At 33.0% G+C, this 144,179-nt stretch overlaps 5 protein-coding genes and 2 long non-coding RNA genes across 13 annotated transcripts; 5 read left to right on the forward strand and 2 right to left on the reverse strand.

Moving 5' to 3' along the window:
* Positions 1–2,113: 2,113 nt before the first annotated feature.
* On the forward strand, positions 2,114–3,972 carry LOC139483609 (uncharacterized). Its single transcript, XR_011655045.1, has 3 exons — positions 2,114–2,337; positions 2,879–2,983; positions 3,527–3,972. It is a non-coding gene; the product is annotated as an uncharacterized lncRNA (long non-coding RNA).
* A 1,661-nt stretch (positions 3,973–5,633) lies between these two features.
* On the reverse strand, positions 5,634–15,676 carry LOC139482086 (tetraspanin-7-like). 4 transcript variants are annotated; one of them, XM_071265738.1, is made up of 9 exons: positions 15,516–15,676; positions 12,861–12,921; positions 11,624–11,833; positions 10,726–10,800; positions 10,304–10,411; positions 8,298–8,363; positions 7,290–7,385; positions 6,508–6,591; positions 5,634–5,894 (listed from the first exon to the last, which is right to left on the reverse strand). In XM_071265738.1, exons 2-9 carry the CDS (start codon positions 12,918–12,920, stop codon positions 5,829–5,831), a joined length of 765 nt encoding a protein of 254 aa, XP_071121839.1. In that variant the 5' UTR covers position 12,921; positions 15,516–15,676; the 3' UTR covers positions 5,634–5,828. The 4 variants fall into 4 exon arrangements, with proteins under 4 accessions (XP_071121839.1, XP_071121840.1, XP_071121841.1 ...); XM_071265739.1 differs by lacking the exon at positions 15,516–15,676 and adding an exon at positions 14,295–14,391; XM_071265740.1 differs by lacking the exon at positions 15,516–15,676 and adding an exon at positions 14,020–14,138.
* A 4,945-nt stretch (positions 15,677–20,621) lies between these two features.
* LOC139482087 (low-density lipoprotein receptor-related protein 6-like) lies at positions 20,622–106,956 on the forward strand. 2 transcript variants are annotated; one of them, XM_071265742.1, is made up of 16 exons: positions 20,622–20,839; positions 30,070–30,463; positions 31,176–31,576; positions 89,712–89,849; positions 91,097–91,297; positions 92,758–92,953; positions 94,385–94,635; positions 95,735–95,875; positions 96,436–96,728; positions 97,147–97,373; positions 98,543–98,727; positions 99,288–99,491; positions 100,317–100,457; positions 101,672–101,886; positions 102,411–102,610; positions 104,072–106,956. In XM_071265742.1, exons 1-16 carry the CDS (start codon positions 20,785–20,787, stop codon positions 105,609–105,611), a joined length of 4,782 nt encoding a protein of 1,593 aa, XP_071121843.1. In that variant the 5' UTR covers positions 20,622–20,784; the 3' UTR covers positions 105,612–106,956. The 2 variants fall into 2 exon arrangements, with proteins under 2 accessions (XP_071121843.1, XP_071121844.1); XM_071265743.1 differs by lacking the exons at positions 20,622–20,839; positions 30,070–30,463; positions 31,176–31,576; positions 89,712–89,849 and adding an exon at positions 89,912–90,024.
* Positions 33,668–80,954, forward strand: LOC139482088 (uncharacterized). Of its 3 annotated transcripts, XM_071265746.1 has the most exons (20): positions 33,668–34,146; positions 46,509–46,621; positions 47,350–47,423; positions 50,087–50,167; positions 50,618–50,713; positions 53,006–53,149; positions 53,667–53,810; positions 54,327–54,470; positions 55,061–55,204; positions 55,729–55,872; positions 56,459–56,602; positions 57,190–57,333; positions 57,922–58,065; positions 58,523–58,678; positions 60,830–62,339; positions 64,234–64,357; positions 65,427–65,550; positions 73,079–73,197; positions 74,476–74,671; positions 76,052–80,954. In XM_071265746.1, the coding sequence occupies exons 2-20, from the start codon at positions 46,509–46,511 to the stop codon at positions 76,384–76,386; spliced, it is 4,080 nt and encodes a 1,359-aa protein (XP_071121847.1). In that variant the 5' UTR covers positions 33,668–34,146; the 3' UTR covers positions 76,387–80,954. The 3 variants fall into 3 exon arrangements, with proteins under 3 accessions (XP_071121847.1, XP_071121848.1, XP_071121846.1); XM_071265747.1 differs by lacking the exon at positions 47,350–47,423; XM_071265745.1 differs by lacking the exon at positions 33,668–34,146 and having other exon boundaries at positions 46,235–46,621.
* Positions 50,742–51,916, forward strand: LOC139482089 (uncharacterized). The gene is made up of 2 exons (XR_011654768.1): positions 50,742–51,131; positions 51,381–51,916. It is a non-coding gene; the product is annotated as an uncharacterized lncRNA (long non-coding RNA).
* Positions 106,957–123,102: 16,146 nt separating the features above from the next.
* On the reverse strand, positions 123,103–124,399 carry LOC139483376 (uncharacterized). The gene is made up of 2 exons (XM_071267396.1): positions 124,147–124,399; positions 123,103–123,503 (listed from the first exon to the last, which is right to left on the reverse strand). The coding sequence occupies exons 1-2, from the start codon at positions 124,397–124,399 to the stop codon at positions 123,103–123,105; spliced, it is 654 nt and encodes a 217-aa protein (XP_071123497.1).
* Positions 124,400–139,945: 15,546 nt separating this feature from the next.
* On the forward strand, positions 139,946–142,453 carry LOC139483610 (uncharacterized protein PF3D7_1120000-like). The gene is made up of 2 exons (XM_071267604.1): positions 139,946–140,797; positions 141,959–142,453. Exons 1-2 carry the CDS (start codon positions 140,005–140,007, stop codon positions 142,366–142,368), a joined length of 1,203 nt encoding a protein of 400 aa, XP_071123705.1. The 5' UTR covers positions 139,946–140,004; the 3' UTR covers positions 142,369–142,453.
* Positions 142,454–144,179: the final 1,726 nt, after the last annotated feature.

The raw sequence follows: 144,179 nt of genomic DNA on the forward strand, positions 1-144,179 counted from the left end.
GCGTCAATTTATGTTATTGTATATCTTTCAGATCATTTGTCATAATTTTAATTGAAATAAGGAGAAATTCCTGAAATTCTTAAAAAACAAAATTGTTTTTGAAACCCTACGGGAAATTACAACAAAGTGCTTCATTCAATGACGGATCGATGCAGTAAAATTAATAAACAACCATGTAGAAGGTACTTCCACAGTGGTGGATCTAGAAATTTTCATAAAAGGGGGGGGGGGCTCACTGACTGCCTTAAAAGGGGGCCCGCTGTAGTCTTGCTTCAACGATTCTTAATGTTGGAGACTGGAGAATGATGGAAGTTTAAATATATAGTCAAATGCATTAGGGAGCAACCATTTGATATCAATGTGTTTTTGTCTGAGTCAGAATACTTTTATCAGAGACCAGAATACTTTTTTAGGGGAAATAACAAACCCCACCCCTCCTTTGAAAATAAATGGTTGTTATATTAAGTTAGTGTTTATATAGTAAATAGGAAATAACGGCCCGCCAAATAATAGAAAAATTGAGATCAATAAGTGCACTTATAGCTACAAAGAATAAAGAAAAATTGAAAAAAAAACAGAGAGAGAAATTAAAGTATATAAAAATAAAGACCCCTTTTCCTACCATACAGACCCTCTGATATGACGGTTTCAACGATAAGTTGACGATAACGTTATCTGAGAAAGTGAGTGTTCCCCTATACCGACCGTTGTCATTTAAAGATAATGTATACAGTGACCATGGGTTGAACCAGGTGAAAACGATCTACCTTTACGAGCTTACATCGAATTGTATTACATACATTTATGTAAAAAAAACTTATTTTGCCTCATTACTTTCTAAGTACTTCTCGTAAGGGTTTTATAAATCTATATGTTCAAAGTTTTTGGATAATATATTTTGTTATATAACAATGATAATAAAATAAATAAACAAGCTCTGTTTTTAGACGGCAAGGTTTACAAAACAAGGACATAACGTGGGGAATAAATATCACTAAATTAAAATTGCAGTATCGTCTTCTTAGAGCAAACATTTAGACAAACTATTGCACGTTTATTTTATGCCTCGTTCAAACGGACATTTAATTCGAATTGAATTCGAATCGAATTCGCTTATCGCGTTCACACACTCTTCTTTTTAATTCGAATTGATTCGAATTGGCTAATTCGAATTATCCAATTCGCATCAGAAATACGCTTTTGTTAATACGAATTACAAGTTAACGTCGTTTGGACAGTAAAACGAATTTGACGCGCATTGTAATTCGAATTAGAATTGACGTTAGCACGTAAAACGTTTCGAATGCGAATTACGTGTGAACTCAACATTAGACCCAATCCTTTTTCATCTTCTCAACAGCTATACTTCACTATTGTTTTCTGTGTTTGTTTGTACGACAGAAGTGACAGAATGGTTGAATTCAAATGAGAATTGGACGATGGAAGGAATGGATGAGGGAAAGGCAACGACGAAATAGAATGGTTATTTAAAATTGAAGAGGACCAAAAATACCAGAGGGACATTCAAACTCATATGCATGTCGAAAATAAACTGACAATGCATGCAATGGCTAAAAAAGACCAATAGAGAAACTATAGTACAGAAACACATAACATTCAGAAACCTAAAGCCGACTGAGCAACACGAACCCCACCAAAAACTGGGGTTGATCTCAGGTGTTCCGGAAGGGTAAGCAGATCCTGATCAATATGTGACACCCGTCGTGTTGTTCATGTTATTACAAACCCGGAAATAATTTGAATTCGATAGATCACATTCGGGGGAAAGTCACGGGATTGTAGTTACGACATCAGGAATATATCCGTTATCATCAGCCTTTGGGCAAATAAAATATGTGCATCGATAGGGGACATTGTTCTTGTATTTTTCTGTATTTTTTTTTGCAAAAAAATATTTAAAAAAATACCGAACTCTAAATTCTAAAAGGGGAATTTCGTAAAATCCATAAAATTGAAAGTTTAACTAACCAACCAACGGAACAATTAGAAATCAACTGTCATATATTCATGACTTGGTAATGGTGGATTAAACCTGGTTTATAGCTAGCACAACCTCCCATTTGTATGACAGTTGTTTATAGTACATATAGTGCTCAAGTCAAAGAACAGAAGACAGTTATCAAATTGACCTTTAAGCATTGTTTGATAAGAAAGACTTGCACAACTTTTCATATTCCAAAATGGTTTCAAGTTTTTTTCTTGTCTGCATTTTTGAGACTTTATTACTTTCAAGTATATCCAGCGAGAATGTATCTACAGGTGATGAAAAATATGAAAAGATTTTCAAGGAACTTAATGATTTACGACATACCACTAGTAAGTATTTCTTCAATTAGAATTGATAGATTGGTATTTTAACTTTAACACCAATTTGAACACTTTTGTGCTATTTCGTGGTGGTAAGTTTTTATTGATAGAGGAAGCCAGAGTACCCCGCGGAGAGAACCTCCGACCTTCGGTAGGAAAACTAACGATCCCAGTCCAAGAGCACCTGCCCAGTGCAAGATTCGACCTCGCAACCTCAGTGTTGAATGGCCAGTGATATTCGGTAGTAGCTGGACTATACTTAGAGCACTCGGTGTGCGAGGCCCCTCCAATTAAGAAGGATACGTCCTTTGTTTCTGAGCTATTTGCGCTCAGATGCTATAGTCGTAAAAAAACCAAAATTGTCCTATAGATTATATAAAAACGACAAAGCATAATACACAAACATATAAAGAAAAAAGCAAAAGGGTACCCTGAAATATGGAAAAAAATATATAGAATAATGGGCAAATAAATAAGAATAAAGTATGTACACTGAAATGAAGACCCCTTTGAGACCCTCTTTGATTGTATTTTTTTTTTCATTTTTCAGCTTTCGTGGTACAGCAAAACAAACTACTCCAACAAAAACTTGCTAAAGTAGAAGAAAACGATTCGGCAAGATGTGAAAATAGTAGAAAACGATTTGCTTCAGTTGGTAAGCATAGAAATAAAAATGTATCATTTACTTTAAGATTTCAAAGAATTGAGAACTCAAAATATATTGATCATTATCTTTATCAAACTAATATCATTTGACTGACAACAAATCCACTAATTACAGTGTTGGTGATACCCGCAGGAATCTCTTGCTCAGCAGTGATGGCATCAATCTGACAAGAAAAATATAACAACCAAAACATGAGGATAGTTATGTCATGTATCCAAATAAGTAAGACATCACGAGACTTTAGTGACGTATCGACCCGCGATTTTGTGTCAATTTGTCCCATGTATAAAATGCATAGGTGCTTCCATGAAGTTTAATTTTTCTCATTAATCTGACCCATTTTTCTAACTTTTGCAGCTATATCACTCCAAATTTTGTCTAGTTTTAGGCCCCTACTATGCAAAAGGGATCGTCTCTCTTTTAACAAATTTTAAGATAAAATTTTCGAACAAATAAACAGTTAACACGCATACACACAAAAAATAGACATAAAGGGAAGGATATCTATTTTAATCATTTTATTTTTTTCAGATTTCCTAAGTGTTTTCTTCACTGTTGAAAATAACAACGACATGTCACTCGGTGATAACCAAGTTATTGCGTTCGACCACGTCGTAAGTAATGAAGGTAGTGGTTATGACACCTCAAATGGTATTTTTACTGCACCAACAAACGGAGTTTACGTATTCCACGTTCAAATTCGGGGAAATGAAGACCATACCTGTTTGGTAGATATTGTTAAAAAAGGGAACCGGCTGATATCAATCTGGGTTACATCAAATACGTCCGACAGCAGTATGGCGGTGGTTCGCCTTAATAACGGGGACAAAATTTGGATTCGGAACCGTCACTTCGACAGTCGCAGTTGCGTCCTTGATGATTTGTCCAGTTTTTCTGGATTTTTACTTTACCAGTAATATGAATTATGAATAAAATGCTTTTTATACCCCACCTACGATAGTAGAGGGGCATTATGTTTTCTGGTCTGTGCCTCCGTTCGTCCGTGCGTCCGTCCGTCCGTCCGTTCGCTTCAGGTTAAAGTTTTTGGTCAAGGTAGTTTTTGAAGAAGTTGAAGTCCAATCAACTTGAAACTTAGTACACATGTTCCCCATGATATGATCTTTCTTATTGTAATGCCAAATTATAGTTTTGACCCCAATTTCATGGTCCACTGAACATAGAAAATGATAGTGCGAAGTTCAGGTTAAAGTTTTTGGTCAAGGTAGTTTTTGATGAAGTTAAAGTTACATCAACTTGAAACTTAGTAAACATGTTCCCTATGATATGATCTTTCTAATTATAATTCCAAATTATAATTTTGACCCCAATTTCACGGTCCACTGAACATAGAAAATGATAGTGCGAGTGGGGTATCCGTGTACTATGGACACATTCTTGTTAAGTCATGTTTTGACAAGTTATTCAAACAAAAACAAAAACAACAAAAAACATAAAACATAAAACAATAACCAAGATAATTGTGTAATTTCCAGGAGTATCTATACACCTCCGCTTTTAGAAACGGATGGTATATAATTATGAGTGTCCATCTGTTTTCCTTCAATATTTTCCAACAGGGAATGTCTCTGGTCCCACTTTTGTATCCATACTAATGTTGAACTTCTTTGTCTCCTATTGCGACTGTTTTGTTTAGAAGAGCATGATCTATTTTTTTGTTTGTAAAATAGGAGTCGTCGGAAAATTGAACCATCAACAGGTCAAACAATTTTAAACCCAAGAGCGAGTGCATAAAATATTTGTGTGTGTCGAAATCTTTAATTTCACATGTTTCCAACAGTTTCATACGATGTATCAATGAAAATAGTACAGTATAAAACTGAAGTTGATAATACTCATCTTTGGGGACGTAAAACGAGATAAAAAAAACCTAACTCTTGTAATTGAGTCAGACGAGCATAAACTCCTTGCAACCAATCCACAACGCGAACATGCGTCATCGATTAAAATGCCCGGACGATGATGACTAGACGACCTGCTGGTTTTAGAGAAAGATATTCGTGGGTAAACGATGGTAGTAACTATCACTCTATTGGAAGAAAGGTGGCCCTGGAGGTATCAGTAAAAGAATTTAGAAGACTTCAATAATTGTCGTCATCAATTTCTCCGCACAATCTACGTAAGCCTCTTGGTTTTTTGGGGGTTGTTTTATAGAAAAATTACACTTACCGGGTGCACTTGAGTCAATGTCAGCACAATATTACTAGTATTAGAACTATAATATATTGCTATAATTTTGTTGTGTGTTTCCTGTTGTATGTTTTTTTTTATTACACATGTTACATATCTATTGCCTGTGTATATATATGGGATTGTTTATACATTGTAATGATATTGGTGAATGTTAGTATATATTTATGCCCTCCTGGGGCCCTTATTTGGTGTAAAGGAAAACTATTCTTTTCTAGGCTATTCTGTAGTTTTTATTGATAAAATACGTGTAAAATGTGCAACCCGGGCATTATCAGGCTATAGAAACGTTTATAAAATAGAAGCTCATCACATGATCTCATTTATCCAAACGTGTTATATTCATATTTGCAAACATCAGTAGCCTGCTAAGATAAGCATCTATGGAGAATTAATAAGTATAAATTTGGAAGATTAACAAACACCGATGTTTTCGATAAATTTTAATTACAAATCTCAACAGATCACAGCCAAGTCTTACAACGAAAATAATGTTACAACTTATATTTTGTTCAACTATCAAACTTTAACAAACTAACAATGTACATGCATATCTTTATAAAAGAATATATTTATATTTCACAACAATTCAAATAAAAAAACAGTGTAAGAAATATCAACATAGTTAAACTCTTAGGTCATCATCATCACTTTTTTTCCAAGCGGCACATGCCAAAAATATACCAAGTAACTGAAATTCAAAATAATAGCAATGAATTAAAAATGATTAACAATTATTAACGTTAATTATATACAATTCAATGGTATACATTGGTGTTTTATCATATAAGTACAGTACACAAAATATCTCACCAAAACCAAAATAAATAGAAAAGTAGTTAAATTTAAATAATATCATCATCTCCACTCCGCTTCCATGCTGCACAGGCCAAAAATATACCAAGCAACTGAAATAAATGCAGAGATGAATAAAATATTTATCATGCAGCTTTTCGATCAAAGAGAGATAACTCTAATTTGAAATACTTTCTTACTCTCGTTCCCAAGTTCTAAAAACTAAAACAAAACAATCTTTTCCAAAATTTCATTACTTTGGATCTAACTGTTTACATAAGGGACTATTTCCTTTTGCTCATCAACTTTCCATTAATTTCTTATAGATCTATTCACGAAGCTGTCATAGTGAAAATAAACTATAATTATAATTTTTATAATGAAACAGAAATTGACTCTGACTGAATACATCATCATTATAACCCAGATAATATTAGTGTTAAGATACTTTATTAAAAACAAATACGAGACTAATTAAAAACTTTTATCGTGACTTTATCTGTTCTTACCTGAAACATGGCTACACCAACTCCTGCACCTATCAGAAGGGTAATGTGAGACTTTATTTGGTTTTCCATTTGATCGTAACAACCCTGAAAGAAGAAAAAATACACCTTATCCATAAAGTGCATAGTAGCAATTTAAAGGAGAAATCTAAAATCGATGGCAAAGATTTGTCACAGTGCTGACTGAAATATATTGTATAATTGTATATGCACCATTTATAGTGTACGAAAATTACTTTCACTTGCATGACGACTACAACAACGTGGTACAAAGAAAAAAAGATAGATAAATGCGCACAACCAAACTTGAGTACAAATGCTTTTTTTTTTTTATCCTAAATGTCATATTTGTGGCATTCAACTACAGTCACATAATATAAAGAATATTAAGACATAAACTTCATACTTGCCGGATTATTACAATTAAAGTCACAAAGCCGAAAAACATAAAATTCTAAATTTCATACTTATGGTATCCGAACTAAAGTCAAACAGCAAGCCTAAAGTCCAAGGCTACGATTTTTAATCTACAGTTCAAACACTTTAAAACTTGAATCTTATTCCCATGATACCCAATCTTAAGTTTATAGTCAAGCAATAAAGGTATATCATTCTAAACCGTATGGCATTCAAACTATAACCACAAAGTAAAATAAATTGAATCATTGTTTTCAAAACTTAAGTCACACCTTTAACGGTCGTCTATAAGTAATGGAGTTTCAACTTACAGCATACACATTGCCTGTACTAATCGTAAATAGACTAACTGTTAGTTTCGGACTTACCTGGTCATACAAGTTTTTAAATGGTTTTACTTTTGCCTTTGCTTCTTTTTGGCATTCCTGTTTATTTGACCCACAACATGAATCCGGAACAAGTTTCTAAAAAAGTTTTAAATGTATCCAGTATTCAGTAAGAATTGTTATAGCTTTTAATCTTATAAATGCTATTCAATCCAATGGTTATTTCAGATATAACGGAAGCATCTATTGAATCTACTAGTATTTACAACAGACAGTTAAATTGTCCTCCCCCCTTTCGATGAAGAGGAAAGGACGATAACTCTGTCTGTAAGGGAGATTGATTTCACAATTGTACATTCATTGCGATTGTATGTATGGTCGCTATAGTTCAGCATTGCTAACTCATTTTGGTTGAATGGAGACGATTAAGGGACCTCAGCAACAACTCATTCAGGGGTCCTGAGGTCAATATATACTTCATTTTCTAGCGGTAGTCGAAGTTTCCTCCTATTATCTCAGTCGATTTACTTTACAGAACCTACGAATTGAATTTAATTTTAATTTGTTAGTCTTGAATATGTATGTAAAATTTGCCGCTTTGACATTCTGCAACAGTCAATCTAACATATTTTTGTTTCCAGTTTGCTCAAAAGAGTTATTACAACCACTTATCTTACCCTTCCGGAGGACCAAACATCATCCACAGTTTTGATTGGGACGTGTTGCTCAGTTTATTTTGTGTTTTGTGTATTATTGTGCATGCGTCTTTTTGTCGTTTTTCGTTTTTAAGTCATGGCATTATCAGTTCGTTTTTGGCGACTTCTGAATTTGAATAACCCTATGGTATCTTTAGCCTCTCTGTACTTGTTTCACCTATTGTGTATCTTCACGACTATATCAACCAATCAGATCTTTGCTTGAAGGGTGCTCTTTTTAAATGAAAAATCCTGTTCCATATCTAACGAAATAGGGAAATCCTGTTCTATATATATAGATGTATCAATGAAGTCATCGGAAATAAATTTTACGGGATGTTTTATGTTAACTTACGTCATCAGCAAGTGGTATTTTCATTACAGTGTAGTCTGTAAAGTTGCGTTCGCCACAACATTTTAACTGAAAAAGAAAAATGGGGCGTCGAGATAGATATGGCAGGTTCTTGTTTGTTGTTCAAACGGAATCATCACATGATTCTATTACAATTTAAGTTTTTGAACATCAAAAAGTAGCGCATTTTTGGGCCTGTCCCAAATTAAGTCAGAAGCCTCTGGCCTTAGTAAGTCTTGCATATTTTTTGGTTTTAAATTTTAGTTCATTCATATTTTTTGGAGTTAAGTGTGGCGTCCATTTTAACTGAAGTATTACATAATTTTATTTAGAGGCCAGCTATGGACCATCTCCGGTTGCGGGATTTTCTCGCTGCGTTAAAGACCCATTGGTGGCTGTTATCTGCTCGTTTGTCGGGTTGCTGTCTCTGTGACATATACCCCATATTCATTCTCAATTTTATTATTAGCAGTGACGCTTTTTCAGAGTACATTTTATTATATCGTTTAACTATCAGTGGTAATTTTAGACGTGGTGTATATATTATTCAAATTATTAGTGCGTAAATCATTAACTGACTAGGATTGCCATTGTTCCTGACGAAGGACGGGGGTACTCTCCGGGAACTTCGACTCGCTTCTTTAATAAGAAATGGCAGCCACGAAGTAGTGTTAAACACACAAAAAATCAACCAATCAATCATATTTCCAGATAAAATTTCTGCATATCTTAATTTTGCGACGAGTTTTTTTATGACGATCTTGACGGTTCTTGCACGGTCGGTACTGCATATCATTTGTTTCTTTTAAAAACCCTAAATAAAAAATATTGACAGGGCCGTAACTACCTATGAGGCAGGCGAGGCAACTGCCTCCCCTGAATTTTCTACACCAAAAATTTTATTAAATGAAATATTAACAATATGTAGTCCTACACGAATAACTTGAATACACATGTTTACAGTGTTAACAGTGATATCATGATATGTGATGTTTCCGGATTTTTGATCGAAACGGTGAACCATTTTAGTATTTGTTTCAGTATTTTGTGTTATGTTGTGTGGCCTTCCATCTGTTATTCAATATTTCCTATGTTGTACGAGAACGCATAAGAAACTTGGCTTTCCACAATTTTAAATAAAACTAATCACATTTATTTAGGGGCTCAATTAAGCAGAGGAAGTTCCCTTTGTATTGTGAATCTTTTATGATATCGGAAATTCGTTACCGGCTGAATCAGCTGTTGGATATTTTTGTAACGTGTCTAGTCAGACAGTACGTCTGCCGATCGTATGAGAACATTATGGTAAATGCCTTAGTAGTAAAACACTCACATTCGTTGTAGTTCTATACATGTCTGTTCAGCTTTCTACGATATTGAAATTCAAGGTCCTCGATAAAAAAAAATATCTTGCGTTCTACTGATTATCTTGCTTTAGGCCTATATAATTTTTTTTAACTTACCAGTTTGATTTTTAACAAAAATATCTTTAAAAACAGATAACAATCGTTTGCAAAACAAATTTTTTCCATGTTCAAGTCTTCCTGATGAGTCTTAAAGTAAGGAAATCGAAGGAAAACGGGTAATTTTAAGCCATTTTATTGAGAGAGAGAGAAAAATCGACGGTAACAATATATTTAATGTTAATGATTATAGTTCAAAGTACGGCTTTCAAGACACAGCCTTGGCTAACCCCTAACACCAATCTCAGTTTGTTTTTGCATAAAAATTGCTCCCAGGTTCAAGCAATACTGAGGAGTGTTAAGGAAAACAGGTAATTTTTAGCCATTTTATTGTGGAAACAAATCAGCCGGGGCTGTGCCCCCAACCCCCTATCTAAGGGGCCTCAATCCGCGGCCCCAAACCCATGCTTCCCCTGAATTCAACCCCTGGTTACGGCCCTGTATTGATAATTCTATATAACATCAATTTTAGCGAAATTTAAAGAAGCAAAAGTACACAATTATTTTGGGGGTCTATATTCTATATTCATTGGTCTTTGCACTAACCCAGCTCTGGATCCCGTCCCATCCTTTATTGACCAGTTCACTCGTCTTATTTTTCGAATCGTACTCCGAAAGAGATTCTCTTAATACAGTTTGTAGCGTGTCGTCTACCTAAAACAAACAAAATAGTGTAGTTAGGTCTTTGTCGTGGTCCACGTTTTAGTAATTAAATTTATTGAAAATAAAAATTTGGAAAAATTACAGTATTAAAAAATATTTTTATAGTGTAAGAAATTATGAATCTTATTTCTACTCCTACAAAAAAGAGAACAGCTCGGCGAGCCTCACTTTTCATTCTGTTTCGTAAGCTAGTCAAATAAAGTATATATCTTCCTGAAGTATACGAATATCGAATATATATCTTTGATATATTTTTATAATTCAATTGTTTATTTATAAGTCAATTAATTTTTTTAATAACTTACTTTTCCTTTGTAAACAGCAGCAATGATTCCTGCAGAAAATTCACCAAGGAACACAAGCACCACGCATCCCATGTACTGAAAATGAAAATAAACAGGTATTGTATATATATGTGGTGCAAGATGACGTTATGAATATAATGTTTCATTTAAGAATTGAATGCTGCTTTTTGTAAATTTATTGGGGTGTAAAAGCGTTGACCGAAGTACACTTTGTATGAAGCGCGGAAGCGCTCCATACTAAAAATGTGCGCACGGTCAACGCTTTTACAACCCTATAAAGTTACAAAAAGAAGCATTCAATACTTATAATTACATTTTTTTTAGCTAGAATCATGAAAACACGATTTTTATCAAGTTTTCATTTAATTTACCTGTGCACTTTATTGTGGGACCTCGTGTCATCATGAATGATAAATGTTATTGTCTAATACAATTGTTTCAGGAATAGCACGAGATGTGCAGTTGGCCAATCAGAATAACGTATTATAATGAAACAAACATCTAATGTAATTATTTGTTGTTGGTCCTAAATGATTTTTCACTGCATTACAAGAAAATTATTAGTACTAATAAATTAAAGAAGATGTGGTACGTTGCCAACGAGATAACTCTCCACTAGAGACCAAATTACACTTACAATGTGCAAAGTTTGTCTTAATTTATATATTCAGTACTAGGTATGTTCACCATGCAAAGTATTGGGAAATAATGAAGTAACTTAAGAATAGCCATATAGGTCCTGCTGAAAATTGTAAATTATGTTGAATGTTGACCCGAGGCGAAGTCAAAGTTGAATTTCCAGGATACGTTACAATATGTTTGCCTAAATTTTCAAGTGAGAATTAGTATTAGGTATTAGGTATAATCATTTGACATTGTATCATATACTTTGACTTACCAGTGCCAAAAAGAATTTGATCTGCTTGCATCCACCAATAAAACCAAACAGACCGACAAGCAAAACGAATATACCAAAGCCTATTAATATGTAAGCAGCAGTAGATATATACTTGTCTCCGGAGTTCAGTTCTATTACATGTTGTATGTTTAGTAAATTAGGATTTACTTTTAGAAATATTCCTACGCCAAGTACAAATACTCCTGTGAGCTGAAACAGAAAGCTATTGATAGTGAAAATGCAATGTAAAGAATTTTGTTGTTTTCCCAACGGAAACTGTTAGTGCTTATATTCTATAGCTCAAATTACATCAATAAGGTGTCGAAGGCATAATACATTACAAACAACAGCATTTTCGTGAAGTTTACATAAATTTGAATAAAACATTAAACACACAACACAACATAACAAAACACAACACAACAACACAATACAACACAACACAACAACAACAACAACAACACAACAACAACACAATACAACACAACACATAAAAAACATATAGCTCAAGTGGCCCCTATCCTCAGTCTGATATAATAACTGTTTAATTAAGAATTCGATAGATTTCACTTGCTGACTTGTAGTTAGATCTAGAAAATAATAATTAGAAAGAATTTTAAGCAACCAGAAAATTTCTCTGCAAAGGCTTAGTTTTCCGACAAAAGTCACTTAAAGCTGAGACTACTATAACTGTGTTATAGTAATCTCAGCTTAAACAATAATGGAAAATTTGTCTTACCATAGCATTTAGTTTTTGTGTTTGCAATGTCTACTTTTATCATTTTGTATGTCACCGTGTAAGTAACAACCAAATTGTTGAGTCATTTATTTTCGTGTGTTACAATTTTCGTGTATTGAAGAAAAAAATATTTTCGTGGATATTTGATTTTGTGATTTTGCCAAAATCTGCAAACATTTCAATAGAAAATTGATTATTCGTTAAACAGTTGATTCGACGTTCCGTATGTACACTCATAATCCACGAAAAATGGTTGCCAACGAATAAATATGAATATGAATCCACAGTATATATATATATATATACATTCTCCCAATAGGAGGCATCTTCGCTAGCCAAGGGTTACGATCAACTCCCGTTCTCTTCACAGAACGGGAGTGGATCGTAACCCTTGGCTAGCGAAGATGAATAGGAGGGTGCATTAAGTCCCTATGTATCTTGGTCACAAATAAGTATTATAGTACCTTTAATTCTTCAAAGTTAATAATAAATACTTACAACAAAAAGTATGTTGAATGTCACAAGGACACAACGAGCAAATCCATCACAACAACCCATTCTGGAAGTAAAATTAATTCACATGTTTCAATATCATTAAGAAATAGAACCAGTTCTGTATAATTACATAACTGATGGAAGAGAAATGGCAGAATACAAAGCTGATTACTTTAATAACAGTTTTTTTTCTCATGTTTTCAAAAAGTTAATAGCAATCAATCAGAGTCTTTCGGCTGCCTCGTTACTCGAGCATTCGGTCCAGTATTACATTTTGTTGTATGCATAGTTTTTTTTTTCTTTTTTTCAGAACCTAATAGTATACTTACACGATTAACATATATGATCTCTTTGTGTTTTTCAATTTGTTTAATTGTGTACTATTAAAGGGTAGATGTTTTATTGTTTCTGTTTAATTTATGTACAAAAAGTCATCTTATTGCAAAAGACTTGTGCATTAAAGGGTAGATGTTTTATTGTTTCTGTTTAATTTATGTACAAAAAGTCATCTTATTGCAAAAGACTTATGCTAAAAATTGCATTTCAAGACAAGTCATTGAATCACCTGAGATTGACCCAATTTTTTAGCAGTGCTTAGTGTATAGTTTTCTGTGTTGTGTTTTGTGTATTGCTGTATGCCTGTCTGTCTGTCTGTTTGTCTTTTTCTTTTTTAGCCAGCCGTTTTCAGTTTATTTTCGACCTATGTGTTTGAATTTCCCTTAATCGGTATTTTCGCCTCTCTTTTCAGTGGCGGATTCAGGGGGGGGGGGGTTCCGGAGTTGAAACCCCCCTTTTTTTTGGCCGATCAATACATTTGAATGGGAGCATATAGTTGGAACCCCCTTTTACTCTGTGTTGGGATCCCCCCCCCCTTTTAAAATGGCTAGATCCGCCACTGCTTTTGCATATATACACAGCACCGACAGAATAAAAGATATTCTTGTTCCTCGATATAAATATTTCATGCTTTTCCTAATAGTCGGTCGAATATGTTTGAGATACCGAAATCAACGACCACTTATGGGCAAAAATATTATGTTGGATACACGTTTATGAGATGTGTTTTTCTGAAACAATTTTTAAAAAAATCCATGAATCTAATGGGTTATTACAGACATATTTGAAACATATAATTCGCTTGGAATAAAAAAGAAATACTTACTTTCTCCTTTTTAATTTGATATACTTTCCCAGAAACTAAAACTTATCAAACGACTTTTCTAGCAAATATGATTTTTAGTGATCATGATAATCATCAGACAAAACTAAAGTCCAATGTCCTTATTCCTGTACGTAATACGCGTACGCCCCTTTCACTTTTTGACGCAAGATAGAAATTCTGGAATCCTTAAACAGTGATTAAATACATCTACATTACAAGTTTTTCCAAGTGGTCAATTTATTTCCCGTATTTTCAAGTACATATCCAATACTTACCTTTTACTTATACTGAAAAGACCAAATGTCTGTAAAATTCTCTATTTAACCAATTAATCAGGTCAAAACCCGAGTTATGTCGTCATCACTATCTAATCATAATTTCTGATATGAATAATTATCCGGTGATTGATAAATCAGAAAATTTCATATTTATACATATAGGGTTCACAGATAACTTAAATGTGGCGCATTATCTAATTGGTGATATATGCGTAATAAAGAAATATGTTCATCCCAGCTCCAACTGCCATATTAGGGTGTACACCCCTCCTACCCCCCCCCTTTTCCCCCCAACAAAAAAACAAACTTGGAATATTCCAACTGTGTTAGTCATTGGCTATGAACTAGCTTTCAGATTTTAGTAGTTCGAGTACTTTTCGGTGCTTTGTGTCTATTGTTTAATTTTATGTTAGTTTTTTATGTGCCTCGATTGTATTCATCTTTGGGGTAAGCGAAATGCAACTATAATTTTACAGTTTGTTCTTACGTTGCACTGTTACACCACGGACGGTTGAGCGCTCATAAACATGTTTAACCCCGCCACTTTTTTGTCAGGTCAGGAGCCATGCAGTTGTACAGTGGTTGTCGCTGTTTCATGTCTGTCGTATTGAGTGTGTTCGTTAATTGTTTTTGATAAATCAAGCTGTTTTTTTACTCGTTTGAATTGTTTCACATATTTCATGTCGACCGGGGGCTTTAATTACGGACTATACGGTATGGTTTTTTTCTTGTTAAAGTCCATAATTTGGCCTGTCATTTCTTATTACCACTTAATTTAAACTTTAGAGGATAGTTGTCTCATTAGCATTCATTTCACATCTTCTCATTTTCAAAGGAACCACCATTTAACTTTAAGTTGGGGTGGGGTTGGTGGGTGGGAAGGGGGGTTCCTAAAAGATATTCTGATACATGATTTGATAAAAACAATTATTGTGGTCAAGCAGATTCCAAAAAATTTTTATTCTGAATCCAGTTTTTATCCCTTTGTCCCATACCTTATAGTGTTAAATTTGAAAAAAAATGACTGATAACGTCGAAAAACTAAAAATAAAAGCGCGAAAAAAATGTTTGACTCAGACAAATAACTACACTCCCCCTTATCCTGAATTTAAGTGGTTGTTCTCTTATACAAAAGTAAAACGACATTTTCAACGACTAGTGAAGTAACGTGTGCAGTGTACAACAAACAAACAAACAAACAAACTAACAAAATCTTACCGTTATCACTTTTTGTTTGACCTCAATGGTCAATGTTCTTGACTCCAGTTAGATTTCAAATTCAAGTCTAGTCATTTGGTTGTTAACTGCATGCACTCAAACGAATTAAAAATAGATCATCAAACAGCTTGACATGTATCGTATTAAATAGGAAACGATATCATATGACAAATTAGGCAATTTGGTGTTTGAGGGCAAAACAGTATAAGAAAACAATTAGATGATCTCTATTTTGTAATTTTTATCAACTTGCCACTTTTTCATAGATCCTATAGCTATTTCTTAACCCTCTTTCCCACATATCCACTTTTTGTATTCTCTATTATCCTACATCTTCATTTTAAATTCCTATATCACGCATCCCAAGAGCGTGCGAACCCTCTGTCTCCCTTTTCAGTGATCTCGTACATCATCCCGCAGCATTTCTGATTCTAAACGGTAAATGTCTATTGTCATATTCGTACTTGACCTGTATGTTATGCCAAATGGTCAACGACGTTGAATTTATATTAAAACATAAAACTAAAACAAACGATTTATGAGGAAACTAAGGGGGGTAACTCTAGATTAAGTCGATTAATTTTTTTCGGCCTGTAGTTGCTAGTCCTTGGCATCATGGCAATATTTATGAAGAAGGTACTTCAGTTTTCACCTGTATAAACAAAAACAAAAATGTAAACAGATAACTGAGGGGCATAACTTTTGACCACAATACTAGTATAAAGGGATATTTAAAAGGACCACTGCGGTCCGTATTTTTGAGTCTGTCCAAGGTCAAAAGCATATGGCCTTTATTAGTCTTGCTTAGTTTTTTTCTAAATTTTAGTTCATTTGTACATGTTTCAGAGTTTAGGGTGACGTCCATTTTCATTGAAATAGTACACAATCTTGGCAAGGGGCCAGCTTAAGCCCGCCTCTGTGAGATGGATTTTCTCGCTGCGTTGAAGACCCATTGGTGGACTTGCCTGTCTGTGTTCTCCTCTTTGATCGGGTTGTTGTCTCGTTGACATATTCCCCATATTCATTCTTAATTCAATTCTAGAGAAACTCCTCCTGGTAGTGTTTTTCGATGGCTTAAGGTAGTACCTAACACTACAGGGAGATAACTCTGTAAAATCAGCTAAACGTTTTAATAACGTTGTGTTGTTAAGGGAATATTAAGCTTCTCAATGATCAAAATAAGTGTTTGTCAAACTGCTATATAACCAGTGTAATTTTTCTGATAAAATGGTTGGTTCAAATTTTTTGAAATTTTTATATTTTTGTAAAAGGGTCAAAGTAATACTTTGTCAAAATTTTAAGAAAATGTCGTTAAGTAAGATTCTCAAATTGGTCATAAAAAACGATTTTATTTATGTGTCACCATAGGAAATCAGCGCATGTTTGGTTATGTGTAATATTTTGTCAAGCAGCAGGACACCTATGGAAAATTCCGACGAAAAATTGTTGTTGAGAGGGTTCTTATGGTAACATGTCGAAATCACAATGGTTATCGGATTTTGCCCCTGTGTAAGTATACGTACATTAATCTGTATGTTTTGTAACCTATTGGAATTCGGAGGTAGCTTAAGTCGGTTTCTTTTATGTGTTGTTATTTTCATTTGGTCAACTTATCGAGATTAATAAGGGGAGGGTTTAGAATAGCAAAATCTGGTTTAATCCTTCCTCATATTCATGTACCTGTCCAGGACCAGGAACCTGTAAGTGTTTATATAAGTTGTCTTAGTTTACACATATATACATAAAAAAAATCGAGTTTGGTGTATATTGTATATTGATCTTTTTTCAATATTGACCAAAGACGATGGAGTTCGAGCTTGATCTCATAAACATGTTTAACCCCGCCACATTTTTGCGTCTGTCACAAGTCAGAAGCCTCTGGCCTTTGTTAGTCTTGTATTATTTTTAATTTTAGTTTCTTGTGTACAATTTGGAGTTTAGTATGGCGTTCATTATCACTGAACTAGTATATACATGTATATTTTTTTATTAAGTTAAACCTGCCAATTGATATTTTATTGTGTGTTTTCTATGTTGTGTTGTTATGCTATTGTTTCAGAAAAGGGGGAAGGTTTGGTACCATTTAAACGTTTAATCCCGCTGCAAATGTTTGCACCTGTCCTAAGTAAGGAATCTGATGTACAGAAGTTGTCGTTTGTTTATGTAGTTTATACGTGTTTCTAGTTTCTCGTTTTTTATATAGATTAGACCGTTGGTTTTCCCGTTTGAATGATTTTACACTAGTAATTCTGGGGCCCTTTATAGCTTGTTGTTCGGTGCATGTGAGTCATGGCTCCGTGTTGAAGGCGCCTGCCGTACATTGACCCTTAATGGTTTACTTTTATATTTTGTTATTTGGATGGAGAGTTGTCTCATTGGCACTCGCACCACATCTTCCTATATCTATATTTGTTTAGGGGCCAGCTGAAGGACGCCTCCGGGTGCGTGAATTTGTCGCTGCATTGAAGACCTGTTGATGACCTTCTGCTGTTGTCTGATCTATGGTCGGGTTTTGTGTCTTTGACACATTCCCCATTTACATTCTCAATTTTATAATATATATTTCAAGATCGTATGTTGTCCTCTAAATGTATTTTGATTGATTAATTTTGTCTTGAGGTTGCTGTCCCGCTGACTTTTAGTCCCTTATCTCCTTTAATTCCTATTGATAGTTGTCTGGAAAAGGTATATTGGTTTCATTTTGTTTTTATTCGATTGTCCTAACCATGCATTGGTTACTTGCCACGGACGACATGAAAATCAAGAACATATTCCTAAATTGATTGATTGATTGATTGATTGATTGATTGATTGATTGATTGATTGATTGATACGCTCTTTAGTGTCGTTCGTTTAGTTTAACTAGTTAGTCTTGCGTTTTAACTTGAATTACGTCCCTTTGCATGATAGCCTTCCACAAATGTTGAATTTGATGCCGATTTTCGCTGTTCCGTGCTTGTCTATGATACTGGACAGTGAAAAATATGGTAACTTTATTTTCCATTAAATGAACTCCATTGATCTTATAGTTCCACATCAGACATTATGTTAGACGGGAAACAATAAGTTACAAAGTCTGAACAAACACTATACATTTATTTTTTGTCGATATAAAAAAAAATAGAGCATATGATTGCCGATATGAGATATCGCGCCAACAGAGACCCGAAATGACTTAGAAGTTTTAATATCTATGGATCATCGTACAGCCTTCAGCAATGAGTAAATCCTATAATGCACATAAAACATGTAAAAGGCCCCGGCAAAAAAATCTTTACCTTTAAAAAAGGGCAGAAAATAAAAATAGGCTGTAGTTACAAATCACAAAATGTACTAAAAATACAAATCCAAACCACGCTGGGTCAGCCTCTGAATAACCAAATGATTAATGCCTCTGTGTCTTCATTCAAAAAGTCTTTTGTGTAAGACTGCTATTTACAAAGAGAATCTGACGTTAAATAAAAGTGTGGTCATCTTATAATTTACTGTAAACGCATCTTTCTTTTGAGGTTCAGCTCTACAAAAATAAAAAAAAACTGCATGTACACTTTTACATCATCCATTTCTTAACCCCTTTTCCGCGACTTATATTGCCGCTTTCGGTTCTTCTAAATCCTTCTATGATGGTGTGGATTGGTGTATATGAAATAGAGAAAAATGGGTAAAAATACACTGTACACTTTTCACCATCCATTCTTCGACTTCAGGCGCGGATCCAGAAGGGGGGGGGGGGGGGATGTTCCGGGGGTTGGAACCCCCCCTTTTTTTGGACGATCAATGCATTTGAATGGGGACATATAGTTGGAAACCCACCCCCCCCCTTTGTCCTTGGTTAGGAACCCCCCCTTTTTAAAATGGCTGGATCCGCCCCTGGACTTCATGACAGTTTTAATGTTGTCCCTTTCGGAATTGTCTAAGTCCTTCTATGAGGATGTGTATTGGGGTCTACAAAATAGAGAATAATATATACACAAAAGAAAAAGAAAAAAAAAGAGAAATATAAAACAAATTCACAAAACACGAGAGAATAGATAAAATGGACAACAAATAAAGAATATAGAAAAATGGCCAAAACCTGGGACTATTATACTAATTAGTATGATAGTCCCAACTATTATATACTAAATTAGTATAACTTAGTCCCAGCTTAAACTGATGACCGGAAAATACAGATATATTTATAGGATCCCCATCCACTGACCCACTTCAATGAGTCGGGAAAAAAAGGTTTTCTTGTAGATTAGTAAAAAGAGCAATACCTTCGTGTTGCAACAACTTTAGAAAAATATCAAACGTTTATTAATTGTTCAGGGTTGTCACTAGGGGATGACAATTTTTTAGGAGTTAAATAAGGGTGAGGGCATAGGCGGATCCAGGGGCGGGTGTTCGAGGGCGGGTGGTCCTGGGGGTCCCGGGTCCGCCTGTGTAGGAAAAAAATTTGGTTGATTATATACGAAAATTCACTGAAGAATGACTGGAGCGCCCCCTTTTATGTCAGTCAGTGCACCCCCACCCCCTTTTTTACAAAGTTCTGGATCCGCCACTGGAGGCATAGGGCTTGGGTTGGAAGGAGGAATTTAATCACGAGGCCTGCCGGGTTTGTACGAGAGATAACTGTCCATCCTCGAGCTGATAAAATTCTACCTAAAGTTTTTTTTCTTATAGTCATCTTAGCTTTGTAACTCAGTCTATTTTTGTCCAAGATCCTTTTATTAATTGAAAGTGGCAACGAATATCCTATAAATGTCATAAATCTGTTTTCACATGCAAAAAATATGTAATAACACATATGATAAATATGTGACTAAATCTTTTTAAGTAATTACGATTTTTCTATAATCTGATTTCAAACAAACCCCCATTCTTTATTTTTTGACAGGTGCCAGTTATGATTAACCTTTTCTTAGACATGCAAATAGTGCTAACTAACTAGCTTCCCGTTTTAGTCATTTTTCTTTTGGATTCTCGTCTTGTATTTTTCTCGTGTCCATTTTACAACAATGAATGCAGTACACAACTGATTTTCGTTAATGGATTGGAAATATAAATGTTTACTTAACGGTTTACAACAAAGGCGAATCACGGGCACCTGCCAAGCGGAGTAATACACAACATGTTTTATAGTTCCGGTCAATTTTGTAATGGCTGCCAATGATCTCAAAAAATACAAATGTGACCTAAATAAGTTTACCGTTCCTAAATTTATGGACATTATTAATGTCTGGGACCGGACTTTCTTGTTTTTACAGACATTCATCTGTCCGTAAGGATGGGGATGGTGTCAAAATTATATTTAATAATCGGATGTCTGTCCATAATCAAAGGTAAGATCATCACCTGAGATGGAGTAGTGTACACAAAACATCAAAGATACCGTGTGTATTCCGTCCCCTTGTTTATTAAATGTTAATTAGATAATTAGTAATATTAAAGAATAGATCGTTCAAAGTTAAATGTCCAAAGTTATGATTTTTTCATTGGCTTTATTCTTTCAATCAAAAAACAAATACGCAATCAAAAGTTTTGACCATTCCTTTGATCTCGCCGCCATAATGAGAACTGCAGTGATTTTGTGTATTCGCTACGAGCTTTGATCATTTTAAACAGTTACACTATTATCATTTTACAATGTTTTTAAACTTAAAAATGTTTGTAAACATGAAAGAATGTCTTAAATTGTGGATTTGTAAAGTAAACAAAATGTGTTTTAGGGCAATACACAAATTCCCTGTTTGGTCACGTGACCGTTCTCTGTCCCTCTTGATTTACTCAAACAGTGATATACTTGATGGTGTTCAGTTGAAAGGTTAACTTTTTTTTCATGAACCAAAAGAATGAAATATATAGTTAATTTTTATTATTTAAAATTTATGCAGAAATAGATTTAAAAAGGAATGTCAGATTATTTTTGCTACCTACTAAATATTGTATGCAATTTTAGGGCCCTTCAACAGTTAACCTAAAGGACTTGATAAATTTAGATTTAGTCATGTTATTGTGTTTTGGTTATTAAATTCAGATCCCTTCGTATACATCAGGATATAGCAACTTATAGCTGCTTACCCTCCTGTTACATACTAGATTCAAAGAACCCATTTAGGCTAAACAATTAAAACATTCTTTTTTTTTTTTTTTTTAATATTAAACATATTTTATTAACAATCACCTTTTACATCAACACTCAGTTGCCCAGGGAAGCAACTAAGGGGGCCCCAATTTTTACAGTCTCATTTGTCGGGGAAAAGCAAATGAGAAAAAAACTCCCCCTATAAATTATTAACATCAACCTTTATAAATATTATCTATCCTTGTACAAATGTACATGTACCTGCAATCAATATCGATCTATATATCTATACATCTCACCATATATAATTATTTGAATAAAGTTTGTTTTCTATCTTCATTTATTTCTCACAATTAAAACATTCTTATAGAATATGTAAAGGATTTTTTTTTGTAGCTGTTACAGCTTTGTAGAAACCAGAATTTTGTGATCAAAATATCACCAGAAATTTCAGTCTGTTTTGTCTTGATATACTCCCAGCCAGCCATCCTTCCATCCATCATGTCGATCTCCTGCAGTGACAGAACCAGAAATTTTCACAAGTGCGGGCACACTGACTGCCTAAGATGGGGCATGCTCCGGTCATGCTTCAGTGATACCCTATATAATCAATCAAATTTTTCCCAGGAAAAGGGGTGGGGGCCCAAAATCCACCTCTGTTCGTGTAATGAAATAATAACTTATTGACAGGCCATAGAATCTTGTTTGTGTCATTGTATTTACATGTATAACTACAGTTGCAATGTAACTCTCCATATCATAGAATATATTTGAGGACTTGTAAAAGATTAAGAATTTGCAAGGCAAAGGCCCAACCTGCACAAAAGTGTTGGTGGCAAATAAAATGGAAATGGGGATTGTGTCTAAGAGATAACAACCCGACCATATAAACTGACAACAGCAGAAGGTCACCAATAGTTCTTCAATGCAGCGAGAAATTCCTGTACTCAGAGGCGTCTTTCAGCTGATCTTTTAGATTTTAAAGACCATTTAGATTTAAAGATACAGTATATTACTATGATTACATTTAAAGCTACCTTGGCTAATATCTCGACAATAGTTTAAGCCTATGATCAACTTATTAGGTTGTTGTCTCATTTATAGATATTAACCTAAACCATTGTATACCATACATCTTCTGACAATACATTTACATTCAAAATTATTCTGAACAGTGCACTTGAAATGTTGAAATTCTGATGGGATCTCTGACTTGTATAAAACTTCAGTTTTCATACAGATAGTAACTTTTTATGCCCCACCTACATGTACATTGTATTAAAGTAGAGGCTTATGTTTCTTCCTGTCTGTGTGTCTTTCTGTCCTGGTTTGGTTAGGTTAGGTATTGGTTTGTGGTGGTTTATGATTACGTGTATATTGGTTTATTACTTACATGTAGTATACATGCATATTTTGACGTGAACCGTTTAATACATATGTTGCTAAAATGTATGGCTTTTGATGTCATTTGCAATACACGAATTTCCTACATCAGTCAACCTTGTTTTAAAGGGTCACCTGTCTTAATCAGAAATCTGTCTGGTTAGGTTATCCTAATTTTATGTCCCATTTTCTATGATATCTACCTACCTACCTATCTACATGTACCTATGCTCTTCATTCCTGGCGGAGCACACGTTCGCCACAAGATTTCACCATCCAGATCTGTCTTAAGACTTTGTTTCGACTTCTCTCCATGTCATGTCAACCTCCTTCAGTTCTGCCTCAATTGTTCGACGCCAGGTTGTTTTGGGTCTTCCTCTTGGTCTCTTCCCCTGGGGTGTCCATCTTAGAGCTGTCCTGGTTATGTTGGATACAGGCATCATCATGAGAACATGCCCCAGCCATCTGAAGGGCCTCTGTTGTATTTCTTTGAGGATATACAGCGTGACATGGACTTGCTCCTATCAAGAAGATGTTCATTTGTGATAAGGTTTGGCCAAATGATTTTACAAATTTGCCTCAGACAATTGTGATTAAAACTTTAGAACGATCTTATATACATGTATATCTGTTTTTGTTACTCTCCAGCATTCACCCCCATGGCCATACAGAAGGATGGATTTAACATTACTGTTATAGCCTTATCTTTGTTTTTCTGTTGTATTGGCTGGACTTCCAAATGGGTGGTAGTCTTTGAAATGCAGATCTTGCTTTAGCTAGCCTACTTTCATGACTTTTAACATTTTTCGTTGTATCTTCTGTATTAACGACAGTTCTTAGATAGGTAAATTTATCTCCTTGTTGGGTTTCTATGCCCTCAGATTTTAGTCTTAAGTTTGATGTTGTGTTTAGTTGAATTTCCTGAGTCTTTTTGCGTTCAGTTATAATTAAATTTCGCTTGCAAAATGGCTGAGCTGATTTGTCTTTTCCTGCATAATATATTGTCTTGTTTTGATGACAGGAGTGCTATATCATCAGAAAAGTCAAGGTCTTCTAGGGTTGTAAACATGGACCATGTGATGCCTAGAATCTATGAATTTTGAACCTCAATCATGTCAATTCAAAGATTATCTTTCTTTTCTCTGGTCCCAAAGTTTCAGGATTAGCCACTAGTTTGATGCACCAGACGACCGGTACAGTACACACTGGGACATGGTCTGAAAAATCATCAGTATGCCTGGCATTAAATGCTGGGCTTTTATTGGGGTCATAAATGGGGTCATAAATCACTGGCATCATGTACATGTACATTATACTTACAAATGTAGGACCTAAATTAGATACAGGAAAAGCCTTAAAAGATTCAGAACTATTACAAACTTTTAGTGGGCCATCAGAACCACCACACTGACTGGTCCACTACATTCTAAATTGATAGACCTATATGTACATGTACTTTGGTTTTTGGACAGACAGTACAAGTTTTTGACTAAGATGAAGAATTGCTAAAAATATACCCACTTAGGGCAGTCAGTGGGCCCCCCTTATAAAAATTGATGGATCCGCCTCTGTCCCCACCCTAACTAAACCATTCATGTCGTAAAATTAGAATATACCTTAAACCTGCACTGTGCAGTATGCCATGTATGCAGTGTACACTGAAGTGAGTATTGTACCAATATTTGATAAGCAGAAATTTCTGTAGTCAGTGGCCCCCCTTATAAAAATTTATCGATCCGCCACTGTCCCCACCCTATCTAAACCATACATGTCGTAAAATTAGAATAGACCATAAACCTGCACCGTGCAGTGTGCAGTGTACACTGAAGTCAGTATTGTACCAATATTTGATAAGCAGAAATTTCTGTTGGCTTAAGATCTAGGTAAACATGATAAACAAAGTAATAACATCATTTCAAGCTATAGTAAATAATCTGCCAGCCACATGACAGTTTCGACACTTGATTAAACAGTTTCTTTCTGATTAGCTTAAGTGTCTCATATAAGTTGTCATTGGGTGGACATTAAGCCTCTACTAATGAAATTGTACTTTGTCAACCCCCAAGTGACAAATGTATTAATGATCTTGTTTTAAAGTATCCTTGTTAATATTACATTTGTACATTGTCTGTTTAAATTTATTATCTTTTTCCCTTTACATTGTGTTTAAAAATAGCATTGAAAAATCACTTTTTTGTTTCGTCTGACTGCAAGGTAAAATTCAACAGGTTTTAAAAGTCTGTATATGATGAACAACTGGTATGTAGTGAAAAGGGGAGTTTAACCCAAATGAGACAGCAACCCAACAATAAGTCTAAGATCAATGGACAATTTTTTTAAAATTACAGAACTTAGTCTTTCCAATACAAGAGACAAGAGAAGAAAGGTACATAGATACAACCTAATCTCGGTTGCAGATCCAGAGGAGGTTTGGAACCCCCCCTTTTTTTTTGGGACGATCAATGCATTTAAATAGAGACATATATAGTTGGAACCCCACCTTTTATCCGGGGTTGGGAACCCCCTTTTATAAATGGCTTGATCCGCCCCTGAATCTACAATAATCAGATTATAAAGGTAATGGTATATATCTAAAATATTGTACCACATTGAGATTTGTGCACATCATGCACATGGATGTTACATCTTGAATAATTTTTTTACTTGCAAGTGAATAAGTAATTATCAATGTTTCTTCGCTTAATTTGACAAAATTGAACCATTTTGGCTGCTAAAAGCGAATTATTATTTCACTTTTTCACTTTCATTATTGATTGAACCAAAAAAAATCTTACTTTAGTTTTTTATATATCTCGTAGCTAGTGCCCCTTTAAACATGTTAAACAAGATATACATGTATTTTATAATTTTTCCTTAATCATGAAACTTGAGGAGAATTACATGATACATATATATTAAGATTATTATTTTTATCCCATAATATTTGAAATCTAATTTTTAAAAATCCTTCATCATGTTCATTGTATATATTCATTGCAATATTATTTTTTTTCACAAAATCGTAAGTGATAACTTGAGTTTAAATTTTAACCTAATGTCTTAAATCAAAACCACCTTCAAGTTAAAATCTGCCATTGATTTATCGCCAGAAGAAATATCCCAGACTTATCTACTTATTCACGGCTGTGTATTGCCAGTAAGGAGATCTGTCTGATGTAATATTTAAATTAATTGCTAATTGTAATTATTGTCACCTGTAAAGGTATGGCAGGGATGATTGACAGGTGTTTGTTTGTCTGTCAGGTGTCAAAACAAAGTTCATCTAAGTCCTGGTGGTTTACAGAGTCTTGTTAAAGAAAGTATATATATATATATCTATGGCATAGTTATTTACATCTCATGACAAGAATATTAATATCTACATTTTCTAACATGACTAAGGAGAGATTGAGATATTAACTGATACACTAAGAAATAAGAGTGCTTTTTCAAAAACGTGTGGACTTTTGTACATGTGTTCTAATAGAGAAATGAGTTTTGCAGGGGCGGATCCAGCCGTTTTAAAAAGGGGGGGGGGGAGGTTCCTAACCCAGGACAAAGGGGGGTTCCAATCACATGTTCCCATTCAAATACATTGATCGTCCAAAAAAAAAGGGTGGTTTCAACCCCCAGAACCCCCCTCTGGATCCGCACCTGGTTTTGAAATATTTTATAATTATTAGACTTATGTAATATGACTTTATTTAATGGGTTTGGTATTCAGGATCATTTAATGGTACAGAAGGAAGGTTTTTTTTGGGGGGGAAAAGGGGTAGGGGTTCAAACCATATGTCCCGATTCTAATGCATTGTTGGTAAAAAATTAAAGGGGGATTCCAACCCACAGAACCACAATCCCCCCCGCTATATAATAGAATAATCAAATTATAATGAGGCCAAAATTAAAAATATGTTTGTTTCCCCTCCCCCACCCAGGTCAAAAATAACCCCCCGGGTAAAAAAATTATTTTCCATAAAAAAATGACAAATCAAACCATTCATGTGACCATGTTATGACAATCACATCCAGTTAAGAAGAAAAAAAAGAAGCAACCTTCCTGGTCTGTTTACAAAGGGCAGACCCGGGAGAGGGGAAACAGACATTCTTTTAAATGTGGCCTGACATATTTGGTCTGGTAATGAAATAATCACTATAATAATGGCCGAGTAAACACAAAATCTTATATCCCATGAGGAGTAAAATTGAGAATGGAAATGGGGAATGTGTCAAAGAGACAACAACCCGACCAAATAAAAAAACAACAGCAGAAGGTCACCAACAGGTCTTCAATGTAGCGAGAAATTCCCGCACCCGGAGGCGTCCTTCAGCTGGCCCCTAAACAAATATATACTAGTCCAGTGATAATGAACGCCATACTAATTTCCAAATTGTACACAAGAAACTAAAATTAAAATAATACAAGACTAACAAAGGCCAGAGGCTCCTGACTTGGGACAGGCGCAAAAATGCGGCGGGGTTAAACATGTTTGTGAGATCTCAACCCTCCCCTATACCTCTAACCAATGTAGAAAGCATGTAGTCGTGCTTATTCATACCATAAAATTTCAAGCCTGGAATCATTTCCTGTAGCTGTGTCTTAGTATAATCTTTTGCCAATATTGATAACATGAGGCTCACTTGTTGGATGCCAAGTTATTCTGTAGCCCACTTTTCATTTTAACATGAATTAAAGAGACTTTTTATAATTTGTTTACATTCATGACATTCATGACATTATAGGTATGATAGGTATAAAGTTTAATCTGCAAGGTACATGTAACCCTTTCATGCATTTACAAACATATGTATATATACATTGTGTTGGGCGGAAAAAAAGAGGGCAAATTTTGCATACTATTAATACTGGACAATAAAAGGCTATTGAAAAGTCGTAAATCTCTACAAATAAATTCAGTAATGTTAAGGGAAGTGTACTTTAGATGTGAAGTAAATATTTAAAAGCAGGTAAACATGGTAAAATGCCAAAAACACGTCTGAATTATGTGTAAACAAACTTCAAGTCGGTAAGTGTCATATTTATTGGACCTATACATATTTTTTCTTACACATGTACCTTTAATATACCAGTACATGTACACATGTTGTGGGGGTCTTACTACAGTTCAACTTATTTCCTCATTTTACAGTGGCATTGAAATTGGTAATTCCCAATCCAGTTGAACCACTGTTGATAGGATTTAGTGTTAATTTGTTAATTTCCAGAAAGAGGGGCGAAAGATATGATAGGGTTTAGTATTAATTTGTGAATGTCCTGAAAGAGGGCAAAAGATAACAAAGGGACAGTCAAACTCATAGATTGAAAACTAAACTGACAACAGAGCTGGGCAAGTTGGTACTCCCAACTTTATAAAAAAAATTGATACATGATAAGGTATCAGGAGTCAAACTTTCTTGTGAATATTTCAAACCTTATTGTATGATGCCTGAGTGATGTGTATAAATTTTTACAGATGATCAGATATCATTTGTTTCTTTATACATGTTATATATGTATACTAAGAAAAGAATTTATTTTAACATATATTATTAAGCCCTCTGTTTAACAGCTTCCACACTTGTAATATAATACATAAGGCCAAAATTAAAAATATGTTTGTTTCCCCTCCCCCACCCGGGTCAAAAATAAGCCCCCGGGTCAAAAAATTATTTTCCACAAAAAAATCGAAATTATTTTTTTCCTGAAAATAATTTGTTTCCATTTTTGGAAAGTGCTTGAAAGCAGAAGGATTGATAATCTAAATAAATACACTCAAATTGAGCACAAACAACTGATAAGTGGCCTGGACTGGACAAGTCAAACCATTCATGTGACCATGCTATGACAATCACATCCAGTTTCAAAGGGCAGACCCGGGGGAGGGGAAACAGACATTCTTTTAAATGTGGCCTAAAAAGAATTGATCTATAATGTAAAAAATGTGGTGAAATTTGACCACCAGTTAGTTACATGAGTTATTATGTATTCAGGTTCTTTTTAAACTGATGTAAAATGGCATGCTGAAAAAATCCTGACAACTTAACATGTGAAATGTAATTAAGAGTTAAAATTAAATTAAAGAATTGTATTATAGTTTTCAACAATGCTCAAAACAGTTATTTAAATCTTAGTTTTAATTAGAATAAGTTATAACATGAATAAGAAAGAAATGTCATATAAAGTTGAAATTTTTGACACACAATGTTTTTGTTGGTTGCATTAGGTGCATTTGTCTAATTTATGTTTTTATTTTCTGTTTGTCATGAATTTTAATAGAGATGGATTTGAAAAGTTTACTCTCTGAAGACCAAATTTCAATTAATGAAACAAAAGTATTACAGTATCAATGCATAGGTGGAAAATAGTCTTAAGGTCAATTTACAGTATACATGGTATACATGGTAATTATGGGCAATGTCACATATTTCGGTAAAATTTTGCACACAACTTAGTCTGGCTGTCTGGCTCGATGAACTACAACTGAAAAAAATAAAAAAATAATGCATTTATCTCATTTATCATTTGAAATATAACTGATTGAGTTCTTTCAGAATAGATGAACAATTGTATTGAAAGCACATAAAATCAGCGAAAAAACAACTTAAATTTTTGTCTTGATATTGTCAAACCTCTGACTTCTATGCCATAGATTAATCAGCGAAAAAACAACTTTAATTTTTGTTTAGAAATTGTCAAATCTCTGACTTCTACGTACGCCATAGCTTATTCTTTAAAAATTCTGCTTTTCTGTCCATCCTTCCCACTTTGTTTCTTTGAAGCTTGTTATTTAGACATGTTATTTAAAACACAATTGTTGGCTCTTCCTTGACACCATTTGCAAGTATGGTCTTAAGGAAACGATGATAGTCCTTCGGAAGGGGACAATAAATGGCTGACCAATGTTAAGAGAGAGACATATCTCTTGCACATAAAAGACACCCTTGTAAATTTTGAAAAAAAGAGCAGGCTAATGCCGCTACAAGGCAGCACTTGCACCTGCAGAGTCAAAGTGGGAAGGGATTAATTAAAGTTGTAAAAATCTGTTTCCCAATCCACTGTAAATAAATATATTTAAATTCAATTAAATGATTTCTATATATTTTCAGGAAGTCCCTTGCTGCTTTTTGCCAATCGTAAAGATGTTAGAATGGTGGATGGGAACAATTCTCGAGGTAATTCCACCGTTGTTGCTGGAAACCTCGAGGATGCAGCAGCAGTGGATTTCCTTTATGAGGACAGATCGGTCTTCTTCACGGACGTCAGCCAGGAAATGATCAAAAGGACATGGTTTAATGGCTCGGAAATTACGGTAAATGTCATCACAACAGGTCTCATCTCTCCAGACGGTCTAGCAGTTGATTGGTTGGGTCGAAAGATATACTGGACCGACTCAGAAACGAAAAGAATTGAAGTCGCCAACTTGGATGGAAGTTACCGAAAGGTGCTTTATTGGAATGACCTTGACCAACCAAGAGCCATCGCACTTGATCCATTAAATGGGTAAGTTTATGATGGTCATAAATAGGTTTTTTTTACACGAGAGTACGCAAAATAAAATTGTCATTTCACGATGAACGAACAATACAAAATTTTGATCATTTTACTGATTTCATGAAACACAGTGAATAAAGAACCTTTCTAGGGTTGCACATGAAATAAAAATGGCAAAACAGTTGCATGAAAAAAAACTTTACAGCCCTCGATTATCTGAGTTAAATTTCACACAGGGAGTTTAGGGAAAAACTGAAAAACAGGGAGATAACTCTTGATTATTAAAGTTAATGTCACTATCATATTTACAACCTTGTATTTATTGAATAAACTAATAGACATGATTAAGAGAGGTTATGGAGTAAACATGAGATTTGCTACCATTTGCTGTGAAAAAAATACTTCCCAATGTAAGAGTGTTGTATTTACTATGTTTGTGGTTTGTTGAATTGGTATATTGATTTTAATTGAATCGATACTAATCGAAGACTATTTCCATTAAAAGGTCTGCTGTTCCTTTTGCTCTTAGTGTTTTACTGTGAATATTCTTGTGACCAGTATGTACCTGGCATGGATGGATACCCCATATTCTCTCTTTTTTATCAGTATGAAAGTTAGTAGTTGTATTTATGATTGCCAATTGCAACGAGACTATTAATCTCCACTAGAGGCTACATTAGCAACTTTGACAAGTATTATATTACCAATCTTATGTTAACAGGTACATGTATTGGACTGACTGGGGAGAGACACCAAAAATAGAACGCGCTGGAATGGACGGAACCCATGCACATCGATCTGTCATTATAAAGGAAAATATTCATTGGCCAAATGGACTTACGTTAGATTACGAAGATTCACAAATTTATTGGGCAGACGCTAAAAATGCTTTCATACATAGTTGTAAATTCGATGGTTCTGATCGCCGTGTGGTTGTTGAAGGGGAACTCCCTCATCCCTTTGCCTTGACATTGTACGATCGAACGTTATACTGGACCGATTGGAAGGATCGGTCTATTAATTCCTGTGATAAAATTACCGGTAGTAATCGGCGAGTTATACTTAGAGATATATATTCACCAATGGACATCCATTCATTTAGTGCTAGAAGACAACCAAAAGGTAAATAGAAGAAAAAGTAGAAAAAGAAAGATGTAGTGATAAAGTAGTATCAGTATTCTTTCTGTCTTTTTATATAAAATTTTCAAATAGCAACATAGGATATGGATTAGCAATTTCTCGTACATATGTGGCATATTAATAAAGTACCATGTTTAAGAATATACAACCATGGTGCTATAAGACCCTTTGGGGACACTGAGTAGGTAACTTGTTTTACACACTTAATGTTTACACTATGTTTGAAAATACCATTGAAAATTTATTTAAGGAATGACTGTAATATTTTTTCTGTCTATGAAGAAATAACATAAAAAATGTGGTGCACACTGAATAATGCGTGTAGCAGGTTATTTAACAGTGTGCACCACATTTTTTATGTTTTTTTGAATAGACAGAAAAAATATTACAGTCATTTCTTATAATTTAATTCTAAATTCCATTTTAAACCGTAGAAAACCTGGAAAAAACGTCGATGACGTCACAGTCACATGACTAAATTATGTCTATGGTCTGATAACAAAATAACGTCAGCCAATCAGAAGACGTGTTACATCCAAAATTAAATTATTATGGATTAAGCATGATACATCAGAGTTAATGATTAACCTACTACTGCTCAGCTCTTCTTTTCACAGGAAAATTTTAACAAATCTGACAATAAAAACTGTGCTCCCTACAATTAGTAGTACCTGTGCTTGCTTCATAAATTTTGTGTATAGACAAAATATATAAAAGAAATGTGCGTCTCGTGTACTTAATTATAATCCTGGTACCTTTGATAACTTTTTGTGAACAAAATCTTTTGAAATAATTTCAAGAATTGTAAGTTAATGGTAAGAAGCTGATAACTCACATTTAGGTCCGAGACCACAATTATTTCGTAGTGCATTTCTTTTAGAAGATAAATGAAAAGAAAAAAAATCCCACCTGCGCTTTCTCAATGAATTTTTACAGTGTGTTGTACTACTCTTAGGACAAATTATATCAAAATTATAGAAAACTTCATCGGCTCTAACTCAAAATATGGACAATTTTATGTTTAGGGCGTCTTGAAATCTTTTGACAGCTTCCGAAGTGCTAATTTTCAACCTTTTTCAGCTGGACCAAATCACTACTTTCCTTTAAATTCGGAACCCAATTTTTTTTACAGTGTAATTTCAGCCCCCTTCTTGCAATTTGAGGCATTAAACATAGAGAAATAAATTTGGAAGAGGTATAAAAATTAATGAGAAGTAACCCACTGTCAACACTAGGGACTATATTTGTGAACAACGAAAATCAAGGGAGGACAATTGTGGTCTCGGACTATATATATTCTTTCATCAACATCATCAATATATCAAATTTTTGAAAATAATATTTAAGAGATCTACATGAACATGTGACAGATAAGGCTTAGACAATACAAACTCTCATCAAAACCAGGTGTTGGGAAAAATTTGGATAATCTGCTCTGTCACATTTCTGCCCCTGATTCTTTTTGTATAAAAAGGATTTTTAATGGGGAACTTTGCATAACATTGATTTCCATGTTACATAACTTTATTTGTTAAACATGCTGAAAATTTAAAAAAAAACTGGCACATTTATATAATGCATTTTGTTTTTAACAGCAGCTGCTGTTTGAAATAAATAAAACAAAAACAATTTACATCTTTCATAACTTTTAGCTGTGGGCTGATAACAATTAAGACAATAAATTGCTTAATGTAACGTAAATGTTAGGATAGACACATTAGACAAAGTTATTTGTAGATCTATAGTGGTATTGGGCATGATGGAGATATATATATATATTATTTATCTTTTTTTGCCTGCCAGTCAAAAAATCACAAGGTATGCATGGATGTTGTACATGTGTTGATGTGTACATGTGTTGATATATGTACATGTGTTGATGTGTACATGTGTTGATATATGTACATGTGTTGATGTGTACATGTGTTGATATATGTACATGTGTTGATGTGTACATGTGTTGATATATGTACATGTGTTGTTGTTTACAATTAGTTAATCAAGCTAGATGAAAACCATTTATTTTTATGCCCCACCTACGATAGTAGAGGGGCATTATGTTTTCTGGTCTGTGCGTCCGTCCGTTCGTTCCACCGAATGCTACACTGTGTGTTTAAATGTAGGTCTAAACTATACTTGTGTGGCTTTTTTTACTAATGAGACTAGTCACACTAAAATTTAAAAAAAATAGTTGAGGTATGTATTGTGGGACTTGGATTACATAGCTAAAAGTTGCACAATGCATTGTCCATCTGATGGACACATTATTTGTCCATGATATGGACAAGACCACAAATTGAAATATTAAAGAAAACTAAAATGCAAGCCAATAGAAGCATTTCTTAGAAATAGCCAATAGAAGCATTTGTAAGAAATATTGAATTGGCCAATGAAATCATCTATTACAAAATCTAAAAGCCCCACACTGTACAGAATAGACCTACACACTTGGACAGGAAGTAAAGGAATTGACCAATCAGAGCTTACAATGTAAAAGAAGATAAAAGACATGTGGAAGTTGCTGAGGAGGATTTGGACATAAAGTCTCAAAGGTAAGGAATATATGTATATTTATTAACAGATTTTTGTGTCTAGTTTAACAGTGTACAAAAACTAAAGAGACTTGATGTTTTTTATAGAAGAAACTTTTTTTTTTTGAGATGCATAATTGGGCACTTTATACTTTGTGTGAATTTTGAATTGTGAATCAACATCAAAAGTCATCATTGTTCAGGATCCAAGATTCAAGATTTTTTCTTGTGATGCGTGACTAATGGAAATAGTTTTTGTGACTTGTGATCAGACCCCACTTAATGTCTTATTGAAATTGAAAATTGCTTGTTAATTATTCAGACATAATGTATTAGCAAGATGGAATTTTGCAAGGATCAAATTTTTGTTTTAAAGAAAGAAGATTATGAATTTATTAATGCTGAATTTGAATGTACAGATCTGGATGTAAAAATTTATGCAAATGGATTTTTAATCTCTTTTAAAAACTACTCTGACTTTGTATTATCAAGACTGTTGCTTGAAGGCAGGAAAACCTTTTTTTTTTGTATAAATGGTATGCAATAATTGTCTTAGTATTCAATCATCAACCAGAAAGTCAAAATTCGAGAATACTTGCATTGTGAGGTTAAGTGTCCAAAGCAGTGAAGCAGGAAGTAATTTAACCAAGTGACCATTAAAGAAATATGGATCACCATGTTATTCCCGTTGGATTCCTTGTAATTCTGTCACCACAAGATTTTCCAAGATTATTTGATTTCTGCCTCGATCATAGACATAGATTTTTAGTGTTGTCCCCACCTGCAGGAGATCAGTATTATGTAGTGTTTGCCTTTTTATCAGTGATTAATTTTAATGCAGCTCAAATATTTTGTAGGATTCATAATATATTTTGTTTAAAGTTTCCATTATTGGAAATAATTTAATTGGTGAGTGTAATGTTTTATAAGTCACAATTTGATATTATTTTAATAGTACCTTTATTGTCATTTATACATAATTTAATTAGTTTGTGACAAAAACAAACATAATATACATATGTACCGTAGCAAAGAAATTAAATAACTCTATAATAAATGAACACATGGAAAACAAATTTATAAGACTTATTTGCCCTCAGTTCTAATGACTGTTTTATAAAGGTGCCAATATTTTTAACATGTTGGAAATGATAGTGGGATTTAACATTTCTTTTACTTTTTGTTCTTGGGTAAGTGACATAAAATTGTGAGAAGGTTAACATTACCCCTTTGTTTTTTGTTAATTTTACATTCAAGGAGGAAGTGTTTTTCATCCTCGTGTAAGCGACACAGTTTACATATTCTATCCTTTCTAGAAATTTTATAATAGCAACCTTTTTTATTTCTAAGTTATGGTCACTATAATTCTCGACTTTAAGTGAAGGATTTCTTATACAAAATTATATATTTTCCTCCATTTTTAAATGATGAAGTTTATTATCTTTCTGTTTATTTCCCCCTTCTGATTAATGCTCTCTGTAACGAAATTCCCTAAACTTGTCACATCTGATGATATATATGCACTATCCCAGGTTAGGGGGAGGGTTGGGATCCTGTGTATTATGGAGTGTATTATGTGACTTGGTATTGTGGGACTTACTGATGTATTGTGGGACTTCTGATGTTACAGTTGTATAATGGAATGTATTGTGTGACTTGGTATTGTGGGACTGCTGATGTTATGGTTGTGTAATGGAACGTATTGTGTGACTTGGTATTATGGAACTGCTGATGTTATAGTTGTGTAATGGAACGTATTGTGTGACTTGGTATTTTGGGACTGCTGATGTTATAGTTGTGTTATAATGGAACGTATTGTGTGACTTGGTATTTTGGGACTGCTGATGTTATAGTTGTGTTATAATGGAACGTATTGTGTGACTTGGTATTATGGGACTGCTGATGTTATAGTTGTGTTATAATGGAACGTATTGTGTGACTTGGTATTTTGGGACTGCTGATGTTATAGTTGTGTTATAATGGAACATATTGTGTGACTTGGTATTTTGGGACTGCTGATGTTATAGTTGTGTTATAATGGAACGTATTGTGTGACTTGGTTTCATGGGACTGCTGATGTTATAGTTGTGTTATAATGGAACGTATTGTGTGACTTGGTATTGTGGGACTGCTGATGATATGGTTGTGTAATGGAACATATTGTGTGACTTGGTATTATGGGACTGCTGCTGTTATAGTTGTGTAATGGAACGTATTGTGTGACTTGGTATTTTGGGACTGCTGATGTTATAGTTGTGTTATAATGGAACGTATTGTGTGACTTGGTATTTTGGGACTGCTGATGTTATAGTTGTGTTATAATGGAACATATTGTGTGACTTGGTATTTTGGGACTGCTGATGTTATAGTTGTGTTATAATGGAACGTATTGTGTGACTTGGTATTTTGGGACTGCTGATGTTATAGTTGTGTTATAATGGAACGTATTGTGTGACTTGGTATTGTGGGACTGCTGATGATATGGTTGTGTAATGGAACATATTGTGTGACTTGGTATTATGGGACTTACTGATCTTATAGTTGTATAATGGTATGTATTGTGTGACTTGGTATTTTGGGACTGCTGATGTTATAGTTGTGTTATAATGGAACGTATTGTGTGACTTGGTATTTTGGGACTGCTGATGTTATAGTTGTGTTATAATGGAACGTATTGTGTGACTTGGTATTATGGGACTGCTGATGTTATAGTTGTGTTATAATGGAACGTATTGTGTGACTTGGTATTTTGGGACTGCTGATGTTATAGTTGTGTTATAATGGAACATATTGTGTGACTTGGTATTTTGGGACTGCTGATGTTATAGTTGTGTTATAATGGAACGTATTGTGTGACTTGGTTTCATGGGACTGCTGATGTTATAGTTGTGTTATAATGGAACGTATTGTGTGACTTGGTATTGTGGGACTGCTGATGATATGGTTGTGTAATGGAACATATTGTGTGACTTGGTATTATGGGACTGCTGCTGTTATAGTTGTGTAATGGAACGTATTGTGTGACTTGGTATTTTGGGACTGCTGATGTTATAGTTGTGTTATAATGGAACGTATTGTGTGACTTGGTATATTGGGACTGCTGATGTTATAGTTGTGTTATATTGGAACGTATTGTGTGACTTGGTATTATGGGACTGCTAATGTTATAGTTGTGTTATAATGGAACGTATTGTGTGACTTGGTATTATAGGACTGCTGATGTTATAGTTGTATAATGGAACGTATTGTGTGACTTGGTATTGTGGGACTTACTGATGTATTGTGGGACTGCTGATGATATGGTTGTGTAATGGAACGTATTGTGTGACTTGGTATTATGGGACTGCTGATGTTATAGTTGTGTAATGGAACGTATTGTGTGACTTGGTATTATGGGACTGCTGATGTTATAGTTGTGTAATGGAATGTATTGTGTGACTTGGTATTGTGGGACTTACTGATGTATTGTGGGACTGCTAATGTTATAGTTGTGTAATGGAACGTATTGTGTGACTTGGTATTATGGGACTGCTGATGTTATATTTGTGTAATGGAACGTATTGTGTGACTTGGTATTTTTGGACTGCTTATGTTATAGTTGTGTAATGGAACGTATTGTGTGACTTGGTATATTGGGACTGCTGATGTTATAGTTGTGTTATAATGGAACGTATTGTGTGACTTGGTATTATGGGACTGCTGATGTTATAGTTGTGTTATAATGGAACGTATTGTGTGACTTGGTATTTTGGGACTGCTGATGTTATAGTTGTGTTATAATGGAACGTATTGTGTGACTTTGTATTTTGGGACTGCTGATGTTATAGTTGTGTTATAATGGAACGTATTGTGTGACTTGGTATTATGGAACTGCTGATGTTATAGTTGTGTAATGGAACGTATTGTGTGACTTGGTATTTTGGGACTGCTGATGTTATAGTTGTGTTATAATGGAACGTATTGTGTGACTTGGTATTTTGGGACTGCTGATGTTATAGTTGTGTTATAATGGAACGTATTGTGTGACTTGGTATTATGGAACTGCTGATGTTATAGTTGTGTTATAATGGAACGTATTGTGTGACTTGGTATTTTGGGACTGCTGATGTTATAGTTGTGTTATAATGGAACGTATTGTGTGACTTGGTTTCATGGGACTGCTGATGTTATAGTTGTGTTATAATGGAACGTATTGTGTGACTTGGTATTGTGGGACTTACTGATCTTATAGTTGTATAATGGTATGTATTGTGTGACTTGGTATTATGGGACTGCTGATGATATGGTTGTGTAATGGAACATATTGTGTGACTTGGTATTATGGGACTGCTGCTGTTATAGTTGTGTAATGGAACGTATTGTGTGACTTGGTATTTTGGGACTGCTGATGTTATAGTTGTGTTATAATGGAACGTATTGTGTGACTTGGTATATTGGGACTGCTGATGTTATAGTTGTGTTATAATGGAACGTATTGTGTGACTTGGTTTCATGGGACTGCTGATGTTATAGTTGTGTTATAATGGAACGTATTGTGTGACTTGGTATTTTGGGACTGCTGATTTTATAGTTGTGTTATAATGGAACGTATTGTGTGACTTGGTATTATGGGACTGCTGATGTTATAGTTGTGTTATAATGGAAATTATTGTGTGACTTGGTATTATGGGACTGCTGATGTTATAGTTGTGTTATAATGGAACGTATTGTGTGACTGCTGATGTTATAGTTGTGTTATAATGGAACGTATTGTGTGACTTGGTATTATGGGACTGCTGATGAATTGTGGGACATTTACCATTTCCATCATCAATTCTATTACTATATTTGTAGTACTTATTTGTTTTATCAACTTTAATACTACGCTCACATACAAAATCTTTTATTTGATAATACAAATTTGATAATAAAAAAAATAATTGCCATTTATTAAATTGCCAAAATAACTTTTGATTGCCTTTTAAATTTGCTAAAGATTTTGGAAGTTAATCTTAAATTTTATTGCTGCAATCAATATTCCAATCATTGAAGATGAATTCTTTAGGGCACTAAGTGGATTAATGGGGGGGGGGGATTATTTACCCTGATCCAAATAATTGACTCTCATTAAAAGGTACACATGTGACTTGTCATATTTAAATCAGATGTCTTTCAATAAGCTGTGTGTATAAAACCATCAGGTAAATGGTTTATGATTATAGGAAAAGATGGTTTTTACCCTTTTATTGAGTGCATTAACTTTCAGGATGCCCTCTATTTCTCCTGCTCTTGGACACTGCAAATTGTGAGCTATTAATTTGTCATATGTATGTATTTGATGTTTGTCCCCTTTCAGAACTTTAGCATGATGGGACCAATCCACCCACCCTTACCTCCAACCCAACTTACATGTAAATGTCTCATGGAAAGGTTTCACATATGAGAATAGACTTTTTTCATATAACCGACTTTTGACTCCGGATTATATATTTTTTCAACAGGTTACCTAATCTGTGGTAGGAAATCCTGGTAGTCAACTAAGAGCAACTAAAATCAAACATATAATCAGTGCAATTTTGGGGGAAAGTTTAATGTTTTTTGCGATTATTTTGTTGTGTATAGAACAGTTAATTTCCCCCCAAAATTGCATTGATTGAAAGCTTGATTTTACTTCTTTACAATGCTCTTACTTGACCGAGTACCATGATTTCTTACCAAAGATTAGGTTACCTGTGGAGAAAATATAAACTCCAAAGTCAAAAGTATGTAATATGAAAATAGTCTATCGATACAGTGCACTTGACTATTGTGAAATAAAATACTGCCAAATATTGGTGTGAAATGTCAGATAAAAAAGTAGTGATACAAATAGATTTGTTTTATATAAATTTAGCAAACTACTAGCGGATAAGCCACACAACTCCATTTGGACACAGGAAGTGTTTATACCAGCCTCTTTTTAGAAACATTATGGAGTCCATATTGTTTATCATTTTAGTTCTTCTGTGTGTATTAATGCTACTTGTATTAATTCATATAGCAGTTGTGATAACTATTTATTATGGAAAACTAATTCAAATTTTTTTGAGATGGGATACACACTTTCACTAAGGTAATGTTAATGCAATCCTAGTAGTAAGTCATATTGTTGAATTTACGTGAGCCCTAACAGAGTACAGAACTTAAGATGAGTTTAGAGACATTGTTACCAACAGTATGACCTGCTATTCCTTCCAGAGCACCTGAGGTCACCCCAGTTTTTCGAGGTCAGTGTTTTTCCTTTGTTTTTAGTTTTCATAGTTGAATGTTATTGTGTGTCTTATCTGTTCCCAGGTATTTCTTTTGTACATTTGAAGCCCTTCTGTATGGCTAAGATTTTGGTTGATGACTCTTCCATTCATAAGTTGAAGACCTTGTGGGGACCTCTGAATATGTATATATCTACACTCTACAGTAGGATTGGTGATACTGCTATTACATTGATGATCAATTTATATCCATTCTTTTGTCAACAACTAATCAAATACAGTACAGTTGCATTTTGTTTGGACTTTAAGGCTCAGTTAAGATGATAATTACAGTTCTCAGTTTATAGGCAAAGGAATTAAAAAGGTAATACAACTGTTTATGCACATCAATTATACTGTTCAATATACATTGAATCTCCATCCCTTTTTCAATAGGGAAAAAAAACCCACCTACCTACCCTATTTTAAAATTCCTTGTAAAAGGAAACACACATTTTTTGTTGGCCTAGCTAGGGGATAGATATTCTGGTCTGAGATTGATGGATCTGTATGTAATAATCTTTTATCAGTATAATAAAATTATATGATTTTTTGTCTCTTATTAGTCCCCTATTGATGAAGTCATAGGGGAGTCTTAGGTTTGCACTCTATGAGTCTGTCTGTCTGTTCATCCATCGGTAAGTCTGGCAAATCAGTTGGACATAGGGCAGTCGTTTAATGCTGCTGTTAGGCAGAGTAGATTTTTTGAAAATGATTCCTTTTGAAAAATGCCAACAAAGTCACTGCAAGCATTTTTAGAACTGTTTTAAAGATACAAAGGGTCACAGGTGTAAAATAATGCCAATTCTCTTGGTATACGAAGTGCTATTTTCATATGATTTCAATAGATTTTTTCATTGGTTTCATCTCATTGATTGCTTTCAGATTAATGTCAACACATTTTGTGTTACTTTAATGGTTGTCAAGACAAATGTGAATAAAGCGGCAAATAATATTTTGTAAATTACTTTTTATCATGAATAAAGCAATAAAAATTTCTTCAAGCATTTTGTTACTTTTAGATATAAAAGGGTCAAAGGGGAAAAACAATGCAATTTCTCAGGGTACAGATTTTTTTCATCCAAATTGGATGTTTTTTTCATACAAGGTACGTTGTGATGATGTTCAATGAGGTCAGTGGTATTTTAATATCCAAGGGAACGACCATTTAACTTCAAGGTGGGGGGCTATGTTTTTTTCTGAAAAAAATATTCTGATTCCCAATTTGATGAAATAAAATATTCTGTTCAAGCAGATGACAAAAAAAATATTCTGACCCCAGATTTCCCCTATACCTTATAGTGTTACATTTTGAAAAAAAAATCATTGAGAGGGTTGAAAAATTAAATAAAATTGTTTCTGTGAAGCATGAAATTTTTTTTCTGACTCAGACAAAAAAACCATAGACCCCCCCCCCCTTTTGTAGTTAAATGGTTGCTCCCTAAGGCTTCCATGCCTCTGCATAGCTGATTTTAAGGAACTAGTTCAAGACATTTATTGTTGGCCTCTGATAATTTGCACAACATGATATGAACACAATTTTTGTTCATTTAAATGTTGGCCTTTTGAATTACTTGTTTTTATTATAGATCAAATCAAAACTCAAATTACAATAAAAGTCAAACACCCAGAATGTGGTGTTGGACTTACATTTACAAGTTTGGACAGGAAAGAAAGGAATTGAACATATGTGACAGGAAATGATGGCATCAATGGGCATAAGTGAAATACCAGTGGGATTCTTAGTTACTGTATTTTATTATGACTTTATTCAAATTTATGACTTTTGTTTGTCAAATTGTTATAAATATTCCTTCTCCTTTGATGGTGATATATACATTATGATCTTCTATAACACAGCTGAACTGTCTTCAACATGTTCCTTTCTCTGGAATAACTCCTACTTAGCCTTCACTTACTTATTGCAAGACTAATGGACATATTTGTAAGTAATTTTGTATTTCTCCTCTTTTTGTCTTAAAGTATCTTGAAATTTGCATTCTGAATCTGTGAAATTTTTAAGTAATGGAAAAGTATCCAGCATAGATTTCACTGGTTTATTTATTTTGAATGATTTGATAAGATTGATGATAGCTTTGGTGTATTTGTATCAAACTATTTTATTTTAAGTTACCATATCTTATTTGTGTCATGTATCAATGTGCAAGAATTTTTTTATGAAATGGAAGACATACAAAACTAAATATAATGTATATTCCCTGTGATGGAGTAACATATTGATGGTTGGTCAATGATAATGAAGTAATTACTTCCAATAATTATGTCATCTGATCTTGAACATCATTTTTCATAGTTAAGTGACTTAATGTGCAATATTTGCTATTTTGGTACATAATCCAACAATATTTAGTGAGGTTGCACATGTCAAGTAGACATTTGTCGTTTGACCGCATTAAACCTTAGTTTCATGGTTTTTGGACTTTGCCAAATTTGCATTCAGTTTATCTGCTCATCTGAGTAACTTAAGTAATAGCTGAAACAAAATTGGTGTGTTTATGATAATCAGATCAATAAAGACATGTCTAAATTCCATTTAATTGATAAATCCAACAACACAAAGGGGTAAAAAATATAACAAAGCAATACTAATTTAAAATGAAAAACGGAAAAATAGAGACTAGAGAATTAAAAGATGCTATGTTTGTTTAATTCATCTTATTAGCTTTTATATTATAAAATACAAGGATGCAGGTCTTCATGTAATTCGGCTTATACATATATAGAAGAAAAGTACAACAATAATGATAGTTAATATTTACGGGAAAAAATAAGAGGTAATCTAAAAGTAGTGAAGAAATTGGGGGTTATGAAGGGCCCATTATTTTTATGTTTTATTTCAGTTCATAAAGTTCTCATTTAAAAAAAAAAGTTAAAAAAATGAATCATAAAAAAAACGCTTTGGCTTTTCTTTTTTTTTCGTGGACACTATTTGTATAATAAATCTTATAATAATTATCAAAATCGGATGCAATTGCTGTTTTGTCCTTCACACGATAATATTTTGAACCATTTTGTTGGATGAAAATAGAGTTCCAACCGATTTGAAATGATTTCCTGATTGACCAAACGACAACCGATTTTTCTGTTTACACAATGCGATTTTGACTAACGACTTCACAGCTAAGTAATCGGATGGAAAATTGTGCCATGTGAATGCACCTTTATCGTTATCTTGATGATAGGTTTTTGTTAAATAATCAAGAATTCTCTAAATTTACCCAAAGGAACTTACTTTGAATAAATCAAATATAAACAGCAATAATATCCTTTCAGATTTAGATATTTTAATTTTACACAGAAAACTACAAACTATACAAAAATTTAAGATATAACAGGCTTTTTGTGTGAACCCTCTGAGGCCAAACAAAAGGAAATTTTGAATATTTAAAGGAGAATAACACTTACAGTGCACATTATGTATTGTGTTATTTGGCATTGTGGGAATTGAAGACTTGGTTGTCAAGAATTCTTGTGCAGTTTTGCAGTGTGGAACATGGCAATTGCTGACATATTTTTAAACATTTTGTGGTACTTGTCTATATTATATTTGTAATGTTAATGCACATTGTACATGATTTGGCATAGTGGGACTTGCTTTCCTTGACTTCTATTTAATCATTGGGAGTCAGGTGATCATAAAAGGACCAATGGAAATTTTTCTTACATTTCACATTTTAATTTTTATAAATGGCAGAAATTACTTTTTTTGTTATTTATGATATTAGTTACTCCTTTTTTACTCCTGTTGTTGATATGCACAACTTTCAGCAGATGGGAAAGACATTTTAGAAACTGGAATATTTTTCTTTAGTATACTTGTATGAGAATATGTAAGCAAATATATATTAAACAAAATTAAAATAAATTTTATTACAAATGAATTATGTCACAGATATAAAGGTTGGAAATAATAATATTGAAACCCCAGATTTAAGAATTGTTAAATGCAACTCAAAAGTTAATTTTATGTAATCTGTCAGGACCCAATCGCAAGGAAATAATAGGTATCTTAAGTGTAAGTGGTTTTCTTGCAAATCTGATTACATGGTTTCGACTGGTTGCGGTTGTTTAATGTTGCCATTAGGTGGAACAGATTTTATTCAAAAAATGAAATAAGACACAGATTGGATTGATGGATGGAAAAAAGTCACAGAATTCATTTCACATAATGGACAAAAGCCACTTGTTATTGTCCATATTTCATGAAACAGGAAGTTATAGTCATTAACATGTGACAAGTTTTGTCAGCCATTCAAACAAACAAAAAATTGTTATGGCTGATTGCATTTTAAACCAAGTTCCACTTGCTTTACTCATTTTTGATAATGATTTTGGCTATGCAGAGGCTGTCAGCTTTTGTGAGGATTTTGATTTGGATATTTTGGAATTGAGGGAACAAGAATTTTCATGCCTATTTTTTTTCACAAACATTGAGTTTAGAATATGTTTATTCTTTTGTGAAGTTTCTGGATTTCTGGATTAATGTCAAAGGTAGAAGAGTGATTAAGGTATATATATATATATATATATATATATATAAGTACGTCTGAGTCAGTGACAACCCTACAACAGATGTATCCATCGGATCGCCATCAATGATGGTGATACATGGCTGTGTACATAATGTATATACAACTCGTCTAAACATCAACCCAACAATGTTAGATCTGTAAATTTGCTTTCACAAATTTTTTGTTCTTCCCTCGCCGGGATTCGAACCCATGCTACTGTGATATCGTGACACCAAATCGCCTGCACTGCAGCCGTCCCGCTAGACCACAGGTGGTCGTGTGGTCTAGCGGGACGGCTGCAGATCTTGTACAAAGTCAAAATACAAATTATAATTTGTACAATATTCTTGTACAAATTATAATTTGTACAAAATGATAACTTGTACACAACATATATATTGATTTTTTTACAGACATTACTGTTATACACTGTGTAGTCTTAATTTTTTTTCTTTGTTTTCTTGTGGTTCTTTGTACAATGTTAATGGTTATTTGTATTGATGACTTTTGGTGATAGTCAATTCTTGCTAGATCAAATTTTGGATAAAAAAAACTGTTTAGACCAATAATTTAAAAAAAACTGCCTATAAGCTGTATATATTTTTGTATATATTTCCCTTGTTTTTGTCGAGCCTTCGACTTTAGTCGAAAAAGCGAGACATAGCGATCCTACATTCCGTCGTCGTCGTCGTCGGCGGCGGCGGTGTCCACAAATATTCACTCTGTGGTTAAAGTTTTTGAAATTTTAATAACTTTCTTAAACTATCCTTGAATTGTACGAAACTTTGACAGAAGCTTGTTTATGATCAGGAGATAGTATCCAGAAGTAAATTTTGGAAAAATAAAATTCCATTTTTTTCCGTATTTTACTTATAAATGGACTTAGTTTTTTCTGCCAGGAAACATTACATTCACTCTGTGGTTAAAGTTTTAAAAATTTTAATAACTTTCTTAAACTATCCTGGAAATGTACAAAACTTGGCCAGAAGCTTGTTTATGATCAGGAGATAGTATCCAGAAGTAAATTTTGTAAAAATAAAATTCCATTTTTCCCGTATTTTACTTATAAATGGACTTAGTTTTTCTTCCAGTTAACATTACATACAGTCTGCAGTTAAAGTATTTAAAACATTTTTAAAATTCTTAAACTAGCCTGGATTTTTACCAAACTTGGACAGAAGCTTCTGACAATCAAAAGATAGTATCGAGAGGAATAATTTTATTGATTTTTTTCATCATTTTTGATGAGTGTGTGATTAACAGCAAAAGTAGGCGAGACACTGGGTTCCGCGGAACCCTTACAAATTTTTTATTCTCCATATGCAGAACAACCATGAAATTAAGAGTTGTATTTAGTTTTAGTTAGTTTTTCAATGATTTTTTTTAACATTGTCATGGATACTCTGTGCAGTCATAGCAGTTGTATTTTATACAGAAACAAGAGTGTCTGTTTCTTTGTTGTCAATCAATCAAAATTAAGGATTCTAATTAATCATACATGTTATGCAATTAATTATAACTGAAGTTGTAAAAATAGTACATGTAGTAAGTCAACGGAATTTATTAAAATATGATAATTTTACAGATGTTTATGTGGTCAAAAATAAAAGGGACAGCAGTGAGATGGCCAGTAAAGGTTGTAAGGCCTAGGGTTGATGATGAGAAATGTATTATTTACATACACAGTGACCATGCAGAGTAAGTACATAGTCAAATTTGTAAAAGTTTAGATTGTTTTTCCCTATGGCAAAGAGGCAGGAACATATACATTTTTACCCATGTCTGTCATAATGTACATGTCTTGTCATTCTGAAATACAAGTTGTCCAGCATTTTTTGGCTATACCTGAAGATATATTGAGCTTATCATTTTTATGAAGTTAACTTTGTATAATGATGAGTTACAGATGGAGTTTGTGTTTCGTTTTGAATGACCTGAACTTTTGTTGGAATTTTGGGCCTTGGCCTTATCTATGATATAAGTCATTGAAACTTTGGGGGAAATTATTCTAGGTTCTTTAGGGAGGTAAAAGTTAAAAAGAAAGAAGTTATGACAATGTATTGGAGGCAATGATCTTTAGAAGTTGAATTGTCTAATGAGGGATGGTAGATGTAAAGTGATGAGAGTAGCTCACCAGTGGCCCATTTCATAATGTTTATATCTGTTTAATCTAATGGCAATTTTACAAATATCTGTCTAAGTTGGCTCCTATTAGAAGAAATAATTTCACAAAGGATTCATGGATGTTTAAATTGTGAACAGCTTCTTTGTTCATGAATACATGCAAATGAGCAATCATAGATTAAAAATATTGATTTAGTAGGGATTTTCAGTTTTTCCTGGATTTCAGTAACATGTATATGTTAGATAATGATTCCTGGTCTAGGATCGCTGTGAAGTACATTACATTTTTAAATATTTTGTAGAGTTGCAGTAGATCTTAAGTCATGTATTCCATTTTACAACGAGAACTATGACAAAATGATGCAAGAAGGCATTGGTAGTTAATGTTTTAATTCAGTTTAAAAGTTTTGTCAGTTTAATAGTTTTGTCAGTTGAATAGTTTTGTTCTACAAGTTTATTTTTCATATTGCTTACAAAGGAGGTACAAAATTACTTTAAAAGTTAAGTCCATAACTTACTACTTCATTTTTATTGATTCCAAATACTGTAAATTCAGAAATTAATGCGAGGTTTTTATTATTGCGAAAAATGCGACTGAGTTGTAAACGCAATAATTTAAACTCGCATTTTGAAATATTTTATATGAATTTAACAGGATTTTTCTGAAAATCGTAAAAATTAAAATCGCATTTAAGTCTAAAATGAAAATATCGCAATAATAAATGCACGCAATAATTTCTGAATTTACAGTACATTTGAACAATATCTTTCAGTCTTTGAATGACAATGACCATTACAGTTAATACTAAAGGTACCTGGTACCTATATTACATGCATGTTTCTATTTTGTTATCTTTTTTCTGGTAAAAAGAATTCCCTTAGTTTAAAGAGGTAGACCACATATTTAGTTTAAGGCTTAACTTAAAAAAAAAATAAATTTGGTTTTGTTTATGCAAAACTTTCCCACCCAGAAGAATTTATGTAGCATATATCATTGATTCATTGCTAGTTTTGTACCTCATTTGCATTGCATGGCTAATTATAAAGTACAGTATATGTGAAAAAAATTTGTTAACCCTCTAATGCCACAGGTATAATACACAAGTCCATCCATCCTTTTATAACAACCATGCCCTCCATACATTTCCAGGTTAAAAATATACTCTGTTTGAAAGCTAAGTAAAATGGCAACTTATGTCTGAACTTACAAAATCAATGTATTTGAGAAGAATGTGATCCACTACAACCAATTTGAAATCCTAGACACATTTTATTTGTCAAAAAGATCCTTTATGGGAGAGGATGAGCTAATTCAGACTTGCTTCAGGCAAAAATTGTGCACTCTGTGTCTCAACTTTGGCTATATAGAATTAAGGTAGAGGGCAATTAAGACTTAAATGTATCAAAATACTGGCTTTGAAAAAGAAAAAGAATTAAGAGAGCTATTGCTGGCACTTTCAGCCTTCCATTTGTTGATGATGTAGGGATAAGTAATTAGTCACTTTGATAATATACATATTGTGAAGAGCTTGTCTTAGTCTAACTCCAATTTGAATATGACATCATTCTGTTTAGTGGTTCGGATTTGAATTGAAAAAAATGACAAGTCATACAACACATTATAGTTAGCCATGTATAAGAATTAAATTTGTGATATGTTTTTTAAAATAGTTATCTGCCATAATGTTATTATTATAAAATCCTGAAACTTAATTGTATCTATGATGAGTTTATTCACTAATTTCTCAGCAGAATAAGTCAAATTGATATGAAGAAAGATGTTACTAAGTTGTTTATCCTTTGAGCTGCATCGGATAGAAATCGACCTAATGCAAGTCCACGTATACATGTACATTGCTAATACTTTGCTTGATTTTGTGACATTCAAATGCGGAATTAAAGATGGATGTTGGTCTGATTTGAGGGTATTTGTATATTGCGTCAATTTTCAAACAGTTACAGACTTTGCATATAAATTTTTGTCAACTCAAAATTAGTTAATAGATGTTTGAATATTTATTTGCATAAGGGTCGATTTCTATCCGACTCAGCTCATTTAATGTTCTCTGTAGAAGGACAAGGTTCAATAAAATGCTTTTTTTGCTCCCTTAATGCACTGAATTTTGATATTCATTATTGTAGTAATATGATGGATCTTTTAATGTTTTGATAACTCTTTTATTTTTTCCAGAATTTGATACATTGACCTTTTTAAATTTGATTTGTTTTGTCAGAAAATGCAGTAAAACCTATTTTTAAACTTAAAACAGCTATTTCAAATATGTGTCTTCCAACAATGTTGACTAGACTAGGAAAATGTTGATAAACTTTAATAGTTTGAATATCTAAAGTTGTTAAAGTAACAACAGAAACACTACCAGTCTATATATGTCTAAATTCTTCAGAAATGAATAAAAAGTTGCTGAAAAACTTCTACATTTCCATCCAAATCAGCAATAAAAAACAAACTAAAACTGCAGTTCTCACTTTATAGTAGTTGCAATGCTACTTGTCTAGTGAAAGTTAACCTGTACTATATTATTTCAATATATTTTACAAATCTGCAGATGTTTGGCGTCTACATTTTCTAAGGGGCCAATAACTTCCTGTGGTACCTTGTCCTGTACTTTTTGGTCAGCTCCTCTAAAACCATGTTAAATTACTGACTGCAGACAACAGAGTTAGCTCCCTTATAAAAAAATATGCATTTCAGTTCGTATTAGTTTAATGTATTATACATATTCATGACATTGTTTTTACTGACATGTAATATAAATCATCTTGGATTATTCAGATGTTATGACTCAGTTAATGTTCAAAAGTTATAATTATTAAAAGTTTTAAAAAGTCTGTGAAACTGTTTTAAATTGTATGTTGTCTCTCTCTTTCTGCACCAGACATGTATACCACAAAAAGATCACTGCAATTCAGTCGTATTATGCATATTTCTTTTATTTTATTTAGATCCATGTTTGGCCAGGTATGTTTGATTTTCAAGACAACAATAATTATAGCATTAATTTACATTTATGATTTTAGATATTCTGAAAAAGAAAAAAATGAAAGATACATTAGCAGAATTTTTAGAAGATTGCAGATGGGTACTGAAGGAATATTCAGGTAATTTCATCTGCTTTACAAATTTTATAAGACGAAGGAGATGTGGTGTGATTACCAATGAGACAACAATCCACTAGTGCTCAAATGAAGTGGATGTAAGCCATTATAGCTAAAGGCAACTGTATGGCATTCAATAATGAGGAAAATCCATACCATATAGTCAGCTATAAAAGGCCCTTACATGAAAAATGTGAAATAATTCAATTGAGAAAACTAACGGCCTATTTTATGACAAAACAATTGAATTAATATGATGACATGAACCAACAACAACCACTAAACTAATTGCTCCTGACTTGGAACAGGCATATAAAGAATGTGGTGGGGTTTAACATGTTTGTGAGGATCCACATCTGCCTGAATGTCCAATAAATAAAGGATCCTGTGGGTCAACAAATTTGTAAATGTATATAAGGACAGAATTAGGACCGCTTTGTTTTTGTTATACAGCATGTACAGAGAAAGCACCAGGAAAGGGAAAAAGAAAAAGAAAATTGAGCAGAATCAAGATAAAAGAACAAAAGAAAAAAAAGTTGGATGAAGGAGGTTTGTAAATTGTTTGACTATTGTTTAGGCCACTTTTTTTTTATTAGTTGGTTTACGGATCCGCCGACCCTGTATTTCACGATATTGAAATAAAAATAAAAATGATTTTGAAGATTTTTTTTAATTCCGCCGACCCTTTTCTGTTTGAAGAAGTACAAATAAAAATAAAAACATGATAAAAAAAAGATCGGTCTTTCTTCTTCCAGTCGGAATACCCAGTCAGATTCGAAAATCCTGTGCGGTTCCCTGTTCGGTCAACGTTTCATCATGATCTAATGTGGTGAAAAGGAACCAGTTGAAAGGCGGTTCCCTGTTCAGTCAACGTTTCATCATGATCTAATGCGGTGAAAAGGAACCAGTTGAAAATGGAGGACCAGATACGATTTTACAATACGTACTTGTAAAGACTAAAGACTACGTACTTAGATTTACCCATTAATTGTTGGAGATTTTCGGTGTAAATCTAGCGGTTGAACAAATTGAACATCGCAGTCATGAATAATAAAAATGAAAATTATTTTTGAGATCGTTTGGGTATTTTGGTTTAAAAGGTCGGACCATCGCTAGTTTGAACCCACAGGCACTTGTTTCTAGAAGTTCTATTTATATGGATAGTCGACCTTCCTATGGATAGAAACAAGTGCCCGTGTTTGAATCCCTGTTTCAGACAGTCAGTGAGGTTGACGGCGGGTCAACTTTGGTTCAAGTGTTGATCAGAAAGTCTGAGACCCGTTGAAAGGGGCTGTTTTAGTTCCATTACAGGTACTAGTCCAAATAATTATGACGTCTGGCAAGGCTTCCTGGCATCCCAGATTTGTTTTTAAATAGCCTTGCCAGACGTCACTAAAGGGAAGGATCTTTTAACTTGCTGCCAGGGATGGGTGTCATTAATTGGCCTTATTATATAAATACCTTCCCACGGTACCCATTAAGATTTAATGGAACAGAGATGGGGTATGGTGAACAATATCCCAACACAAAATCAGAACATGTATTACTGTCATAGAATGCAGGACAATTAAAATCACTTCAACATTTATAAAAAGGGACAATCACAGGACACTTCGAGATATAAGCTAATACTTATAGCAGTGTAAAATAGCATAAAAAGCCTAAAAAGGACATGTTTTCATGTACCACATATGAAGGCATATGACCTGCAGAGCGCATATGGTATTTCCTCAATAAAATTGTATTGTGTTATGAGGAATTTTGTCACTCCCTGATCTAAATTTGATAAATAAATACACAGAACAAAGAGAAATGCAATTGGATAAAACACTTCCCTTTCATCAGGGACATTTAATATATATATCTTCTTTCATCAATCTACATTGACATTTGACTCCTTGTAACACATTTAATTTAAAATAAAACAGCAAGAATTAATACCAAATTATGAAACGATCTGCATACATTGTTAGTATAATACACTATTATATAGAGTAATGTCATTGTTTGTTGTTTCTCTCCATTTTTGGTTAAAAAAAACCAGCATTAATTCCAATTTTTATTTTTATTTTTTTTTCGACCTCCTACCCTATATTTTTTCATTATTTTTATTTTTATTTTTTTTTCGACCTCCTACCCTTCCTTTTTTAAGAAGAATCCCGTAAACCAACTAATAAAAAAAAAGTGGCCTTAGAAATAATTCATGATATGCAAAATTCATATTTATTTTAATGGAGGTAGGCACTTTATTCCTAATATTTCATCTCAAGCAAAAGAAAGGCATACATTTGATGCCTTGCATAGCAGGAGAGTTGATGATACAGCCAATTTTTATATGACCTCAAAAAATTTGCGTTCATACTCTTGTGGGCATGAAAAGGAACATGTTCAGGGAACAGTAAATGAGCTATATCAACTATTTTGGTAAATAGGCAATTATTCAACATATCAGGAGAAAGGAATACATTCACTGTTGTTATTAATAAAACATAAAAAAACATTGCTTGGATAAATTTTAAAATTATGCGCAACTACAGTTGCAATCTTCAAGTGGTGCTTTCCAGCACTTTGATTTTTAATACACCTTATCGCTATTTGTCCGCCATTACTGGAAATCACACAAGTTCCCGTAAAATTTTGACGTCATAATAGAAAATATCTGACGCCACAATGGAAAAGAGATTGTTGTATGACGTCAAAAGTTCAAGCGGAACAGATTCTTGGGTCAAGCGGAAATAGCGATAAGGTGTATTTAATCCTTCATTAATAATTTTTTTTTTATAAATCCCAATTTTTATAACATAAATAAAACTAAAATATGTTTTTTATTTTTTTTTACAGATCAGGAAAGTGCAGATGGATTATCTGGTATAAAAGGAGACTGTAGTAGTGTCAATTCTGAATTAGAAAATACAGAAATAGTGGGGAATGATGATGAGATGGTTGAACAGATTCTCCAGAATAATACTAAACTGATTAAAAAAGGTATAATACCAATTGTATTACAGTTTTATACAAAATCTAGGTATGCATATGATAAATGGAAGGGGGGGGAGTATATAGTATTCATGATTGGAGGGTCTGTGTCCAGTATCTACAAGTCCTCCTTAGCTATTCTGTGAAAGTCGTATTGAAAGTTTTACAAATTCTTTGGTATTGCTGGAGTTACTGATGCATCTTGGAATTTACTGACACATTGTGGGACTTCTAAAGTTTTAAGTTGTTTAAAGGAATGTATTATGTAACTTGGTATTGCTGGATGTATTGTGGGACGTACTGATGCATTGTGGAATGTACTGATGTATCATGTGTATTGTGGGATGTACTGATGCATTGTGGGACTGCTGATGCTTCAGTTTTGCTATACAATTTCTGAAATTGTGCTTTCCTAAAATTTTGTTATTTTTTTTAAATTAATTCTTCTTTAATAAGAAAAAAGAATTTAAATCCCAATTTTATAACATAAATAAAACTAAATTATGTTTTTTATTTTTTTTTACAGATCATGAAAGTGCAGATGGATTATCTGGTATAAAAGGAGACTGTAGTAGTGTCAATTCTGAATTAGAAAATACAGAAATAGTGGGGAATGATGATGAGATGGTTGAACAGATTCTCCAGGATAATACTAAACTGATTAAAAAAGGTATAATACCAATTGTATTACAGTTTTATACAAAATCTAGGTATGCATATGATAAATGGGGGGGGGGAGTATATAATATTCATCATTGGAGGGTCTGTGTCCAGTATCTACAAGTCCTCCTTAGCTATTCTGTGAAAGTCGTATTGAAAGTTTTACAAATTCTTTGGTATTGCTGGAGTTACTGATGCATCTTGGAATTTACTGACACATTGTGGGACTTCTAAAGTTTTAAGTTGTTTAAAGGAATGTATTATGTAAATTGGTATTGCTGGATGTATTTTGGGACGTACTGATGCGTTGTGGGATGTACTGATGTATCATGTGTATTGTGGGATGTACTGATGCATTGTGGGACTTCTGATGCTACAGTTTTGCTATACAATTTCTGAAATTGTGCTTTCTTAAATTTTGTTATTTTTTTAAAATTAATTCTTCTTTAATAAGAAAAAAGAATTTAAATCCCAATTTTTATAACATAAATAAAACTAAAATATGTTTTTTATTTTTTTTTTACAGATCATGAAAGTGCAGATGGATTATCTGGTATAAAAGGAGACTGTAGTAGTGTCAATTCTGAATTAGAAAATACAGAAATAGTGGGGAATGATGATGAGATGGTTGAACAGATTCTCCAGGATAATACTAAACTGATTAAAAAAGGTATAATACCAATTGTATTACAGTTTTATACAAAATCTAGGTATGCATATGATAAATGGGGGGGGGGGGGGAGTATATAATATTCAGGATTGGAGGGTCTGTGTCCAGTATCTACAAGTCCTCCTTAGCTATTCTGTGAAAGTCGTATTGAAAGTTTTACAAATTCTTTGGTATTGCTGGAGTTACTGATGCATCTTGGAATTTACTGACACATTGTGGGACTGCTGAAGTTTTAAGTTGTTTAAAGGAATGTATTATGTAACTTGGTATTGCTGGATGTATTGTGGGACGTACTGATGCATTGTGGGATGTACTGATGTATCATGTGTATTGTGGGAGGTACTGATGCATTGTGGGACTTACTGATGCATTGTGGGATGTACTGATGTATCATGTGTATTGTGGGATGTACTGATGCATTGTGGGACTGCTGATGCTTCAGTTTTGCTATACAATTTCTGAAATTGTGCTTTCCTAAAATTTTGTTATTTTTTTGAAATTAATTCTTCTTTATTAAGAAAAAAGAATTTAAATCCCAATTTTTATAACATAAATAAAACTAAATTATGTTTTTTATTTTTTTTTTACAGATCATGAAAGTGCGCATGGATTATCTGGTATAAAAGGAGACTGTAGTAGTGTCAATTCTGAATTACAAAATACAGAAATAGTGGGGAATGATGATGAGATGGTTGAACAGATTCTCCAGGATAATACTAAACTGATTAAAAAAGGTATAATACCAATTGTATTACAGTTTTATACAAAATCTAGGTATGCATATGATAAAGAGGGGGGGGGGGGTATATAATATATAATATTCAGGATTGGAGGGTCTGTGTCGAGTATCTACAAGTCCTCCTTAGCTATTCTGTGAAAGTCGTATTGAAAGTTTTACAAATTCTTTGGTATTGCTGGAGTTACTGATGCATCTTGGAATTTACTGACACATTGTGGGACTTCTAAAGTTTTAAGTTGTTTAAAGGAATGTATTATGTAACTTGGTATTGCTGGATGTATTGTGGGACTTACTGATGCATTGTGGGATGTACTGATGTATCATGTGTATTGTGGGACGTACTGATGCATTGTGGGACTGCTGATGCTTCAGTTTTGCTATACAATTTCTGAAATTGTGCTTTCCTAAAATTTTGTTATTTTTTTAAAATTAATTCTTCTTTAATAAAAAAAAGAATTTAAATCCCAATTTTTATAACATAAATAAAACTAAAATATGTTTTTTATTTTTTTTTTACAGATCATGAAAGTGCGCATGGATTATCTGGTATAAAAGGAGACTGTAGTAGTGTCAATTCTGAATTAGAAAATACAGAAATAGTGGGGAATGATGATGAGATGGTTGAACAGATTCTCCAGGATAATACTAAACTGATTAAAAAAGGTATAATACCAATTGTATTACAGTTTTATACAAAATCTAGGTATGCATATGATAAATGGGGGGGGGGAGTATATAATATTCATGATTGGAGGGTCTGTGTCCAGTATCTACAAGTCCTCCTTAGCTATTCTGTGAAAGTCGTATTGAAAGTTTTACAAATTCTTTGGTATTGCTGGAGTTACTGATGCATCTTGGAATTTACTGACACATTGTAGGACTGCTGAAGTTTTAAGTTGTTTAAAGGAATGTATTATGTAACTTGGTATTGCTGGATGTATTGTGGGACGTACTGATGCATTGTGGGATGTACTGATGTATCATGTGTATTGTGGGATGTACTGATGCATTGTGGGACTTACTGATGCATTGTGGGATGTACTGATGTATCATGTGTATTGTGGGAGGTACTGATGCATTGTGGGACTGCTGATGCTTCAGTTTTGCTATACAATTTCTGAAATTGTGCTTTCCTAAAATTTTGTTATTTTTTTGAAATTAATTCTTCTTTAATAAGAAAAAAGAATTTAAATCCCAATTTTTATAACATAAATAAAACTAAAATATGTTTTTTTTTTTTTTTTTACAGATCATGAAAGTGCAGATGGATTATCTGGTATAAAAGGAGACTGTAGTAGTGTCAATTCTGAATTAGAAAATACAGAAATAGTGGGGAATGATGATGAGATGGTTGAACAGATTCTCCAGGATAATACTAAACTGATTAAAAAAGGTATAATACCAATTGTATTACAGTTTTATACAAAATCTAGGTATGCATATGATAAATGGGGGGGGGGAGTATATAATATTCATGATTGGAGGGTCTGTGTCCAGTATCTACAAGTCCTCCTTAGCTATTCTGTGAAAGTCGTATTGAAAGTTTTACAAATTCTTTGGTATTGCTGGAGTTACTGATGCATCTTGGAATTTACTGACACATTGTAGGACTGCTGAAGTTTTAAGTTGTTTAAAGGAATGTATTATGTAACTTGGTATTGCTGGATGTATTGTGGGACGTACTGATGCATTGTGGGATGTACTGATGTATCATGTGTATTGTGGGATGTACTGATGCATTGTGGGACTTACTGATGCATTGTGGGATGTACTGATGTATCATGTGTATTGTGGGAGGTACTGATGCATTGTGGGACTGCTGATGCTTCAGTTTTGCTATACAATTTCTGAAATTGTGCTTTCCTAAAATTTTGTTATTTTTTTGAAATTAATTCTTCTTTAATAAGAAAAAAGAATTTAAATCCCAATTTTTATAACATAAATAAAACTAAAATATGTTTTTTTTTTTTTTTTTTACAGATCATGAAAGTGCAGATGGATTATCTGGTATAAAAGGAGACTGTAGTAGTGTCAATTCTGAATTAGAAAATACAGAAATAGTGGGGAATGATGATGAGATGGTTGAACAGATTCTCCAGGATAATACTAAACTGATTAAAAAAGGTATAATACCAATTGTATTACAGTTTTATACAAAATCTAGGTATGCATATGATAAATGGGGGGGGGGGGGAGTATATAATATTCATGATTGGAGGGTCTGTGTCCAGTATCTACAAGTCCTCCTTAGCTATTCTGTGAAAGTCGTATTGAAAGTTTTACAAATTCTTTGGTATTGCTGGAGTTACTGATGCATCTTGGAATTTACTGACACATTGTAGGACTGCTGAAGTTTTAAGTTGTTTAAAGGAATGTATTATGTAACTTGGTATTGCTGGATGTATTGTGGGACGTACTGATGCATTGTGGGATGTACTGATGTATCATGTGTATTGTGGGATGTACTGATGCATTGTGGGACTTACTGATGCATTGTGGGATGTACTGATGTATCATGTGTATTGTGGGAGGTACTGATGCATTGTGGGACTGCTGATGCTTCAGTTTTGCTATACAATTTCTGAAATTGTGCTTTCCTAAAATTTTGTTATTTTTTTGAAATTAATTCTTCTTTAATAAGAAAAAAGAATTTAAATCCCAATTTTTATAACATAAATAAAACTAAAATATGTTTTTTTTTTTTTTTTACAGATCATGAAAGTGCAGATGGATTATCTGGTATAAAAGGAGACTGTAGTAGTGTCAATTCTGAATTAGAAAATACAGAAATAGTGGGGAATGATGATGAGATGGTTGAACAGATTCTCCAGGATAATACTAAACTGATTAAAAAAGGTATAATACCAATTGTATTACAGTTTTATACAAAATCTAGGTATGCATATGATAAATGGGGGGGGGGGGGGGAGTATATAATATTCATGATTGGAGGGTCTATGTGGAGTATCTGCAAGTCCTCCTTAGCTATTCTGTGAAAGTCGTATTGAAAGTTTTACAAATTCTTTGGTATTGCTGGAGTTACTGATGCATCTTGGAATTTTGAAGTTTTAAGTTGTTTAAAGGAATGTATTATGTAACTTGGTATTGCCAGATGTACTGATGTATTGTGGTAAGTACTGATGCATTGTGGGACTGCTGATGCTTCAGTTTTGCTATACAATTTCTGAAATTGTGCTTTCCTAAAATTTTGTAATTTTTTTTAAAATTAATCCTTCTTTAATAAAAAAAAAATTTAAATCCCAATTTTTATAATAAAGATAAAACTAAAATATGTTTTTTATTTTTTTTACAGATCATGAAAGTGAAGATGGATTATCTGGTATAAAAGGAGATTGTAGTAGTGTTAATTCTGAAATCAAAAACACAGAAATAGTGGTTAATGATGTATCAGATGATGATCAAATAAAAGATCCAGACTATATGCCATGGGAAGAGGAAAGTATACCAGGTATAGCTTAAATGTGTTTGTCACATATACATTAAGGCATGATCATCCTAAAAATGACAGTAATATAATACTAATTGCCATGGTGATACAAGGACACAATTTGTTAATATTTAAAGGTTTTTAAATTTTTTTGAAAATTGTACCCCCTTAAAGAAATGTGAATCATGAATTTTAAGTCACAGACTATAGCATTGAAGTAACTTTTTTGGAGTAATTATGGTCAAGCAAATAGTAAGCACAGAAATGAATGTTAAAAATATGCTACACAAGCATTCACAAGATTCTTAAAATGGAGATAATTATCAAAAATACTCTTCCATTTCTAAATTGATTAGGGTCATGAATGACAAAGTTGATTTGTCCTTTGTTTACAAACACTCTAGTGACACCAAAAAGGAAGCAATTCTTTATAAACTTTTTGAAGCTGTAAATTAAAATGACAATGACGTTTTGAAAAATGTGTTTATTTGTTGCCAATGTTGACTAAAAAATAACACCTTACAGCAAGTTATTTCCCTAATCCTACAAGTTTGCAGAAAAGTAGGACAACAGTGAGAAGTTCCTAAATAGAAAATTATTTGTCTCTTTATTATACAAACCAGACTTGGGGTCAATTACATTGGAATGTAATTAATTAAATTACACATTACACAATTTTTGAAATATAATTAATTAAATTACAATTACTTTACTAAAGTAATTAATTAAATTACACATTACATTTAATCAAAATTTTATTAAACAATATGTTATGTACAATATATGGGCGATATCTTTTTGCGCCAAAAAGTAACTTAATTGCGCCACAACTTAATTGCGCCACCTAATTTTCAAAACTATAGGTATCATTTGCCCCAATAAGATAATCATCTAATTGCACCAATTTTATTTATATATAACAACTAAATGATTAACTAGGTAGCAACAGCAAAAAAATTCTCTGACATTGTGCACTGAAACTTTAAATTAGCCTTGCATCCTAATACAATTATACCGCTTTCTGGATCGTTACACAATACAAAGTCATCATCTTTGTTTGTAACAACACCAATATCATCCAATATTCTGAAAATGGTTTTAGGGCTAGGGATAGTGTTAGGTATGGGTAAGGGCTAGTTTTATGGTGGGGGCTAATTTAGTATATATGGCTACATGGAATGGATCCCCTGAAGTACATGCATGCAGATCATTAAAATAATTTGATTTATTCCCTTTATCATAGGCTCAAATAACAAATAGATATAGGAAGATGTGGTGTGAGTGCCAATGAGACAACTCTCCATCCAAATAACAATTTAAAAATTAAACCATTATAGGTTAAAAGTACGGCCTTCAACACGGAGCCTTGGCTCACACCGAACAACAAGCTATAAAGGGCCCCAAAATTACTAGTGTAAAACCATTCAAACGGGAAAACCAACGGTCTAATCTATTTAAACAAAACGAGAAACGAGAAACACGTATATATTACATAAACAAACGACAACTACTGTACATCAGATTCCTGACTTAGGACAGGTGCAAACATTTGCAGCGGGATTAAACGTTTTAATGGGCCCAAACCTTCTCCCTTTTTCTGAAACAATAGCATAACATCACAACATAGAAAAACATACGATAAAATATCATTTGGCAGACTTAACTCAATCAAAAAACGTATGATTACACAATGAACGAATAAATTTGATCTGCGATATCTGAAAGCTGGAAGTGATATTGATGGTATCTTAATATTATAGCTATTCTTTATAATGTAAGGGCTTTTTCAAAATTAAAAGTGTCTCCCATTGCTTTCATTAAATCATAAGCAATTTGTTTGTAGATCTGCTGAATTTTCAATTTGATTTAAACAGGAAGGACTCTACATTTGAATCCTATTTATTGGGCTTATATTGTAAATTTAAATATCAGACACCTAAACATTTTTTCGCTTCATCAGATTATATATAAAAAAAATTGGCACATTGCCCCCCTTTTTTCATTTGAGAAAAATCTGAAGAACAATTATTTTTTTTTGTGTGGCCTTAGTGGTCATTTTGTCTTTTTCATATGAATGGAATTTAGTCAAAGTAAGTAAGATTTTGTTATATCAATAAGGAGACAAGGCAACCTTTGTAATTACAGCTTATCTATTCTATTTTTAATTTTCAGATTCTGAAAATGAATGGGAAGATCTGGACACGATTATGAAGTATTTGCCAGAATTAAGTTTTCAAGCACTTGACAGTTTAGATGATGAACATTTGGAAGGAATAGTACTGGAAAACTCAAAGGATTTTATAAATCAGACAGATGTTCTAGAAAACTCATTTGATATTGTAGATCAGATAGATGAATTAAAAAAAGAAAACAATGATGCAACAACTGTTGATGAACATTTTGATGAAAATATGAACAATTTATCAGACAATGAGGAAACACTAGAAGAATTTGATGGTGATAAACTTTTTGCAGATGATAAACCACACATTTATGTCAGAAAAGTAATGAAATCTTTGGAGAAAAAATCAAATCAACCTAGAAAGAAAGGGGACAGAGTGTACAACTCCTATCATGCCTGTTTGTTTTGTAACAGACTTGTACAACATATTCAGATTCATGTAAAGGCAAAGCATGCAAAAGAAATAAAGAATTTAAGCAAAAATTATGTAAGAGTACATGGAGACCATAGACACAACTTGAAAGTTGTATCAGATGAGAAGGGAGAAATGTTATTATCTCGAAGACCAGTTAAATCATTTAATGTTAGTGACTACGGTCCATGCCCAGATTGCTTTGAATGGATGTTGAAGAACACTCTTGGTAGGCATCAGTCAAAGTGTAAGGATAAAGAAAAGAAAAAGCAGTCCAAGAAATCTGTAATTTTGGAATCAAACATATTAAGTGGCCAATTGAATGTAGCACAAGTTTCAAAATTAATGCTCAAGGAAGTTTTTCCTACTATGACAGTTGATGTTACATCCAAAATTGCACAAAAGGACCCAATAATTTTGGGCTTGGGGGAATCATGGCTGCGTCGCTCATATGACAATATTCTTAAAAGAAAGAACACAGCATCAGGAAGGATGCGTTTATGTAGTCGCTATCTTCAAATTTTGAGAAGTAACAAAGACAGTATAATAATAAATGATACAGAAAAACAAAGTGAGAAACCTAATGCCCAAACTTCAGAAACAGATATGGAAATACCAATGTGGGAGTTTTTAAAACCTGAATACTTTGAGAAATTGGCATCAGCAGCCTTAGAAGTGGCTATGCCACTTCTAGATGATGAAGAAGAGTTAAAATCACCATCAAATGCTATCAAACTTAAATACGACCTTGTTAGAATGGTAAATATTAAATGGGCATACCTGGTAAAAAATTCAGGTTCTAAAGAAGAGAAGAAAACATGTAAAGAACTTCTTCAACTTATAACGGTAGAATGGTCAGAGAAAGTGACAAAAATTGCAAGAAGCGTGTTAACGACTAGAAAGCTGACTCACGAGAGGGAGATTCCAGCTCCAGAAGACATACGAAAAATAAATGAGTATATAATAAATCAACTGGAAAAAACTGAGCTTCAAGCTTCTGCTGATACATACCGATTAGTTGCAACCTTAACTGAGACAAGACTTCTTATGTATAACAAAAGACGTTCAGGGGAGATTGACTCTATCAGGTAATTTAATAAGGCATTTGTTAAAAACTTCTATAGTGTCGAACAATAGTGAGTACTGTCTGCAGTACTATAAAGAGAAACAATATAGTACTTATTGTCAAATTTGATTTCGCCTAGCATTTTGTGTGATATTAATGATTTTTATTAACTGGCTATTTTTGTTAAAAAAAAAAGCAGTTTTGATTTACCAAAAATAAACTTTTGATTTTTTCTGAAAATTTTACAATAATTTTTTTCAAATACATTTTGACCACCTCCATGGCCTATTTGGTAGCATGCTCACCTGGAGTGCAACAGCTGGGAGTAAAAATAATGTGTCAGGCCTAAAAAAAATAATGTGTGTTTCCGGTTAAATCATTTTTGAAAAATAAAAGGGTCGGTAGCTTGGAATTATTTAAAAAAAAATTTTTTTTTGAGATTGTTAACAAAATCCTTAAAATTATCATGTTTTTTCAAAGGTCGAGTCCCTATTTAGTTTCAAAAACAGGAATTGCGGCCATTTGCAATGTAGTCTGCGATTTTTTCTACTGGTATTTTTTTGGGGATATAAGTGACAAGCCACTTTCACTTTTTTTTCAATGTTTTTCTATTTGTATCCAACTGATGAGTTAAACCTATTCTAATTGATTTGTATAGTTCGTTCTTATGTTGTACTGTAACACCACTGTCCCAGGTTAGGGGGGAGTTGGGAAGTTTATTCCATAAAGTGGGGCCAGAATATGTAAAAGATCTTCTAAATGCATTTTTTCTTGCCTTTGGTATATTAAGTAATTGGGTAGTATTTGATCTCAGTTGCATTCCATTTAGTATGTATGTGTCTGTCCCAAGTCAGGAGCCTGTAATTCAGTGGTTGTCATTTGTTGCTGTGTTACATATTTGTTTTCATTCATTTATTTGTACATTACTGTAACTAGGCCATTAGTTTTCTCATTTGAACTGTTTCACATTTGACAATTCAGGGCCTTTTATAGCTGACTATGCGGTATGGGCTTTGTTCATTGTTGAAGGCCTTACAGGGACCTATAGTTGTTAATTTCTGTGTCATTTTATCGCTTGTGAAGAGTTGTCTCATTGGCAATAACACCAAAACTTCTTTTTTTATATTACATATTAGTCTTGTTCTCACCATAATATAGCTGAAATAATGACTCGCTTGGTGTTAAAAAACACTTACTCACTCACTCCAATATATTTTGAGAGCAGTAATAATCCACCAAAACTTTTAACTTTGCACATGCTTATATCTCAAAAACAAGCACAGGAACTTATCTTTATTTTTTCAAAATCTTAATATATATACCGTATTTTATCTTATGAAAATTGCTAAATTTAGTAAAATGTTGTTAATAAAAGTATTTTGAACTTAAAAAATTATAATTATCAGTAAGTAGCAAACTTGAATAATTTTTATTCCACACAATATGTCAATAGCAGGATTTGGAGAAAAAATATTCACCTGAATAGACTGATTATATCTTATTGTAAAAGAATTGTGTATGAACCATACATTTTTTGTTTCTTGCTTACTACATAGAACCAAAAAAAAATGTAAATACATTTTTGTTCAAACTTCATGAAATTTATCCCCAAGTCTCTACAAAAACTCAAGCCCCAAGTAGGTGGACCTGCAACAGGGGGCTAGGGTAGCTGGTGTATGGGATTTTATCTAAAATGGACATTATTAAATGATGGCCTTTTCAAAAATTGTGTAACTAACAGAAAACCCCACTATTGAAACACCACAGAAATAGTGAATGCCAGGAATACATGGAATACTTGATCCAGTTATAAGTTATCTCTTTACTAAATTATGTAAATCATCAAAACTATATAATGTTGAGGTGAACTTTATATTCAGTACAATGTGCATCTTAACACGTGTTCTACTTTACAGATTAAAAGATTATGCAATAAGAAGGACAGATCTAAATGATGTTGATGAGAGTCTAATAGGAGATCTAACAGACCTTGAAAATGAGCTACTCAGAAGCCAAGATCTTATGGTCGTAAGAGGGAAGGTAAGTAGTTTGAAATGTATTTTAAGTATACAGTCCATTTAATATCATAACTATGAATAATCATAGATAAAGCTTTTTAGTTTAACTAAAGCTAAGTCTATTGGCATTCATTAAAAGTCTGCTCCCCTGAAATCTGCTGGGCCAGTTTATACCCAGTAATGACTCTCTGAAATGCCCTAGCTGTAGGTGTATACTATAAACAAAGAAGAAATTTGATGACCTTGTTTAAAATACAAGAAGGCCACCAATGAACATACTTTCTGTAGGACTGATGGCAAAAAATAATGCATGCTAACCACTTTGGGAAATGATTTTGTGTGTTGAAATGGTATTATGCATTTATATAAAAATTAGAAGATGTGGGATGATTGTCAATTAGGAGATAACTGTATTGTATTTTAAGCTCTGACGACATCAATTGGGGATTTAATGGCAACGCTTTAGCTGAGTCAGTAAACGGGTATTTGTGACCATCAAATCCCCAATTGATGCCATCGAAACTTAAAATACAATATTGTTATCTCAATTACAATGCAACTGACAGAAAACAACGTTAAATCATAATTTAAAAATGGTCAAACATCATCTGTGCTTGTGCCATTTTCATAGAATTTGCCATGAAATATTTGTGATGTTATCCAATCAAAATGAACCTTACAAACAATGTTGCATTAGAATGAGACAACTCTCCAGTTTTCATTTCATAAAAATACAACATGACTATCACTTACAGGACATTTTTTTTAATTTCATTGACTTGATGGTGGTCCTGAATAACTGTTTTGCAGAACAAATCAAAAACCAAATTTCCTTCAATGATTCACATAGACTCACTGAGAAAGTCATAGGCGGATCCAGGGGGCCCGGGCCCCCCCTTTTGTGGGAAAAATTTGGTTGCTTAAATAGGGAATCACTGAAGCATGACTGGATTGGGCCCCCTCTTAGGTTAGTCAGCGTCAAGAGGGTAATTTAATAATTTAACTATCTCATCTAGATAAATACCATAATCCATGGGACAATATGTTTTCAATTTAAGAATCTGTATTTATAATATTTAACGCTATTGCAGAGATCCAGACCAGTTCCTGTCATCATTTCAAATGAGCTCAAAAAACCTTTGGAGTATCTGGCCAATCCAGAGATCAGAAAAATGTTCATAAAACCATCAAATAAGTTTCTGTTTCCATCAACAGGTAAATATCAAACAAATAATGTTAAGCGTGTCACATAATTTTGAAATATTGTTATGGTTCTCAGGCCATTTTTTTAATTTAGATAAAGGAGTGAAATATTTTTTGTCTTGTCTACGTAAAAGTTGTTGAAGGTGAGACATAGCTGTTGCTTTTCCTGGGGCAATTGATTCAAAAATAAGTTTTCTGCTTTAGTCAGTTTGATAGGAACTACATGGTGTAGATCAATGATATTTTCTAAAAAGTTTCATTACTATCAGTACATCTCAGTTTTACATCTATTTTGAGGCCCTACCCAATAAATAGGTCAATGGTCCAAGCATAAGCAATTTTCAATGTTAAGTTTTCTTCTTATTTTAGCTTGATAGGAACTTGACTTGTGATAGATCAGCGATATTTTTATATAAAGTTGCATTACTATCATTAAATATCAGTTTGTCAACTATTTCAAGGCCCTGCCTTTGTAGGTCATGTTCTAGTGACTTTCAATCAATTAGCACTTTTCAATGTTAAGTTTTCTGTTTAAGTTAGTTTGATAGGAACTACTTATGATAGACAATAATATTTTCTATAAAGTTGCATTACTATCAGTACATCTCAGTTTGATGATCGCTGTCCTTTGAGTCATGGTCGAGCAACTGAATTAATTGTTGCTTTCCATGAGATTGTCTTTTTCTGAATTTTCTGCTGACAGGTGAGATATATCTCTGTGTCAACATTTTTTTTTTTTTAGCCAGTCCCAAAAGTGTCATTTTATAGAAGCATAGTACATTACCAACATACGAGTCTATATAATTTTTACTTGTAAAAATATTTTGATTATAACGAATACAGAATAAGTGCTTACATAGACTTAGAATCAGACACCAATAATCTGGAAACGGTTCATGAACATGATCATGGTGAAATGATATTTTCCCTGATTTTAACACGAAGTAAAAACGCCTGTTTAAAATGCATGGGGCAGTGTCTGAGAACCAAAATCTTTAAAAAAAAATTATAGTCTTAATTAGGTTTAAATTGGCTCTTCTATGTTAAGGTTCTATTTAAGCTTAGTCATCAGTTTGGCATCTGTCATCTCCTGGTGTTTGTAATCTTTAAAAGATATTCTTCTTTGAAACCACCATGCTGATTTGAACCAAATTTGACATGAATCCACATTAGAGCATTTCTATTCAGAAATATATCCATTGACTAACTGCTATCCAACATTGCTGCCTTAACTATTATTAGAATAGGGTAAAATGGCATAAAATTTAAGAAAAAATCCTGAAACAGACTGCAACTTTTGCACTGGTCCTGTGGTCCCTGACCTGTCAAAATCTTATTAGGCCAGTAAGTTTTAATTTTAAATGTCATGGGCTAAATAGTTGAAATACACAGTAATGCTAAATTCAAAGAGCCAGTGGTTGTAAGTAATGACGTCACAATACAAAATAGCACTGTGATGTCATAACTTTTGACCAATTTTACACTTATGACTTTTTGTGAAATTGGCTGCTGATTAGAATACTAGAGCCAAAATGGGAAGAACTTTTTTCACAAGGAATGTTTAAACATCTTGAAAATATTTTCATTTCCATTCCTACATAGCATGCAAACTTGTAACTTCCACTGTAAGAAATAGTCCATTAAGGTAGTTCGGGGGTTTAAATTTTCGCGCCGTCTGCGCATAAAGTTGCGCATTGATATCGTTAGTGATGTACATTGTCGTAATTTTCCATAACAGTAAAATATGATCATTTTAATAATCTGTTTTATTCAAATGCATTGAGAAAGAGTTGAATAACTTTTAAATGCAATTTTAAAACTTAATAAAATTTATTCTTACAATTGTCATTGTTGAAATAGTACTTCCGTTCTAAAAATAAATATGAAGCATGTTTTTGACGAAGGAGAAGAATGAAAAGAGAATAACTCACATTTATCGAACACGTGGACTGCTTTTCAGGAATACTTAATGCAGATCGAAATTATAGATAACGATCTTCATTTTGGTAGCTTATGAAGCAGTTTCACCCTTGTCTTACACTAGAAAAGGTCCGACAAACTGGCGATAGATGATGTAAACAAATCACGAAAAGGGGGAAATTTAAACTGACAAGTAAGCACTAATGAATTGAATATACAAGTTCAAAGAGCGATTCACGACCACTGAAAAATAACCTTTAAGCGTAAAGAAATTTCAAAACAATATCCGTGTCCAACAACAAAACAATGACAACCCCCCCCCCCCCCTTTTTCAGTCTGAAAATTAATTATGAATGTAACTTAAGGCATAGCTCATGGTACTTTTATCATGTAATAGATTTGAAAATTTGTGGACCAGAGAAATATGTCATCTGCATAGGGTTCAGATCGTTTAGGTTTCTGGGAGAAAAGGTCATGATAAAATTTCATGAAAGTAGGGGATTTATATAATTACATGTAAAATGTATATGCAAACAGAATTTTCTTGTTGTAAACCTGGAGTATTCGAATGTGAATGCAGTTTATTTTGCTAGGATTCCAGTTATAACATGTTTGGTTAAGCATGCAGACTTAAAATTTAGACATGTTAGAATAGAACAAAACCCATCTATATAAAAAAGATGTGGTATGATTGCCAATGAGACAACTTCAATGTATCGAAAAGAGACCAAAATGGCACAGACATAAACAGCTATAGGTCACCGTACGGCCTTCAACAATGAGCAAAGCCCATACCGCATATATAGTCAGCAATGAAAGGCCCAGATATGACAATGTACATGATGTACAATTCAAACAAGAAAACAAACGGCCTTATTTGTTTAAAAAAAATGAATGAAAAACAAATATGTTACACATAAACAAATGACAACCACTGAATTACAGGCTCCTGACTTGGGACAGACACATACATAAATAATGTGGTGGGGTTAAACAAGTTAGCGGGATCTAGACTGTATAAATTATTTTTAAATATGAATCATTTCACAAAACTACCTTTCTTACCGCTGGTCTGGATTGAGGGTCCTTCATTTCATTCCTATCTAATTCTTTATACCATTTATCTCTATTTATTTTTTTTCCATTTTTCTGTACTTCTTATAATTTAACAACCCGTTTTCTTCATTGTTACATGTATGTCTATTTTCTTTTATATTTACAAATGTATTGTGAACATTTCATGCATTATTCTCTATTCTTTAAATCTTTTCCTTACCCTCCTATAATATATTTGATCCTACAGAATCTTCATGAGAGAAAACAAAACTTTTACTACCTAAACAGGAAAAGCGGTCTTGTCATAAAATGATATTTTTCTAAATTTTAAAGCTTGTTAGGTCTCTACACAGTTATTTCGAAGTGCATTTCTTTAATATGTTAAAGACATTAAATGCAAACTTTTAAAAATTACACCTGCACTAAGTGGGTGTCATATTCTCTTGATGGCTTCAGACATTTTTTAACCTTTTTTAGCTGGTCCATTCATGACCAAAAGTTACAGTATAATTTCAACTCTTTAAATACTTCCTTTTTATTTAAAGACTAATTTGATGTACATGTATCATACATGTAGAATGTATAATAATTATTCAAAAGTCAAAATTATAAAAATGTATGAGTATGTGCCTTTTAGCATGTTTAGTAGGTTTTTGAATGAAAAAGGGGGAGGGCTTGTATGAAGAGGTGATATTTTCCTGCAATTTAAAACCTCGTGAATGTTTTTGTTGTATAAATAATCCCAGTGGCGGATCCAGAATTTTTCATAAGTGGGGGCTCACTGACTGTCTAAAAGGGGACCCGCTCAGGTCATGCTCCAGTGATTCCCTATATTATTAACCAATTTTTTCCCAGGGCTGCCTCTGAATCCTCCGATATGTTTAAAATGTACTTTAAATAGAAAGGAAATTACAAATGGCATAGTATATTACATGTAATAGTTTAATAGTATAAAAAAGTCTAAGGCCAAAAACACTTGAAATAATTCAGGGTCAATTTAGGCCCCTAACACATACATTGTATTTACATTTAAAAATGCATATATACTACAGCTGTAGTTATTAAAATTCATTTTTTGGGGGCTGATTTTTATTGCATGTAATTTTAGTCTCAAGAGGCATACATGTTTATTTGAACCACTTACTTTTCTTTTCTATCCTACAGTAGAAAAGAAAAATAACATGTTAAATACAGCAGTTACAAAAAATATTGTAAAATGCGAATATACTGAAATCTTTAATTTTATGACAGACTTTATGTACATACAAATCTCATCACATTTTTCTTGCTCCATAAAGTTTGCAAGACAAGAGTCCCGACTATTCATACAACTCATTCTGCAAATTTATCTGTGATAATCTACTTTTCGCTAGATTTAGAGTTAAAAAATGATTAATACAAATTGATAAAACCCCTATGTTGTACCAATTTACACCACTGTCCCAGGTTAAGGTTAAGGGTTGTCACCTTCAAACATTTACCCCACAACATTATGTATGTGCCTGTCCCAAGTCATGAACCTGTAATTCAGATAGTGGTTGTCTTTTGTTGTGTCACATATTTATTTTTTGTTCATCATTTATACATTAATATGCCTTAAGTTTTCTCATTTGAATTGTTTTTCATTAGTAATTGAAGGGCCTTTTACAGCTCACTATGCAATAACCGCTTTTGATCTGTAGCTGTTAACTTCTGTGTCTTTTGGTCTATTGCGGAGAGTTGCCTCATTAAGAATCAATTATACCACATCTTCCTTTTATATTGAAACACAAATATTGACACATAAAAACCTTTCAGATAGAAAGTCAGAATGAGACTTATGGATAAAAACTTAGCAGACTGTCAGCTCACACTTTTCATATGTTGTCACAAATATGGTGTATTAAGCACAATAGTAACCAGATGCTCCACAGGACGCAGCTTTATACAACCGCAGAGGTAAACCCCTCGTTGCACAATGAACAACTTCTGTCATTTATTTTGCTAAAAAAAACTCTTGGATGGCGGATGACCCGCAAATTTTATTTCAATTTAATAAAATAGAGACATCAAGCTTTACAGTATGAAAAAAATGAGCAACTTCTGTCATTTATTTTGTTCTTAAAATTCAATCAAAGATATTTTATGCCTGTTTTCCCTATATTTAGCCTATTTGCACTCATTTTCAGAGGTCAAAAAATCTCTTGGATGGCCGGTGACCCCCAAATTTTATTTCAATTTTATAAAATAGAGACATCAAGCTTTACAGTATGAAAAAATAGGCAACTTCTGTCATTTATTTTGCTCTTAAAATTCAATCAAAGATATTTTATGACTGTTTTCCCTATATTTAGCCTATTTGCACTCATTTTCAGAGGTCAAAAAATCTCTTGGATGGCCGGTGACCCCCAAATTTTATTTCAATTTTATAAAATAGAGACATCAAGCTTTACAGTATGAAAAAATAGGCAACTTCTGTCATTTATTTTGCTCTTAAAATTCAATCAAAGATATTTTATGACTGTTTTCCCTATATTTAGCCTATTTGCACTCATTTTCAGAGGTCAAAAAATCTCTTGGATGGCCGGTGACCCCCAAATTTTATTTCAATTTTATAAAATAGAGACATCAAGCTTTACAGTATGAAAAAATAGGCAACTTCTGTCATTTATTTTGCTCTTAAAATTCAATCAAAGATATTTTATGCCTGTTTTCCCTATATTTAGCCTATTTGCACTCATTTTCAGAGGTCAAAAAATTTCTTGGATGGCCGGTGACCCCCAAATTTTATTTCAATTTTTTAAAATAGAGACATCAAGCTTTACAGTATGAAAAAATAGGCAACTTCTGTCATTTATTTTGCTCTTAAAATTCAATCAAAGATATTTTATGCCTGTTTTCCCTATATTTAGCCTATTTGTACCGATTTTCATAGGTCAAAAAATCTCTTGGATGGCCGGTGACCCCCAACTTTTATTTCAATTTTATAAAATAGAGACATCAAGCTTTACAGTATGAAAAAATAGGCAACTTCTGTCATTTATTTTGCTCTTAAAATTCAATCAAAGATATTTTATGCCTGTTTTCCCTATATTTAGCCTATTTGCACTCATTTTCAGAGGTCAAAAAATCTCTTGGATGGCCGGTGACCCCCAAATTTTATTTCAATTTTATAAAATAGAGACATCAAGCTTTACAGTATGAAAAAATAGGCAACTTCTGTCATTTATTTTGCTCTTAAAATTCAATCAAAGATATGTTATGCCTGTTTTCCCTATATTTAGCCTATTTGCACTCATTTTCAGAGGTCAAAAAATCTCTTAGATGGCAGGTGACCCCCAAATTTTATTTCAATTTTATAAAATAGAGACATCAAGCTTTACAGTATGAAAAAATAGGCAACTTCTGTGATTTATTTTGCTCTTAAAATTCAATCAAAGATATTTTATGCCTGTTTTCCCTATATTTAGCCTATTTGCACTCATTTTCAGAGGTCAAAAAATCTCTTGGATGGCCGGTGACCCCCAAATTTTATTTCAATTTTTTAAAATAGAGACATCAAGCTTTACAGTATGAAAAAATAGGCAACTTCTGTCATTTATTTTGCTCTTAAAATTCAATCAAAGATATTTTATGCCTGTTTTCCCTATATTTAGCCTATTTGTACCGATTTTCATAGGTCAAAAAATCTCTTGGATGGCCGGTGACCCCCAAATTTTATTTCAATTTTATAAAATAGAGACATCAAGCTTTACAGTATGAAAAAATAGGCAACTTCTGTCATTTATTTTGCTCTTAAAATTCAATCAAAGATATTTTATGCCTGTTTTCCCTATATTTAGCCTATTTGCACTCATTTTCAGAGGTCAAAAAATCTCTTGGATGGCCGGTGACCCCCCAATTTTATTTCAATTTTATAAAATAGAGACATCAAGCTTTACTTTATGAAAAAATAGGCAACTTCTGTCATTTATTTTGCTCTTAAAATTCAATCAAAGATATTTTATGCCTGTTTTCCCTATATTTAGCCTATTTGCACCCATTTTCATAGGTCAAAAAATCTCTTGGATGGCCGGTGACCCCCCAATTATTTTTCAATTTTATAAAATAGAGACATCAAGCTTTACTTTATGAAAAAATTAGCAACTTCTGTCATTTATTTTGCTTTAAAAATTCAATCAAATTGTTTTTTTGTCCATTTTCCCTATATTTCCATATAACCTATTTGCACTCATTTTCAGAGGTCAAAATATCTCTTAGATGGCCGGTGACCCCCAATTTTTTTTGAATTTTTTCATTTACAATACTTCAAAGTTAAATTTCACAAAGTATAAGAAAATTCTGTCATTTTTTTTCTATACCCCTGAACTACCTTAAGCTTGGTATTTTGATAATGGACATTTTGATTATATTGATCAATTCCGTTATCCAACTGGTGGCCAGTAATTTCATGTTTGAAAAGTAAAAATACCTAAATACGGCCAGTTGCCATTTTTTCCCACACTTTATGTCCATCTCATCCCGTTATTGAAGCTAATATAAGTACTGTATTTTTAATGAGCATGATTTTTTTGTCCAATTTTAGGAGATGGTCCATTACGGAGTTACGATTCAATGAAAAACGTGTGTGAAAAGCTTAATCTAAAGAGACCAGAAAGTATTACAAGTGTCACTTTAAGAAAATACACAGCTACTCTCTCCCAGGTAGAAACATTTTATTATATAATACCATAGGGTTATTGCATGAATATTGGGGAATATTGTCCAGAGTAGAATTTTATATTGCACGAGCTTGCGAGTGCAATATATGTTCTACGAGGGACAATATTCCCCAATATTCATGCAATAACCCTTTTATTGTATAGCAATATAATATTTGAAAGTAAAAATTGGTTTAAACTAAGATTTGAACGTTGATGACGTCATGAATGTTGAACATTTATTGCACTAGTGCAATATTAGAATTTATTGCATGCTAACTTTTGGTTACGTTCTGTGTAAAATATTATATTGCTATACAATAATATTACATGTTTATTTCATTATTTTATATTAAACAATATAATTCATGTCACCTAACCAAGAATTTTACCCAAATGGATTTAAGGCTTAAATTTCTGATATTTGCTGCCAAAAAATTGGATCTCATAAAATATTGCTGACCCAGACAAGCATTCCTTCAGATGAAGGTCATCTTTTTACCTTATAGGAAATGTGAGCTTTGCCATCACTTGGCGTCTGTTGTCGTCTGTCTGTACGGTGTAAACTATTTCAAAGATCTTCTTCTCTGAAATTATTAAACCAATTCCAACCAAACTTCAGCTGAATGATCCTTGGGGTATCTAGATTAAAGTTTGTGTTTTATTTTCTGTTCTGTCAAAAAACATGGCGGCCATTTGTTTGATTTCAACAAAAATTGAATATATGGGGCTCTTTGATATGCTGAATCTAACAATGTATTTAGATTTTGAATTTTGGGCTCTGTTATCGAATTGCACTTTGAAGTCCAAAGGGTATATGTCCAATTTCAAATATCTAAGTTCTTAGACCATATACATTCTGTGTCAGAAACCTATGCTGTGTCAAATATTTAATCACAATCCAAATTCAGAGCTGTATCAAGCTTGAATGTTGTGTCTATACTTGCTCCAACTGTTCAGGATATGACCTACACAGTCAAATCAAGCTGTGACCTGTATTTTATTGTATTACATAACACTAATTCACTGAGTATTTGGACAATAGGAAGTTTATTGTTCCCTTTGACACTAACTATTTCCCTTGCCTTCATGTTTGGAAAAAGTTGGTGTCTCTGGGATAATAAAAATAAGTGTATACTATTTCCACAGGGCAAATATTCATGAAGACTATTTCCCTGGGGTGAAAAGGTATTAAAATTATTAACTGACAGGTGTCTTTCAGAATATATACAGGTAGTTAATTTATTTGGTTGTAATATATCATAGTACTGCTTTATTTCAGGTACTTAGCTTGAAGGAAAATGAAATTGGATGGCTCTGCAAACATTTAGGGCATACTAAAAGTGTTCATACAGAGCATTATAAACAGTTGTCAGGTTATGTAGAGAGAGTGGAAATTGGAAAATTGATGATGATACAAGACATGAACTTGGTATCCAAATTTAAAGGAAAAGATTTGCACAGCGTTAATTTTACAGGTAACAAGATCACCTATCTGAATATGTTAGCTTTTATATTGCAACTCATTATTTGACAGATTCTTATGGAATTTATACACAGGCCTACTTTCAATAATTTCTTGATTAAATTTGTAAACCAGATTTTTTTTACCATTAGAAATTTGAGAGTTGTTACCCTTTAAGATGTTAAATCATCCATGAAAATGGTCAATTAGATTTATAAATAATCCTTAATAAAAGCAGCTTGGCTTATAATATGCATCTACGATGCATTCTTCAAATATAATGTCATGGTACAACTCCTTGTATCAGGTGAATGATCTGTAACAGTGCAAGTTTACAGCAACAAATAGTGATGGAAATCATTCAACCAATGAGACCTGAGACAAGAAGCAAACCATGACATCTTTGTCATGATCTGTTTATCTCACACACAAATTATATAAAAGTAGAGTAAAATTGCCTTAACATCCAATAAGGCTTTAATTTTCAAAAGCTGAAATCTTTTCTGCTTGCAATGATGTCTTGTTTTCATTTATATAGTAAAGTGGGACATCATGTCAGTCCTGTATCAACACACTGTTATGATAGAACATTTTATATCACACTTTGTACCATGCAGTTTTTCTTCCACATTTCAAAAGAAAACCTACATAATGCTAGCATTGGAAGTTTTCAAACTTTCTACTGATATAGATTTAAAATTTTTCATAAATTTAGCAATGAGTATAAAAAAGAAGATTTGGTGTAATAGCCAATGAGACAACTCTTCACAAGAGACCAAATGACACAGAAATTAACAACTATAGTACTCCATTCGGCCTTCATCAATGAGCCAAGCCCATACTGTATAGTCAGCTATGGACTATTTGATACAATTTGGACATCATTACAAGGCAATTAGACCCAAAAATTGGGAAATGGGTCCAAAATTAAAAAGAATGTTAATTAAGAATGGTTGCTAAATATGTGTTAATGATGAAGATGTACATGTTAATAATGAGAATTATAGGACATCAAACAAAGCTGTAAGGAAATTGTGAATGAGGAGTACAGTGATAAAGGAAATCCACAGTTCTAAAAAGCAAACCAGTCAAGGTTGATCACAAGACGATAACCTTTTACTTTATACAAAAAGAGAAATTGAACAAAGAGTAAATGTTTTAATTTATATTTGAAAGACAAAAAGGGGTGTATTTTCTTGACAGGAAAGTTGTTTGGTGTACTTATAAAAGTAACTTTTTCAAACTTGCAAAAAATGGCATTTCTGCCTTCATTGCTGAAATATGAATTTGATGAATTCAATAATTGGATGGTTACAAGAAATATTTGTAGTAAACACTATTTTAGAGAATTAAATTTTAAATTAACAGAAGGTTTACTTAACTTTCTATTTAGATATTTTGAAGACTGACAATCACAATATTGAAGAAAAACAGCAAGATGTTTATGATATTAATAATGATGCTGATGATATTGATGTTGATGAAACAGTAATCCATAAGGAAAAACTATTAAAAGAAAATTTGAAGAAAACTACGAGAGTTAAATGGACAACCGAAGAAGAAGAAGAAATCAAGAAGTACTTTGGGAATCATTTGAAAGTTAAGACAACTCCAGGAAAATCTGAGTGCTTAAAAATAATTCAGAAAAGTAGAGAGAACGGGGGACAAATATGTAGAAGGGATTACCACACTATCGTTAAAAAAATTTCAAATATGAACAAAAAGTGAATTTGTAATCATGAAGATACACTGTTAACATGTCCTGTTTTATTGTTTTTAGTCTAAATTTGGAAGCTGTAGCACATACCTGAGGTCACTGAATGCTACAGCTCCCCAATTTAAAGTTTTGAAACCTTCTACTGGTTCAGATTTTAAAATGTCAATGACAGACTGAGTGATACTTTTCAGCTATAAATGTGCAACAGCTATTTTGATTGATTTTATAGAAAATGTGATTTTTTTTCTCAAATGAGGTAGGCAAAGGACACATATCTCTCGTGGAAGACTTTGTATAATGGGATTAGCCTACTTATATATGAACATGACTTGCCTACTTGTGTTTGTATAGGGACATTTTGTGTGACTTTGTATTGTGGGGTTAGCCTTCTTATTAATGAACATGACTTGCCTACTTATGTTTGTATAGGAACATTTTGTGTGACTTTGTATTGTGGGGAGGAACATTTTGTGTGACTTTGTATTGTGGGGTTAGCCTTCTTATTAATGAACAGGACTTGCCTACTTGTGTTTGTAAAGGAACATTTTGTGTGACTTTGTATTGTGGGGTTAGCCTTCTTATTAATGAATATGACTTGCCTACTTATGTTTGTATAGGAACAGTTTGTGTGACTTTGTATTGTGGGGTTAGCCTTCTTATTAATGAACATGACTTGCCTTCTTATTAATGAACAGGACTTGCCTACTTGTGTTTGTAAAGGAACATTTTGTGTGACTTTGTATTGTGGGGTTAGCCTTCTTATTAATGAACAGGACTTGCCTACTTGTGTTTGTAAAGGAACATTTTGTGTGACTTTGTATTGTGGGGTTAGCCTTCTTATTAATGAACAGGACTTGCCTACTTGTGTTTGTATAGGAACATTTTGTGTGACTTTGTATTGTGGGGTTAGCCTTCTTATTAATGAACAGGACTTGCCTACTTGTGTTTGTATAGGAACATTTTGTGTGACTTTGTATTGTGGGGTTAGCCTTCTTATTAATGAACAGGACTTGCCTACTTGTGTTTGTAAAGGAACATTTTGTGTGACTTTGTATTGTGGGGTTAGCCTTCTTATTAATGAACAGGACTTGCCTACTTGTGTTTGTAAAGGAACATTTTGTGTGACTTTGTATTGTGGGGTTAGCCTTCTTATTAATGAACATGACTTGCCTACTTATGTTTGTATAGGAACATTTTGTGTGACTTTGTATTGTGGGGTAGGAAAATACTGTGGGACTTGGTATTGTGGGATTATTTTTCTTATATATGAACAGGTCTTTCTTACTTATATTTGTATAGCTTAATTTTGTGTGACTCGGTATAGTGGGCCTTGCTTCTTTAGGAACAGAAAAGTTTTGTGGGACTTGCCTACTTATGTTTGTACAGGCACGTTTTGTTTTACTTTGTATTGTTAGATTTGCCCTTTTTTATAGGAACAGGAAAATTTTTTACTTTGTATTGTGGGATTTGCCAACTTCTGTAGGAACTGTTTCTGTTCCAAACAGAAAAGTCCCACTTAAATGTGGAAGGGAAAGTTTTGTGGGACTTTGTGTGGTGGGTATTGGTGATGTAAAGTATAAGGGATTTTTTTATGTTACTTTCTTTGCAATTTGCATTGATTGATTGATAATGTGTGCAAAGAATGATAACACTAGTTTATTTACTTTATTATACATATAGATTTGGTAAAGGATACCAGATTCCTTGTGCTTAAAATTATTGACAATCTTATTTAAATCATGATCTGGTGTTGTTAGATCACAGATTATTATATTCTTACATGTCGTAATTTGCATAAAAGGTCATCTTTGCATTGATCACTAAAGTGGATGTCATTAAATCATTTGTGAATATACATTAGCAGAATGTCTGATTTTGAACAAATTGAAATAATACATTGAACAGTTATTTTTCTTTTTGTCATGATGAGATCTTTTTTAAAATTGTTTTGAAGCAAATTATTACTTCAATAAAAATTGGAAGTGTTATTAGGCCACACCAAATTGATTTGTAGTTCATTGGATATTGCTTATTCAAATTTTTGTTAGACAAATTTTAACCTTAATTCCGCTTTTAAATTTTGATTATACCTTTAAAAATTTTATAGATTGTTACTCACTATCTAGCCTCAAACCTATATAGATGTACAGCATGAAAAGTTAACTTTTTTAAATAATTTAATTTAATTACTAAACCTTGCACCATTTTTTTTTTTTGGTGCCCACAAAATTTAAATTTTAAGAAGAGAAATATATTAAATAGTCACAATCTAGTGTTTCGTCATTAAAGTCTGAATTACTATAAATCAATTTGGTGTGGCCTTGTTCTGGATGTTCTCAATTAAGTTTTTTATATCATAAAAAGGATTATGTCATTTAAAAATTGATATCTTCAATAAATGCTTAAAATTTACTTGTTTCTTTTAAAATTTGCTTAGGTATACTCTTATAATACATGGTACCAATTGAAGGCAGTCTGAATATGAGGTAACCATCCATAGACGGGTCCAGTACTTAGACCATAGCAGAGATAAAGAAATGAGGAGCAAGCTAATTATTTTGAATATTTGCAATGGTGAATTTAAAAAATATAGGCACTAATACTTCTGTGTTCCTTGTACCATTCTCTAGGTTTTCATGCTAAATTTTTTTTAAATTAACGTGAAAAATTCAAAATTATGAGCTTGTTCCGTATTCTTTATGTTGCTTTTTAACAGTAGCCTTTGAATATATTTGCCTGGGGTTATTGAAATAAATATATATATATATATATAATAAGTGATTATTTAAGACCATGGACCCTAGCATTAATAAATACTGACAAAAAAATTGAATTTAAATATATCAACATAGCAGTTAAAATAGCAGAGGCAGTGTAATGCAGTTGTTTGGTATAGAATATTTTTATGCCCAGCGTAGGCGATGGGTTCATTAAGAGTTACCCTTGACCTCCGTCTTTCCATCCTTCAGTCTGTCCCATTTTGGTTTGTTTGAAGCTTGAAGGGGGCATTCATTTCCTTAGACACATTCTTCTTTTATTCGTCTAGTGTTAGGTAAATTATATTTGGTATGCAGATGTATAAGCATTAGCACATCTCATTTCCATGAAGATTGTTTTGCTCTGCCCTCAGTCATGGTCTGTTGATTTTGAATGTTTTGCCTAATTACATGTTAAGGTTACTTTAAAGGAGCATTAGCTACAATTTTGACAAAAAAATAGATTATGATTTTTTTCTGTCACTAATTAATTAAAGCAGCCAGTTTTACCCAAAATTTGTCAAAATAAGCTCAAAAACATTGATGATGTATAATTGACTTGGAAGTTAATAATTTAACCTCATTCAATCCATACAGCATAGTAAGCAGGCCCCAAGATGACAAATGTAAAACAATTCAAACAAAAAAGTCACACAATACATTCCATTATACAACTAAAACATCAGAAGTTCCACAATACATTAGCAGTCCCACAATACCAAGTCACACAATACATTCCATTATACAAATTAAACATCAGTAAGTCCCACAATACATTCCATCACACAACCATATGATCAGCAGTCTCACAATACATCAGTAAGTCCCACAATACCAAGTCACACAATACATTCCATTATACAACTATAACATCAGAAGTCCCACAATACATCAGTAAGTCTGACAATACCAAGTCACACAATACATTCCATTACACAACTATAACATTAGCAGTCCCACAATACATCAGTAAGTCCCACAATACCAAGTCACACAATACATTCCATTACACAACTATAACATTAGCAGTCCCACAATACATCAGTAAGTCTCTACAGGGTTGGCAAAAACCCGGGGTTTTATGAGTATTGCCCAGCCCTGTGGGTAATACTGGGAAAGCCCTGGTTTTTTTCTGGGTTTCACTGGGCAATACTGGGTAATATGAAATACTGGCCTGAATGTTTATATAATGAAGACTAATATTCGAATTTATATTTGAGTCCCACAATACCAAGTCACACAATACATTTCATTATACAACTTAAACATCAACAGTACCACAATACCAAGTCACACAATACATTCCATTACACAACCATATCATCAGCAGTCCCACAATACCAAGTCACACAATACATTCCATTATACAACTAAAACATCAGAAGTCCCACAATACATCATTAAGTCCCACAATACCAAGTCACACAATACATTCCATTACACAACTATAACATCAGTAAGTCCCACAATACCAAGTCACGCAATACATTCCATTACACAACTATAACATCAGTAAGTCCCACAATACCAAGTCACACAATACATTCCATTACACAACTTAAACATCAACAGTCCCACAATACCAAGTCACACAATACATTCCATTACACAACTATAACATCAGTAAGTCCCACAATACCAAGTCACACAATACATTCCATTATACAACTAAAACATCAGAAGTCCCACAATACATCAGTAAGTCCCACAATACCAAGTCACACAATACATTCCATTATACAACTTTTAAAATGTTGGAATTTGAGGGAGACACCGTCTGATTGATCTCTTATCATAAATATTTCCCTACAGCTATACTCAATTGATAATTGCAATAAAAACAAACCTTAATTAGTCTCCTACCTGTCAATTGAAAGTTGACAAAAATCACAAAAATTAACAAAAGATTATAATTCAGGGTTAAAGAAAAGTATTATTTGAATGGTGTCTTCCTCAAATGCCAACATTTTAAATGTTACCTATTCCTTGAACGCCAACACAAATATTTCAATAGATGTTTATATAAAAACAATAGGTGTTTTTATAACTATTTAGTGATATTGAAAGTATTTAAATGTAAAAAATGATTAGTAAATTTGATAAAATTGCAACCTTTTATCATTTTTTAAAAGGAAATTAGTAAGAATTAATAAAAACTTTATGAAATTTTCAATTGAACGAAATACTTCTTGTTTTTATGCCTTGAAAAAATAATGAAAATCCTTCACAATTCTACAAAATTTAAAGAAAAGCAATAAAATAGGGTATCAAGAATTCCGATGAGTTGCCAACACAACAAACAGAATATAACAGCACACACAACTATTGAAAATATTGGATACAAGCTTCAAAGTCCAAAGAGTCTATTGTAGAATTTGTGCACACTGAATTTCCTGACAATATACACATGTTGATTTTGTGAAGCAACAATTTTCAAAGTTTAGTTTCAGAGAAGATCAGGTTGGTTCAGGCTGTTTTCTAGCAGTAACAGTAAAAAACGATTTTTAACAACTTCACAAACTTCTTTTATATAGATTAGACTGTTGGTTTTCCCATTTGAATAGTTTTACATTACTAATTTTTGGGGCCCTTATAGCTTGCTGTTCGGTGTCAGTCGAGGCTACTTTTTTATATTGTTATTTGGATTGAGAGTTGTCTCATTGGCACTCATACCACATTTTCCTATATCTATGATATTAACTATCTGTGTAATTAGTATGGTTGTTTTGATAAGCATGCACTTTTGTTGTGACAACTACTTGCACCTATTCCTCGAATGCCAACATAATTTCACAGGTAAATTGTCGGTAGATCAAAGGATGTTGGCATTCAAGGAATAAACCATTTGAATATATAACAGTTAATTATCAAATATTAATATGAAAATCATGATATAACGATGAATATACATGTATGTACAATATCTTTTACTAAGATAAAAGGTATATAATTGTATTACATGTCTCTGCTTAGGCTAATGATGACTTTTAAATACTGTAACAGTTAATTTTTTACAGAAGTACACGTGCTTAAAGTAACCAGACCATTTTAGCATGTTAAAAATTTATCAAATATGAATAACAAAGATGTTCATTTAATGACCAAAATCACATTTTTAGAATTTTTTCATTGTAATCAGAATGTAATCAAAAAGTAATCATGATTACAGGGTATTTTGAAAAGTAATTGATTAAATTAGATTACATGTAATCAGTTTTTTGGCTGATTAATGATTACACTGATTAGTTGAAAAATTGTTATCAATTACAGCTGATTAACGATTACAATTACAATTACCCCAAGTCTGACCAGCATATGTGGTTGTTTATTGGTATAGGTCTAAGATAGACAGTGATGTCTGTTTAAAGTTTCAGAATCTAAACTTTAATAACCATAGGATTGTAATATATACACATGAAAGTTCAAATGAATATAAAAAACATATAAAAATTATGCCATTTGTGGTATAATATACCACTCCAATCTACATGAAAAAATTGAGGTTCAAAAGTTTTAATTAAATATTATATAGGGTTGTTATATATCTACAGAAAAGTAATGATGTTTCTATAAAATCGATGACAGTTAGACCCTTGGACTGAGAGAGAGATATAAAAATCAAGGACAAACAGTAAAAGCAGAATATCACTTCATTAAAGTTGGATTGTGCATAGGCTTATAGTACACATATATTACAACTTCATCTATACATTTAACAAATTAATTTTCATCCTCTAATCTTTTACAATTGGTCTTGCCTTCAAGTAGATAAAATACAGCCTTGTATTTCATTTTTGACCCTTTAGTCTTTAATTTCCTTTCCAAGTGATATGTCATATGTATTATGTATCTTGAAGAACAACACAGTAAACAAAAGCCACACTATGTTTTGGAACTAAAGACACATAATGTAAACGCACAGAATGTACTTATTGGGAGAACACTTTTGAAAGCCTCATAATGTATCACAGAAAAAGACACACAGAGCATTAGTCCCAATAAGTGTCTCTGGTGAGCCCGTCCGTTCGTTCGTTCGTCCGTTCGTCTGTCTGTCCCACTTCAGGTTAAAGTTTTTGGTCGAAGTAGTTTTTGATGAAGTTGAAGTCCAATCGACTTCAAACTTGGTACACATGTTCCCTATGATATGATCTTTCTAATTTTAATGCCAAATTAGAGATTTTACCCCAATTTCACGGTCCACTGAACATAGAAAATGATAGTGCGAGTGGGGCATTCGTGTACTGAGGACACATTCTTGTTCAATTTTCAATTTGTTAAGGAGAACATTTTGAATGTATTGGTTTCCTTGTCTATCTGAGGTAGCATAGTGATTGAGAATTAGAAGATTAGAGAACGAATGCCGTGAATGGTTTCAGTTTTATATGCAAGGATTTTAATTTTAGTCATAAATTTTTTGAATAAAAATAAAATAAAATAGATATACATTGTGTAGATTAAAAGTCTATTAGGTTTTGATCAGCTACATGTATGTGGTCATGATTTTTTTTGTCATAAAAATAATAATCATTTACCAACAGTTTACAATAAAAAAGAGTTCTTTTATCATGTTTATTTGCATCATTTTGGCTTGTCATGCTTGTGTACTGCACATGTCATAGATGAACGAGAAAGTCATGCTTGTGTACTGCACATGTCATAGATGAACGAGAAAGTCATGCTTGTGTACTGCACATGTCATAGATGAACGAGAAAACATGACGTAACGGTAACCATATACATGTATACGTAACGAATAATTGAATTCCACCTCTCCATTCCAAGAAGACTTAAAGTTGACCATATCTCCCTCTTAAAAATACGAGATTAGACCCTTAAGATACTTTTTAAATTGAATAATAAGATGTCTCAGTAGCTAAGGTTAACATCTGTGTTTTTTGGCTGTAACATGTTCACTGAAGCCTGAAGCAGTCAATTCTTGTGAATTACCTACAATGTAAGATCGTTTGTGAAGCTGTCAAGGTGCAACAGGGAGATAATTTGTCAGCTTTCAGTAATAGTTGATGTGTTATTCCTTTAGGCATTCCTTATTACTTATGTCCTCTTTTATAACACAGATAAAACTGATTCTTAGTTAAATAGGATGCTGTATATATACGGTGTAACCTGCCTAATACGACACCTGAGTATTCCAACATCCATTTTATGGTCCCAAAATATGCCTTTCCTTTCAGAAAAAAAATGAGTAATCAGACACCCTGCTTAATCTAACATTTTTTCTGGCCCCCCGGTGTGTCAAATTTCACAGGTTACACTAGTACTGTATATATATTTCATTTATATTCAGAAATGTTTGTGATATTTTTATTACTGCTAAAACTGTAATGAAATAGCTTTCATAATTTTTATGCCCCACCTACGATAGTAGAGGGGCATTATGTTTTCTGGTCTGTGCGTCCGTTCGTTCGTCCGTCTGTCCGTCCGTCCGTCTGTCCCGCTTCAGGTTAAAGTTTTTGGTCAAGGTAGTTTTTGATGAAGTTCAAGCCCAATCAACTTCAAACTTAGTATACATGTTCCCTATGATGTGATCTTTTTAATTTTAAAGCCAAATTAAACTTTTGACCCCAATTTCACGGTCCACTGAACATAGAAAATGAAAGTCCATGTTTCAGGTTAAAGTTTTTGGTCAAGGTAGTTTTTGATGAAGTTGAAGTCCAATCAACTTGAAACTTAGTACACATATATGCATGTTCCTTATGATATGATCTTTCTAATTTTAAAGCCAAATTAAACTTTTGACCCCAATTTCACAGTCCACTGAACATAGAAAATGAAAGTCCATGTTTCAGGTTAAAGTTTTTGGTCAAGGTAGTTTTTGATGAAGTTGAAGTCCAATCAACTTGAAACTTATTAAACATATTCCTTATGATATGATCTTTCTAATTTTAAAGCCAAATTAAACTTTTGACCCCAATTTCACAGTCCACTGAACATAGAAAATGAAAGTCCATGTTTCAGCTTAAAGTTTTTGGTCAAGGTAGTTTTTGATGAAGTTGAAGTCCAATCAACTTGAAACTTAGTACACATGTTCCATATGATATGATCTTTCTAATTTTAAAGCCAAATTAAACTTTTGTCCCCAATTTCACAGTCCACTGAACATAGAAAATGAAAGTGCATGTTTCAGGTTACAGTTTTTGGTCAAGGTAGTTTTTAATGAAGTTGAAGTCCAATCAACTTGAAACTTAGTACACATGTTTCCTATGATATTATCTTTCTCATTTTAATACCTAATTATATTTTTTATCCAATTTCACGGTCCATTGAACATGGAAAATGATAGTGCGAGTGGGGCATCCGTGTACTTTGGACACATTCTTGTTAAACATGTTAAAAGAAAATGCATTTTAATATTTCATATGATAATGCTTTCTTATTGCTTATGTGGTTAATTGTCAATGAAACAACTCCTTACCAGAGACCAAATGACGGTAGAAGCTTGTAACTCTAGGTCACTGTACGACCTTCATCAAAGAGCATATTAAACACTCCCCGAAATGACAAATATAAAACAGTTTATCTAGAAAATAAATTGCTAAGCTTTGTATACAAAAACAACAAACGGAAAAAACAAAATTTGATCTACAGCATAAAAACAACAAGCACTGAACCATAGGTTTCTGACTTGGAACAGGCACATACATGTACATACATTATGTATGTATATGTCCACTTCATAATTTATAACTTTGAGCTATATCATTACCTGATTACCCCAAAACTTTGCATAGACTAGTGGAAAGCCTTTGAAAACATGTAGGATAAAGCTAACCAAAGAATGATCAGAATTCAATTGTCACAATAATCAAGATAATTCAGGATTTCCTATACATTTAAAAAAATAATCATAAAACAGAAAAATAATTGTTGTAAGCATACAAAATCATCTTAACAAGGTTGAGTACCTTTGATATAGATCTATAAATATAGGTTAAAGGGAAGCTAAAACAAGAACAATCATTTCTAATTTCATTATTTTCATGATATATCAGGATTTCCTATACATTCAAAAAATCATAAAAAAGAAAAATAATTGTAAACATGGAGAATCATCACAGGCACTTGTTTTATCCATAGGATGACCCACTCTCAACGTATATTTACGTAAATATACATTTACTTAACTACACATTGATGAAATAAGTCATGCGTTCTTCCTATGGATAGAAACAATTGATTGTGAAAATCATCTTCACAAGGTTGAACTAAGTTAACCCAAGACACAATCAAATGTCTCAATATATCAGGATTTCCTAGTCCTAAAATAAAATATTGTTTGTTTCCCCAATCCCGACCGACCCTGCAAAAACAGTGCTACACATAAAATTTTATTGTCAAATTTAAGTCAAATATTATGTTATTCATTTCCTATTTTCAGGCTTGCAGGATCGTCCAATGTTGTTCAAGCTATTTGGAAAAAATAAAATTATTTCCCTACCTTCCGACCCACACCTGGCTTGGCAGGGTCGGGATTGGGGAAACAAACAATATATTAATTAAGGCCCTATATATTCAAAAAATCATAAAACAGATAAATAATTGTAAGCATACAGAATCAAGTGCCCTTGATATCTATATATGTACATGTAGGTTGAAGCTAACCCAAGAACAATCATAATATTTCAAAATTTTCTATGCATTGTATATAAAATCATAAAACAGAAAAGTAATTGTAAGCATGCAGAATCAATAGAGATTTTGTTGATGTATATATTTATAGAATGAGTTTAATCAGATCCATCGCTGGTAGATTACTTCTTAGAATAATCTGCTTAATTTCGAGATAATAGATGACTTTATTTATCATGGTTTTTAATCAGTTGGCAGAAAACGTAAAATTTGGCATGGTAGTATTTGACAGTCTGTTACCTCCCAGATATATATGTTGTGTCGTAACAAAGCATGTTTTATTGTTATTTCCTCAAGCCTGTCTTAGAGGCATGTTTTTGTTACGTAACTCTTGTAGCATGTAATGGCAGTGTAACATAATTGACGTTTTTTTCTTGAAAATTATACTTTTTATCCAGTCTGCAGTTTTAACTTAAATTGATGTCAATTATTTTAAGAGATATTTATAAAAAATAAGGAAACATCTTATGTTTTCCAATTTGAAAAATCCACCAAAGACCTAAAGAAGAGGATGTAATCTTCTTATTTTATTTTTAATATCTGATTCTCAGATATTTCTTAATACATTGTACTACCCTTTGTATGCCCCCACTGCAAGGGTTAGGTCTTCTAAGGAGGCATTTAGTGTTACCCTTGACCCTCCGTCTTTCTGGTTCTCCCTACTTCTATCTTTCCATCCGTAAATCCCATTTTTTCGTTCTAAAGACAAGCTTGAGTGGGGGGCTTTCATGTCGTTAGACACATTCTAGCTAAATGTTCCTTTAAAGATCATTACATATGTGTCTAGCTAAATGTTCCTTTAAAGATCATTCCATATGTGTCTAGCTAAATGTTCCTTTAAAGATCATTCCATATGTGTCTAGCTAAATGTTCCTTTAAAGATCATTCCATATGTGTCTAGCCAAATGATCCTTTAAAGATCATTCCATATGTGTCTAGCCAAATGATCCTTTAAAGATCATTCCATATGTGTCTAGCTAAATGTTCCTTTAAAGATCATTCCTTATGTGTCTAGCTAAATGTTCCTTTAAAGATCATTCCATATGTGTCTAGCTAAATGTTCCTTTTAAGATCATTCCATATGTGTCTAGCTAAATGGTCCTTTAAAGATCATTCCATATGTGTCTAGCTAAATGGTCCTTTAAAGATCATTCCATATGTGTCTAGCTAAATGGTCCTTTAAAGATCATTCCATATGTGTCTAGCTAAATGGTCCTTTAAAGATCATTCCATATGTGTCTAGCTAAATGGTCCTTTAAAGATCATTCCATATGTGTCTAGCTAAATGGTCCTTTAAAGATCATTCCATATGTGTCTAGCTAAATGGTCCTTTAAAGATCATTCCATATGTGTCTAGCCAAATGATCCTTTAAAGATCATTCCATATGTGTCTAGCCAAATGATCCTTTAAAGATCATTCCATATGTGTCTAGCTAAATGTTCCTTTAAAGATCATTCCATATCAAATCACAATGCTATTCAATCAAATAGACTTCAAAGATATCTTTTAGTGTATGATTTTGTAAGGTTACTGTCTCCCAAATATATGTGTATTTGAATGGTGATTTTGACCTTAATATGAAATTAAGAAATATGTCCTTACAATGAATGATTACTACAGTACTTTTTAACGCATATATTTAAACCCTTGCCCTGTCCCATAATCTGAAAAGACTGATAGAATCAATACATCTATAAAACCCAGCCCTCCCCATAATTTGAAAACATAAAATCCTACTACAATGATTTCTTCAATAAGTCCTAAATGACTATACTATTCTCTTTAAAAATAAAAGGAGATGTAGGGTATACTTCAATAAGATAGAAAGAACCCTTTGCAGAATGAACAAAAAAAAATACAATTTGATAAAATTATGAATTTGCATACTGTAAAAAAAGAGGTTCATGTTTGAATGTACAAAGTGCAAATTAGGGCCTTGTCACATACTGTTTAAAAAAAACAAAAATCGACAGTTCATTCATAAAAATGTTGATACTTGACTAAAACTAAGTACATGAAGTACAGGACTAGATGACGCCTTAGAAAAAGGAAATACTTCATACTTAATACTAATTAAAATTGGAAATTTGAAGAAATGGAGTGTTGTCAAGTGATACCAATTTGATCATGTGGAAGTATTATAACTTGTTATTCATAATATAATAGATTTTGTTAGCATGGTTAAGTTTTAATACTTATATTTTAGCATTGAAATTGTTACATTTATGTCATACATGTAGTAGATAGTTATATGAAATTAAGCCCTTAAGTATGATAATCATGATAATAAGAAGATGTTATATGATTGCAAATGGGACATCAACCAGAGACAACTATATGTATAAGAAATTAACAACTCTGGGTCACTGTATGCCCTTCAACAATGAGCAAAGCCCATACCACATACCGGTACTCAGCTATAAAAGGCTTATATTTAATGTACAATGTAACTTACAGCTTGACAGCGATGGATTAAACTTTACTATTAAGTTCAATTAATACAACACCACCCTATGGTGTAGCAAGATAGCTTGGAGAGCGAGGGTGGGGTTAATTGTTTGATCCCCATGCCAGAGCAACCCTTAAACATTAAAATTGGTATAGATTGCTTATCTGTCAAACAGCATATAGAACATGCATGACATGTAGGTGTAAGAACAAAGCCTTCTGCAGGCGTATAAGTAGGGGAACATATATTTCTGTCTGGGGATATTTAACAAATAAAATGAGCTTAAGCATGTTAAAATATAGTTCAGTACAAATCAGAGTGTCTCATAACACTCATCTGGAATAGTTTGTAATATTTGCTGCTGGCAGCCATATTTAAATCAGTCAAATGATATTTTGCTTATATATATCAGATCTGTGAAAAAAAATTAGTTTTCTTATTTTATTTTTGCATTGTAGTAATTTTGCATGATTTATTTTACAGATACCAATGAGAATGCCTGTGATAAACATAATGGTGGATGTTCACATTTGTGTCTAATGTCACCAGCTCATCCTTTCTACACATGCGCCTGTCCCACGGGAATTAAACTTAAATTGGACAACAAAACATGTAATGAAGGTAGGTGTCCACACTGCTCAAATTTTCTTCACATGTGCCTGTCGCAAGGGAATCAAACTTAAATTGGACAATAAAACATGTAATGGAGGTAGGTATCCACACCACTCATCTTTTTACACATGTGCCTGTCCCACAGGAATCAAACTTAAATTAGACAACAAAACATGTAATGAAGGTAGGTGTCCACACCACTCATCTTTTCTACACATGTGCCTGTTCCACAGGCATATGCCCACAGGACTCAAACTTAAATTGGACAATAAAACATGTAATGAAGTTAGGTTTCCACACCACTCATCTTTTCTACACATGTGCCTGTCCTACAGGAATCAAACTTAAATTGGACAACAAAACATATAATGAAGTTAGGTTTCTACACCACTCATCTTTTCTACACATGTGTCTGTCCCACAGGACTCAAACTTAAATTGGACAACAAAACAGGTAATGAAGGAAAGTATCTTCACAGGGATCAAACTTAAATTGAATTAAAAAAATGTTTTGGTGCAAAAATTATTAACACTTTCTTTTTTGGGGCAAAACTTGACTGCTATTGTACATGTACATACAAAGGTCTTACTGAAAAATAAATGGTGGATGGCACTTTTATATCCTTACCCTTACTGTTGATTTGATATATTGACTTTGGGGAAACCTATCATCATGATCATTAAGCAATATTCCCAATAATAAATACACTGAAAAAATCATTAATTCATAGTATTTATTTACAGAGGATTCATGTAAAACAAATGAACGATAATTTGACTTTATAAAAGAGTAATTCAGATTAGATCATCCAAAGTGTCACATTGTACTAGAAATATATATGAAATACTATACGTAAATATAAGAAGATGTGGTTATGAGTGCCAATGAGACAACTCTCAATCCAAGTCACAATTTGTAAAAGAAAACCATAATAGGTCAAAGTACAGCCTTGATCACAGAGCCTTGCTCACTCCCAAGAGCAAGCCATAAAGGAGCCGAAAAAAGACTACTGTTACTAAGTGTAAAACCATTTGAACAGGAAACCCAACAGTCTAATCTATATAAAAAAAACAAGAAACAAGAAACACTTGTGAACCACATCAACAAACGACAACCACTGAACAACAGGTTCCTGACTTCAGACAGCTGCAAACAAATGCAGCAAGTTTAAATGTTTAAACAGGTGCCAACCTTCACCCTTACCTGAAATGATAATTTACCTGTATGTAAATTTTTTTTTTTTTTTATATTTGCAGGATATGAGCAGCTATTACTGCTAGCCAGAAGAACAGATTTAAGGAGGATATCACTAGACACACCTGACTACACAGATGTGGTATTAGAACTCACCAATGTACAGCATGCAATAGCTATTGATTTCGACCCAGTTGATAACCAAGTATATTGGACCGATGATGAGGTCCATGCTATTTGGAGGGCGAATATTGATGGAACAGGTAAAGCTGGAGGTTTAAATATAAAAAAGAAGATGTAGTATGATTGTCAATGAGACAACTCTTCACACCCGACCAAATGACTCAGAAATTTACAACTATGGGTCACTGTATATCTTTCAACAATGAGCAAAACCCAAACAGCATAATCCACTTTAAAAGGCCCCGAAATGACAAACTTAAAATAATAATTCAAACGTGAAAACTATTGGTCTTATTTTGTACAAAAGCCTATTTTCATTTTAATCTTGGCTTTAAGATTAGAAGGAGTTATTTCCATTTTTGGCAAATTGTTTTGAAGGTTTAATATAACAGTATGAAGATGTGGTATGATTGCCTTTGAGACAACTCCCCACAAAAGACAATATGACATAAAACCTAATCCACATTTCATGTGCAAGATTTTTGAAAAATCTTTAATATTTGTGAAAATATTTTTCCAACCGTTACTCATTGTACCTTAGCAAATTTTAATATTTGATTTAATTGTTTTTAACTTTTGCGTAAAGATTAGTCTAAACTTGATAAATTTGTGTTGATTTTCCAGTATTTAAATTATTTTATAGAATACCATATGAAAAGAAAGACAACTCATGCCAAATCATGAAATTAGAAATAGTACAAATAAACAATAGCACATCTTCATTTGCCTTTAACTTTTGAAAATGAATTGCTTAATAATAACTGCCTTGGTTATAAAAGCTTGTTGGTATTGCAGTCAGTCATTCCATTCAATCATTCTTGGCTTGTTATTACAATTCTTCTTATAATGTTCTTTTGAGTACCAGAAACAAGTGATCAGTTTACACACTACTAAATTATTTTTTTTTTAAATTTTGATGAAATTTTTTTAATGTGTATATGAAATTAAATTTGTTTTTTATGCCCCTGCCGTATCAGAGGGGACATTCAGGTTTTTCACTTCTCCGTCTCGTCTGTCCGTACTTGCATCCTTAAATTGGTTTACATTCTCTCACTTTAAAGTTTACCTCAAACAAATTTTATTAAACTTTTCAAATGTCCTTGAACTTTACTTGGCCAAACAAAGTTTTGCAAAAACTTACTAGTCCGAAATTTTACTAGTCTGGGGCATCGGACTAGTGGTTAACCGTGCAGACTGTTAATTTGGGTGATGTAACTTTTTAAAGTTCTCTATCTAAAGTTTTAGTAATGTCTCTGTTGCCCTTCTTAAGTAATGTTACACTGTAAATTCAGAAATTATTGCATGTTTTCATTAGTGTGAGTTTGTCATTTTAGTCTAAAATGCCATTTTAATTTTTGCGATATTGAGGAAAATCCTGTTATATTGTTTTACAAAATTTCAAGATGCAAGTTTAAATTATTGCGATTATAACCCTGTCGCAATTTTCTGTGAGGTATAGTTAACATGTAGATAGGAAATGGTGCAGGGGGAGTAATCTGGATTTCTAATTTCTAAAATTCTAAAATTTTAATGTTTTCAGGTCAGGAGAAGGTCATTGACAGTCATTTAATGCATCCTGACGGTATTGCAGTAGATTGGATTGGTCGTAACTTGTACTGGACAGACACAGGCACAGACAGAATAGAAGTCTCAAGACTGAATGGAACCTCTCGTAGAGTTTTGATAGCTGAAGATTTAGAAGAACCAAGAGCAATAACTCTTGATCCAATCTCAGGGTATGTTAAATTAGCAAATATGAAATATGTATATAATAACTGGATATAAAGCAATCATAAACACAACACCATCATGATAATGATGGATCAGTATTTACCTCTATTGAGGTGAGCTGGAGACCACAGAGGAGGTGTATCTCAGGTCGATGTTATTGAAGTGTTCTTAAGATTGTTGGTCTATATTAACTGACAGATTATCACGTTTACTGTACTTTACCATAAAGATAAAGGATTTATTCTTGCTTTTGGATTAAATTTAAAAAATTGATATTTGCACTTTATACATCACTTAAAGCGTAATTTGATAATGCTACTTGACCAAGATAACTTCACCTTTTCACTCAAAACTGATCAAGTCAGATGTAAAATCAACAAAGTACACCAGTCTATTGTTCATTTTGCTTTATTATTGGAGATGCAGGTTATAAATTACCAAATGTGCTTATTTTTCTATAGTTTTCATACTATTTTTACATTTTCTTGATCTGTGTGAAAAAAATATATCTCATATCGAGAACAAAATTCTGTCTCTGCAAGTATTTGGTCCAAATTCATTTATGATGTCAATTTTTCCGAGTTCCTATTGTGTGATGTCATGTAAAAAGCTACAATGCCTTTAAAGAACACAACTTGCTGTAAATCTCTGAAAAGGAAGGATAAAATTTGTTCAGATATTGACTAAAAATCATTAGAGAAACAGGTTCAACTACTACATACATACATTTCTCCACTGTCAACTGTTATAAATTGAAAAAAACTTGGCAACTCTCAGGTTTTAAATTTTATAATTAAACTTCTTAAGGTGGTACCCAACACTTTCACTAAAATTAATTTGGCTCGTTTAATTTTCTTTATTTACTTTGACTCTTTGATAAAATTATAAAAATTTCAAAACATTTGAACCAACCAATTTATCAGAAAAATTACACTGGTTATAGAGCAGTTTGACAAACACTAATTTTGATCATTAAGAAGCTTAAGATTCCCTTGAAAAACACAAGGTTATTAAAACGTTTAACTGATTTTACAGAGTTATCTCCCTGTGTGTTAGTGTTAGGTACCACCTTAAGTGGAGAAATATATTAAAGCATTTGATGCAGTTTTTGAATCTATATTTAAATGCTACTGTAGATTCATTTATTTTTCATGGATACCAATATTTTCGTGGATTCAGAAAAACTTTCATTTTTGTGGATTTGCCAAATTCTGCATACAACTTTATAGAAAATGTTTTCCATATTGAACATTTAAATTTGTGTTTACCTGTATCCACGAAATACATGAAAATTGTTATCCAATGAATATTCATGAATCCACAATATTCAATGAAATTTGTGAACATACATTTCCATTTTATTTCATTTGCTACAAGATTGGCTTTCCAGCCTTTTGAATTTATCTTAGAGTTAAGTATATTTTGTTCTATTACAGATACATGTACTGGACGGATTGGGGAAAGAAACCAAAAATAGAACGAGCTAACATGGATGGTTCTGGTCGGTTGGCTCTGGTGAATGTATCATTAGGTTGGCCGAATGGGATTGCAGTGGATCATGCTGAGATGAAGATATACTGGGGGGACGCTAGTCTTGATAAAATAGAAGTGGCCAATTATGATGGGACGGGGAGACGTGTACTAGTCAATCAAAATCTACCTCATTTGTTTGGATTTAGTTTGTTAGGTAAGTTCATGAGAAACCATAATAAAAATAATTGCCAACATCAACATTAATATAAAAAAGAAGATGTGGTATGATTGCCAATGAGACAACTATCCACAAAAGACTAAAATGACACAGAAATTAACAATTATAGGTCACTGTACGGCCTTCAACAATGAACAAAGCCCATACTGCATAGTCAGCTATTAAAGGCCCCGATAAGACAATGTAAAACAATTCAAACGAGAAAACTAACGACCTTATTTATGTACAAAAAAATGAACGGAAATCAAATATGTAGCACATGAACAAACGACAACCACTGAATTACAGGCTTCTGACTTGGGACAGGCACATACATAAATAATGTGGTGGGGTTAAACATGTTAGCAGGATCCCCCCCCCCCCCCCTAACCTGGGACAGTGGTTTAACAGTACAACATAAGAAAGAACTATCAAAATCAGTTGAAAAAGGCTTTACTCATCAGAAGGACAAAAATACAAGTGGCCTGGTACTTATACATCCTATACAAAAAGACACAATGAACAGATCTGAGCTCACAGTTATTAAACATGTTAAAGTTCAGACTGTTGATAAAGAGTTATATTAACACCTATAACTTTATCAAGCCTTCATTTAATTTATAAAAACTTGGAACAGTTACCTCTTTGTGACCAAAAGACTAATATTCAGTGCCATTCTGTATTAAAAATTTGATTTCTTCTTTACATAATTTGCTTTTAATAATGAGATATAATTTTTACAAAACTTGGACATCAGTTTCTTTGTCATCAAAATATAGCATCTTATGAAAATGTTAATAGTTGTCCAGTATTTTACTTATAATTGGACATTTTGCTGTCAATTTCACACTTTTTCACTGAAAGTAGCAATCACAAAAAGGACAAATTATTCTGCAGAAACCTTTACAAATTTTAAATTCAGCTTTCTAAAAACATGAAAAAGTGTATTACATGTAAATATTACAAAGCATAACAATGTCCTACCTTTGACTAAGTAGACTCTTAAGAGAATGTGGTACATAAGAAATATAATCACACACATATTTTTCTTGTCTGCTTTTGTGATATTTTATTAATAAAAGATTTAACATTTCAGGTGATTACATTTATTGGACCGATTGGCAGAGACGGTCAATAGAACGTGTTAATAAACGGTCAGGTATTGACAGGAAGACCATTGTTGACCAGCTGCCAGATTTAATGGGACTTAAGGCTGTCAACTTAGTCAAAATAGAAGGTAACATCTTTTTTGGGATAGGATATACTTTTGATTTAGAAGCTATTATTGCTATTGTTGAAGCAGGCACAAAAATGTGAAATAAATAATTGCCATTTCAGAAAAGGCGTCATACAAATAATGCTATAAAAATTTGAAATGCAAGATTTGAAAAATGTTTGATAATGTTATCTTGTCACAGTTTTACAATCTCCCAAGTTTATACTGACCATAGGAAGCCGATATAAACAACTTTGGATCACTAGTCAATAGAAGGTAACTAGAAGCAGTCTTCACAATGAACTTAAAAATCTACAGGCCCTGATCTCAAAGTTTGGATTTTTTTGTTAGATTCTGTTGGCCTGCAGAGACAATTTTTACAGGCCCAAGAGCAATTTTACAAGCCTGAGCATGAAGACTGCAAGAAGGCCTTCAACAATGAACAAAACACATGCTGTGTAGTAATTTATTTAAGGCACAAACATGACAAAATCTGAAACAGTTAAAAAAATATTGTGTGATCTTTTGTATTTATTGCAATATTATGTTTCAATAATATATTTTAACAATTTTAATTCTAGGCACCAACCCATGTGCTCACAACAATGGAGAATGCAGCCATCTTTGTTTAATGACCCCAAATAAATCAGTATGTGCTTGTCCAATGGGGCTAGAGCTCAGTGGTAACAGTAAGACGTGTATAATACCCGAGGCCTTCCTAATATTCAGCGGTCAGCAGAACATCAAGAGACTGTCGCTTGAATCCAATCACCGAATCAGACCGATCCCGATCAGAGGGATCAAGGAAGCTCCTATTGCCATTGATTATGATATTAATGACAATAGGATCTATTGGACAGACGCAACAGAGAGGGTATGAAAATTATTTTTCTTTAATGTGTGTTTTAAAATAATGGCTTTTTTGTTATAATTTTTGGCTGTTACAAGTATGAATGAATGTTTTGTTATGATTTTTGGCTGTTACAACTATGAATGTATGTGGGAATCAAAAGTCATTTTGTTTTACCCTGCCAACATTAAAATTGAAAAAGTCAAACGTTCATGCAATTTTTTCTGATTTCTTTTATGACATGACATTATCATGATTATTATGTATTTAACTGTGGAGTGAAAAAAATACATTTTATCTTAAAAAAGCTGTCAGAAAAAGTAATTATGTATTTAATTGTCAGATGAAATAGTATACTTACCATTATATAGTGAAATATTTAGGTATTTTCCTGTCAAATGAAATAAATATGTCTTTTAAATATGTATTTTGTCAATTGTAGACAATTAGCAGAGCTTTTATGAATGGTAGTGCAGTAGAAAAGGTGATTCAGTATGGACTGGAGTATCCAGAAGGTATGGTTGTAGATTGGGTGGCTAAAAATATCTATTGGGTAGATACTGGATCTAAGCGGATCGAAGTGGCCAGGACTGATGGTACATCTCGGAGAGTTATTGTATGGAAAGATCTACATCAGCCAAGAGCTTTAGCCATTGATCCAGCTAATGGGTATGTCGATTTTGTGTTTGGTTGACTGAAATGATGTGGGGTACTAATTTTAGTTGGTATTCAGAAACTACTATTTTTTTTCTATCCGCTTGTGTTCACATTTGTCATGAAAATTGTTGCACATGGAAATAAATGCAAGTCTCTTTTGGGCATGTTGGGTTTACAGAATAGAAAATAATTGGTTAACAAATATAGAAAAAGGCCTTAAGAAATTAAAGAACACCATGGGTATATTTGATTTCATAAGTGAAAAAAGAAACCACAACTCCATTGCAAAAGAAAAAAAGACAGACAGACAGACAGACAGACAGACAGACAGACAGACAGACAGCAGGATACAAAACACAACAAATATAAAAGAAGGACGAAAGATACCAAAGGGACAGTCAAACTCATAAATCTAAAACAAACTGACAACGCCATGGCTAAAAATGAAAAAGACAAACAAACAACAGCACACACGACACAACATAGAAAACTAAAGAATAAACAACACGAACCCCACCAAATTTCTAACTAAAGATTGAGCAACACGAACCCCAACAATAACCATAAAGGTCAGCCACTTAGGGATGACATCAAAAGTTCAATGTAGGATAAAAAACTTAATTCACATAGTTTTTTCACTGACCCCACCCCCCTTCTAACTTAATTTGGGAAAAATTGATTTACCAATAGGGATATATGTATAAATGGATTTTAGATATACAAAACTTGCAGAATTTTAACCCCCACCCCCAAACTATTTGATTTAAGTTTTTTAACCTACATCATTCTTTTGATGTCGGTCCCTTATGCAAAGACTGATTACAAATGACAGCCATACTGTTGATTCATTTGTTTTTGTTGATTGATGGAAATTAACATTTGGTGGGTATTTGATTTCTTGGTTTTGTAAATGGCTTCAGACAAGCCTATAAAAAATGTGTATTTCATTGACTGTCTTAATTCATGTTTCACTATTTTCCCCGAAATCCATAAAATTAGAATCCAAGGAATTATTATGAAGGATTTTAAAATATTTTAACCAGACTCAGTAGAGATGCAATTTTCCAGCCAGAATTATTCTGAAAAATGCATGAAAACTTTCTACTTTCATTTTAACAGGCAATTTTCCAGCAAGAATTATTCTGAAAATGCATGAAAACTTTGTACTTTCATTTTAACAGGCACATATACTGGACGGACTGGTCTGAACCAGCCAGGCTTGAGAGAGCAGCATTAGATGGAACAGGCAGACAGGTTGTTGTTGAGGATATAGGCAAAGTTCATGCTATAACTATAGATTTCACAGAGAAAAAGATCTTCTGGGCAAGCATTGACAAAGCCATGATTGAATCAGCCAACATTAACGGTATGCTTAAAAATTATGAGAAGAGATAAATAATTGTGTGCTGTTACAATGAAATCAAATACAGTTACAGAATAGAATAGAGGACCCTTTTGGGAAATAATTTTAAAAAATTTCAATCCAATAAAAAAAAGCTTTTTTGGGCTAGTTTTGAAGGCCAATTACACATAATTTAATTGGAACAGGGAAATAGATCACAACAGAAAAGTTTAATAAAAAGAAAACAATTATCACAAGAATTTAATTTTATAAAAAGAAAACAATAAACACAAGAATTTAATTTTATAAAAAGAAAACAATTATCACAAGAATTTAATTTTATAAAAAGAAAACAATTATCACAAGAATTTAATTTTATAAAAAGAAAACAATTATCACAAGAATTTAATTTGGAAGGGTTTCATGTATATCCTACACAATGGTCTTTAGCTGCCAATTATGATTGAGTCTGAACGTGTAACCTTAAAACAGGTTAATTTTAGACCCCACTTACCATGAAAACTAATAACATGAGGAAAGATCTTCACAGAAATATTCCAGACATTTTTCTTGTCTCTTTTTAGGTACTAACAGAACTCAGATTATTACAAACCAGGTACCCAAACCAATGGGTTTAACACTGTACAATGACTTCATATTCTGGGCTGACTGGGAACAGCAGACGGTAGAGAAAGCAAACAAGACCAATGGAAATAACCGTACCACACTCAGAGATCACATGGGGGTTGTCATGGATATATTGGTCTATCATTCTTCAAGACAAGCAGGTATGGTAAACATTAGTTGAGAAAGCTGCAATACTGTTGTTTATGTTCAAGTGTGTGATTATTTTATTGTTATTGAGAAATAGGTTTCTTGTGATCAATCATAATTATAGTGTTTATTTTTATCACCACTTACCAAGCATGGCTAATGCAAATTCTGAAATTATTGCCATCTTTTTTTCACAGGGTTATACGGTGACCTATAGTTGTTAATGTCTGTGTCATTTTAGTCTCTTGTGGACAGTTGTCTTATTGGCAATCATACCACATTTTTTTTATATATAATTGCAATAACTTAAACTCATATTTTGATAATCTTTATTTGAATTAAACATGATTTTTCTCAATATTGCAAAAATTAAAATCATATTTCAGTCAAAAATGCCAAATCCCAATAATAAATGCACACAATTATTTCTAAATTTACAGGAAATTGCTATTGTTAGTAGATATTAGAAGATGAGATATGAGTGCCAATGAGACAACTCTCCATCCAAGTCACAATTTGAAAAAGATTACAATTATAGGTCAAAGTATAGCCTTCAACACAGAGTCTTGTTTCACACACAGTACAGCAAGCTATAAAAGGCCCCAAAAATGACTAGTGTAAAACCATTCAAACAGGAAAACCAACAGTCTAATCTATATAACAAACAAGAAATGAGAAACACTTATGAACCACATCAATGTTTTAAGAAGAACACATTTAAATTCTTGTTGTATCCTTACCCCATTTGCACACTTATCACAGCAATTTATTATAGATATTTGATCAGAATTTAGTTACTTGTTGCAGTAATAACTGTTTTTAAACACTTTCTTTTATAGGAACCAACAGTTGCCATGACAAAAATGGAGGATGTTCCCACTTGTGTTTGGCACATCCTATAGAAGATGGTAAAAATCTGAGTCATCACTGTGCTTGTCCTACTCATTATAAATTGAATGCTGATAATAAAACATGCTCAGGTAGGTACATTATAAAGATGACGATTATGGATGGCTGCTTAACGTCCAACAGCAAATTAGAATGCATATTCATGACGAGAACATATTAATGTGGTATGTGTTGTACCAGACCAAAACTGTTGAGCCGGATATTAATGTGCTAGTTCACAAGGTAACAGTCAGAAGGAAGACAAGTTGCCTTACCTGGACATATTATTCTGTCTCCTAGATGACCAGTCTTTGCTCTTGCTCATTAATGCTGCATGCTTAGCATGATACCAATTTTAAAGTGAGGGCCCTCATGGGGTTTTTGATTATGTGATTACTTGGCCGTTTTTTTAATGATTATTTGATTATTAAGCCAAATATTTCATGATTATTTGATTACCTAGGACTGTATTTTTAGTTTATGATTATTTGATTACTAAAGATAAGCAAATATTTAATGATTATGTGATTATATTGGCAAAAAAATGGTGATTATGTGATTACTAGGACCCCCCCATGAGGGGCCTCTATAGTCTTTGATTTGACCCTGCTACTGTTTGAACCCTACAACCTCCCCCACTTCAGACAAACACGCTACTATGAGACCACTGAGGCATAAATAAGAAAATACAAAAATCTTAATCATCAGTTTTCTTGTCGATTATTGAAAACAAAGTGTTGACTGAAGAATGTGTTTGAATTTGCTGTTTCTGAATCTAATGCGTTCTTGATAATATTTTCAAAAGTGTAAATCAAAATATGTGATTTGTTAAAAATGTCCTAAACAGTTGAAATTTGACATTATTTTCATTTTGAGGTATGAAAAATAAAATTACTGTAAATTCAGAAATTAATGCCAGGTTTTTATAATTGCGAAAAATGCGACAGAGTTGTAAACGCAATAATTTAAACTGGCATTGTGAAATATTTTATATGAATTAAACAGGATTTTTCTCAAAATCGTAAAAATTAAAATCGCATTAAAGTCTAAAATGACAAAATTGCAATAATAAATGCTTGCAATAATTTCTGAATTTACAGTACCCATAGTACTTTAGATTCTGAAACAACCAATTGGTAATAATCATTTGCCACCCCTGCAGATACTCGAAATTTATGGTGAATTTCGCAAGGAATTTCATAAATCTGAAGAATTACTCACTATATACCTGCAACCTAATACAGATTTTGAATGCATTAAGATTTCAACATAATAGCATTTATTTCACCATTTATTTCTATTTCAGCTCCAAAGACTTTTCTTCTGTTTAGCCAGAAAAATGTGATTAGTCGTTTAGTGATTGATAACGATGATGTTGACCCACAGACACCAGAAGTAGTGTTACCTATTCCTCATTTGAAAAATGTGAAAGGACTAGCCTACGATCCAGTTGATCATTATATATACTGGATAGAAGGGAAACAAAACAATATAAAAAGGTCAACCGATAATGGTACCAATGTAAGTATATATAGATATTCATTAATACAACTTTCCTCAGCAGACCAAAAAAAAAAGAGAAACGAGAGATACTTACCAACCGCATCATGATCAACGAACGGCAACAACTGAATATCAGCTATAAAAGGACCAGAAATGTGAAATAGTACAATTCAACAAAGACACAAATAGAACTTATGTAATAATTTTAACTTTTTAAGAGGTAGAGGGTTTGATCCCTAGCTGATTCGCAAACCAAGGACTTGAAATTTGTCATTTGCAGCTTCTATGCTAAAAATTGCTTTCTGCATTTAATAGTACAGCTTATAGTCAGAACAAAGTTTGACACTATACTCATGAGAACCTTGTGAACAAACAAGATAAATATTTGGCTCAGCCTTGAGCTCTGAGTCTTGTACAAAGCAGTATTCATATTTCACATTGACATATCCTGATGTTCAAATGATATCTTGTTGTTAAAAACAAGTTCATATAATCATCATTATTCAAAGCTATTTTTAAACATTGTATATTTTATTTTCCAGGTACAAGTGATAGTCCGTAATGATAATGAGGCTTACAAGCCGTACGACATGGCCATCGATCCATACTCTAGAGTCATTTACTGGACTGATGCCAAGAGAAATGTAATAAACATCACTAGACTAGATGGTACCTCTCTGGGTGTGGTCATCGAAGGAGACAAGGAAAAACCAAGATCTATTGTGCTTAATCCACTCAAAGGGTAACTTACATCAATATTTCCAAGAAGAGAGTCTTTGGGGAGGGCGATCTTGTACATAAGATAAATTGATTGCATTTTAGGATTTTTTATACACAGTTGGCTATATGAGATTGGTCCGATATAAATTGACCTTATGCAAATAATTACATTAGATGTATGTTTCATTACAATACGTTATTCTGATTGGCTAACTGCACATCATGTGTTATTCCTTAAGCAGTTGTATCACTCAATAAAACTTCTCATTCATGATGACACGAGGTCCCACAATAAAGTGCACAGGTAAAGAAAATAAAAACTTAATATAAGGCGTGTTTTCATGATCCTATAGGTAAAAATGTAATTATAAGTATTGAATGCTTTTTTTTGTAACTTTATAGGGTTGTAAAAGCGTTGACCGTGCGCACATTTTAAGTATGAAGCGCTTCTGCGCTTCATATAAAATGTACTTCGGTCAACGCTTTTACACCCCAATAAATTTACAAAAAAGAGCATTCAATTCCTAAATGAATTTCAATACATCTGTGAACATTTTTCGCTTTAAAAAAACTCTCTATGCCAAAACTGTAACTGTTTGAAAACTAAGCTCACATAAAAACAATACAAAATATCATATTACATTTTGTATTTGAATGTTCCAAAATCAAAGTATGATACATGTACATGTATTCATGCATTTGCATAAGGTCGATTTCTACTGACCCATCTCATAACATGGCAGCCAGCTGTTTTTATTAACAGAGGAAACCACAGTACCTGTAGAAAATCACTGACCTTCAGCAAGAAAACAATTTAGATAGAATTTAAATGCACTTTGCCGCCAGTTGGGTTGGAAGTTTTTTTTACCACTGTTGATAGATAGTCCAATGATCGCTGAAGTTGAACTTCTCAGACCACTTGCAAATGAGAACCTATAGAACTTAAAACAACAATCCTGAAAACCGAAAAAATTTCAAATTTTTTTAATTTTTATTTATATTTTATTTCTTTTTTCCCAAATTGTCATTTACAGTAAGATCTCCAGCAATAATAAAAGTCTTCTGATTAACATACCTGACAATGAATAGATTAGATGATGAATTAAATTGAATTGAACTTTAATTTTTCTTGAGCATTTGAGCAATCAATTTTTCACGACTTTCTTGATTAGAAAAATAATGCAAAAATAAATTGTCACACTACATCAACCAAATTTTAAAATTGCGAAAATTGGCTTGTATATGGACTAAATGGGAAAAAATATGTTGATTTACAGAATGCATTGGAAAAACAAAATATGTGGATTATACATCAAGAAAATCACTCAAAAACTTACATAAAAAGTAGGACATTGAAGGTCAACTTTGTAAAACATGATAAAAAATTTCTGGTATCAAAAAGCAGAATGAAAAAAACTTTCTGTTTGAAGTTGAGACACATACACTCTATATCAGTCAATGTTATTTTATTTATATTTTTCAGGCACATGTATTGGGTGAACATGGTACAGCCTCCAACAATTGATAGAGCGGCCATGGATGGTACAGAAAGAATGACATTGTTCTCCAAAGCTTTAGGAAAACCTGGACCACTGGCAGTGGATGTTCAGAATTCAAGATTATATTGGGCAGATGGAAATCTCAATCGAATTGAATGCTCTGACCTTTCGGGTGGTAACAGGATAGTTTTAGTTGATGGTCAGATAGCAAGTCCCAAAGGAATGGCCGTTCTAGGCAAATATTTATACTGGATTGACAGGGATCATATGCTAATGTCCAGGGCGGACAAATTAAACGGAAAGGACCGTACTTACATACAGGGTCGCTTGAAGGGACTTAGTGACCTTCATGTTGCATTGAACGTGTTGCCAAAACATATGGAACATCCGTGTGCACATAACAATGGAGGTTGTTCGCATATCTGTGTTGCTAAAGGAGACGGCAGTTCGCGTTGTGCTTGTCCGACTAATTTAGACCTTAAAGACGACTTGAAAATGTGTGCGGATCCTCCTACCTGTTCTCCTGATCAGTTTGCTTGTCTGAGTGGAGACATACATTGTATTCCACGTACTTGGCGCTGTGATAAATCTGAGGAATGCCAAGATGCATCTGACGAATCAAATTGTCCCATTTGTCATGCTGATCAGTTTCGTTGTAACGATAATCATTGTATCGATCAGAGTTCGGTGTGTGACGGGACTCCGCAGTGTCATGATCATAGTGATGAGGAGCATTGTTGTTTGGAGGGGGATACAATGTGTCCTCATACTACCCCTCCCCATTCATGTAAAGGGCCCAACTGCCCAGGAACTAAAGATCCATCAAATCCATCCACAGCTCATTATACTATTATCATAGTCATTGGCCTTATTGTTCTTGTGTTAATTCTTGGAATCATTTTCGCTTGCAAGAGGAAGTCGCAGCCACCGGGAGTGATAATTTATGAAACTGATATGAGTGTGGTTAAACCGTTAACCGCTCAGACGACTTTAAATTCATTATCATCGCATGGGAAATCTCATGAAACAGGATTGTCGCTTGGTTCTGTCGGGACTACTGGCATTTACGATAGAAATCATGTGACCGGTGCTTCCTCTAGTAGTTCTACAGTGACACAATATCCGCACGAGACATTGAATCCCCCTCCTAGTCCGGTTACAACAGATAGATCTGTTTGTAATGGGGAATTCTATGGATATTCATCTAACAGCCCATCTACTGTCAGGTCGTATCGACCTTATAAGCTCCGCCCAGTGCCACCCCCACACACAACGCCGTGTAGTACGGACGTTTGTGAGGAAAGTGAACCGTATCCGTATAATGTGCGGACTAAAAAACATAAATCGAAACGTTCTATAATGGAATTGTTTTCAGACTATGACCCTTATCCTCCGTGTCCTACCCCACGGAGCCATTACTTCTCAGATGATATGATCAGTTGTCCACCATCACCATCGACAGAAAGAAGTTTTTCAAATCCATATCCCCCGCCCCCATCGCCAGTGGCTAATTCTGATTGCTAGGGTTTGTTAGTATGTGTGTAGAGTGTGGGTATGTGTAGGTGTTTAAGGCTGGGTGTGTGTGTGTGTTTGTGCCTGTATGGTCATGGATGAAAGTGTTTAAAACAATGTCAGCATTATCTAGATATATTGTTAGAACTTGTACTTGGCTTTATTTTTATGTTGTTTGATATAGATATATATATATACTGTGGATTCATTATAATTGGTTGGATACCAATTTTCGTGGATTTTGTGGCCAAGGATGAACCACGAAATTAAAAGTTCAAGGAATGACAAATTTTCCAAAGGCTTGGGCCTAAATTAATATATTGTTTGTTTCCCCAATCCCGACCCAGCCAAGCCAGGTGTGGGTAGGTAGGTAGGGAAATAATTTTATTTTTCCAAAGAGATTGAACATTATCGGACGATCCAGCAAGCCTGAAAATCCAAAGTGAATAAAATTATACTTAACTTAGTTATGACAATAAAATTTATGAGTAGCACCATTTTTGCAGGGTCGGTTGGGATTGGGGAAACAAACAATATTTTATTTTAGGCCTTGTATGTAGACAACGGCAAAAGCACGAAATCAATTATCCACGAACATATTTCCTTCAATCCACAAAAATTGTTACCAATGAAAATAACTGAATCCACATTATCAGAGTACTGTGGATTCATTATTATTCGTTGGATACCAATTTTCGTGGATTTCGTGGGTACTGGGTAACCACGAATTTAAATATTCAACGAATTGCAAATTTTCTAAAGGAATATATGCGTACTTTGTCAAAACCACGAAATTAAATATCCACGAATATGCAAGTTTTCCTCAAACCACGAAAATTGGTACCCACGAAAATAAATGAATCCACAGTATTACATTTACAAATTGTATTCTAACAATTGATAGAGAATTGAATTACCAGTGATTACGGTATACAAACAAAATTATTTGATAAATCTGATGTTGTATTAGGAATGTGAACAAAAAATAATTTACGATATAAATACATTTTTGACATTTGAATCAAACATGAGAAGGAAATTGGTTTTATGAAGTTTTCCTGCATAACTGACAAAGTGCTCAAATTTAAGTTGTTAGGTGAGGTATAGGGGCAGGTTCTCTTTATAAAAAAACTCTCTCTTCCTGTTGTGTCACTGTTAGGTTTATCAGATGTAATGGTATTATTTTTAGGCCAACTTAAAAAGATTTTTAGATTCTCTACCCAGCACTCAATTGAAATGGACCCTGTTTTGATAATATCTTTCTTTTATTCATCAAAGTGGCTGAAGTTCATTACTATAAAAGAAATAAGTATTCAAATTTACACTTTTGCATCAGTTTACATTTTTTTTTTTGGTGGGGGGGGGAAATTTAATAAGTACACAACATAGAATTATGTTCTTTTTTTTTTATCTAATGGAGATAACCAGAGAAAATTTTGAGATTACATAAATTCTTGTCTGTTAATGTAGTCAGAAATCCACTTGCGTGATTCAATTATTGTTAAGTAATTAACATATATTTGTGTAAATTGAAAAAAAGTTAAATTTGGATTGTCAACTATTTTATCTACACATCTGACTTGATGCTGCAAAAAAAAGGAAAAATTTTGCGTATCCAAATTTCAAATGAATTTTAGAACTATTTGAACGAGAATCTAGGAAATATTTTTTATGGCCTTAAGATCTTAATGCTATATATTGTGACATCATATGTGATTCATTGCAGCACTTGTATTTGTTCACATAAGGCCAAATAAAAGTATATGTGTGGTTCCAGTAACCCTACAGTCCCTACTTTTTCGGCTTAAAAATAGCCTACCCTAAAGATTTTATTGTCATTTTTCATTAAGCACTGTTAAAGTCAGAATGTTGCTTCCATAGACTCAATGTAAAAAAAAGAACATAAAATTTTTAAAAAATCCCTACCTACCATAACTTTTTTTCTGATGTAACTGGAACCACACATACTTTTTTATTTGGCCTAATATTAAAAAAAATGTGCTACTGCTTTTTATGTATAATAATTTTGGTGCTCAACATTTTTAGATATGGGCATTTTATAAACAAAAAAAAATAAAGCCATGTAATAGATGTTATTGTATAAAAATGATATTTATACAGTGTACAATATGTATATAAAGGTCAAAAGGTCAACAGTCACCAATCACTGATACAAATTTTTAAAATGTAAATGGCATTCACCAAATTTTAAAATTTCAAAAGTAAACATATGGCATTCACAAAGTTTCAAATGTAAATACGTAAATGGCATTCACCAAATTTTAAAATTTCAAAAGTAAACATATGGCATTCACAAAGTTTCAAATGTATACATGGTAATTAAAGAGAGCATTCACAAGGTTGCAAATGTAATCAAAGCATTTACAAAATTTTAAATATTAACATAGCATTCACAAAGTTTCTTATGTAAAACATAGCATTCACAAAGTTTCTTATGTAAAACATAGCATTCACAAAGTTTCTTATGTAAAACATAGCATTCACAAAGTTTTAAAAGTTAACATATAGCATTCGCAAAATTACAAAATTTACTTTTAGTATACAACATTTCAAATTTGTACATAGCATTCACAAAGTCTCAAATGTTAACATAGCATCCATTAAGTTTAAAATGAGAACAAGCATTCACAAAGTTTAAAATGTGAATGAAGCATTCCCAAAGTTTCAAATGTTAAGTTAACAGAACATTCACAAAGTTTCAAATGTTAACATAGCATTCACAAAGTTTCATATGTTAACAGAGCATTCACAATATTTCAAATGTGAACATAGCATTCACAAAGTCTCAATTATTGTACACATTGAATTCATAACATAAAATAAAATATTCTAATAGTTCACGATGACTAACTATCAAAACTCAAAATTGACATAAACTGATATTTTTTTGTCAGGCTTAAAAATAATGTTGGCATATGAAATGTTTTAATTTGCAAATTAAAAAAAAATCAGTTCCATATATATAATTGCATTGTATTTATAATTATAGGGCTGATTTATATGGGTCATTGAATATAGGGCGAAAAAACTGTTTTGAATTGTACGTTGGTTCTGTTGAATTGAATACATTAGGCTTCAATCTAAAAATCGTCCTGTACATGCATGAAATATTTGCCACTGGGCGTTAAGCAACCAATAATCAACCAATCTATCTTAAAATTGTATCATTGATTGGTGACTTTTGATCTCTGTACATTTTGTAGATAGAGCTATGTGTAACCAGGGCACAACTGCCAAAAATATCTTGTTGTTTTGAGTTCAATTCATTTAGTTCATGACCTTGTTTACAATTTTTTTTATGAGGAAATGGCAGAAATTTTATCTCCTTCACATAATTATGGAATGTTGTGATAGGAAAAATAGAAATGTTACCATGGTTACTAAAGATTTGTGCTATTGCTAAATATATATATGTTTTTTAAGCTGTATGATTTCCTAAAAGGGGTTGTTAATGTTATTCGACGAAATCCTATTTTTAAATCTCAAATTTACAAAGTTTCCAAACATTCAATATGACAATAGTTTTTTGAATAATTGATTGTTTTGTTTTCAAATCATTGGTATTTGTCTGAAATATTTGTGAAAAAAGATAACAATCCCTTTTTAACTTTCGACTTCAGGAGTTTTCTTGTATCTCTTTTCTATTCTCGATCTCTCTCGACTCTTTCTTTGTTTTGTTTTTGTTGTTTTTTGTGTTTACACAAAGGGAAGACTTCCCGATACGATTATAGAACTTTTTAAAAAGTTTCCTAATTTTTACCAGAAATACTTTTTTGTTACTGAGTATGTTGAGTTTTGAAATTGTTTATTGCATGCCGTTCGTAATCTTAAAAAGATTTAAAATTTTGAAGATTACACATTTTATGGAGCAAAGATGCCATTTTTCTTTTTAAATGAAAAAAATAGTAGTTTACAACAAATATTTATATATTTACAATTCTTAGAATTTGTTTTTTGTGTGATACTTATGTTATATTGTGATCGAAATACAAATTAGTGCTGAAAAATAACTAAGGAAGGTTGTCAAGCGTCTTTTTTTATATATGAGAAAAAAATTGTTGTTTTATAAAATTTTTAGGTACAATGTTGTTACGGACTTTATTATTTTAAAGGTTGTTTTTGAAATTACCAGAATTGAGCTGCCAACATCTTAGGAAATGTAAAGACTTTGTGGCCCTCGGTCATCAAACTTTACTCAGCACTTGGAGTACAAATTTTTGCTTGAAATACTAAATACATTATTTTGATTGGTTAATTTCAATAATCATGCTCAAAAAGTTTTAGGACTGCAAGGCCTTATTATCTTAATAGAAGACATATTTCTTTGTTTTTAAAACATTATGATGTTATATTCAGTTTGCATATTTAAAACAAAAAAAATTACTAAACAAAAATGTAGTTTTGATAATGGCTTTTCAAGTGACATCCTGAAGGTGAATGAAATATTTGCCACTGGACATTAAGGAAACAACAATCATATTTAAATAAAATATATAATTACAATGCCATAATTAATTGTTTACCAATGTTAAAGAGAAATGATTTTTTTTTTCATAAGATTTTTTGTGAAATGAGTTATAAATACAAAGATGTGGCAGTTTAATTCTGGGGAATGCTGTGCATTTAAAACCAAGTTTTAGAAACTTCTCTGTTTTGTTTTTTTTTATTATGAAGGTTGACTTGAAATGAACAATATATTGTGTGTGTTTAATTAATTTCATATCTGGAAATAAAATACATGTATGAAGATGTCTATACATGTACCTCTACTTAAATATATAAGGTGAACAAAGTTTTAAAGTAACTCAGGAATTTTGTTTATGTAGCCCTGGAAAATTCTGTATCTGGAAATTGTTACAACATTGGTAATTTGTTCTTATATTCATGGACCTCTAAAGGTGTTTTTAAAAGGGGAAAGGGATAGGGGTGATAGATTTAGAGTACAGAATAAATTGTCCAGTTCAAATTTTGTTATTAAAGTACATGTATATTTTTTTTTGTATCCTAAAATGCTTGATGAGAAATTAATGTTAGAACTTCATTCAGTTTTATTGACATTTATAATATGACAAAATTTTATGTTATCTGTTGTATTCAATTTTATAACCTCCCTTTGAAAAGGTATCCTGGGTTCATAGTTTACATAAAAAGGTACTAATATTTTTCCAGGGCTTCATAAGATCATTATTCAAATTGATTTGAATATTCATATCCACCTAATACTAGTAGAAATTATAATTTATATGAATATTCATGCTCAATTATCATATGTTATATGAATATTCGTGTTCAATAATTATCATTTGTTATATGAATATTCATGTTCAATAATTATCATTTGTTATATGAATATTCATGTTCAATAATTATTATGCGTTATATGAATATTTATGTTCAGTCTCATCATTTAGTTTTATGTACAGATTTTTAAGACGAGAATTTGTTCTGTGTCATTGCTTTATTCATATTGTATGTTCTCTAGATATGTGTTTATATATACTATTTAAGGGGATACCCCAGATCTGCTTTTGTGCTATTTTTAATTAAACGGGTAAATGTAAATTTTTTAATTTAATTTTCATCAGATCTGATGCAGTAGAAGGCTGGTTGTCATGTTGTGTATTGCAGACTCTGATTAGGGTTAATAATCATGATGATATGAATGAAACTGGAGATTTCGGTGAAAATTGTAAAATTTAATCATTAAAATTTAGGTGAAATTAATTTTAAGTCAAAATTTTAAATTTAACAAAGCTCTAGGTCAAATCAAATTCAAGCTAAGATTTAAGTCAATATTTTGAATTTCAACAAAAATTTAGGTAAAATTGTGATTTTAAGTATGCTTTAGTTTCTGTTAGATCCAATTCAAGTCAAGATGTGGATATAACAGTATATTTTGGTAAAAAATGAACTTTCTAAAGTAGAATTTTGTTAATGTGTAACAATAGACAAACCAGCCTCCTACTGTATATATCCCTACACTGGCCAGCAGAACTTCTACACACATGGTAGTCATTTAAAAGTTATTTTAATTATATTTGAAATAAAATTATGAAAAAAAGTTTTAAAAAAATTGTTAGATATATGTGAATGACTAGATACAAAATATCCAGTGTGGATTCTCCAAAAACATAATTTTTTGTTAGAAAGGATAAACTTAACAAATGGATTTTTTTTTAATTCCAACTAACCAACTCTATATTATAGATGATAGAGGAAGGAAACATGCATATTATTTTTTTATTTGTTTTTTTTGGAATGCAAGTTTAAAATGTATTTTCAAAATTTACATTTTGATATTCTTAAACATTTAATTGTAATCATTCACATTGCAATGGAAGATTTGTGTAAACCATTTTAAATACCTGTTTATCACATTGCAGTCCATCATGGACATTTGAAAAAAATTAATTGATACTAATTTTCCAATTTTGCGGTATTATGTAAGCCCTGTCTATTTGAGACCTTTTTCTATGGTTTACCATGTGTGTAGGGGCGCCCAGTGTTTGTTAGCATGTAATGCTTGTTAATGTGCCTTATAAACTATGTGCTGTACTATACTGCTTATCATATGGGCTATATAGAGCCAAAACAACAAATAAATAGAACAATATTATATCTATGTTTTTATTTTATCTTAGCACACGACAAATCTGTTGAAAATCACTCTTACTATTTTGCTGCAGAAAGATGGTGGTTATCTTCATTTACTCTGGCTCCCTCCAACAATAAAAAATTACCACCAAGTAGCTAAAAGTGGTGTTTAAAGTACTGAAAGTGGTGTTAAACACCAATAATCCATACTGAAAGTGGTGTTAAACACCAATAATCCATACTGAAAGTGGTGTTAAACAACAATAATCAATCGCCCAGGATGATGTTTGGGTTTAATGAAAATTGCATCCTCCACCAATACAAATTGACTAACACAACAGGGGTGTGGAAATGCTATGCCCGACTCGTCCGACTCGTACATTTGAACAACCGGACAAGTAATTATTTTTGTCTTGGTTGCCCGTGGACAAGTAAAATAATATACAACATGTACAAGACAAAGTTCAAATCAAACAAAAACATAAAATTAACTTCAAAACGTATAAAGATGTTTAATTTATGTAAAAGAAACTAAACTTCAGCAAGTAAAAACATCAATGTTCATGACGATAAATATTACATGATACTGGAAATAGATCGATTACCAAAATAAATAAAAACAAGAATGTGTCCTAAGTACACGGATGCCCCACTCGCCCTATCATTTTCCATGTTCAGTGGACCGTAAAATTGGGTAAAAAATTTAATTTGGCAGTAAAATTAGAAGGATCATACCATATGGAACATGTTTACTAAGTTTCAAGTTGTTTGGTCTTCAACTTCATCAAAAACTACCTTGACCAAAAACTTTAACCTGAAACTCCCACTTTCATTTTCTATGTTCAGTGGACCGTGAAATTGGGGTCAAAAGTCTAATTTGGCTTTAAAATTAGAAAGACCATATCATAAGCAACAAGTGTACTAAGTGTCAAGTTGATTGGACTTCAGCTTCATCAAAAACTACCTTGACCAAAAACTTTAACCTGAAACTCGCACTTTCATTTTCTATGTTCAGTGGACCGTGAAATTGGGGTCAAAAGTCTAATTTGGCTTTAAAATTAGAAAGATCATATCATAAGCAACAAGTGTACTAAGTTTCAAGTTGATTGGACTTCAGCTTCATCAAAAACTACCTTGACTAAAAACTTTACCCTGAACGGACGGACGGACGCACAGATGGAAGCACAGACGGACGCACAGACGAACGGAGGCACAGACCAGAAAACATAATGTCCCTCTACTATCGTAGGTGGGGCATAATAAGTATGCGAACCAGAGTCGCGTAACATTGCATTGGCTTTGTCCTTTGACCCTGGATCGTCGATTAAGTTTTATCCATCATTTACCGGTTGTGTCATTCCTTGAAATTTTGTATCGAGATTCAGATTGGCAAATACTTAATAAAAATTTGTAAGGGTTTCGCGGAACCCAGTGTCTCGCCTACTTTTGCTGTTAATCACACACTCATCAAAAATGATGAAAAAAAATCAATAAAATTATTCCTTTGGATACTATCTTTTGATTGTCAGAAGCTTCTGTCCAAGTTTGGTAAAAATCCAGGCTAGTTTAAGAATCTTAAAAATGTTTTAAATACTTTAACTGCAGACTGTATGTAATGTTACCTGGAAGAAAAACTAAGTCCATTTATAAGTAAAATACAGGAAAAATGGAATTTTATTTTTACAAAATTTACATCTGGATACTATCTTCTGGCCAAGTTTCTTACAATTCCGGGATAGTTTAAGAAAGTTATTAAAATTTAAAAAACTTTAACCACAGAGTGAATATTTGTGGACGCCGCCGCCGCCGCCGCCGACGACGACGACGGAATGTAGGATCGCTATGTCTCGCTTTTTCGACTAAAGTCGAAGGCTCGACAAAAATCTGGGCAAACAAGACAAAAAGAATCATGAATCGAGTAGAAAACCTTAATGCAAACGGAGGACACAGAGTATTTAAAAAAAAAAGAAACGGAAGCGAGAATCACTGTTCAAATTTAGTATATTATGTACCTACTGACTACAATTTTTATTCCAAAACTGCTGCAAAATTGTCCTTTACATGTCATTTCATTGGTTGGTTTGCTGTTAGGTTTCTGTCCCACTGATGTTAACCCATTTCCTACTTTCCTAATTTTTTACACATATAAACAAACGGATTTCATTCGTTTGTGATGCACAATAGTGCTAAGTAAGAATCATATATTAGCTAACAAGAAATACTTCAATATTTATTGCGATCATCAGGGCAAGTAAAATTTTTTCCGGACAAGTAAAATTTTAAGTTTTCTTGCCCAGGGACAAGTGCTCACAACAAATATTTCCACACCCCTGCACAAAATAGCAAATAGAACTGAAAGTGTACCAGTATTTAAAACACCAAAAATCTTAACCAAATTAAATGCGTTGTTTTAATCATCAACAGAATACATATGTTTGGATGAGTCTAATGTATGTGATCCATATATTTAACAATAGTTACATTGATAAAACGGACCAAATGTGAACAATTTTAAACAACAGACATGAGTTTTGGGAACTTTGGCAGATAGTTGTCCCATTGAAAATCATACCACATCTTTTTCGTTTGTATGCCCCACTGTAGCAGAGGGGGCATTGAGTTTTACCCTTGTCCTTGAGTTTGCCTCTACCAAATGTTATGAAATTTATATACAATGCTTATTAGCACAGGACACAGATCAAGTTCGAATTATGGTGTTGTCACTTAAACCATTGTAGAGTTATGCCCCTTTATTAATGGAAAAATTACAAAAATGTTTAGTTTCCATTCTCGAACTTGAAATGATATCACAACGCTGATTTCCTCAAAATACAGATCAAGTTTGAATATTGGTGAGGTCACTTTAACTATTATTGAGTTGTGCCCGTTTATTAATGGAAACAAAATGCAAAGTTTTTAGTTTCCATTCTCTTAAGTTGCCCCAACAAAATGTTATAAAACTGATACACAATGATTTTAACAACAAATGACAGATAAAGTTGAATTTGGAATTGTCAGATTAACCATTATCGAGATGCTCATTTATAAATCGAAAAATTGCAAAATGTTAAGTTTCTGTTCTGTAACTTTAGTTTTCCTCAAACAAACATCATGAAACTATTCACAATACTTATTACCACAAAACTCAGATCAAGTACAAATTAGGGAAGCGTCAATTCTATCAGTCTTGTGTCAATATATATAGGAAGATGTGGTATGAGTGCCAATGAGACAACTCTCCATCCAAGTAACAATTTATAAAAGTAAACCATTATAGGCCAAGGTCCGGCCTTCAACACGGAGCCTTGGCTCACATCAATCAGCACGTTATAAAGGACCCAAAATATTACTAGTGTTAAACCATTTAAACGAGAAAACCAATTGTCTAATCTATATAATATGTGGTGCATCACAGACTGTAGACTTTATACAATGCCCTACAGAATAGGACGTGGTTTAAATGTTTGCGTGCTCCCAAACAGCCACTGGATTAATCTGGGCATACAGGTTACAGCACAACAAACTAAAATAATTGAAAAGGACTTGACAATCACATTTTATAATGTACATTTATTAATACTAAATACTAAATCGACAGAACTTTTTCTGATATAATCAGAACTTGTATCAACAGCCCAGTAGCCAGTACTCTAGTACTGGTACTGGCATGAAAATACGGATTTTTTGTGTTATTAATTTTGCTGTTACAAAGTGTTAAAAATTATTATAGATTAAGGAATGTATCTCCCTCATGCAAAGCTCTGATTCCTTTCACGGATTTGGCTATACTTTTTGGAACTTTTGGATTATAGCTTTGGCCACGAGCATCACTAAAGAGACATGTATTGTCGAAATACGCATCTGGTGCAGAAAAATTGGTACCGTTAATGTTATTATGGCATACAAGAAGAACAGATTTAACTACTTAAACAATATTTTATTCGTTCGTAAAAATAGATTTTATGGACCTGTTTGAATTCGAACTTGTGATCTTTCATACATTTAAATTCCACACGTTGAAATTAATTTTCATATTTATTATTTTTAATACGGTTTTCTAGAATAGAGTGCATTTCTTTCTAACACAAACGATGCAAATAGTAGGGTGCCCGGTATCGAAAAAGACGTGTAGTTAACGAGTTTAAGTTAACGGATAACACACGGCTATGCAAACAATTGGAAAATCATTATATTTTCTAATCATGAATGTCGTCGTTAGCTACCGTGGTCACGTTTTTCAAAATTTTGTGCTTTCTAAGGGTACCCAAAAATACCTACTCATACAGGCTATCTTCAACACGAAAAATAAAATTATTGCTTTCTGTGTTATTTGTTCAAATGATACTGATCATCTAGCTTAAAAATCAAATTTATCATATAACAAAAGCTGAAAAGATTTATATAATTTAAGTGTAAGTATTTCATGATTTTTGTAAGACTATTTTTTTAGCTGAAATTTGTCACATTTTGAACGAAAGAAAATTTATTGCGTGTAACTTTCACAAGATTTTTACTCTGATTTCATTAATAAGACATGGTTCATATGTTTGCCAAATATATTTTGTGGTATGTTAATCGGTGAGAAGAAAATAGCAATTTAAAACGAAAATTTAGTGATAATTCTGCCTTGATTCAAACACGCCTTTTCTCGTGCCGTTAATCATTTTGTATCTTACACTATCAGGTCATTAATTAGAACAATTGTCACTTACTTCATTTCTCTTTTTACTTGTTGTATGATCGATATGTATGTTTTGAATAGTCGAGTTATTTTGAAGATCGTTGTTTTGTTTTAGGAAATATTTTTTTTGTTGGTTTTTATATTTTTAATTGTTTTTTTGAATTGATTTTTTTGTTATAATTGTAATATACAAATCAAATCCTTCGGTCACGTTTCAGACCCGGAATATGGCACACAGTCCTGTTAAACTATGCCCATCAAGCCCTAAACAAAGTAGGAATGAAATACGTGTGTTATATGTCAGGGTTCTTTATAACTGGATTGCTTATTAATATGCGAGAAATTAGCACAAACAAAAGCTTTATCGAGAGTCTGGGAACACGGAAAGATCATGTATATATATTTCAAGCGTCATTTAGTATAGCCTTAGCACTTCCAAGGACACCAATTTTGCTCAGAAGGAGTATTCAGGTTTTAAGAATCATTGTGTACGCCCGATGAAGTAGATACCTGCATGATTTTACATGCTATTCATGTAGATAAAGAGTTCGGTATAAAAGGCATATAGAGTAGGATAATAATAAAGTCACAAGATATAGATGTTCTGATCTTATGCGTTCATTACTTCCCCTCCATGCAGCATACGCATGAGCTATGTTTTCAAACAGGCACTATATCTTGCACACAAGGTTTTCGCCGCTATATGCCTGTCCACGAAATATGTAAAAGTCTCGGGTTTGTCATCTGTAACATTCAACCAGGCGCACATGTTTTAACATGATGCGATACAACGTCATCCCTGTTTAGGATCGGTAAGAGCGCTGTTTTTTAGTCTTAAAGGAAAACCAAGATGATTTTTTCGATTTGTCAAACCTTTCTTATTGTGACATAGATGAATCTATGGACGCAGCTCGAGATCTTGTTGTTACGCTGAATGATCTCAAGTCAAAAATCAAAATAGATAATTGTGACCTAAACAAATTGAGCGTAATATTGGCTAAAATTGTCTGTTCTATGGTCGGGTTGTGGTCTCTTTGGTACATTCCCCATTTCCATTGTCAATTTTACAATTTATAATTTCTCCCTTGTCAAACTTCATCCTTGTAAATTTACTTAACAATATGTAATAAGAGCTTCACTCCAGACATAAATTTGATGTCTTCCCATATAGCAAAACTATACTACATTCTCCTCTTAAGTTAGGATGGGAAAAGAAGAATGACTTGTTCCTTTCTATCTCGAAGGTAAGATTTCATATAAATTTCTGCAAGATTAAGTTTGCATTTGTTTCGAACAAAATCTATCATATACAGATTTATGCCCATGTCGGGCAAATAACATTTGTCAAAATGTAAATACTCGTCTGGTTGCAGTTAGAAACATTGATGACTACGAAGATGTAGATGTATAAGATTTCATTTTTCTGTTTGTACCGTATGAATCATTGCTAGCTATTGAATGAAAATTAAGCAGTCCATAATCTTTTCTAAACAATAAATATAACATCTACTCAATTTTGAAATCGTTGGAAATATAGTACATGTAATAATATATCTAGTGGGGAAAGATATGTAAAGCAAACCCTGCCGTATGGTCTCTGACCTTGCCGTGGTTGGTGGGCTTAAACCACAGGAGACCATTCAACGTAGTAGGTAATACCAGCTTCGATCATAATTTTCTATTTGTTCTTTTTTTCGTGTTTTTGCAATGGTGTTGTCAGCTTGTCTTTATTTTATAATGTCCCTTTGGTTTCTCACACCTTTTTTGTTTACAATTGTTTGTAAAATACATCTGTGCTGTACACAACCCTCTCCCTTATTTTATTTTTGGAATACTTGTAAACAGCATAGCCAATTGTTGCTCATTTAGTCATCTGCATATGTAGGATGGGGTGTTTTACCTATTTCTAATAGACGTTTTGTTTTTATAACTTTAATCCCCCTTTTCTCCGTTTGCATTCATTTTTACTTCTGTAAAGCAAAGCTATAAACAGAGCTTCATATTCAACCAAGTTTGACGTTAATGTTACACAAATTTCAAAACAAATCATTTATATATACTCTTTCACAACCAATAACAGAAGTTTGGTATTTACCTAGAAATTGACGAACACCTGAATATCAAAAGACGTGAAAAACACATTTTGTTTTCAACAAATTATTAAAGTTAAGATCTAAAAAAAATATCTTTGGATGTAACTTGTAATGAATTAAATACAAAAATTTCCAATTTAGAATTTGAAATAGGTCAAGGTCACTGTTATTTAACAGCTCTTTGAAAATTTTAAATTTGCACCCTAATGCAAAAAAGTCAATCTAAAGTCATCTTTGGGGATACAAATATAAAATAAGTTTTAAATGTAGATACAAAAGATATATTTCTATAAATTAGTAGTTTTTATTTTGCTCCAAACGCATATATGTAGGAGAAACCAGCTATCTAAAAGTGACTGTGCATTTTTCTGAAATATTTGCTTTGACCTTTGACCCTGATTTTTAAAAAAAAGTGACCACGGCAGACAACAACGACAACGATATTTCGATGAGGTTTGTTCTCCTCTTTCCAGTGATATAAAATATAGCAGTGTGTTATTCCGTTAAGGCAAATCGATAAAATTTGTTGATTGGGCACCATACTAAAACGGCTAAGCACGGAAATGTTTTGATCATTCATTTCTTACATACGTTTGCAAAGTTTACATAAACATTGATAAACTAAAAATGCGTCTACAGTTTGTCGATCATCGTTTGTTAGTACAAGAACACTACATTTGTTTCTAACTTCAACTTTGAATTTTAGTAAAATTATTAGAAAAACATTGCAACAGTCTGCAAAAAGACAAACAATGCAGTGAAATCTTCGCCCTAGTGCTTATCATATCGTATAAATGTTAAAAAAACAAAATATAAAAGAATACCTTGTTTAAGCAAGGCAATAGTTAGGAGACTTTTGAAAAGGGACCGATGCTTTAGCAGTATCAGCAAAAAATCACGAAACACTGTTAGTTATAATCTTAATTACAGGCAACAAACTTACTTTCATACATATGAAATAGAAAAACGGTGTAACGTCTTAAAGAGATTTATTACTTTGTTGGTTGAAGGAATCGCATAAATTATAACATTGTAATACGTCTGTTTACCAACAACGTGTGCAGGTATTATTGAAAGAGGGTCAGTAAACACTGATTAAACGATGTATTTGTTTCTATACTTGTAGCATTCAGCAAACGATAACAAACGCCGCACAACGTTTACAAAATTATCATATAACTTTCATAAAATTCGGATATGAATTGTACAAATATATGAGCGCTTAAAATGCAGTTCTCCATAGAATTATATTTCTAAGGGACACAACTCTTTAAAAATTAATTGTTTGGCACTAATTTTTGAATTCGTCCAATTCATTGCAAATATAAACCTATAATGTAAGTTTCATAAAATTCTGGCAAGATTTATACATTTGAGTGTCCTAACAATTCAATTTTTAATATAATAAATTTTTCCAAGGGGGATAACTCTTTTAAAAATAAATGACCGGCACTGATTTTTTAACTTGCCCTAACTATTACTTAAAAACTATGATATCAGTTTCATAAAAAAACCTGCAAGAATTGTGAACGTGAAACCGGACGGATGCATGAACGCACAGACGGACGGACGGAAGGACAGACGCCTTATATTTCCATTGATCCCGCAATGCATTACGCGGGGTACAAAAATATATAAATGTACGATTTGTCGTTTACGCCCACCAAATTTGACCAAAAGGCTTTCTCCCTCAAATATATATAAATTTGGATCTAAACCATGACAAATGTAACCAAAACCAAGACGAATTTCTAGACTCTTAACTGAAACATGTTAATCCCATACCAATTTGGATATGTTGGTTATTCTGCGTTAATTTATAAAAAAAAAAAAAAAACAATTTCAAGTTAGAAACTTTGACTAGCAATATAGATTCAAACATTTAATTTGCTTTTTATTTGCTCTGCTCATTTGAAAAGAATTTTTGTGAAGTACCATAACTTATCCATGACCAACTTAACCAAACTATGACAAAATCACTATACTAAACGCTAATCGATATGACGACCTTATGCATGCTTGTAGCAACGCCTAAATAATTAACAGAAAGGTCGATCAATTCTGTTAGGCATATTTGATTGCCATTTTTGACATCTGAACCCTTCCCCTTTATAGTGCGTTTTGCCAATTATGCGGTTTAAATTTTATGTCTGAAATAGATTTATTTTGCAGTCGATTCTTCAGCATTTTATCATTTGTGAAACATTATTGCCTTAATCCATCTGCCATTGCATTGACGTGTGGCCATAAACATTTCTTGCAAATGAAGTTGCGAAATCACTACATATTGATCTTGTCATGGGTGCAAATTTTGCTCCCTGTACTACAATCGGACATTGACTTCAAACTGTTATTTTTTTTTTATGTTTTCATTGTCTCAACTTACACTTACATCTCATCTTATTCATGCTCAAGTAAAAGTATAATATATGACGTGAAAAAAAGCTTTATATCTGGTTAAGGTTTAATATTTAATACCTGTCGGAAAACACCCTCACTTATTTCAATATTTCAATCGCGATGGTAGACCTGCCTTTATCCGTGAACAATTTAAATAAACAAATCGACTGATGCATGAAAAATAAGAATCTGCCCAGATTTATTTATTCTACAACGATTTGAAATAGTCAGTTTTTTTCATTATCTTATTTGTTTGTGGGTTAAGTTTAAATCGTGATTAAGGTGTGTCCCGGTTACCACCGGTTAATAATAAATATATATTTGATAAATATCAAAACTGTGAAGTTTCGAGTAATAAATATGGTTAAGTATCACAAGCCCAGTAGTCAGCACTTTTTGTGCTGACATGAATTGTCATTGATATGGTTATATTTATAAATTTACTGTTTACAAAATATTGATTTTTTTGAAATACTAAGGCATTTCTACCTCAGGCATAGATTTCCTTAGCTGTATTTGGCAAAACGTTTAGAAATTTTGGTCCTCAATGCTCTTCAACTTCGTACTTTATTTGGCCCTTTTAACTTTTTTTGGATTCGAGCGTCACTGACGAGTCTTTTGTAGACGAAACGCGCGTCTGGCGTATATATTAAATTTAGTCCTAGTATCTATGATGAGGTTATTTACAACCACTGGGTTGATGCCACTGCTGGTGAAGATTTATTTCCCCGAGGGTATCACAAGCCCAGTAGTCAGCACTTTTTGTGCTGACATGAATTGTCATTGATATGGTTATATTTATAAATTTACTGTTTACAAAATATTGAATTTTTTGAAATACTAAGGCTTTTCTACCTCATGCATAGATTACCTTAGCTGTATTTGGCAAAACTTTTAGGAAGTAGGGTCCTCAATGCTCTTCAAATTCGTACTTTATATGGTTCTTTTAACTTTTTTGGATTCAAGCGTCACTGATGAGTCTTTTGTAGACGAAACGCGCGTCTTGCATATATATTAAATTTAGTCCTGGTATCTATGATGAGTTTATTTACTAGATGAACCTGGGAAGTAGAAATTTCCAGTTTAAAATACGAAAATTAATCGAGCAAGTACCGATCAACGAAGAACAGCAGAAAAAAACAGAGATCTAACTACGTTATATAGCTATTTATATAATACATCTCTGTCCCATTAAATATGTTATCACTATCTGTCCAAATGATACTGGTAAATATTATTGAACAGTGGTACAAGAATTTGTATAGTGTTACTATACAAATCCTTGTGTCGCAGGAACAAAAAAAAAATTCAACACATCGGGGTTCATTATTTAGCTGAACATTCGTATATACCAACCAAATTGGCAATGATCTTATCCTGGGTTTAGAGTGAAGCTTTATAATTCCTACATTTATCTTAAATCTCTTTGGTCATTTGTTTTTATCAGTCATTTACAATCGTTTAAAATGAGCAGGACATGTGTGCCACTGGAGTAACCAGTAGTTATAGTATCACAACATCCGATATATATTACATAAAATAGCTATGCAAATGGGGCATTTATTAAATAAATTTATTACAAATTCAATATAATACTTCCATGGTATCATTAACAAAACAATAATCAACACATTCAAAGAACTCTATTTTTTAATCAGAGTGTCCATGCCTTTTTTTTTCGTTTCTGACATTGATACTGCATGATACAAATAATTTAAGTAACTTTCACTATTGTTAAACACGAATAGCTATCACCGTATATCCTTATGTCTTTATTTCCAGGTTTTATATCGATGGTGTCACCTTTCTGTAACTCAGTCACCACAATTGCAGCATTTGAATGATAATCCAGTTGGTGTGCGGTATAATAGTTGTCAATATTTCCTTTTAAAAGTTCTCTATTATTTTTAGATATTTTTACAAATGCACTATTTGTATCTGACATAACGACGACAGAAATATGGTACAGACCGGGAACTTCACACACAAATACACCACTTGATTTAAATGAGGTTAGATGTTGGTTGGGGATTCCTTCGCTCGTCTTGATACTCTGGAATTTTAAAGTTGTTGGTGGACTGACAGTAGTGTGAGATGAACATGCTGACAAAGCAACTGAAAGAATCCGAAATATAATATTGTTATTATGAAAAATAACAGTTAGAGAAACAAATTTAATTTACCTCTTCTAGACCAGAATGGCGATTCATGGTAATGAGATATAATCATCTACATAGTCATTATGCCGTGCTAATCAAAAAATCAAACTGATTTTTCCATGATAAATTTTGCTTGGTTATAGAAAACTGTCGGTATCCTTTCGAGTTTAGATTTTCCCTACCTTTTTTTTCGCATCATTTAAATATGATTTTTACATGTAAGAACACAAGGAGGTGTGGGACTTGGAAGTAATCGTCAATGAGACAGGAACCTTTCTTGAGAGCTATGGGACGTTGCGATACAACTTTATAGAGATTCGTAAATATACCTAAGTAATTGTCTGGTAACCAGAATATCCTAGTTTTAAAGCCTCTGCTATATAGTTAGCCCGTAATTCCTTCACGTTTTTGGTAAAAACTCCTAACATCAATCCAACCCTTTCGTTACACATGCAGATCCGTACACATTTACTCAAATTATTGTCTGAAAACCAAATGTCATCGGACGACGACGACGACGCTGACAACGTCAAAATATCATGCGACCGCAGAAATCAAAAACCTTCATTGATATGGTGTATGGTAAAATGTAAACTTACCCCTTGTATTCATGTCATTGACAGTTTTAGCCAAATTCTTCAATTCTTGCATTTCTTTCCGTAAAGTAGCAATGTCCTGGTTTACTTCAGTTATTTGGTTTCGGTTATCTCCAATATGTTCGTCCATCTTTTGTTGTAAGGCGTCAAACTTCTTGTTAACTTTTCCCAAAACTTTACTCGACACTATATCTTCTTTTAGCTTGTCGTCAAATTTGGAATCTATTGTTGCATTGATTATTACACGTAGAGGCATTTCTATCGACCGGACTATATGCGAACCAATGCGGGTTGTATTAACAATTGCTACCAGTGGTGCCCCATTGTTGTCCACTATCGGGGCTACAAATGTCTCCAAGTCCTGACATTCGCATAAGTAGTTCATCCACAGAAAAATGAAAATCGTCGAATAATATTGTCTAAACATTTTGAAATACAGTGGTAATAATGTTCATCGGCTAAATCCCAAAACAATACAAAGTCGTTTAAATATGGATTTAAGCATTATGTAAAAAACGTCTTTGTTTCGTGTCACAGAAAAGGTTACGTTCTTCTCTTTCTTAATGTAAAGAAATAACAATCATTAATTGAATTAGTGCCTGATGAAAGATGCGCACGAGGGCTTTTTACAGATGAAGTCAACTTAAATCATTTAAAAGATATTATAAAACCAGAACGTGATCAATTTAAGAGGGGCGTAAAGGAGGGGGTATCTGCACGGAAGAACTTGAAATAAAATTGCCATTTCACGATGAACGAACAATTAAAAATGTCCTCCACGCTTATCTTTTTATCGTTTTCATTTAACGGTACTCGGTACACAACATTTTAAAACAACCTATGACCGTACTTCACTCCTTACAATAAAATAGCTTGTAAACAAATTGCCATATGGTGATACCTTTATCTTTTACTTATTTTAAAAGTTTTAAATCACGTATTCAAGAGTGCATTTCTTTCTAACATAAAAAATGCAAACCGCTAAGTTCTCATATGTTTTGATCATTTAATTCTGACATACGTTTTCAAGTTTACTTAAGCCTCGGTCACACCTTACCGGATAGCTCGAACGGACGCCTAACGGATAAAAAAAAAGTTATCCGTTGAATTTTTTTTTATCCGTTGGGAGTCCGTTGGTGTACTAACGGACATGTAACGAATGCCTAACGGACACACAACGGACATTGAACGTACGTGAAACGGATACACACCGGACAGAACGGACGTCGAACGTACATCCAACGGACGAGTACCGGATAAAACGGACACCTAACGGAAGCGTAACGGATAAAACGGATGAACAAAATAGTCTGAAAATTAAAGGCAATAAACCATCTAAAAATTAAAGGCAATAAACCATCTGAAAATAAAAAGAAATAAACCATCTGAAAATTAAAGGCGCGTCAGATGGACATGGTATCTAGTATATATGCTATAATATTTGCTTCTGGGAAGGTCTGGTCAGTAGGACAGTTATCAAGGTCACACGTACCAAACAAATTGAACAATTAATCCGTTTTTTTTACGTTTCTTCACACGAGGGTCACTTTTTGAGTTAACTGGTTTAGTTGATTTTATTTTGCGTTGCGTCTTGTTAAGCATGATATGTGTGCAAATATAGAGCTCCTCTGATTAAAAAAAATCAAGGTAGAAGCAGTGTGGTAATTCAGTCTTATAGAGTTTAAGTTGATTTTCTGAATTTGTTTATATTATGTACCTCTGGTATGAAAACGGATGTCGTGTTATGCGGAACTCTCCATCCATACTGCATGCTACGATATTTTGCTCCAGAAGCAAGGTGTCTAAGTGTAATTGCTAACTTGAGTCCTTGTTCCAGCGGATTTCTGTAAAAGGTATTCTGCTTGGCTTTGCGAGGCCCAACCCGCTGCAATATCTCGTCGAACATCTCTGTGGGCATTCGAAGGAAGTGTACAAAGGAATGCCGATCCTCCCGCCTAAGTTCGGTCATGAGTTGGTCATATAGACCAAAACTGCGTCGTCTTTCAGGACTAAGCCATGGTCGTGTCCACCATCTCCTTTGTCTTCTCCTTTCGACAGCTAAAAGGTTTATATTTGCTACATTTAAGATGAGTCTGGCCTAAATAAGAGCTGTTTGGTAGCGAAGACGTGCTCTTACTCCAAGATCAATCACGAATAATAAATAGGACACTCAAGAAAATCTAACATACCATATATTGGCATTTCTGACGCGAAATTTCAATTGGCATTTGTCCGTTTTACATCTAGTATTTTTAAATTTTATGCATTTCTAATGCATATTTAGTTTTTTATGTATATTATTTTTCAACTTCTCTGTAACCTTTGTACTTGCATGGTTTTATGAGAATAAACTATCAGTAGGCATCCGTTTTATCCGTTATTCTTCCGTTAATGTCCGTTTCATATCCGTTTTATCCGTTAGGCGTCCGTTAGGCGTCCGTTAGGCGTCCGGTAGACGTTCGTTGGTGAATTGGTCTACCGGATCTCCAACGGATGCATAACGGACACGTAACGGATACAAAACGGACGAGTACCGTACAAAACGGACGCCTAACGGACGTCTAACGGACGTTCAACGGACATTTTATCCGTTGGACGTCCGTTCAAAGTTTTGAACATGCTCAAAATTTTCCACCGGACAGAACGGACGTCAACGGATAAAACGGACGCTTAACGGACACGCAACGGATATGGACGGACGCCTAACGGATAAGAACGGACGTCTAACGGACATCAACGGATTGAAAAAAAGTTATCCGTTAGGCGTCCGTTCGAGCTATCCGGTAAGGTGTGACCGAGGCTTTAGGGTGCATTTCTTTCAAACACAAACGATACAAACGGCTAAGCGCGCACATGTTTTGATAATTTCTTTCAAACATACGTTTGCAAAGTTTTCATAAACTTTGACAAACTATACAAACGCTAGAAATGCGTCTGCAGTTTGTTGTTTTTCGTTTGTTAGTGCAGACGCTACATTTGTTTCTAACTTGAACCTAATTAAACGAAGTTTGTTTCTAAGTTAGTTAAAAATCTGTTAACCAACAACATGTGCATGCATTATTGAAAGTTCAAACAGGGTCAGTAAAGATTTATCAAACTTTGCATTTGTTTCTACTTTTTTAGCGTTTAGAAAACAACAACAAACGCGACACAACGTTTACAAAATATTGGTTAGAAAGAAATGCGGCCTTAAACTTTGACAAACTATGCACTCGCTAAAAATGCGTCTACAGTTTGTCGTTCATCGTTTGTTAATAGAAACGCCGCTACATTTGTTTCTAACTTTAAACTGATTAAACGATGGATTTGTTTCTACTTTTGAAGCGTTTAGGAATGATAACAAACGCCACACAATGTTTACAAAATTTTGGATAGAAAGAAATGCACTCCAAGTAAATACTTCTGAAGAAGAACAAGTAGATATAACATTGTTGCGCTTTATTCTAGACGTTATTTATATTTATATATATATAAATAAAAAATACGTCTGAACCAGTGTCACCTCTACAGATTTTATCCATCGAATCACCAGTGATTGATGATACAAGGCTGAAAGAAAATACGTTCTGAATATATAATTCGTCTAAATATCATTCCCAAAACGTTAGATAAGTTAATTTGCGGAACCTGCGAAATTATTTTTGTTCTTCCCTGAAAGGGATCCGAACTCATGCTACGGATATATCGTGGCACCAATTGCCACTAGACAGTGAGGGTATGTTAGAGGGTTGAAACACATTTTAATTGCCACTAGATAGTGGTGGAATGTTTAAGGGTGGGAACAATTTTGCCTTGTAACAGTTCACCTACAGACCCTTCAGCTAGTTGAAAGTTTTTAAATGAGCAGCATGTGAGGAACTTACCGTACACAGGATAAAAACTGTATATTCTAATGTACCACAAAATTAATTTCCCAAGTAATGTACATGCTCTGGCACAATTGGTCTCCACAGATACAATCATGCTCGGACACTTTATGACTTTGTAACCTTACAATTGGTCTCCCCATATACGACCAAGCTCTGACACTGTATGCCTTTGAAACCTTACAGTTGGTCTCTCCAGATATGACCAAGCTCTGACACTTTATGCCTTTGTAACCTTACAATTGGCCCCACAGATATAATCAGGCTCTCTCACTTTATGCCTTTGTAACCTTACAATTGGTCTCCCCAGATATGAATAAGCTCTGACACTTTATGCCTTTGTAACCTTACAGTTGGTCTCCCCAGATATGACCAAGCTCTGACACTTTATGCCTTTGTAACCTTACAGTTGGTCTCCCCAGATATGAACAAGCTTTGACGCTTTATACCTTAGTAACCTCACAGTTTGTCTTACAAAAATGAACAAGCTCTGATATTTTATGCCTCTGTTAGCTAACAAATTGTTTGTCTCCCCAGTAATGTATATCCTTTGACACTTTGTTCCCCTGATACCTTACAATTGGTCTCTCAAGATATGTACTAGCTCTGACACTTTATGTCTGTAATCTTACAATTAGTCTCTCCCCAAAAGTACGAGCTCTAAATCTTTCCAGGCAAAAGAGGTTGGTCATGAATTTAAGGCGATAATTGAACGTCCTCAACGACATGAACAAAAGGTACGAAAGAGATGGCTACAGTGCAAGTACTAAGAGTGGGTGCATTTCGTTTTTGCGCATTTAGGGATTAAAACATTTATGTTTGCATGCATCTTTTGATTACAATTGCGCGCATTTATTTTACAGGTACCTTTTAGATTAGTTATGTTTTCACATTTTATCTCTATATATTTCTAGTATTTAGTATTTAATCTAGACGTAAAACAGGTCACAGAGATCTTTATTTATGCATAATAAAACGGACTGAATATATCCTGCCTCAAAATCCCAGTTCCGCTTTCTTGTTGGTGAGCAGGGAATTCTAGAATATCAGAGGGGTTGCTTGTACTAGTAAAGTTAAAAATAAATAAAGGAATAAATACATGCAAGTATGATTACCTGTATTTACCTGAGTTTACCTGTCAGATAAATGCGCGCAAATGTAATCAAAAACTGCGCGCTAACGTAATGATTTTTGCGCGCAAATTAATGGTAATGCGCGCAAACGTTATGCACCGCTAGGGGCAGGGTTGGAGTCTTTCAAGTCTGAATTCTTGAATTTATTTATTAGGTCATTTCCCCATATAGTTGATTGTTTGTTGGCCCATTATTTTCGAATCTTAATAATTAATATATTTCATGCATATTGAGGACGAAAACAAATACACAATTTATATAATAGGTAAGTCGACAAGCTATAGGATGGAAAATTATGGTATGTTAGATAGGAGCAAATTGTTTTGAAAATTGTGGTCCAGTATAGTAACTAAAGACAGAGACATAATGCAATGGCGGATTTTACCCAGAAATCGATCGGTATAATCGACTTTCCGGTGGCCAATGCATTTTATTGGCTGTTACATAGACTCTACTAGAGTTGCGAATCTCTTGTATTACATGTCTCTGATATAGGGCATAATATATGATAACAACAGAGGCCGAGTGACAGTGGGTGTAAACTAGGTCATGAAATCAAGAACGTTAAGACTTAATGTTACTATATTTTAATATGCAGATAAAAAATCTTAACATATATGAATTATATAATTATACATTTACTATCAAAAATGCATTAAAACGGCTTACAATCTAAAACCTGTTAATCACACATGCACAAGGTCCAAGCGAACAATTTTTAAATTATAGATAACTTATTTTTATTAACTTTTAAATTTATACAACCTTTGAAAATGTGGGGGTTGGTTTTCCTTTGTTGTGTTTTGATGTTTACTTCAGGATTTCTTTTGGATCAGGAGCCACACCAAGGTCAGGGTCAGACAGACATTGCCATCTTGGAACGAAAGTTTCTTGGACTACAAGAAAAGAACGTTTTACTTGTAGATAATTTGAAAAGATTACAAATACAGTATGCTAGTTTAAGTTCGGCGCTATTGAATACAACTTCAGAACTCAAAAATATCCAAGAGAAAAACATTCAGCAACTCCAGACTGTTGATAGTTTACAACAGAAGCTACACACTATGGAAACATTGGTCAATTCTTCACACAGTCAGGAACAGGCTCGGAATCAGGATGTTCTTGTCTTGCAGACCCAAATGCAGGAAACTAAAACAAAGCTGTCGAACTCATATGACAATTTAACCATCCAACTGCAGACAACAAATTATAACCTCAACAAACGGAGTATGGACCAGTTTCGTGATTTGGAAGGGCGTCTATATAATGTGGAGAAGAGGCAAAATGACTCACTGGTGTCGGTGAAACAACCAGGTAAAGAAAATAGTTAGATGTCTTTTGGTTAGTTTTGTTCTTGGGTTGATGTCTTATTGACGGTCCTACTAAAAAGCGCCCGGTAACGCCCGAGAGCGCCCGTGAAATCAAAAAGCGCCAGGAGAAAAGAAAAAGCGCCCGGGGAAGAAAATAAAGCGCCCGTGAGAATAAAATCATAATATTTTATAACAGTAAATGTTTTCCTGAATGAAAATGAAAATGAATCATTGCTTGTTTTGTCTAAGAGAGGGACGAAAGATACCATAGGGAGAGTCAAACTCATGGATAGAAAATAAACTGACAACGCCATGGCTACAAATAAAAAGACAAACAGACAAATAATAGTACAGAAGACACAACATAGAAAACTAAAGACTAAGCAACACGAACTAAACCAAAATCTGGGGGTGATCTCAGGTGCTCCGGAAGTGTAAGCAGACGCGGTATATGTCCCTCATCTCCTTTGATCTCAGGTGCTCCGGAAGGGTAAGCAGACGCGGTATATGTTCATCATCTCCCTTTGTCAGCACATACTATTTAAGGATTCTCGCTTCTCCGTTTAAAAAAAACCGCTGTTTAATAAACTGTTATAAATTTAAACGTACCTTTACTACAAAGGTTTTGTTTGCAAGTTTAACTGTACCTGTACGGATGCCTATAATTGCTAACATCCACTTAATTTGAACTTCGATGGATAGTTGTCTCATTGACAAGCAAAAATAATAGGTCCGTGCCTTGTTGTTGTTTTTTTTTTTTTAAATATAATGAAATGAAAATTTGGCGGAAAATGATTTTTTCTTGATTTTTCATACATTTAATATTGGCACCATAGGGTACTAAAATAAAACCTAAAGAGACAATTTGGCATACAAAAATAAATAGAGAAAACATGAATACAGAAATGCTGACACCTATTTTGTGACATCTTTTATTCATATATACTTGTAAAATTATTTGCTGGCACATTCCTTAATATATCAGACTATAGCTAGTAGATAACAAATCTAAGAGAGAGTTCTTCCAAATAAAACGAAAAGAGACAATTTGGCATACAAAAAATATAGAGAAAACATGAATACAGAAATGCTGACACCTATTCTGTGACATCTTTTATTCATACATACTTGTAAAATTATTTGCTGGCACAGTCTGTAATATAATCAAACTATAGCTAGTATATAACAAAACAATCTAAGAGAGGTTATTACAATTCAGCATTATCATACATAACAATCTCTTTAAAATATAGAACTCGGATTTAGTTTTACTACATATGCAATCCGAGTTCAATATTTCATTCAGATTGCATACATAATTATGTGTGACTAGCATAACAATTAATATATATGTGATTACATTTGGTTAAATATTATTACTGATATTTACTAAAATCCTATTGGAGTTCTCTTAAATTATGATTTATGTACACAAAATACTCGATTTATTATTCTATACTTTTATTTTCTTTCAGTTGGCCTTTTTGCATGTGTTTCATCCCTGTCCTCTCTTAATCAACGCACAACTATAAAATACCAGAAAATCAAGACAAGCGAAGGGATCACCAATCAGTATTTAACCTCGTTCGAATCAAGTGGTGTATTTGTGTGTGAAGTTCCTGGTCTGTATCATATTTCTGTTGTTACATTATCAACTACCCATCGCGCTTCTGTCGTAATTTATCTAAACAACGAACAACTATTGCGCGGCCATATTAACGATTATAATAGCGGGAATGGAGTTATGTATGATATAGGTGTGGGAATAGTAGTGACTAAATTAAAGAGAGATGAAACTATTAGTATAAAAACTGGACATCTGGACATGGACATTGCTGCGGATGATTCTTGTCTCACAATCGTAAAAGTAGGCTGACGCGTTAGATGAAGAAAAGAAAAATTCTATTATATGGCATTCGAAACGTATATCGATGAAAATGTTAAAGCGCTTAATGTGTTAGTTTTTAATATTAAAACTTGTTACAATATTATTCGTTACAAAATAATGACAGAAAACGATATCCTGTAGTTGAACAGCTTTTATTAGAGGAGACGGCAGCTTTCACAAATAAGTCTTTTAGACTTGCTGGTCTCCGAAAAGCTAAGACAGGAGGATCGGGAAAGATTTTGGATAATTTTGGGTGATTGGCAATACTTTGCCAATTGGCACGGATCAAACGTGAAAGGTTAGTAAAGGCGGGATTGTATGTTAAAACAAATGGAACTATTTTGCTGCGCCTCTTCTTTTTGTACTGCAACAGGTCATTGCGGCTGTTATTGTTAGCACGCGCAAACCCCTTATCTATGTCCCATTTCTTATAACCTCGTTTGATTAAAAATCCGCTAAGTTCCTGTAACCGCTGAGTGACAGCCTCCTCAGATATATAAATACGTCTGAGCCAGTGACAACTCTAAAACAGATTTGTATATATAATATATATATATAGCTTTATTTTCACAAAATCAATTATATTTATTTATACCAAATCGGCTTTATTTTGGCTAAAGCCTTGGTCGGCGTGCTCAAATAAGATGTATTATCACTTGATCTATCCTATCCCTAATAAATAATGACACAATTATTCCCGATTTCATTAAAATGACTGCAACTTATATTTTCTTGACACAACAATTTCGTCCTTTCTCCCTCAATTCTGACAATACCGAAAGTGGCTAAAATCGGATTTTACTTCCTTGAGCAACAGTACGGGTGAGACATGTGGAGCAGGAAATTTTATCTATCCCAATCACTACAGTTCAACTCCAGTTTATGTTGGGGTTCGTATTACTCATTCTTTATTTTGTCTATGTTATCTTGTATTATTGATCATTGTTCTTTCGTCGGTTATTTTTAAAGCCATGACATTGTCTGATTTTATTTGAATTGCGGTTGCCCTCATGGTTTCTTCCCTCTCATTTTAATACACAATTCAAGAAAAATAACAAATACAGAGGATATTACACATAACCTGCTTGTCTATCAATAATGCGGACATTACATTTAAAAAACAGATACATTTCAACCTCACCACTTGGAACTCTTGTTTTTATAGCTACATTGTGAGCAGCAACCCTTAATCAAGGAAAATATGATAGGAAATACAAGCCCTAGAATGTTGTATCAACTGGGAGATATATACTCCGTATAATCGAGGTGCTGCTGGAATATTGATACATAGAAATTGGAAGTTCACTATTGGGAAGATCAAATCATTTTCATAAAAAAAACCAGCTCATTTTCAAAAACTTGAACGCACATTTCTTTTCGATACTACATGAGCAGCTATTTTACCAAAAAGTACTTAAAAAGACAAATAATAGCCATATCCACCTTAGGTCAACATTGCTTGAAGTAGTTGGAACCTAGATTTCCAAATAACTTCTAAATTTATCATAAACGTATATACACTTTTCGTATTTAGCTGAACGTTGTCTCCGATTGACCTTCAGTCTGCTCCGAATAACCTTCTGACGTGAAGCAACAATTATTTTTCAATTGTGACGTCAAATATTCTAAATTGTGATTTCAAAGTTAACAAGAACTTGGGTAATTTTATGTAATGGTGGACAAATGTGTATAAAAGTGTAAATACGTCTAAAGAGAATTGAACCAAACTGGCTTCTAAAAGCGAATTATTATTTTACTATTTCACTTTCATTAATGATTGAACAAAAAACATCATATTTTAATTTTTGTCATATCTCGTAGCTAGTGCACCTTTAAGAAAGGTATACTATAAATCAATATCGAAGCACACACTATACTGAGCTGATAATAAACTCGAAAACAACAACAATGATGTATAAATACTTGAATACGTGAGGTTCTATATATGACAAAAGGACCTTTAAGATGGCCGATTTTATTTATAAAGGGATAACAACCCCTGATAAACACAAAGAAAGTGTCGCCCGTTTTGCATGCTAATATTTAAAATCTTAACACGACTGAACACGATCTTACAAAATCTAAACAGCATTTATACCTTTAGTCTGAATTGATCTGAATATAATTTGATCAAGTCTTAATCGGATGCAAGCGGAATCTGTCTTGTTTATCTTGACATGACTGAATGGACTTAACACATTATATCGTGACAGCATCTGAAAGTCTTAAAAGTCGTGAGGTTTTTCACTAGCAGTAAATCCAGTCGATCAATTACCGTTTCAGACTTAATTATGCTACTAGTGAAGGCCAATGTTGCCTAAAGGAGTTTGATTGAACCTTATAGTTTCTTAATAATTTAAAACTTATAAACTGAGAATTTTAAATATTTACTGGATTATATTGTGATATTTTATGTTCAACGAAAGGAGAGAGAGAGAGAGAAAACGAAAGTGACAAAAAGACAATTCAGAGACAACGAACTACAAAACGTACAACGAAAAGTATATAATAACATATATCCACATGAACCCCTGAAAAATTGAAATAGAATCAGGGGTTGAAGTCATAAAACTTTGCTCAGTGCTCGGAGCACAACAAGCATGCTCGAAACATGAAATCCAGCATTTTGATTGGTTGATTTTCGAGTACGAGTACAAAAAACTGACTCTAAAGTTTTATGACCGCAAGGCCTGGTGCTTCACAAATAAACACAGTTGCGTCCGTTTACAAAAGACGCATGTTAGACACTTTATACGTTGCTCATTGTCAAGTTATACAAGAAACTGTTAGTAGCGAAAAACAAATATAAATCTATAACATATTCAATAGGAAGAACACGATCCCCACTAATATTCGCAAATATTCATGACAAATTAAATGAAAAGAAAAAAAATCGATATTATTGCTTCTGTAAATGGACCGTTTCTTTGTCCCATAAACAAATAAATAATCACAAACATGAAGAATCACTATTTTCAAATAACCACTAGACTTGTTTTTCCGTTAGTTGATTAATTCGTTCAATGAAAAACGTAACAGTAACATGGTATCAATGGGTAAATATTAACCAATCATGGCTGTCCAATTTATGAATACAGACGAATTATGAGAATAAATGGGTAACTTTTAACCAAATATGGCAATCAATGGGTAACTATACTGAGCCAAAATAGTTTAGCAACACAATTATGAAATTTTATTTATAACAAAAACTTAACAAAATATGATTTTAATGAAAATAAAATGAAATTATATAAAGTCAGAAGCAACCTGACTGTTTATCACTCAAATTCACGAAGAACTTTTTTGTATGGAGCGCAGTAGGGTCCACATTTTGAAATAGGTAAAGTGTTATTAAAAGTCAATATCTCGTCCATGCTCAATGTGAATCAATGACGCATTGGCAGCCGTTTCGCATTCCATTGAGTATCTTTCGAATTTGCCGTTGTCGAATTGCATTCCATTCCCTAATCAGTGCATTTTCAAGTTCTTGTAATTTTGGGAAATCACCGTGATTTTCGCAAACGCGTCTGTTCAACAGATCTCAAACATTTTCGATTGGATTGAGATCTGGGGATCGACTTGGCCAATCGAGAACGTAAATGTTGTTCATTTGGAACAGATTCATCGTCAGGCGAGCAGTATGTGGTCTTGCATTGTCATGTTGAAAATGGAATCCATTATGAATCCGCTGGGCAAAGAAGGGGAGAACAACATGTGTTAAAAAGTTATCACAATATCTCCTGGCATTCAATGTCCCACGAACGATCACAAAACAAAAAAATGATTTATATATTATATATGTCTTAACAAATCATTGCAACCAATAAGAGAAACAGTCTTAGCAATCAATAGGAGAAACAATCATGGTAATCAACGGCTAAACATTAACCATTCGCGACAATCATTGCAATCTTATCAGTAAATATAACCCAATTATGGCAATCAATGAGTGAATATAAAAAAAAACATGGCAATCAATAGGTGAATATTAACCAATCATGGCAATCAAATGGATGAGTAATAAGGGCATACAATACAGTTACAGGGGAGGTAATGACGTAGCTAACGTAAATTGTCATTTTTGCGACGTCAAACTATGACTTATCGGGAAAAGATTTAGTTTTCGACTGATTTTTATCATGTAAACTTATTTAACTTGAAAACGAATTCATGGACATCTATTTTTTAAAATGCCATTTGGTTTGCTTAAGGTAAGTAGAATATGTGTGCCAATTTTCATTAAAACGTGAATCGTACATTTTTTTTTTAATTTGAATAAATATATAGCAAAAAAATGACGGTTTTTTCCTACATTCGTGAACATTTGATAAATATGAGTTATTTGAAAGAATTTTTTTTCTATATAAAACAGAATTTACAAATAATATAACAAAAACAGCTTGTGTTTTTTTACTCATCGGTGACCTATATTTTTTATTATTGTTTTAAAATAAGTTGTACATAAACTAAATAATTGTAAAATATAAGCGATTTCTGTAATTTAGTTCATTTTTAATTTCGATATTACCTCTATTTCTCCTATTTGTTCAACAGGAAAAAAATGACATAAATAAAAATGTATACTTTTTTAGGAGGCAGATTGTGAGCTTAAATGAACGGTGACCCCATTTTTTTATTTCATTTTTCTATTAAGTATATGATAAAGTACATTTATAAAAAAAAAATATAGCGAAATCCTATATTAAAACCAAAAAAAATGATTTATACCCGCGATCACCCTTAACAAATCATTTCAACCAATAAGAGAAACAATCATGGTAATCAATGGACGAATATTAACCAATCATGTCAATCAATGAATAAATATTAACCAAATGAATCATGAAACTCATTGCAATCCAATGGGTAAATATTAAACAGTCCTGGCAATCAATGGGTGAATATTAACCAATTATTGCCATCAATGGATGAATATTATCCAATCATTGCAATCAAAAGGAGAAAAAATCATGGATATCAGTGGGTGAATACCCACCAATCATGACAGGAATGTTATAATGATTGTTAACAAACATTTTTGTATCATATATACACATGGAAAAAATTATTGCAACACCTTGATTTTTTAAAACTTGAAAAATCAGCCTCCTTTTTTAGATGAAATGTAATAAAATATATGTATAATATTATTGAAACATAGTTTATGATAACATTGGCATTGAAACGAACAAAAAATATTTGAAAAAAAAAATGATTTATATAACCACAATTTTAATAACAAAATCAAGTGATTTTTGTACAAAAAAATGCATTTTACAACTTTTACTGTAGTCGAACTTTACAATGTCAGACATTTCAAAATTAATGTTCAGATGACTGTTCACATCATGGTTGTTCGTTATACGCCAAAGAATTAGTACTTTGTGCGCAGCCTCCATTCAAACAGATAACCGCATCTTAACGTCTTCTGATTCCTGCCATAAATCGACTAATGTGTTGCTAAGGTAACAGCAACCATTTCTGATGAAGGGCATTGTTTATTTCATGATGTGTTTGAACTGGGATGTCCTTTCGCGCACTTTCCGCCCAGTAGTGTCCCAAATATGCTCGATATGGTTCAAATCCGGGCTACGATCGGGCCAAGGAAGATGAACCGAATTCCATTTGAACATTGGATCTTCCCCCACGATGCTAATTTCCAACTTTGGCGAGCTCTGCACTACGTGTGATACGGAAAACTGTGTGTCTGTTCGTTAGCAAAGGTCTCCGAAATGGTCTTGTCGCACGATAACCAGTAGCGATGAGTCGATCTCGAACAGTTCTTGTTAAAAGGCCCCTGTTTGGCCTCCGCTCTGGTTTTAGGATTGTCTTGTATGCAATGGGTTTCCTTCTGACCTACCTTCATTATGCTTGATTTTCCCTAGCAAATGGTATAGGGGGTCTTCATTATCTTGAAAGGTCTTTAACAGCGTTTTTTGCTTGATTTTTATTCCCAAACGACTTATAGTGGAATGGTGATGACCAACAATACGTGCAGTTGTTACAGCGACATCCCTGCTTCTCTTATGCTGATAATCTGCAAACTTGCTGCTGTTAAGAGTTGTCAAGGAACCATTACAAGGTGTCAATCACATAACTTTAAAAACTTGGTTATTTAAAGTGTTGAAAACAATGAGGATGAAAAATCTGTTTTGCTGTTTAAGGGTACAGTAGCTGCCTGTGCAGATAAAAACTTATCGAGTAGATATCTATTGATGCAACTCATGTGATACTTAAATAATGTTTAGCTAGTTCTATTTTACCAAATTATATCACAAAAAAATAAAGAGTGTTTTTTTAATTTCATTTTCAATTTGGTGTTGCAATACTTTTTTCCATGTGTATATAAAGATAGGAAGATGTGATATGATTGGCTAATGAGACAACATTTTACAAGAGACCAAAAGGACAGAGAAATTATCTGTTAAAATGAGCAAAAACCATAACAAATAGCCAGCTATTAATTACAAACGAGAAAACTAAAATCTTGATTTATCTGTTATCAAACCCAAAATATGTAAAACAAACCGTTTGCCTGAATGAAATATTCAAAGAGGTAAATATTCAAATAGTAGGAAGATATATATAAATAAAACGTCCTAATTTACCGACTACTTTAGCCGGAGTATAAATGAAAGGAGATGTTGGACGACTTGTCTTCATGCGACAGAAACCAAACTATACAAAGAAAGAATTAGACTATAAAAAAGCCAATAAACTTTTTTTTGTGTGTTAAGAAACAAATCGCCCTAGGTTTAGAAAAGTGAGAATTAGTTAAGAGACTGTCCTCATTATTGATGATAATTTACTAGTTTCATGATTGTTGAAATCATTTCATGGATTTACAAAATGTCCCTCTATTTCACGTCCAAACTCTTTTGTATCGTGGACAAAATTATTCAATTTGTATAACTTCAGTTCATTGTCATTTAATAGAAATATTTATTCCTTTTTGTCACGTATATACACTTTATTGTTGTACAATATAAAAATGTCATTCTTGAAAAGTTTAAGTTACTCCAACAGTTCGATAAATTCTATATTTATTAATACTCAATACCTTTAAACTAATTGTTTATCTTAAATGTAAGACCTGTCGCATTTGAATCATTCTCGCATTTTTGTGATGGTTATTTTTCACTTTTGTAGGTACTAAACGTGAAAAAATTCAAATCTTGTCTGTCCGCTGAATGTTATAACCAAAGTGATACGGTTATTTGTTCATATAGGATATCACTATCTGGTCACATTGCATTTCCATTTTGTTTGAATAAAAACAATTATTATTAAGACAAGGAGTCTTTAAACATGTTAAAATAAAGTATATTTTGGAAGGAAGGGAGGTTATTACATTTCAAAATGATATGCAGAGTACTGTACAATAATATTTTGATATCTTCTAGTTTCAAAATGACACGAAGTTGACATATCCGCCGAGGTAATTAAAAGCACTTGGTAGATCTTTATATTACTTATCCTTTTTACTTACAGCACTCAAATCAATAACTTTCGGAAGATACTTGAAATTGAGAACGAGAAGCAATTAAGTATTAATTACGTGACACGAAGCCTTAAAGATTCTTATATAATTTGTATGTTAAACCGATTTTCTACAATTGTTGGGATTTATTCGTCGAACAGAATTTCCTCTATATTTCAAAATGTCTAGACAATATTATTCGCCGATTTTAATTTTTCTGTTGATGAATTACTCATGCAAATGTCAGGACTTAGAGAAGTTTGTTGCTCCTATACTTAACCAACAAATGGCACCATTGATAGCGATAGTGGATACAACTAATATCAGTTCACATATTGTCCGGTCAATAGAAAAGCCATTGCGGGATATGATCAACGCCACAATAGAATGTAAAGTTAACGAAAAGCTTAAAGAAGATATAGTGTCGAGTAAAATTTTGGGAAACGTAAGCAACAAGTTTGACTCCTTACAACAAAAGATGGACGAACATATGGGAGATAAACGGAAACAATTGACCGAAGTTAACCAGGACATTGCTACATTACGGAAAGAAATGGAAGAGAGAATTAAACAGGACATTGTGTCACTCCGGAAGGAAACAGAAGAGAAAATCACACGTGAAATCCGTGACAATTTGAAGATTTTGACTAGAAATCTCAGTACCGAGAAAAAAGATCTGGATGAAAAGGTGAAGACGTTAACCAACCATGTGGACAACATGCAGTCATATTTAAAGGCAACCATAGTGTCTGTTGATAGTAATGTATCAAATGTAGCAGGACAACTGAAAAATCATTTGAGCAGTTTGGAAATGATCCGTTCAAATTTACAAGAATTGACTGTCAACACAAGTACAATTCAAACTGCGATCGGTAATATTAAGACTACTGCTGATATTAATAATGGAAGGTTGAGTGCTCAAGTCTCAAACCTGGAAAATTTAAAAGCAACAGTCAATGATATAAACTTAAGAGGTAAGTTTATCATGTTTACAAGAAAATTACATATTCATTATATGCAATTGAATCATTTTAAAATGGAGAATTTAAATAGGTTTATACTACGATAACTACGAAATGACAAAGTTGATTGCTGATGGTATTGTAATATTTCGATGAATACTTTTTTCAAAGATAAATAAAACAAATAAGACAACAATTACACACGGTTTGTTGGTATCGTCATTGTTATATTTCGATTAGGAATTATATCTGTATATTTTTTTTTAATTTGTTAGACAAATAAGACAACAGAACTGTCAATGATCAATATAAACGCTTAAAACAGGACAACAACTGTTCAGTTCTTACTAAATGCATTAAAAAGGTATACAATGTGTTTGGATGTGTCGTTTGGTTGCTGTCTCATTGGCGTGAACCTCACACTTGTGCGACAAAAAAGAAGCAGGAAATAAAAAAACGAAAAGAGACCTACAAAATCATGGCAAAAAAGGAATCTTAAACCAGACTACAGGTTAACAATCTTAACATGAAAAACAATTAAAAAAAATCATCCGTATTGGTTCAGGCACTTCTGTATTATCAAACATATATTCAGATTTTTAACAGAGAATAGATATATACAGTCTGCATAGTTGACTTTCTGATTATAGTTATAGGAGGATGTGGTATGAGTGCCAATGTGACAACTCTCTATCCAAGTTACAATTTATAAAAGTTAACCATTATAGGTTAAGGTAGGCCTTCAACATGGAGCTGTTGTTTACTTCGAACAGCAACCTATAAAGGGCTCCAAAAAATAACTAGTGTAAAAAAAATCAAACGGGAAATCCAACGGTCTAATCTATATAAAAACGAAAAACGAGAATCACGCATGAACTACAAAAACAAACGACAACCACTGTACATCAGATTCCTAACTTAGGACAGGTGCAAACTTTTGCAGCGGGATTAAACGTTTCAATGCTACCAAACCTTCTCCCTTTTCTGAAACAATAGCATAACATCACAACATGGAAAGACACACTAAAAATATCAATTGGAAGGCTTAACTCAATCATAGCTATATATAACGATGAAAAAATTTCATAATTATCTCATTCGGGTCTCAGAAGAGATAAATCAACTGTTTTCAATTTCACGATTTCAATATTAAATTTGATGTTTTTCTTTCAGTCGCCCTTTCAGCATGTGTTTCACCTGGTTATACTGCTGTTACATCATCTGCTATTAAATTCCAGAACATCATAACAAGCAAAGGAATCACCAATCAACATCTAACATCATTTAACTCGAGTGGGGTATTTGTGTGTAAAGTTCCTGGTCTGTACCATATATCTGTCGTCATTATGTCATATACACAGGATGCACAATTCAAAATATCTAAACATGATATAGAACTAATGAGGGGTTATACCAACAATTATTATACAGAAAACGGAAGGTATACGTATTGGCAATCAAATGCTGCAATTGTGGTGACTGAGTTACAGAAAGGTGACCGTATTGATATAAAACCATCATATAAAGAGATGTACTTATACGGCAATAACTATTCGTGTCTTACAATAGTGAAAGTGAAATAATGTGTATGATTCTTTCAAAATAATCACAATATATAGAACGAAACAATGGGCATGGACACCTTCCATTAAAAGATAAACTTTTTTTTACATGTGTTGATTATATTCATAGTGATTATCATATTGCTCTGGATAAACACTAACAATCCTGTTTCTCAATATAAAAAGAAAGGAATCCCGATTATAACTTTGAAATGATTTTTCGCTTGAAACCTTAGCAATACATAAAACCTCTCCCATCTGATACACTTCTCAGTTTAGCTTGTGCAGCAAGACATTAAACCTCTCCTACGTGATACACTACTCGGTTTAGCTTGAGAAGCAACACATAAAACTTGTCCCACGTGATACACTTCTCAGTTTAGCTTGAGCAGCATGACATAAAACCTTTCTAAAGTGATACACTCCTCAATTTAGCTTGGGCAGCAAGACATAAAACCTTTTCGCACGTGATACACTACTCAGATTTACATGAGCAACAAGACATAAAACCTTTCCAACGTGATACACTACTCAGTTTAGCTTGAGTTACAAGACATAAAACCTCTCCTACGTGATACACTCCACAGTTTACCTTTTAAAATCAGCAAAACATTAAAACTCTCCAACGTGATACACCTCTCGGTTTAGCTTGAGCAGCAAGACAAAACAAAAACCACTCAAACGTGATACACTGCTCAGTTTAGTTGTGTAACAAGACATACAGCCTTCTCACGTTATACACTTTTCTCAGTTTAGCTTCGGCAGCAAAACAAAACCTTTCCAACGTGATACACTTCTCAGTTTCGCTTGAGTAGCAATACTTAAAACCTGTCCCACGCGATACACTTATCAGTTTAGCTTGAGCAGCAATACATAAAACATTTTTGCACGTGATACACTACTCAGATTAACATGAGCAACAAGACATATAACCTTTCAAACGTGATATACTACTCAGTTTAGCTTGAGCAGCAATACATTAAACGTCTCCTACGTGATACACTACTCAGTTTAGCTTGAACAGCAAGACATGAAATCTCTCTTACGTGATACACCTCTCAGTTTACCTTAAGCAGCAAGACATTAAACCTCTCCAACGTGATATACTTCTCAGTTAAGCTAGTGCAGCAAGACATAACACCTCTCCAAAGTGATTCACTACTCAGTTTAGCTTAAACAGCAGGACATAAAACCTCTCCAACGTGATACACTACTCAGTTTAGCTTGAGCAGCAATACATTAAGCGTCTCCTACGTGATACACTACTCAGTTTACCTTGAGCAGCAAGACATAACACCTCTCCAAAGTGATTCACTACTCAGTTTAGCTTAAACAGCAGGACATAAAACCTCTCCAACGTGATACACTACTCAGTTTAGCTTGAGCAGCAATACATTAAGCGTCTCCTACGTGATACACTACTCAGTTTACCTTGAGCAGCAAGACATAACACCTCTCCAAAGTGATTCACTACTCAGTTTAGCTTAAACAGCAGGACATAAAACCTATCCAACGTGATACACTTCTCAGTTAAGCTTGAGCAGTTTAGCTTGTGCAGCAAGACATAACACCTCTCCAACGTGATAGACTACTCAGTTTAGCTTGAACAGCAAAACATACAACCTTTCCCCTTTTATACACTCTCAGTTTATCTTGAGCAGCAAGACATAAAACGTTTCCCACTTGATTCACTACTTAGTTTAGCTTGAACAGCAAGACAAAAAACTTCTCCCAAGTAATAAACTACTCAGTTTAGCTAGAGCAGAAACAAAACAACCCTCAAACGTAATAAAATTCTTAGTTCACCTTGAGCAGCAAGACATAAAACTTTT

The sequence above is a fragment of the Mytilus edulis genome, chromosome 7 (genome assembly GCF_963676685.1).
Source record: "Mytilus edulis chromosome 7, xbMytEdul2.2, whole genome shotgun sequence".
Taxonomy (NCBI): Eukaryota; Metazoa; Mollusca; class Bivalvia; order Mytilida; family Mytilidae; genus Mytilus; species Mytilus edulis.

Bases quoted from the DNA above. Each gene is read 5' to 3' on its own strand.
- LOC139483610 (XM_071267604.1), top strand. From the start codon at position 140,005: ATGTCTAGACAATATTATTCGCCGATTTTAATTTTTCTGTTGATGAAT. The intron at 140,798-141,958 runs GTAAGTTTATCA...TTTTTCTTTCAG, and splicing joins CAATGATATAAACTTAAGAG to TCGCCCTTTCAGCATGTGTT.
- LOC139483376 (XM_071267396.1), bottom strand. From the start codon at position 124,399: ATGCCTCTACGTGTAATAATCAATGCAACAATAGATTCCAAATTTGAC. The intron at 123,504-124,146 runs GTAAGTTTACAT...GGATTCTTTCAG, and splicing joins CAATGACATGAATACAAGGG to TTGCTTTGTCAGCATGTTCA.
- LOC139482088 (XM_071265745.1), top strand. From the start codon at position 46,494: ATGATAATTTTACAGATGTTTATGTGGTCAAAAATAAAAGGGACAGCA. The intron at 53,811-54,326 runs GTATAATACCAA...TTTTTTTTACAG, and splicing joins TACTAAACTGATTAAAAAAG to ATCATGAAAGTGCAGATGGA. The intron at 54,471-55,060 runs GTATAATACCAA...TTTTTTTTACAG, and splicing joins TACTAAACTGATTAAAAAAG to ATCATGAAAGTGCGCATGGA.
- LOC139482086 (XM_071265738.1), bottom strand. From the start codon at position 12,920: ATGGGTTGTTGTGATGGATTTGCTCGTTGTGTCCTTGTGACATTCAAC. The intron at 7,386-8,297 runs GTAAGTTAACAT...AAACTTTTTTAG, and splicing joins AAATACCACTTGCTGATGAC to AAACTTGTTCCGGATTCATG. The intron at 6,592-7,289 runs GTAAGTCCGAAA...TTCTTCTTTCAG, and splicing joins TTAAAAACTTGTATGACCAG to GGTTGTTACGATCAAATGGA.
- LOC139482087 (XM_071265742.1), top strand. From the start codon at position 20,785: ATGGGGATGGTGTCAAAATTATATTTAATAATCGGATGTCTGTCCATA. The intron at 30,464-31,175 runs GTAAGTTTATGA...TTATGTTAACAG, and splicing joins GCACTTGATCCATTAAATGG to GTACATGTATTGGACTGACT. The intron at 102,611-104,071 runs GTAACTTACATC...TATATTTTTCAG, and splicing joins GTGCTTAATCCACTCAAAGG to GCACATGTATTGGGTGAACA.